This window comes from Cnephaeus nilssonii (assembly GCF_951640355.1).
Source record: "Cnephaeus nilssonii genome assembly, chromosome: X".
In the NCBI taxonomy this organism is placed as follows: domain Eukaryota; kingdom Metazoa; phylum Chordata; class Mammalia; order Chiroptera; family Vespertilionidae; genus Cnephaeus; species Cnephaeus nilssonii.
The window spans coordinates 106,075,681-106,219,859 of record NC_137071.1 but is presented as its reverse complement, the minus strand read 5'-3'; the positions used below and the strand labels follow the sequence as shown (position 1 = coordinate 106,219,859).

Here is a 144,179-nt window from a genome sequence, read left to right as displayed (position 1 = left end):
AAGGGATTAGGGAATGTAGACATAGTCCCAACATCTGTCCTCCCTGTCTCTATAGAACAGTTATCCCCATACTTCCAACTAGTGAAGCCACTTCACCTAACAGTAATGATAAAAATAACAATGGCTACCATTTACTGAATGGGCATTAGGGGCTAGGCACTTGACAAACAGCCCTATGAGGTAGGTATTATTAGTCTGACGTTAATGTTGAAGGGTATGAAGCTCAAGAGAATACAATACTTGCACAGGATCATACAGTGAGCTTGTGGCAGCATGGGGATTCAAAACTAGTTCTGGCCCTTGCCAGTGTTGCTAAATAGTTAGAGCATCTGCCTGTGCAACACAGGGCCAGGAGTTAAATTCCCGGTCAAGGGCATGTACCTGGGTTGCAGGTTTGGCCCCATTGGGGCACATGCATAAGGCAACCAATAGATGTGTATCTCTCATCTCTCTCTCTCTCTCTCTCTCTCTCTCTCTCTCTCTCTCTCTTTCTGTGTGTGTGTGTGTGTGTGTGTGTGTGTGTGTGTATGTGTGTGTGTGTGTATCTCTCCTCTCTGTCTGAAAATCAATGGAAAAAAATATCCTTGGGTGAAGATTACCAAAAAAACTTTTTTTAAACTGTCTTCAGCCCTAACCAGTTTGGCTCAGTGGATAGAGCATCGGCCTGTGAACTGAAGGGTCCTAGGTTCGATTCTAGTCAAGGGCACATGCCAGGGTTGCAGCTCAATCCCCAGTGGGAGGCATGCAGTAAGCAGCTGATCAATGATTCTCTTTCATCATTGATGTTTCTATCTCTCTCTCCCTCTCCCTTCCTCTCTGAAATCAATATATATACTCTAGACGCCTGGTACACGAATTCATGCACGGATGAGGTTCCTAGGCCTGGCCGGAGATCAGGGCTAATCGGGGCCATCTAGCCCAGTCCTAATTGGGGCCTGCCAGCCAGGGGGAGGGATGGGGGAGGGACTGCGGGAGGTAGGCTGGCCAGCCTGGGGGAGGGACTGGCCTGGGGGAGGGACCGTGGGAGGTTGGCCAGCTGCAGGAGGTTGGCTGTGGGAGCACACTCTCCACCAGGGGGCAGCTCCTGCATTGAGTGTCTGCCCCTTAGTGGTCAGTGTGCGTCATAGCGACTGGTAGACGGATTGTTCCCATCGTTCAGTCATAATGGTTGCTTAGGCATATATATATATATATATATATATATATATATATATATATATATATATATATATATAGTCTCCAGGGCCTGTGTTCCTTTAACACTGCCTCATTCCTGTTAGCAAATCATGGATTTTGGTGCTATAGTCAGAAAGAGGTGAACTGGATAGATGGAAAATGATGTAATTTGACCCTTAGAATACACATTGTATTTACTTTTACTATCCTTCCTGTGATCAAATCTCAACTCCAACTATAAAGACAGAGGAAACATGTCCCACCTAAAACTATATCCATGTAGTATTTATAGAAAAATGTATTTTTAGAATAATCCAAATCACAGAAAATAATAAAACATGGCTTCCCTTCTCTCCCTATTCTCTCTTTGATTCCACCTATCTCTATTAAAATTCTCAAAGACAACTTTTCCACAAATTACCTTTTGAAGTAAAACCTACATACTATGTAAAGTGCTCAAATCTTACATGCACAGCTCAATGAATTTTCACAGTGACATACCCATTTAATCACTACTCAAATCAAAATAAAGAATATGACCAACATCCCAGAAGCCCACCTCGTGTCCACTTCCAGTTACTAACTGACTATCAATAATTATGATTGTGACTTCTAATATTATTGATTAATTTGCCTGTTTATATAAATGGAACCTGAGAGAGTACTCCTTTGTGTGGGCCTTCTTTGTTTCAACATTATATCTGTGAAACAAATCCACATTGTTGCTTGCAGCATAACTTAAAATATATATACATATATAAATGTGTGTGTGTGTGTGTGTGTGTGTGTGTGTGTGTGTGTGATTCTTTTGTATAAATATACTACAATGTATTTATGTATCTTACAGTTGGTGGGCATTTGGGTGGTTTCCAGTTTGGAGCTGTTCTGAATAATGCTGCCATGAACATTCTTTTGGTGTCTTTTGGTGGATATATGTCCTTAGTTCTCTTAGGTATATATTTAGGACTGGTATTGCTAGGTCATAAGATACTCATGTGTTGAGCTTGGTAGATAATGCTAAATAGTTTTCAAAAGTGGATGTACCAATTTTTACAACAATAAGCAGAGTATAAGAGTTACTCCACATACTTGCCAACACTTGCTATTATCAGGCTTTTAAATTTTAGACTTTCTGATAGTTTTGTTATTTTGCCAAGTTGTGCTTTTAATTTGATAAAGAATATGTTAAGCACCTGTAATTGGCCATCTGTAGATCCTAATTTTTGAACTATCTGTTCACGTTTTTTATTCATTAAAAAATGAACTGCCTCTAACTGCTGTGCTGTACATCTTAATCTAATACAAAATAATGTTGAATACAAACTGTAATTGAAAAATTAAAAAATGAACTGCTTTTCTTTATCTATTTGATATGTAGAAATTATTTGTATAGTCATACTAGAAATCTTTTGTCAGATAAATGTATTTCAAATATTGTCTCTCTATGGCTTGCCTTTCCACTTTTTAAATGGTGTCTCTTGGTATACAGACATTTTTATTTTATTTTAATGAAGACCAATTTATTAATATTTATTATTTTGGTTATTGCTTTTTATTCCCTGTTTAAGAAATCTTTTACTACCCCAAGTTAATGAAGATAGTTTCCTATTTTGCCTACTAGAAATTTTATTTTACCTGTTACAGTTTAGTTCTACAATCAATTTGGAATACATATTTGTGTGTTGTGTGAAGTAAGGATCCAAATTTATATATTTCCATATGGATTCCAAATAAGGTACTATTTATTGAAAAGATAATTCCCCCCCAACACACACACACACACACACACACACACACACACACACACACACACACACACATTCAATTAAAATAGCACATTTGTCAAAAACCAGGTGATTTAGTATATACAGGTCTGTTTCTGGATTCTCTATTTTCTTCCATCAGTCTATTTGGCTATCCTTGTATAAATACCAGTATTTACCATATCTTCATATTTTTTGTATTTTGATGCTTTGACATCTGGAGCCTTACTGAAACTGGAGGGACTGCTCCTCTCAGGGTTAACTAATCCCTAGAAATAGTACACAACTCACCTGAGAGTTGGCTGACTGAATATACTGTGTTTCTGATCAAGTGGAGCATTTACAGGGACACAAAAGTTATCTAAGTTTTTATTTGCTGACATGGAACCCCTGGCAGAAGTGGTTCCACTTTGAGCCTATAAAGTTAGTTAAACAACAGGCAAAAGAAAAAAATCACCATGTCAACTGATTCAGAGAAAGCATTTGACAAAATTCTAAACTCATTCATTGTCTTAGCTCAGGCTGCTATAACAAAATACCATTAAACTTAAACAACAGAAATTTGTTTCTCAGAGTTCATGAGGCTAGGAAGTTCAAGACCAAGGTGCCAGCTAATTAGGAACTTTTTTTCTGGCTTGCAGATAGCTGTCTTTTCTCTGTATCCTTACATGGTGGAGAGAGAGATCTCATGTCTCTTCCTCTTTTGTAAAGGAATTAATTCCATCATGAGGGCCCCACTCTCATCACTTATTCTAACTCTGATTACTTCCCCAAAACCTCACTTGCAAAGACCATGACATTGGGGATTAGGACCTCAACTTATAAATTTTGAGAGACACATTCAGTCCATAACACTCATGATAAAAACTCTCACCCAACTAAGAAGAGAGGGGAACTTCTTCAACTTGATAAAGATTATCTACAAAAGAAACCTACAGCTAACATAACACTTAATGGTGAAATACTTGATGCTTTTCCCCAAGAACAAGAACAAGGCAAGGATGTTGACTCTTACCATTCTTTTCATCAAAGTACTGGAAGTCCTAGACAATACAAAAAGGCAAGAAAAAGAAATAAAAGACAGATTAGAAAGAAGGAAATAAAACTTCCTATTTGCAGATGGCATGTTGTCCAAGCATAAAATCCCATGGAATCTACCAGAAAGCACTGAGAAGTAATAAGTGAATCCAGCGAGGTCAAAGGCCACCAGTACAAGACAAACACACAAATATTAACTGTATTTTTATATACTAGCAACTATCAAAGGGAAACAAAAATTACAAACACAATACTATTTACAACCATCAAATAAAATGAAATTAATTAGGTATAATTCTAACAAAGCATGTATATATCTGTGTGTAAAAACTATAAATAAGCATATAAAAACATTATTAGCTATTAGAAAAATGCAAATTGGAACCACGATGAGATATTATTATTATTGGAACAACCTATGAGTATGACTAAAATGAAAATACTGATGATATAAAATGCTGGTGAGGATGTAGAGAAACTGGATCTCTCATACATTGCTGGTGTGAATCTAAAGTGGTACAGACATTCTGGAAAATAATCAGTTTCTTATCAAATTAAACATACAATTACCATACAACTCAGCAATTTTACCCCTAGCATTTATCCCAGAGAAAATGAGAATTTATGTTCACACAAAAACTTGAATGAAAATATGTATAGAGGCTTTATTAATAATCTCTAAAAACTGGAAATAACCCAGAAGATCTTCTATGGATGAGTGTTTAAGCAATTTTGTATATTCATACCATGGAATACTACTCAGCAATATAAAAGTAAGAAATTATCATATCCACAGCTTGAATGAATCTCAAGGACATTATGTTGAGTGAAAAAATCCAATCTCAAAAGGTTATATATGGTATGATTCAATGTATTTAACATTTTCAAAATTACAAAATTATAAAGATGGAGAACAGATTAGTGCAGTGTTTCTGGACCTTTTTTTCATTATTGCCTCCCAAGAAGACTTTTTAGACATTTTTTTCTAATTACCCCCCCCCACACACACACAATTAAATACTAAGGAATAAGATTTTATCAGGTAGGGTTGAATTTTGGAAGGCCACAACCATTGTACTGTCTAAGTTTCTTTTTCAGGGATGAGGGAACATGTTGGAAGAGATAGGAGAGGAAGTCACACTTCTCTAAAGATACATTTTTGCAGAGTTTTGACCTCTAAAATCCTGCCAATGTTCTACATTTTCAAAGATAAAATTGAATCAACAGGATGGGGGGAGAAACCTAAAACTGAAAGCAAATAGAAACAGATAAACCCAACTGCATTTCAAATGAATAACAATCACATTGAAAAAAACTAATCCAAGTCACTTTTGAACACAGCACTTGATCTATAGATCCTCAGATTAGGGGTAAAAAGAACTGCATACAAACGTTCTATCCTTTTAAATAGGTTTGTTTTATATAGTAGTATGAGTGCAGCAATTCTGAAACTGTTTTATGTATACTGAACTAAATGAATTAATGTTTGAAACCAGGCTTCTTGCTGGAAGTAGGGAGATAAATTTATAAAATGGGTGAAAGCAGGAAGTACCTTGTAGTGTTGGATTGGAATTGGAGTATCAGTATGCACATAATTTCCCAAAAATTAAAGGAAAATCTGGTATGTTGACTAGAAAATATTAAATACATATACACTGAGTGGCCAGATTATTATGATCTCTGAATACATAATGATCTATTAGAGGCCCAGTGCATGATTTCGTGCATGGGTGGGGTCTGGCCAGCCTGGCCAGGGGGAGGGAACATGGGTGGTTGGCCGCACTGCCTGCTGGTCGAACTCCTGGTCGAGGGGACAATTTGTATATTAGCCTTTTATTATATAGGATATACACTGAGAGGCCAGATTATTATGCGTTCAGAGATCATAATAATCTGGTCACTCAGTGTATATAGATATATATCTCTATACATACATTATATACATACATAAATATATTTAACTAGAATCATATATATATATATATATATATATATATAGAGAGAGAGAGAGAGAGAGAGAGAGAGAGAGAGCACTATTGAATAAAATAGGAAATGATCTCTAAAAGTTGTTTCAGGCCCTAGCTGGTTTGACTCAGTGGATAGAGCATAGGCCTGTGGACTGAAGGGTCCCTGGTTTGATTCCGATCAAGGGCACATACCTCAGTTGCAGGCTCAACCCCTGGCCCTGGTTTGGGCCCATGTGGGAGGCAACCAATCGATGTGTCTCTCTCACATCAATGTTTCTATCTCTCTGTCTCTCCCCTTCCCTTCTACTCTCTCTAAAAATCAATGGAAAGGCCCCTGGAGCCGGGTGAGCCCTGGGCCCCGGGTCCGGGCGAGGCCGCGGGCCCCTGGAGCCGGGTGAGCCCTGGGCCCCGGGTCGGGGCGAGGCCGCGGGCCCCTGGAGCCGGGTGAGCCCTGGGCCCCGGGTCGGGGCGAGGCCGCGGGCCCCTGGAGCCGGGTGAGCCCTGGGCCCCGGGTCGGGGCGAGGCCGCGGGCCCCTGGAGCCGGGTGAGCCCTGGGCCCCGGGTCGGGGCGAGGCCGCGGGCCCCTGGAGCCGGGTGAGCCCTGGGCCCCGGGTCGGGGCGAGGCCGCGGGCCCCTGGAGCCGGGTGAGCCCTGGGCCCCGGGCCCCTGGAGCCGGGTGAGCCCTGGGCCCCGGGTCGGGGCGAGGCCGCGGGCCCCTGGAGCCGGGTGAGCCCTGGGCCCCGGGTCGGGGCGAGGCCGCGGGCCCCTGGAGCCGGGTGAGCCCTGGGCCCCGGGTCGGGGCGAGGCCGCGGGCCCCTGGAGCCGGGTGAGCCCTGGGCCCCGGGTCTTGGCGAGGCCGCGGGCCCCTGGAGCCGGGTGAGCCCTGGGCCCCGGGTCGGGGCGAGGCCGCGGGCCCCTGGAGCCGGGTGAGCCCTGGGCCCCGGGTCCGGGTGAGGCCGCGGGCCCCTGGAGCCGGGTGAGCCCTGGGCCCCGGGTCCGGGCGAGGCCGCGGGCCCCTGGAGCCGGGTGAGCCCTGGGCCCCGGGTCCGGGCGAGGCCGCGGGCCCCTGGATCCGGGTGAGCCTGGCCCCGGGTCCGGGCGAGGCCGTGGACCCCTGGATCCGGGTGAAGCAGTGCCCCTGGGTCCAGCCGAGACCAAACCAGAGGGAGTCGGACCTGCATTACCACCATTTGTCCACCATCCAGAGCTGAGGGGTCAGTGCCGACATGTACTCATAGGGAACCGGTGGACATTGATATTGGGTCTCAAAAGAACTGTTGGTCCAGAAAGAAACTCACTACAGACTGATTCATTTGCCTGACAGCATAACTATTATTGCTCGTCGCACATTCAATTCTTATAAGTATATCTATAGTGACACATGATTTCGCTCATCTAGGGGAAATGATGAACAACATAGACTGATGAACAAGAACAGAACCAGAAACAAGGAGGCATCGATCGGACTATCGGGCCTCAGAGGGAGGATAGGGGAGGGTGGGGGGAGGGGGGAGAGATCAACCAAAGGTCTTGTGTGCATGCATATGAGCCTAACCAATGCTTAAGTTCAACAGAGGGTTGGGGCATCCAAGGGGAGGGGTGTGGGATGGGAATGGGGGGATGAGGACAAATATGTGACACCTTAATCAATAAAGAAATTTAAAAAAAAATAAAAATAAAAAATAAATAAATAAAAAAAAATAAAAAACGTGCAAAAAACAAAAAATAAATAAATAAATAAAAAATAAAAATAAAAATCAATGGAAAAATACCCTTGGGTGAGGATTAACAATAACAACAATAAAAAGTTGTTTCAGTCCAGCCAGTGTGGCTCAGTGGTTGAGCATTGACCCATGAACCAGGAGATCATGGTTCATTCCCAGTCAGGGCACTTGCCCATATTGCGTGCTCAATTCCCAATAGGGGGTATGCAGGAGGCAGCCAATCAGTGTTTCTCTCTCATCATTGATATTTCTATCTTTCTCTCCCTCTCCCTTCCTCTCTCTGAAATCAATAAAAACATATTTTTTTTAAAGTAAAAAGTTTTTGGGAGAAACCAAGATGGCAGCATAGGTAAACACCTGAACTGCTGCCTCGCACAACAATTTCAAAACTACAACTAAAAGACAAAACAGACATCATCCAGAACCACAAGAAGGCTGGCTGAGTGGAAATTCTACAACTAGAAGGAAAGAGAAAAGCACACTGAGACTCACAGGAGCTGCAGAAGGCAGAGGTACGGAGGCGCGCATGCGGAGAGGGCTGGTGAGTACACAGCTATCTTTTTCAAGAGGGAGGAAGACACAAGCTCCCGACTGCTCTGAACTCCAGTTCCGGGCGAGACTCTGGAGACCCAGACTCATACAGGGAGAAATTGGACTGTCTGGCAGCGGGCGGAACTCGAGGTGGCTTTCTCTCAGAGATGCTTGCAGCGATTACCACGGGACACTGAGACCCAGGGGCCTCTTAGGGTAGGGCTGATGGGAAGCCATTGCTGTTTGCTCTGCCCTGAGACTCCGCCCCATCCAAGCTGAGTGCAGAGGCTTTTGCATATGAATGCCCTGGTTCATTGAATTCTAAACTTACCTAACAGACTGGAGCTGAGTCAGTGAGACCCAGAACATCCAAAAGAAGGAGCAAGGCCCTGCAGCAGCTTGCATTGCTTCATAGCTGGGCCTCATCTGGGCACCTCCAAAACCCAAACAAAGAAGAGGAATCTGCAGATCTCTCCATAGCTCCTGCTGGGTGGCCTCAGGCAGAGGCTAAATTAGCACCTCCTTGGAGATCCAAGAGCCAGTGTTCCCAGGGGTCAGAGTGGGACCATCCAGATTACAACTCCTCTAATCCATAAGGAACACACTCAGGGGCAGACTCGGTGAGGACCAAAGCTCACTGAAGCAAGTCTTATCTCATAAGGGTGTCTCCAGCACAGAAGTTCTCCCATCGTAGACACAACTGATCCTCACAGCCAATTGGCCTGGAGGTCAATTCCTCCCAGTGATACCAACAACAACCAAGGCTTAACTACAACAAGAATGTGCACACAGCCCACAAAGGTGTGCACCAAGAGTGTCCACCTCAGGTAACTGGGGAAGCTGAGCCACTGGGCCCTATAGGACACCTAGCACCAAAAGCCACTCTATCAACTCAGGGAAGCAGCCAAACTGCAGAGACAAAGAAACAGGACACAAATGGAAGAAATGGAGGAAAGCAAATGACTGGATATAGAGTTCAAAACCACGGTTATAATGTTTTTCAAGAATTTTCTAGAAAAGGCCAATAAATTTAGTGAGACCCTTGAGCATATGAAAAAGGACAAACTAGAAATTAAGCATACACTGACTGAAATAAAAAATAATATACAGAGCTCCAACAGAAGACTAGAGGATCGCAAGAATCAAGTCAAAGATTTGAAATACAAAGAAGCAAAAAACACTCAACCGGAAAAGCAAAAAGAAAAAAGAATCCAAAAATATGAAAATAGTGTAAGGAGCCTATGGGACAACTTCAAGCGTACCAACATCCGAATTATGGGGGTGCCAGAAGCAGAGAGAGAGCAAGATACTGAAAACCTATTTGAAGAAATAATGACAGAAAACTTCCCCCACCTGGTGAAAGAATAGACTTACAAGTCCAGGAAGTGCTCAGAACCCCAAACAAAAGGAATCCAAAGAGGACCACACCAAGACACATCATAACTAAAATGCCAAGAGCAAAAGACAAAGAGAGAATATTAAAAGCAGCAAGAGAAAAACAGTTAGTTACTTACAAGGGAGCACCCATATGATTGTCAGCTGATTTCTCAACAGAAACTATGCAGGCCAGACGGGAGTAGCAAGAAATATTCAAAGTGATGAATAGCAAGAACATACAACCAAGATTACTCTACCCAGCAAATCTATCATTCAGAATGGAAGGTCAGATAAAGAGCTTCACAGATAAGAAAAAGCTAAAGGAGTTCATCACCGCCAAACCAGTATTATATGAAATGCTGAAAGGTATTCTTTAAGAAGAGGAAGAAGAAAAAGGTAAAGATAAAAATTATGAACAACAAATACATATATATCAACAAATGAATCTAAAAGTCAAATGAATAAAAAATCTGATGAACAGAATAAACTGGTGAATATAATAGAATCAGGGGCATAGAAAGGGAGTGGACTGACAATCCTCGGTGGGAAGGGGGTGTGGGGGTGCAGCAAGAGACTGGACAAAAATCATACACCTATGGATGGGGACAGTGGGGGGGTGAGGTAAGGGCAGAGGGTGGGGTGGGAACCGGGTGGAGGGGAGCTATGGGGGGCGGGGGGGGAAGAGGAACAATTGTAATAATCTGAACAATAAAGATTTATTAAAAAATAATAAAGTAAAAAGTTGTGTTGTTGTTTTTTTTTTTTTTTTCAAAATAACCAGCAAGTTGACTAAGTGCTCTTGCTTTTATTCTTTTTTTAAGTTTTAAAAATCTCCTTTCATTTTGGAGTCATGTATGGTTCCATACTCATTTTATATTAGAAGCAGTGTAGCATGTTAGTTGATAGAATGAGTTTTGAAGTCAGATAGTTTGTGTTTAAATTCCTGCTTTTCCCTTTATTAGCTGTGTGGTCTCAGTCTTATTATTTAACCTCTCTGAATCCTGAATACCTGGTCTGTAAAATTAGTGTAATAGTTATATCACTCAGAGGGATACATATTTATATACCTCACAGATAATTCCTTGAGGAAATGTACATAGAGTGCCCAGTATACTGCAGATGCTCAATATCAAATTTTTATTGTTATTGTATGCAATTATTATTGAGTGACATAGTAATATATTTATGATGTATTACTCCTTCCACATGTAAGAAAATAAATAGGACTTGGTGACTAATTTAGGTACCCATATCAGACAATCACATAACTTTTCTGTTCTCATGTTACATATTGATACATATTATGGAGAGTCATAACTAAAATATCAAATATTCTAAAATTATAATACTATAACTCTATTGAAGAAGAATTCAACATAAGAATTTTTTTTGTATTTTGGACTTCTACTCAGAATGGTTTTGTTACTAATGGACCAACAGATTGTCACTAGGCTGAATATCTCCTTCAGGAAATAAAGGATGACAGCTCTGGGACAGTAAATGGTCCAGAATCAGCATCTTGTCTTAGAGTCCTAGAACTAACTGCCTTTTCTCATTATAATACCTTGGGCAAATCATTGAAATACTTTAAATATCACTTTCCTCATCTGTAAGATCTGGATAATATTGTCTATTCATAGGATTGTTATGAGGATCCACTGAGAAGGGGTGTGAACACTTTTGTAAACAGTGAGGTGTTACACAAGTATATCAGAAGGTATTACATATTTTGTGGCACAAACCTCAAAGAAAACAGGGGAAAATGATTCTACTGTACTTTGACTTGGTTTTATAAGCTATGATTCTGTTTCTCACTACATGCCATTAGAATTCTCAGTAGATATTAAAAAATAGATTATGAGGTATCAATTTAGTTCATGAACTATAGAGTACTTTTGCCACCTACTATGGTATGTGTCCTTTGTTTAACCTTTCCCTGAGAAGCCTGTTGAAAAATGAATTATCTTTGGTAAGAAAATAATTACTGTGAAAAACATCCCCCAAACAAAATCTACTAAGACCTTTGTTGACCAGTTAGAAAGCAATTTACTTACAAATAAAAATGAGTTTAGCTATATCAGCATATACATTTTTTCTGGCTCCAGAACATCCATTAGCATCTATATATAAGAAATATATATTTCTCATTATAAATCAGATCACAGTATACTTTGCCACAAAAATAATTTTTAAAAACAACAACCCCTATCTCCCCACTTGTCAAGGAGTCCTTTTCAAAAGACTTGCTGAATTCCGGGGGCCCTTTGTCTACATTTTGTTATGAACCAGTTTTGTAATCTAATCCAACCTGCCTAAAGTACTTTATGAAAGAAAGAAGTGAAGTTAGTTTGATGTCTATATATCTATCCTATATAATAAAAGCCCAATATGCAAAGTGTTCTACCACTTGACTGTTCGACCAGTCACTATGACATGCACTGACCACCAGGAGGCAGACGTTCTGACCGCTAGGTTAGCTTGCTGCTGGGGTCCAGCCTATTGGGACTGGGTAAGACAGGCCAGACACACCCTGGAGCCCTCCGGCAGTCCCTCCCTTGCCAGCCAACCTCCTGTGGTCCCTCCCTGGCCTGCCGGCCCCGATTGGCCTGATCGGGACTGGGCAAGATGGGCCAGACATGCCCTGGAGCCCTCCCGTGGTCCCGCCCTGGCCCTGGTCGTGCACTGGTGGAATCCCTGGGCCTGGCCTGCACCCTCTTGCAATCCGGGACCCCTCGGGGGATATTGGAGAGCCGGTTTCTGCCCGATTCCCACAGGCCAGGCCAAGGGACCCCACCTATGCATGAATCCATGCACCGGCCCTCTAGTATATCAATAAACATATATTTCTTGGTCCTTTCTTCCAAATATTCAAAAACATTTTCCTTTAATAATCCTTGCTAGAATTAATCATTGTATTAATATCAAGTTATTTTTAAGGGAGCTACCTTCTTTTTTGAGGGAAAACTCTATAGTATATTAAGCACCACACACATAATATTTATTATCCAAATCCTTACCTTGAATATTAGCTATATCTTTATTTTACACATAGGAAAACTGAGGCTCTGAGAATTATTTATGTGGCCTAACCAAGGCTACCGGGTAATAAGTATCAGAGCCAGAATTCACCACAAGGTTGTCTAGTTCTAGTGTCTGCCTTTATTCCTCCAAGCTGTTTTGCCTACTTCTACTCCTGGAGAACATCTTTTTTCTCCAACAATTCCTAATTGGAGAAGAAAGAAGGACAATAATAGCTGAAGAGTTATTCATCTAGTATGCTATCCCTCTAATTATATCATCAGCCCTAAGCACCAGGTATATAACCTTCTTAATTTTCCTTCTCCTTCTTTTCTGTATATAAACTCTAAAGAGTTTTTTTTGTTTGTTTTCAGCATTTGTTGCAAATGTCAGATCATTTAGAGCTCCTTGTAACTATTCATAATTAGCTATGTGTTTGTGTTTTTATTAATTCAATCAATCAGTGAACATTAACTGAGTACCATATGGATTAAGCACTGAGAGGATGGTGGTAAATATGATGGACATAGTTCTTGTTCTCATGGAGTTTATAGTCTAACTAGAGGCCTGGTGCATGAAATTCATGTATGGGGGGGTCCCCCTCAGCCCAGCCTGCACCCTCTCCAATCTGGGACCCCTCAGGGGATGTCCTACTGCTGGTTTAGGCTCGATCCCGGGGATTGAGCCTAAACTGGCAGTTGGACATCCATCTCACAATCCAGGACCACTGGCTCCTGACTGCTCACCTGCCTGCCTGCCTGATCACCCCTAACTGCCTCTGCCTTCAAGCCTGGTTGCCCTTTACTGCCCCCCTGCTGGCCTGGTTGCCACTAACTGCCCCCACTGCCAGCCTGGTCGCCCCTAACTGCCCCCCTGCTGGCCTGGTTGCCCCATGCAGCCTGCTGTTCGGTCATCCATCCAGTTGTTTCAGTCATGACGGCACCTGGCTTTTTATATATTAGGATGAGATAGACAGTTGAAAAGGCATTCACACTCTAATGTGAAAAGTACTGTGATAAGGGTAAAGCACTGAGTTCTGTGAATGCTCAGAGGAGAGAAACCCAACCTTAACCCAATTGAGGATGACAGTGTGGCAAGCAGAGGGAGAAATGGCAGGGCTATGGAAATCTTCTAGGAAATGACATACCAACTAAATTCTAAAGGATGAGTAGTAAGCCTGTTGAAAAGGGCAAGAAAAGAAATTCACTGCAGTGAGACTAGCATGTTCAAAGTCCAGAAAGAAAAAGAGAGCTGGATTATTTTAGGAAATACGAATAATGTGGTATGGCTGGACTATAGGATGAAACCATTCAGGTGGAAAATAATCTGTATCACAACCATGAAGGACTTTGTAAATCATGCTAAGGTGATTGGGCTTTATCCTAAAGGCAATAGGGAGTATTTGATTGATTTCAAGAAGGGGACTTGCATGATGACATAAATGTTTTTTTTTTTATTTTACAATCAATCTGGAAGCAGGTGGAAAATAAATTGGGTGGGAAAACAAAAAATAGAAATCTGAAGACCAGTGAAGTAAAAAAGATACTGAATGAGGTAAGAAGTTTAAAACTTGAGAGAAAAACCTGTCAGAATCAGAGTCTCCTGGTTCTACAGAGGCAAAGATCAGTATTAACGACTCTCCGTGGGGAGGACCCAAGTACTGGTAATTGTTGCAGGCCCTAGAAGACTATGCTCTAGCAACAAGGGAAAAATAAAGCAGCCTAATAATTGCCAAACTGCAAACCAGTCTTAATCAGCTCAGCCTCTGGTTGGTTAAAATGATTGATCACCCATTATATCTGCCTAGCAGAGAAAAGGATGGACACTTTCTGAAGGAAAAGGACATCAGCAGGAGTTAGATTCTCTATAATTTTTGATATACAATGTCCAGCATTTAACTAAAAATTATTGGGTATGCCATGAGAGAGAGGAAAAAAAGACTGTAGAAACAGACCCACAGAAGATCCACAAATTTGAGTTTACAGACGAGGACGTTAAAATAATGATGATTAATGCATTGGAGAAAATAGATGATAACATAAAGAATTTCACCAGAGACTTGGAATTTATAATAAAGAATGGGGAGGGGGTGATATCACCAAGATAGAGAAGTACGTGAACCCAGGTTCCATCCACCCACAAAGATCAATAATTAGCTTCCGCAAACAAAAACAGTTCTGGGAGAACTCAGGAGTCCACTTAAGAAGCTTCAACAACAGCCGAAACCGGTTTGGCTCAGTGGATAGAGCGTCGGTCTGCGGACTGAAAGGTCCCAGGTTCGATTCCGGGCAAGGGCATGTACCTTGGTTGCGGGCACATCCCCGGTAGGGGGTGTGCAGGAGGCAGCTGGTCGATGTTTCTCTCTCATGGATGTTTCTAGCTCTCTGTCCCTCTCCTTTCCTCTCTGTAAAATATCAATAAAATATATATTTAAAAAAAAAGAAGAAAAAAAAGAAGCTTCAACAACAGAATGGAACAACAACAACAACAAAAAAATGAGAATAATCACACAAAAAGGGAAGGAAGGAACACTTCATTTTGCCCACATTATTCCATCCTGTTCAGTGCCAGAAAGAAACTCCTCATCTAGAAAGAGTTCTCCTCACCAAGAAAGGGACAGCAAGGTAAAGGACCAGCTTCTCTAGCTTTTCAGGGCACTGCATGAAGGACCCATTTTGTTTTCATCCCAACCAGACACCATCAAAGCTGAGATGTATAGAGATAGCTGGGAACAAGGAAGAAGGGGAGTGGGTACCAATATCAGCCTCACAGCAGGAGCAATAGAGGTTCCCTGTGATCTGCTCTGCACAGAAACCCAGTTGGCTTCACCACTGAAAACCAATGGCCAGCACAGCCACTGAGGACCCCCTGAAGTTTTCATGGCTTTTTGACCACAGGTTTTTGTGTTTTCAGATGCCAGCCACTTGAGTCCCCCTCTACTCCCTTTAACCCCCTACTAGAGTTCCAGATCCCAGCAGGCACCCCTGGCTTCTGCTGTATGTGAGTGTAGGACTCCAACCAACACCCTTGCACCTGTGTTTGAACTCGATGCTAACCCCTCTAGTTGTGCACCTGCATGCCCCTGGCCCTACTCCCAACACTGGCCTCCAAGGCCATGAGGGCACCTGTGGTGAGATCCTGTCCAACCACTGTGGAAAACGGTATGGTTGTTCCTCAAAAAATTAAAAATAGAACTACCATATGATCCAATAATCCCCCTTCTGGGTATAATGGCAAGTAATTAAATTAGTACCTCTAAAAATATTTGCACTTCCATGTTCATTGCAGCATTATTCACAGTAGCTGAGACATGGAAACAACCTAAGTGTTAATAAATGGATGAAAGGATAAATAAAATTATATTAGTATATATATATATATGCAATATTTATTATTCAGACTTTAAAATAAAGAAAATCCTTCCTGGCCAGTGGCTCAGTTGGTTGGTTGGAGCATCATCCTGTACACCAAAAGGTGGCAGGTTCGATCCACAGTTGGGGAGCATATGGGAGGCAGTCAATCGGTGGGTGTTTCTTTCTCACATTGATGTTTACACCCCCCCTCTCTCTCGCTCGCTCGCTCTCGCTCTCTCTGCCTGTCTCTCTCTCTTCCTCTCTCTCTAAAATTAATAAAAACATATTCTCAGGTGAGGATATTTTTAAAAAGAAAAAGAAAGCCCTAACTGGTTTGGCTCAGTGGATAGAGCGTCGGCCTGCGGACTGAAAGGTCCCGGGTTCGATTCCAGTCAAGGGCATGTACCTTGGTTGCGGGCACATCCCCTGTGGGAAGTGTGCAGGAGGCAACTGATCAATGTTTCTCTTCCATCGATGTTTCTAACTCTCTATACTTTTCCCTTTCTCTGTGTAAAAAATCAATAAAGTCAATCAATAAATAAATAATAAAAAAAGAAAAAGAAAATCCTGCCATTTGCGACAACATGGGCATTATGTTAAGTAAAATAAGTCACATGGAGAGAGACAAATACTGTATATGTGGAATTTAAAAATGTCAAAGTCATAGAAACAGAGCAGACTGATGGTTACCAAGGGTTTAGAGGGTTGTGGACATGGGAGATGTTGCTGAAAGGTCCAAATTTTCAGTTATAAGATGAATAAGTTCCAGGGATCTAATACACAGTGTAGTATCTATCATTAGCAATACTATATGGTATACTTGATAGTTGCTATAAGCGTAAATCTTAAGCCCTAGCCAGTTTGGCTCAGTGGATAGAGCATTGGCCTTGGACCAAGGGATCCCGGGTTTGATACCGGTCAAGGGAACATGCCCAGGTTGCGGGCTTGATCCCCAGTAGGAGACGTGCAGGGGGCAGCCAATCAATGATTCTCTCTCATCATTGTTTTTTCTATCTCTCTCTCTCCCTCCTCTGTTACTCTCTGAAATCAATAAAAATATAAAATTTAAAAAAAGGAAATTTTAATTTTCTCACCATAACTACAGCAATAAAAATGGTAATTACGCGAGATGATGGGTGTGTTAACTAACCTTGTTATGGTAAACATTTTGCAATATATATGTCTATCAAATCATCACATTGTATACCTTAAACCTAGAAAATATTATGTCAATTATATCTCAATAAAGTTTGGGGGGAAATCAAGTGGAAATTCTATGAAAACTAATATTAATAACTAATTATAAGTGTTTAACAACAAAATAGACTTTATATACAATAAATAATTGGTGAATTAATAGTTAAATACATAACACCTAAACCTAGTAGTAGTACAGAGAGAAATAATTTTAAAAATAGAGAAAAGAACAAACAGACATTTGGGACACTTGAAATTTAAGTACCAGAACAAGAGATAAGAGAACAAATGGGGCAGACATAATATTTGAAAAGATTAGGGATGAGCATTTTCCAAAACTAAGTAAAAATGATAACAAGCAAATCCAAGAAATTCTATGAACAGACTAAACACACACACACACACACACACACACACACACACACACACACACACACACTACTTTCAGGCACGTCCTAGTAAAATTACTGAAGATCAAAGAAAATGTTTTAAAAGCAGCCAGAGGAAAAAGACAAATTACTACCTTCAAAAAAAGCAAAATAAGACTTAAAAATTATTTCTTCACACCACCCAGGAACATTTTGAAACCTACTCCCCTACAATCAAGGATATATTTTTTTGTTACAATTCCAACTAACTCTCAACCCAATAACTTTCAGTATTATTGACACTTCTCCAAAATGAGGTCCATACTCAGTGGGAGACAGTATGGTATGGTTAAAAGAACAGGGTCCTGACTCTAAAATACTGTGTGACCTTCAGCAAGTTGGTTACCCTCTTTAAATCTCTGTGACGTTTCTCATCTGTAAAATGCAGACAGTATCCCTCTTGTGGGGTTAGTGTGGCAATTACATGAGAAGTACTTTTAGCATAGTACCTATTATGATATATGAATTCGGAGAAAGGCAGTCCACATCTTCTTTTAAGATTAAAAAGTTTCAGGTAGAGAAACCAAGATGGCGACATAGGTAAACACCTAAACTGCTGCCTCGCACAACAATTTCAAAACTACAACTAAAAGACAGAACAGACATCATCCAGAATCACAGGAAAGCTGGCTGAGTGGAAATTCTACAACTAGAAGGAAAGAGAAAAGCTCACGGAGAATCAGAGGAGCTGCAAAGGGCTGAGGTACAGAGACATGTATGCAAAGAGGAAGGGTGGCTGAGTGCCTGGCTGGCTTTCTCTGGCGGGAGGGAGAAGGAAGCTCCCGACTGCATTGAACCCCAGTTCTGGGCAAAACCCTGTGGGCCCAGGCTCATATGGGGGGAGTCTGGACTATCAGGTAGAGAGAAAGGTACACGGACACTCGGAGACTCGGAGGAGCTGCTGCGGGCAGGGGTCGGGAGGTGCGCACATGCTAGTGCACACAGAGAAGACTGACTGCTGAGGTTGCCGCTGGCTTTCCCTAGCGGGAGGGAGTCAGAAGCTCCTGACAGCACTGAACCTCAGTTCCGACTGCAATGAACCCCAGTTCTGGGCGAGCCCCTGGGGACCCACGCTCTTACGGGGGGAATCCGGACTGTCAGGCGGAAACTCAGGGGAGCCGCGAAAGGCAGCGGTCTGGAGGCACGCACACAAGTGAGCGCAGAGAGGACTGACTGCTGAGTGTGCCGCAGGCTTCCTCTAGCTGGAGGGAACCGGAAGCTCCCAACTGCTCTGAACTCCAGTTCTGGGCGAGAATCTGGGAATCCAGATTCATTGGGGGAGAAACTGGACTGTCTTGCAGCAGGCGAAACTCAAGGGCGGCTTTCTCTCAGAGGTGCTTGGAGCGATTACCGCAGGACACTGAGACCCAGGGGCCCCATAGGGCAGGGCTGATGAGAAGCCAAGACTGTCTGCTCAGCCCTGAGTCTCCGCCTCATCCAAGCTGAGCACAGAGGCTTTTGCAATTTTGCAAGCCTGGTCCCATAAGGCTGTCTCCAGCACAGAAGTTCTCCTGGCATAGTCACAGCTGATCCTCACAGCCAATTGGTCTGGAGGTCAATTCCTCCCAGCGACACCAACAAGAATCAAGACTTAACTATACAAAGGAGGACCAAGATGGAGGCATAGGGCGGAAGCCTGATTGTTGCCTACCACAACAATTTTGAGTCTACGACGGGAGAGCAGAGCAGACACCATCCAGAACCACCGGAGGGCTGGCTGAGCAGATGCTCTACAACTAGAATAAAAGAGAGGGGTACGCGGGATGATGCTGATGCCGGTGACCCAAAGATCACACTTTAAGAATTACACCTCAGGCGACACAATGGCGGCCTGGAACGTGCTCGGCGCAGTTCCCCCGGCGGTCTCCGGCTGAGGGGAAGGCCCCACTCGCTGCCGAGCACGGACAGACGAGCCACTGGGAGACATGGGGTGGGAGACTCCGCGCTTGCTGACCTCCGAGTCCTTCAAGAATCTCAACGCCCCGGAAGCGGCCAGGTGCGCACGATCGGCGACTGGCCAACGCTGCAGACCCAAGGGCCGACGCAGCCACCCCGGACCAGCCCGCCGCCACGCACCGGGCACACTGGAGCTTTGCCGAGCCCGCCGCCCAACGAGTTCTGCGGCGGCTGCCCTGAAGCTCTGAGAAAATGGCCGAAGGAATTGCTGAGATGGAATTGACCAACAGGAAATGGGATCAAGAAGACGAAACCCCGCTGGGTCCTGGATCTGGGTGAAGCCGCACGCCCCTGGGTCCGGGTGAGGCTGGGAACTGGGTCAGGGTGAGGCTGGGTCCCGGGCCCGGGTGAGGCCACATGCCCCTGGGTCCGGGTAAGGCCACGCGCCCCTGGGTCCGGGTGAAGCTGGATCCCGGGTCCGGGCGAGGCCGTGTGCCCCTGGATCCGGGTGAGGCTGGGTCCCGGGCCCGGGAGAGGCCACTTGCCCCTGGGTCCGGGTGAGGCCATGCGCCCCTGGGTCCGGGTGAAGCTGAATCCTGGGTCTGGGCGAGGCCGTGTGCCCCTGGATCCGGGTGAGGCTGGGTCCCGGGTCCGGGTGAGGCCACGCGACCCTGGGTCTGGGAGAGGCCACGCGCCCCTGGGTCCGGGTGAGACCACGCACCCCTGGGTCTGGGGGAAGCTAGATCCTGGGTCCGGGTGAGGCCCTGTGCCCCTGGATCTGGGTGAGGCTGGGTCCCGAGCCCGGGTGAGGCCACGTGCCCCTGGGTCCGGGTAAGGCCATGCGCCCCTGGGTCCAGGAGAAGCTAGATCCCGGGTCCGGGTGAGGCCGTATGCCCCTGGAACCAGGTGAGGCTGGGTCCCAGGCCTGGGAGAGGCCACGCGCCCCTGGATCCGGGTGAGGCCATGCGCCCCTGGGTCCGGGTGAAGCTGAATCCTGGGTCTGGGAGAGGCCGTGTGCCCCTGGATCCGGGTGAGGCTGGTTCCCGGGTCCAGGCAAGGCCGTGGGCCCCTGGATCCGGGTGAGGCTGGGTCCCGGGTCCGGGTGAGGCCGTGGGCCCCTGGATCTGGGTGAGGCCACGCGACCCTGGGTCTGGGAGAGGCCACGCGCCCCTGGGTCCAGGTGAGGCCACGCACCCCTGGGTCCGGGGGAAGCTAGATCCCGAGTCCGGGTGAGGCCATGTGCCCCTGGATCCAGGTGAGGCTGGGTCCCGGGCCCGGATGAGGCCACGTGCCCCTGGGTCCGGGTGAAGCTGGATCCCGGGTCCGGGTGAGGCTGTGGGCCCCTGGATCTGGGTGAGGCTGGGTCCCGGGTCCGGGTGAGGCCGTGCGCTCCTGGATCCGGGTGAGGCCACGCGACCCTGGGTCCGGGAGAAGCTAGATCCCGGGTCCGGGCGAGGCTGTGTGCCCCTGGATCTGGGTGAGGCTGGGTCCCGGGCCTGGGAGAGGCCACGCGCCCCTGGGTCCGGGTGAGGCCATGCGCCCCTGAGTCCAGGTGAAGCTGAATCCTGGGTCTGGGCGAGGCCGTGTGCCCCTGGATCCGGGTGAAGCTGAATCCTGGGTCTGGGCGAGGCCATGTGCCCCTGGATCCGGGTGAGGCTGGGTCCCGGGTCCGGGTGAGGCCGTGGGCCCATGGATCCGGGTGAGGCCACGCGACCCTGCGTCTGGGAGAGGCCACGCGCCCCTGGATCCGGGTGAGGCCACACGCCCCTGGGTCCGAGGGAAGCTAGATCCCGGGTCCGGGTGAGGCCGTGTGCCCCTGGATCCGGGTGAGGCTGGGTCCCGGGCCCGGGTGAGGCCACGTGCCCCTGGGTCCGGGTAAGGCCACGTGCCCCTGGGTCCAGGTGAAGCTGGATCCCGGGTCCGGGTGAGGCTGGGTCCCGGGCCTGGGAGAGGCCACGCGCCCCTGGATCCAGGTGAGGCCATGTGCCCCTGGGTCTGGGTGAAGCTGAATCCTGGGTCTGGGAGAGGCCGTGTGCCCCTGGATCAGGGTGAGGCTGGGTCCCGGGTCCGGGGGAGGCCGTGGGCCCCTGGATCTGGGTGAGGCCACGCGACCCTGGGTCTGGGAGAGGCCACGCGCCCCTGGATCCGGGTGAGGCCACACGCCCCTGGGTCCGGGAGAAGCTGGATCCTGGGTCCGGGTGAGGCTGTGTGCCCCTGGATCCGGGTGAGGCTGGGTCCCAGGCCCTGGTGAGACCACGCGCCCCTGGGTCCGGGTAAGGCCACGCGCCCCTGGGTCCGGGTGAAGCTGGATCCCGGTTCCGGGTGAGGCTGTATGCCCCTGGATCCGGGTGAGGCTGGGTCCCGGGTCCGGGTGAGGCCGCCACACCTAGGTCCGGGTGAGATCACGCGCCCCTGGGTCCGGGTGAGGCCACGCGCCCCTGGGTCCGGGTGAAGCTAGATCCCGGGTCCAGGAGAGGCTATGTGCCCCTGGATCCGGGTGAGGCCACGCGCCCCTGGGTCTGGGAGAGGCCACACGCCCCTGGGTCCGGGTGAGGCCACGTGCCCCTGGGTCCAGGTGAGGCCACGCGCCCCTGGGTCTGGGTGAAGCTGGATCCCGGGTCCAGGTGAGGCCATGTGCCCCTGGGTCCGGGTGAGGCTGGATCCCGGGTCCGGGGGAAGCCTCGCGCACCTGGGTCCAGGTGAGGCCACGCACCCCCTAGGTCCGGGTGAGGCCACGTGCCCCTGGGTCCGGATGAAGCTGTGCCCCTGGGTCGGGCCGAGACCCAACCAGAGGGAATCGAACCTGCATTACCACCATTTGTCCACCATCCAGAGCTGAGGGGTCAGTGCCGACATGTACACATAAGGAACTGGTGGACATTGATATTGGGTCTCAAAAGAACTGTTGGTCCAGAAAGAAACTCACTATAGACTGATTCATTTGCCTGTCAGCATAACTATTATTGCTCATCTCACATTCAGTTCATATAAGTATATCTCTAGTGACACATGATCTCGCTCATCTAGGGGAAATGATGAACAACATAGACTGATGAACAAGAACAGAACCAGAAACAAGGAGGCATCGATCAGACTATCGGGCCTCAGAGGGAGGATAGGGGAGGGTGGGGGGAGGGGGGAGAGATCAACCAAAGGACTTGTGTGCATGCATATGAGCCTAACCAATGGTTAAGTTCAACAGGGGGTTGGGGCATCCGTGGGGAGGGGTGTGGGATGGGAATGGGGGGATGAGGACAAATATGTGACACCTTAATCAATAAAGAAATTTAAAAAATAAAATAAAAAAGTCCCGATTTTTGGAAAGAATGCACGACAAGCTAGGGAACGGCGGGAGAACGGGAAGGGAATATACGGTTTTCGGTGGCCATGTGGCTATTTAGCCAGGATAAATAATGCACTAAAAATTGTGGAATACGCGCTGTCCTTACCAGGAACTAATGCTGCGACTGAACGCGTTTTTCGTATGGTAAATAAAGTGTGGACATCAGAAAAAATCACAATTAAGTGTTGAGACTTTGAAAGCCATTTTATGTGTGAAATATAATTTAACAAATTCTTGTGAAAAATTTCATGACCTTTTAAACAACGACAGCAGTCTACTAAAAAAAAATCACTCAAATGAGAAATATGCCAAAGAATAAAATAATACTATACATAATTTTTTTATTATATTTGTAAATTGTACTTATGTTGAAATTAAAAAAATATGTATTACAATAAAAAAAAAGACTTAACTACAACAAGGCTGTACACACAGTCCACAAAGGGGTGCACCAAGAGTGTCCACCTCAGGTAACTGGGGAAGCTGAGCCACTGGGCCCTATAGGACACCTAGCACACAAAGCTACCCTACCAACTCAGAGAAGCAGTGAAAATGCAGAGACAAAGAAACAGAGCACAAATGAAAGAAATGGAGGAAAACAAATGATTGGATATAGAGTTCAAAACCATGGTTATAAGGTTTTTCAAGAATTTCCTAGAAAGGGCCAATAAATTTAGGGAGACCCTCGAGCATATGAAAAAGGACCAACTAGAAATTAAACATACACTGACTGAAATAAAAAATATTATACAGAGACCCAACAGCAGACTAGAGGATCGCAAGAATCAAGTCAAAGACTTGAAATACAATGAAGCAAAAAACACTCAACCGGAAAAGCAAAAAGAAAAAAGAATCTAAGAATTTGAAGATAGTGTAAGAAGCCTCTGGGACAACTTCAAGCATACCAACATCAGAATTATGGGGGTGCCAGAATCAGAAAGAGAGCAAGATACTGAAAACCTATTTGAAGAAATAATGACAGAAAACTTCCCCCACCTGGTGAAAGAAATAGACTTACAAGTCCAGGAAGTGCACAGAACCCCAAACAAAAGGAATCCAAAGAGGACCATACCAAGACACATCATAACTAAAATGCCAGGAGCAAAAGACAAAGAGAGAATATTAAAAGCAGCAAGAGAAAAACACTTAATTACCTACAAGGGAGCACCCATACGATTGTCAGCTGATTTCTCAACAGAAACTATGCAGGCCAGACAGGAGTGGCAAGAAATATTCACAGTGATGAATAGCAAGAACATACAACTAAGATTACCCAGAAAAGTTATCATTCAGAATGGAAGGTCAGATAAAGAGCTTCACAGATAAGAAAAAGCTAAAGGAGTTCATCACCACCAAACCAGTATTATATGAAATGCTGAAAGGTATTCTTTAAGAAGAGGAAGAAGAAAAAGGTAAAGATAAAAATTATGAACAACAAATACATATCTATGAACAAGAGAACCTAAAAATCAAGTGAATTAAAAATCTGGGGAACAGAATAAACTGGTGAATATAATAGAATCAGGGGCATAGAAAGGGAGTGGACTGATAATTCTCAGGAGGAAAGGGGTATGAGGGGTGCGGGAAGAGACTGGACAAAAATCGTACACCTATGGATGAGGACAGTGGGGGAGAGGTAAGAGCAGAGGGTGGGGTAGGACCCGGGTGGAGAGGAGCTATGGAGGGAAAAAGGAGAAACAATTGTAATAATCTGAACGATAAAGATTTATTAAATTAAATTTAAAAAAAGTTTCAGGTATGCCACGGGGAGGGGAACCAAGATGGCAGCGTAGATAAACACCTGTAATTGCCGCCTCCCACAACCCCATCAAAATTACAACTAAAATACAAAATAACCATCATTCTGAACTGTGAAAGCTGGCTGAATGGAAGTTCTACCACTAGAGAAGAAGAAAGCATATTGAGACTGAGAGGAGTAGAGGCTGGTCTGGCACCCATGTGGGCTGTTTTCTTAATCCAGAGGGAGATCATCTCTGCAAGGGGTCCCAGCCCCACACCAGACCCCTAGCCCAGGGTCCCAGAGCTGGGAAGAGAAGTCCCTGTAACTTCAGGTATGAAAACCAGTGGGGATTGTGGCTAAAGGACATGGAGGCTGCTAGAGTCCCAGGTGCTCCTCTTAAAGGGCCAGTGCACAAACTTACAGGGTCCCGATTCCTCTAATCACCAGCACCAGGAGGCATTGGGGGAACTAAAGACATATAGGGAGGAACTGGATTGTCTGGCATTTGGGCACTAATTTGGGGGCAGCTTTCTACCAGAGGTACTCGCTGGGGTCATTGTTCCTATGTTGAGACTCCCCTATCCCAGGGCTGACTGACAACCATATCTGAGTCCCCATCAACCTGCAGCACACTGTTTGCTCCACCCTGGTGATTCCCTGAGACCACGCCCCATCCAATTTGCAGCCCCACCCAAGCTGTTTTCCTAGCTTTTCCATATGAATGGCCTGTCCTAACTCAGGCTTCAGACTTTGCTAAAATCTCTCAAAAAAGCTGCAGCTGGTGTCAGCTTGCCCCAAACCTATCAATAAAAGGCCTAAGACCCGGCACCAGTACCAGCCTTCCTTACTTCACAGCTGGGCCTCACATGAGCACTTCCAAACCCGTTAAAAATAGGAGGAAGCTTCAGACCTCTCTGTAGTTCCTGCTGGATGGCCATAGGCAGTGGCTGACTTTTCACCTCCCTGGAGACCCAAGAGTCAGTGCACTGGGTGGAAAGCTTAAGACCATACCCAATTACAACTCTACACATGCACAATTGACACATTCAAGGGGCAGACTCAGAAAGCACAATAGGGCTACTGAAGCAAGTCCTGCTCCATAGGAGTGTTTCCTGCACAGCAGCTCTCCAACTGTACTCACAGTGGGTCCTTACAGCCAATTGATCTGAACATCAATTCTTCCCAGTGACACCAACAGCAATCAAGTCTCAACTACAACAAGACTGTGCACACAACCCACACAGAGGCACACCTAGAGTGCCCAGCTCAGGTGACTGGGGAGTCTGAGCCACTGAGCCCTATAGAACACCTACTACACAAGGTAACTCTACCAACTCCAGGAGACATAGCAGCTCTACCCAATACATAGAAACAAATGCAGGGAAGCTGCCAAAATGTGGAAACAAAGAAACCTGCCACAACTGAAAGAAATGGAAGCAATCAAACTACTGGATACAGAGTTCAAAACCACGGTTTTAAGGTTACTCAAGGATCTTCATGAGACCTTTAAGGGACTTTGTGAGACTTTCAAGGATCTTAATGAGAATGCCAAACACATGGAAAAGGACCAGTCAGAAATTAAGCATACACTAACTGAAATAAAGAATAATTTACAGGGATTTAATAGTAGAGCAGAGGATTCCAAGAATCAAATCAATGATTTGAAATATGAGGAAGCCAAAAAAAAAAAAAAAAAACACCCAGTCAGAAGAGAAAAAAGAATCCAGAAATATAAAAATAGTGTAAGAAGCCTTTGGGACAAATTCAAGCGTACCAACATTACGTTATGGGGATGCCAGAAGGAGAAGAGAGAAAACAAGATATTGAAAACCTATTTGAAGAAATAATGACAGAAAACTTCCCCTACCTGGTGAAAGAAATAGACTGACAAGTCCAGGAAGCATAGAGAGTCCCAAAGAAGAGGACTAGACCAAGACACATCATAATTAAAATGCCAGGGGCTAAAGACAAAGAGAAAATCTTAAAAGCAGCAAGAGAAAAGCAGTTAGTTACCTACAAGGGAGCACCCATATGACTGCCAGCTGATTTCTCAACAGAAACTCTGCAGGCCAGAGGGAGTGGCAGGAAATATTCAAAGTGATGAATAGCAAGGACCTATAACCAAGGTTACTCTACCCAGCAAAGCTATCATTTAGAATTGAAGGTCAGATAAAGAGCTTCACAGACAAGAAAAAGCTAAAGGAGTTCATTACCACCAAATCAGTATTACATGAAATGTTGAAGAATATTCTTGAAGAAGAAGAAGAAAAAGAAAAGAACAAAAATACAAACAATAAAAAGCCAACAAATACATATCTATCAACAACTGAATCTAAAAATCAAAATAAATGAATAAGAAATCTAATGAACAGAATAAACTGGTGAATAAAATAGAATTAGAGGCATGGAAATGGAACAGACTGATGATTCTCAGGAGGCGGTGTGGTGGGGGAATGGGAAGAGACTAGAGGCCCAGTGTATGAAATTTGTGCACTGGGGGGGGTGTCCTTCAGCCCAGCCTGCGCCCTCTCACAGTCCAGGACCCCTCACTCCTTACCACTTGGTTCATTGCTCCTTACTGCTGCCACGAAAGTGGGAGAAGCTCCTTCCACTGCCGCTGTGCTCACCAGCCATGAGCCTGGCTTCTGGCTGAGCGGTGCTCCCCCTGTGGGAGCACACTGACCACCAGAGGGAAGTTCCTGCATTGAGTGTCTGCCCCCTGGTGGTCAGTGCGCATCATAGCGACCGGACGTTCTGGTCGTTCCGCCGTAAAGGTCACTTAGGCTTTTATTACATAGACAAATGCCCTGTGCATAGAATTCATGCATGCGGGGGGGGGGGGGGGGAGATTCCTCAGTTCGGCCTGCACCCTCAGGGGATGTCCGACTGCCGGTTTAGGCCTGATCTGTGGGGATCGGGCCTAAACCAGCAGTTGGACATCCCTCTTGCAATCTGGAACACTGCATGCACCAGTGACCATACTTTTCATACAGGTAGAAGGCATCTTGCTGTTGTGTGGGCAGCTACATGTTTTTGCCCTGATTATAAAAAGCAGTACATAACATGATCCTTCTGAGGCAGTACTACCATTTTCCCCATCTTATGGGTGAAAAAAGTGAAGCAGAGAGAAGTTAAGTAATTGGCTTTGTCACACAGTTATAAGGGGCTGACCAGAATTGGGGCTGACAATAAAATGTGCAAGCCAGAGTTCATACATGTCATTTTTGCATCATCTGTTTTTTCATTGTTAGGGTAGCCTTGCTAGGATTTAATTTTTAAATCTAAGAGACTGTCCCCAATATATAGGTTAGGGTCCCTAGGCCTGGCCAGCGATCAGGGCCGATCTGTGGGACGACCAGCAGGCAGGGTGATCAGGGGGACCCCCACTGGCAACCACCTTGGCTGGCAGCCTGGTGCCACCCACTGGCTGGCCCTGCCCCCGCCACTGCCGCCAGTTGCCTCCCTCTGCAGTGTGACCGGCAGGCAGGATAATCAGGGGGCCCCCGCTGGCACCCACCTTGGCTGACGGCCTGGTGCTGCCTGCTGGCCAGCCCTGACCCCGGATCACCACCGCTGGTTGCCCCCTGATGGTCAGTGTGCATCATAACAACTGGTCATTCTGCCAGTTGTTCTGCTGTTCGGTCAATTTGCATATTAGGGTTTTATTATATAGGACTAGAGGCCCAGTGCACAACATTTGTGCACTTGGGGGGGTCCCTCAGCCTGGCCTAAGAGGGTGCAGGCCTAAGCCGGCAGTCGGACATCCCCCAAGGGATCCTTAGCACTGCTGCGGAGGTGGGAGAGGCTCCCGCTACCGCCACTGTGCTCTCCAGCCAGAATCCGGGCTCGCTGTTTCTTAGCGCTGCCTCAGAGGCAGGAGAGGCTCCCGCCACCATCCCTGTGCTCTCCAGCCGTGAGCCCGGCTTCTGCCTGAGCAGCGCTCCTCCTGTGGGAGCACACTGACCACCAGGGGGCAGTTCCTGCGTTGAGCGTCTGCCCCCTGGTGGTCAGTGTGCAAGATAACAACTGGTCGTTCCGCTGTTTGGTCTATTTGTATATTAGGGTTTTATTATATAGGATATATATTACCTATGGATACAAACAATAAGGTGGTGAAGACCAGGGGTGAGGCAGGGACCAGGTGGAGGGGGACAATAAATTTAAGAAGATTGAAATTATATCAAGCATCTTCTCTGACAATAATGGTATAAAAGTAGAAATGAATCACAAGAAAAAAACTGAAAAATATACAAAAATATACTGTTAAAGAGCATGCTACTAAACAATTAATGGGTTAACAATGAGATCAAGGAAGAAATAAATAGATACCTTGAAGCAAATGAAAATGAGAATACAACAACCCAAATCTGTGCAGCCCAGTGAAAGCAGTCCTAAGAGGAAAAGTCATAGCATTACAGGCTTTTCTCAAGAAACAAGAAAAGGGAAACGAAAAATTTGATATGTGAAAGAAACAATATAGACTAAAATGATAACAAATTAATAAAGCAGATAGATAAAGATGATAAATAAAAATGGAGGGAAAGTGAAGAGAAAAAAGTGAAGTGACATTCGTCCCAGCAGAGTTTTGTACCTCCTGGGAGCTCCCTTTGGTTCCTGCTCTTCTTTTTTTTTTTTTTTTTTTTTTTTTTTGGAATTGCTTAACTTTGTTTATTCTCCACAAGAGATATTATTTCTCAAGGATACCTCTAACATTAAGAAAATAATTATGAAAAATATTAAGAGACTGGAATCATTTTTTAACATGCTTCAATTTTAGACAGTATCAATTGACTATCTGCTATGAAAGATAAAGTAATTAACATTCTTAGACTTCCTCCCATTTCCCGTCCCCCAACTACCTAAATATTATGAGTAATCCTGGGATTTTTTTTTTTCTTTTCTTTTCTTTTTCTTTTTTTTTAAATTTCTTTATTGATTAAGGTGTCACATATTTGTCCTCATCCCCCCATTCCCCTCCCACACCCCTCCCCATGGATGCCCCAACCCCCTGTTGAACTTAACCATTGGTTAGGCTCATATGCGTGCACACAAGACCTTTGGTTGATCTCTCCCCCCTCCCCCCACTCTCCCCTATCCTCCCTCTGAGGACCGATAGTCCGATCGATGCCTCCTTGTTTCTGGTTCTGTTCTTGTTCATCAGTCTATGTTGTTCATCATTTCCCCTAGATGAGCGACATCATGTGTCACTAGAGATATACTTATAGGAATTGAATGTGCACGGAGCAATAATAGTTATGCTGACAGGCAAATGAATCAGTCTGTAGTGAGTTTCTTTCTGGACCAACAGTTCTTTTGAGACCCAATATCAATGTCCACCAGTTCCTTATGAGTACATGTCGGTACTGACCCCTCAGCTCTGGATGGTGGACAAATGGTTCCTGCTCTTCTGATGACTGCAGCTGACTGGTCTGTCTGGTAATTCTGAGCTTCCTGGGAGCTACTTAGGTGCTAACCACTGTCAGAAACTGTCCTCCTTTGGCTCTCAGCAACCTGTTTAAAGCTCCAAGCAATCCACACTTTGTGTCTGCCTTCACAGGACTTGGCTGCGAGTGGGAGGGGCCAATCTGCACTCTAAGGCCAGTTTGTTAGCAGCATGGGCCCAGGGATGGTCAGCAAAATTTTCCCAGGTTCCCCAGGCTCCTCAACTGCCCACCTTTGCCTGCCGGCCAGCTGTGAATCTTAATAACTTAAATGTCTTTTTCTTAAATGTCTTAAATGTCTTTTTACTTAAAAGGGGTTTAGGTGCATTGGGAGCATAGCTCCCTGGGTCTCCCCTGAAGGGGAGGTGCTGTTCAGATTTCAGGGAAAGTGCTGCGTGTGTTTCTCCATCCCAGAGCTGCTCCTCTGAGAGTGTCCCAGAATATTACTCTGCCCTCATATGCAGTCCAGTGGGATCAGCTGGATACCAGGAGTTTCTTTCAGCTTTCCTGTGAGGAGGTAGCACCAGTCAGGTTCCCTGATAGTGGAGTGGACGGCCCCACCCCCAATCCAGTCTCTGACGTTCTCTGAGGCAGTTTAAGCCCTTAGGCTTGGCCTCTGCTGCTGCCTCCTCTGCAAAGGTCAAGATGCAGGGTGTGGCAGGCAGGGCTCATGAGGGCGGGGCGGGCTGTATCACCTAGGGCGAATTTTTGTGTGTGGTTTTTTGTGTTTTTTTTTTTTCCTTTTCCTGATCCGTGGCTTCTGGGAGGGGCTAGAGCCTCTCAGGAAAAATGGCCGTTTTGGTTTGGGAGGTTATGACCGAATGCGGGATACCCGACTGCTGTTTTCCCATGTATCCCCCCAGTTCTTCCCAATCCAAGCTCTTCTCAGGCACCATGAGTCCGCACTGCCCTTCTTCCAGCAAAGCCTCGGGTGAGTATCTTCAAATAAAACTCCTGTGCTCCGTTTTTGTTTGTTTGTTTGTTTAAGACAAACAGGCTTTTTCTCTGACCTGTTCCAGTCTACTAGGCAGCCATTTCGAAACCCTGCGGCATTTCACGGCTGGATGTTATGTGGACCACTGTTCTGGACTCTGGTACTCTGGTCTATGGAGCCCAACCTGGGTTCTGGGCCTCTATTTTCTCAGGGAAAAGACCCTTCCGTAGCTGAGGAAGCTGGGTCAGCCCCTCTGGAGACCTCGCCCTTTCTACCAGTTTCTAGGTGTTTTCTATCCTTCCTTGATATGTCTTCTCCTCACATAGACCTCAGTTGGTAATTTCGGATGAATATTCCCCAATTTAGTTGTATTTCCAGTCTGGCCCTGGGAGGAGGTGCAAGAAAGGTATGCCTATTCAGCCGCCATCTTCTCTCTGGTATTTCGAGTGTGTATTCTTTTAATTTAAAATTGTTTAAGAAAGAGTTCAAAACCAGAGTCCAGGTGACTATGAGGGTATGCTTATTAAAGCTGGGGACAGTTAAACAAGGAAGGGCCTAGTTCAAAAAGCAACAGGAGAGAGCCAAGACGCGGGTGGCTTTGGCTGCCTAGAAACAGGAAAGAAGTGAGCTAAGGTGGGGCTGCTATCAGCTCACTGGGAAGTCAGAGAAAAGGGACCTTGGAGACTGGTTCAGGGGGTTTGCCTGGGACAAGCTGCCACAGTCCATTGCTCCCCTGGTTGCAAGTCTTGTGGGATCCTATAGAGTTTAGGAGACACATGCTTGAGAGGGAAGAGGGAAGTAGAAAGGGAAGAAAGGCGTGGGCATGCTCATGGAAGGAAGAGCACCCCTCAAGTGTGTATTCTTCTAAAATGTAAATGTAACCTTTAACAAAATTGAACATATATTGAGTCATAAAGCTAGAAATCTATAACAAAAAGATGGCTGAAATTCTCAATTGCTTAGGAAGTAAGCAACGTATTTTGAAATAAGTAGTGGATCAGTTAGTAAATCATAGTAGAAATTAGACAGTATTTTAATTAAATGGTAATGAGCATGCAACATTTCATACAGTCAAGCAGTATTTTAAAAGATATTTATAGCCTTAAATGCATACATTAAAAAGAATAAGACAAAAACCAATAATCTGGACTTCCATTTCAAGAAGCTAGAAGAACTGCAAATAAGTACCAAAGAATGTAGAAGGATGAAATAATAAAGATAATAAGAACTGGTTAAATAAAAATCTAACACACAGTAGAAAAAATTCAGTTAAGAAAAAAGTTGGTTTTATAAAAAGAATAATAAGATACATATACCTCTAGCAAGTTTAACCAAGGAAAAAAGAGGAAAAACACCAACCATCAATATGGGAATGAAAAAGCCCACATCACTGTATATCATTTAAATTTGAAAAAACAATATCAGAATATTATAATAAAAATTTTAGGCCATTAAATTTGACAACATGTCTAAAACAATAAATTGCTCAAAAGATAGATACAGAGACAGTAAAGCATCAAACAGACTGTCAAATTACAAGGGGAAGGTTAGGGAGAGGTGGGGGAGATAAGAGATCAATCAAAGGACTTGTATGCATGCATATAAGCATAACCAATGGATGCAAAACTCTGGGGGGTGGGGGCATATATGGGAGGGGGATGTGGGGAGGGCAATGGTAAGATATGTACACATATAATACCTTAATAAAAAAAAAATAAAACAATAAATTGCTCAATAGACAAAAATTACCAAAGGTAACAAAAGAGTAAATAGCACATATATTATTTAAATAAAGTGTGTGTTATAGAAATTGAAGCACCTTATTAAGCACCTTCCCAAAGAAAACCCCAGGATCTAGATGGCTGTACCAGTGAATGTCTCTAGACATCTAAGGAAGAAAAAATAAAAAGCAAATCTTCATAATTACTTCCAGAGAATAGAAAAAGAGTGAACACATCCAAATTCTTTTTATGTGGCCAAAATAACCTTCTTGTCAAAACCTGACAAGGATTATAATAAAGGGAAATTACAGGAAAATCTCTCTCATGAGCATAGATGCAAAATTCCCAAGTATACTATTTACCAATGAATTAAGAGTTATATACCAAAGATAATGCATCAGAAACAAGTGACATTTTTCTAGGAATGTAAAAGTCTACATTCTATAATCAATAAATATAGTCACCATATAAGTAGGAATTAAAGAAAAATCTTATGATCATCATCTTGATGGATGCAGAAAAATCTTTAAAATATAACATTAAAAAAATAAAAATATAACATTTATCAATAGATTGTAAAATAAGAAATCTATGGTACTGATGTACAATGGAATATCACTTGGCCATAAGAAAGACAAATACTATATGATTTCCCTTATATGTGGACATTAATGAGCAAAATAAACTGACAAACAAAATAGAAATACCAGATAGAAGCATGGATACATAGAACAGACTAAAAGCTATCAGAGTGAAGGGGGAGGGGGAGAGGATGAAAAAAAGTGAAGGGAATAGCCAGAGAATAAATCTGCATAACCCATAGACACAGACAACAGTGTGGTGATAGCCAGAGAAAGGAGGGACACAGGCTGAGTGGAGATGGGAAAAGTTTGTGGGGAAAGTGAAGACATCTGTAATAGGGTCAACAATAAAAATAGAGTTTAGTGGTGGCAGGTTTGCTACAGTGGTTAGAGCCTCCACCCGTGGACAGAAGGGCCGTGGGTTCGATCCCTCGTCAAGGGCACATACCTCAGTGGGAGGCTCTATCCCCCACCCCAGTATGGGTGCGTGTGGAAGGCAACCAATCTATGTGTCTCTCTCACATCAATGTTTCTCTCTTTGTTTCCCCCCTCCTTCCTTCCATCTGTTATCTCTAAAAGAAAATCAAAGAAAAAATATTCTTGGGTGAGAATTTAAAAAATTAAAATAAATTAATGAATTAATTGAGTTTACAGAAAAGAATGAAATCTTACCATTTGCCACAGCATGAATGAACCTAGAGCATAATATGCTAAGTGAAATAAGTCAGTTAGAGAAAAACAAATACCGTATTTTCCAGCGTATAAGACGACTTTTTTACCCAGGAAAATCTATACGCCCAGTCATCTTATACGCCGGAAAATACGGTACCATATGATTTAAAGAATAATATAAGCAAACAAAACAGAAACAGACTCATTGATACATAGAACAGACTGATGGTTGCCAGAGGGAAGGGGAGAGTTGGGGGAATGGGTTTCTTTTCAGATTGCATAAATCTTTTGCCTTTTATACCTGAAATTAGTACAAAATAATATCAAATATAAACTGCAATTGAAAAAAAATAAAAGTAATTTAAAAACATTCATTCATGATTAAAAACATATTTTTAGCAAATCCTTACTAATAAAAGCCTAAGTGGTTGTCACACCATGATGCCCTCATGCCGTCACAAGATGGCTGCACGAACAGCAGGCACATGCAGGTGGGCTTGACGCTGTGTGTGGGCATGGAGCCTGCCTGGGGGCCCCGCCTCCTCCTGGCTCCATGCTGCGAGGCCTGCCTGGGGGTCCTGGGGGTCCCGGATCCAGCCTACCTCTTTGGGACAATCCATCAAGAAGCCCTGGATGGGTGAGCGGGGCCTACCTCTTTGGGGTGATTGATCGCAGGGCTCCCACACTGTGACAGGGCACAGGCCAGGCTGGGGGACACCCCCCCCCCCCCGCGAGTGCACGGATTTCGTGCACCGGGCCTCTAGTTACTAATAAAAACAATCTCTCTTAACCTTATAAACTGTATTTACAAAAAAAAAAAAAAGCCCTCATCAGCCCTGGCCAGTATGGCTCAGTTGGTTGAGCATTGTCCCATGCACCAAGAGGTCACTGGTTCAATTTTAGGTCAGGGCACATGCCCACGTTTTGGGCTCCATCCTCAGAAGGGGGACGTGCAGGAAGCAGCCAACCAATGTTTCTCTCACATTGATGTTCCTCCCTCTACCTTCCTCTCTCTCTAAAAAACCAATTTAAAAAAGCACATCAGCCCGAACTGGTTTGGCTCAGCGGATAGAGCGTCGGCCTGCAGACTGAAGGGTCCCAGGTTCGATTCCGGTCAAGGGCATGTACCTTGGTTGCGGGCACATCCCCAGTGGGGGGTGTGCAGGAGGCAGCTGGTCGATGTTTCTCTCTCATCGATGTTTCTAGCTCTCTATCCCTCTCCCTTCCTCTCTGTGGAAAATCAATAGAATATATTTGAAAAAATAATAATAATAAAATAAAATATATTTAAAAATAAAATAAATAAAAAATCACATCAAACATCATGCTTAATGATGAATTATTGAAAAGTTTTCCCCCCTGCCCTGGCCAGGTAGCTCAGTTGGGTGGAGTGTCATCCCCATCTGCCAAGGTTGTGGGTTTGATCCCCAGTCAGGGCACATACAAGAGACAACCAATGAATGCACAAATGAGTGGAAAAACAAATCAATGTTTCTCTCTCTTTGTCTCTCCCTTTCAAATCAATAATTTTTTTTAAAATTTCACCCTCTGACATCTAGAAGTCTGTTATCACCACTTCTAGTCAACATCACACATGGAATTTAATATAATAGCACAGAAAAAAGCAATAAAAAATATATGGTAGGCCCTACCTGGTTTGGCTCAGTGGATAGAGCGTCGGCCTGTGGACTGAAGGATCCCAGGTTCAATTCCAGTCAATGGCACATGCCTGGGTTGTGGGCTCAATCCCCAGTAGGGGGCATGCAGGAAGCAGCCGATCAATAATTCTCATCATTGATGTTTATCTCTCTCTCCCTCTCCCTTCCTCTCTGAAATTGATAAAGTATATTTAAAAAAAAAAAGAATATATGACCGAAACCAGTTTGGCTCAGTGGATAGAGTGTCGGCCTTTGGACTGAAAAGTCCCAGGTTCGATTCCGGTCAAGGGCATGTACCTTGGTTGCGGGCACATCCCCAGTAGGGGGTGTGCAGGAGGCAGCTGATTGATGTTTCTCTCTCATCGATGTTTCTGACTCTCTATCCCTCTCCCTTCCTCTCTGTAAAAAATCAATAAAATATATATATTTTTTAAAAAGAATATATGGTAGGAGAGGAAGAAATAAAACTGTTATTACTTACAACAGCATGAATTTACACCAAAAAATCTACAGAAAATGTATTATAATTAATAAGCAAATTTAGTAAAACTGCCAGAAAGTTTTTATTTTAAAAAATCAAGTGTACATCTATCTATAAACCAGTATCAAATAAATATGAAATGAAAAATTTAAAGTTAACATTTGCAATAGTTTTAAATAACATCAAATAATTTGAATTAAATCTATCAAAAGATGCCCAAGAATTTTATACTGAAAACTAGAAAATATTGCAAAAAAAATTAAAAGACATAGAAATAGGATATACCGTGTTTGAGGATTACTATACTTAATATGGTAACAATGTCTATTCTCCCCAAATTGGTCCATAAAGTCAATGCAATAGCAATCAAAATCCCAATAAATTGTTTTATTACATTAAGAATTTGGCACATTGCCCTAGCTGGTTTGGCTCAGTGGATAGAGCATTCGCCCACGGACCAAAGGGTCCCAGGTTCAATTCCAGTCAAGGGCACATACCTCAATTGTAGACTCAATCCTCGGCCCCAGGTCTGGGCATGTGCAGGAGGCAACCAATCAATGTGTCTCTCTCACATTGATATTTCTCTCTCCCTTCCTTCCACTCTCTCTAAAAATCAATGGAAAAATATCCTCTGGTGAGAATTAACAAAACAAAACAAAAAGAATTTGACACACTGATTACAACATTTATATGAAAACGTAAAGAGTCAAAAATAACTGAGACACATTACGGATCTAAATGAGATTAGTAGATCAACAAAACTTCCACCAGGAAGCAAATGATTAAATATCTTTCTGACCTGGCAAAGGCAATGATTTCTTTTAAAAGATCAAAGGGCCCTAACCATGAAAACAAAAGTTGACAAACTGGACTGCGCTACATTTAAGAAATTCTGTCTGTTAGGAAACACTATTAAGAAAGTAAAAAGTTGCTGAGACCAGTTTGGCTCAGTGGATAGAGCGTTGGCCTGCGGACTGAAAGGTCCCGGGTTCGGTTCCGGTCAAAGGCATGTTCCTTGGTTGCGGGCACATCCCCAGTGTGGGGTGTGCAGGAGGCAGCTGATTGATGTTTCTAGCTCTCTATCCCTCTCCCTTCCTCTCTGTAAAAAATCAATAAAATATATATATATAAAAAGAAAGTAAAAAGCAAGGCACAGTGGGAAATGATATTTGTGTATAATATAACTGACAAAGGGCCTGCTTTTATCCAAAATGTATACAGAATTCCTATAAATAATTAAGAAAAAGACATACAACTCTATAGAAAAATGGGGGAAAGACTTAAGCAGGCATTTTCCCCTTTTACCACTGCTTTAGCTACATCTCATAGATTTTGATATATTTTCATTTTAACTTATACAAAATATTTTCTAATTTACTTTCTGGTTTCTGTTTTGACCCATGGATTATATGGAAATCTGTTGCTGAATTTGTAAGAGCTGTGACAGTTTTGTTGTTATCTTTCTGGAAATGATTTCTATTTTAATTATGTTATGATCTGGTCTGAGAAAATTTCATTTCTATCCAATGTCTTAAGTTTTTTGTTGTTTTTTTAATCCTCACCCAAGGATATTTTTCTATTGGTTTTTAGGAAGAGTGGAAGAGAGAGAGAAAGACAGAGAAATATCAATGTGAGAGAAACACATCGATTGGTTGCCTCCTGGATGTGCCCAACCAGGGCCCGGGCTGGGGAGGTACAACCAAGGTACATGCAACCAAGGTACATGCCCTTGACTGGAATCGAACCCAGGACTCTTTGGTCCGCAGGCCTATGCTCTATCCACTGAGCCAAACTGGCTTAAGCAATAATTTCAATACCACAATAGTCTATCTGATAACCAAGGTAGCTATCAAGTGACTAAAGGACAGGTAGTGTATACAGTGTGAATACACTGGTCAAAGAGATAATTCATGTCCAGGGTAGGACCCTATTCAAAATGGCATGCAATTTAAAACTTATGAATGTTTCATCTCTAGAATTTTCCATTTAATATTTTTGGACCACAGTTGACCAAAGGTAACTGAAACTGTGGAAAGTGAAACTATGGATATGGGAGACTATTGTATATGCTCTCTACTGGAGAAGTCACACTTTAAATTCAAAGACACAAATAGTTTAAAATCCAAAAGATGGAAAAAGCTACATCATGGGAATAGTAACGATAATAAAAACATGAAGAGAAAAATCATTATAGACACAAGGAAGTACATTATGTATTGACAAGAGTCAATCCACCAAGATAAATACCAATTATAAAGATATACATATCTACAACAGAGCCCCAAAATACATGTAGCAAAAACTGACATAAGTGAAGGGAGAAATGAGACAATTCAACAATAATAGTTGAAGACTTCAATGTCTCACTTTTGATAATGAATAAAAACTATACAGAAGATCAAAAGGAGATAGATAGACGATAGATGGAAGGAAGGGGGGGAGGGAGGGAGGAAGGACATTCCACAAAACAAAAGCAGAATATATATTCTTCTCAAGTGCACATGGAATGCTCTCTAGGATAGACCATATGATAGGCAATAAAACAAACTCAACACATTTAAGAGAATTGAAACCACACAAATTATGTTCTGTGATCACAATGAAGTGAAATTAGAAATTAATAACACAAAGAAATTGGTAAATTCACAAATATAACTCCATCTCCCTAAATAAACAATGGGCCAAAAAAGAAATCACAAAGGAAACTACAGAATATTTTGAGATAAATGAAAATGTAGACATAGCATATCAAAATGGATGGGATGCAGATAAAGTAGTGTTTAGAGGAAAATTTATAACTGTAAATACCTACATTAAAATAGATTCAAGTCAATAACCTAAACTTTCACCTTTAGAAACTAGAAAAGATGAAAAAATTAAACCCAAAGCAATTAGAAAGAAAAAATGAAGATTAGAATGGAAATTAATGTAGTAGAGAATACAAAAAGAATAGAGAAAAATCAATGAAACCAACGGTGTTGTTTTCTTTCTTTTTTTAATTTGTCTTTATATTTATTTAAAGGTGGTTCTTTGTAAACATCAAGAAAATTGAAAAACATTTAACTAGACTGACCAAGAAAAAAGAGAGAAGGCTCAATTTACTAAAAACAAGAATGAAAGAGAGGAATTACTACAAACTTTGCAGAAATAAAAAAGATTACAAGTGTATACAGTGAACAACTGTATACCAACAAATTAGGTAACTTAGATAAAATGGACAAATTACTAGAAAGACAAAAACTACCATACCTGACAGAAGAGAAAAATAGAAAAATCTTAATAGACCTATGATAAGGAAAGAGACTGAATTAATAATGTTAAAACCACACACAAAGAAAAACTCAGGACCAAAAGGCTTCTCTGGTGGATTCTACCAAATACTTTAAAAAGAGTTAATAGCAATTTTTCACAAACTCTTCCAAAAAATAGAAGAGGAAGGAACACTTTCCAAGTCATTATATAAGGCCAGTATTACTGTGACACCAAAATCAGACAATAACATACCAAGTAAAGAAAACTAAAGACCAATGTCTCTTATGTAAACAGAAACAAAAATCCCCAACCAAATACTGACAAACCAAATCCAGCAACATATAAAATGGATTATACTCCACAACCAAGGGGGATTCATTCCAGAATCACAAGATTGTTTTAACATCGCTGAATCAATTAATATAATATACTCTATCAATAAAGGCTAAAACTCACATGATGATCTCATTAGATACAGAGAAAGTTTTAGACAAAATTCACTCATCCCTTAAAGATAAAAACATTCAACAAACTAACAATTGAAGGAAACTTTGTCAACCTGATGAAGGGCAATCTGTGCAAAACCCACAATTAACATCATATTTAATGGTGAAAGATTAAAAGCTTTACCCCTAAGATCAGGAATGTAACATGGATGTCTGTTCTCATCACTTCAACTCAACATTTTTAAAAATTGAAATATATTAACATATAACATTGTGTAAATTTAAGGTGTGCAACATGTTGATTTGATACATTTATATATTGTAATATGATTGCCATTGTAAGCAATAGTCAGCACTTCTATCACATCACATAATTATCATTTTTTGTGGTGGGAATAATTAAGTTTTAGTCTCTTAGCAAGTTAGACAATTATAATACAAAACTAGAGGCCCGGTGCACGAAATTCGTGCACGGAGGGGGGTTGTCCCTCAGCCCAGCCTGTACCCTCTCCAATCTGGGACCCCTCAAGGGATGTCCGACTGCCTTGAGGGCAGTCGGACATCCCTCTCACAATCCAGGACTGCTGGCTCCCAACTGCTTGCCTGCCTGCCTTCCTGATTGCCCCTAACCGCTTCTGCCTGCCAGCCTGATCACCCCCTAACCACTTTGCTGCCAGCCTGTTTGCCCCCAACTTCCCTCCTCTGCCAGCCTGGTTACCCCTAACTGCCCTCTCCTGCAGGGTTGATCACCTCCAACTGCCCTCCCTTGCAGGCCTGGTCCTTCTCAACTGCCCTCCCTTGCAGGCAGGGTGCCTCCCAACTGCCCTCTCCTGCTGGCCATCTTGTGTCCACATGGGGGCAGGATCTTTGACCACATGGGGGCAGCTATATTGTGTGTTGCAGTGATGATCAATCTGCATAGTACTCTTTTATTAGATAGGATGACATTTCTTTCTTTTTTTTTTTTATCCTCACCTGAGTATATGTTTCCATTGACTTTTAGAGAATGTGAAAGAGAAAGGGAAAGACAGAGAGAAACATCAAAGTGAGAGGAGTACTTAGATTGCTTGCCTCCTTCCTGAGCCCTGACCTGGGCCCCAGCCAGGGAGGAGCCTGCAACTTAGGTACATGCCCTTGATCAGAATCTAACCTGGACTCTGCGGTTGGCAAACCTAGACATTATCCACTGAGCCAAACCGTGTAGGGCAGGTTATGACATTTCTTAGCCCTCCAGCAGTGGACCTTCATTTTTTTCTCCAGGAGTGTGGTGGAAAAGCCCTAGATCACTTTTTTGGATTCTTATACCCAAGTTACTAAGAATATTACCAGTGGCATACAGGGAGCTTAGCCAATGAGTGGTCAGAAAAGGTATTTCCTCTGTAGTTCACACCTATCTCCTGTGATCTCCGGCTCCACCCCTGCCAAGGCCTAAAGCCTCCAGCTCTGGGCAGGGACCCCCAGCTGGCTCTGATCGCCCTGCTCTACCCCCAGCCAAGGCCGCAAGCCTCTGTTTGAGGCTCGGGCCCTGGGCAGGGACCCCCAGCTGGTTCCAATTGCCCACAGACACCCACAGCTGGCTCTATCGCCCGGCTCCACCCACGGCCAAGGCTGCAAGCCTCTAGGCTTGGGCTCTGGGCAGGGACCCCCAGCTAGCTCGGATCACCTGCAAGGGACCCCAGCTGGCTCCGCTGGAGGGCTCCACCCCAAGCCAAGGCCTAAAGCCTCTGGCTGAGGCTTGGGCTCTGGGCAGGGACCCCCAGCTAGCTCGGATCACCTGCAAGGGACCCCAGCTGGCTCCGCTGGAGGGCTCCACCCCAAGCCAAGGCCTAAAGCCTCTGGCTGAGGCTTGGGCCCTGGGCAGGGACCCCCAGCTGGCTCCAATCACCTGCAGGGACCCCCAGCTGGCTCCGCTCGTGGGCTCCACCCCCAGCCAAGGCCTAAAGCCTCTGGCAGAGTCTTGGGCTCTGGGCAGGGACCCCCAGCTGGCTCCGATCCCCCTCAGGGGACCCCAGCTGGCTCTGATCGCCAGGCTCCCATCACCAGGCTCCGCCCCAACGGCCAAGGCTGCAAGCCTCTGGCCAAGGCTTGGGCTCTGGGCAGGACCCCCAGCTGGCTCTGATCTCCCCGCTCCGCCCCCATCCAATGCCGCAAGCCTCCGTTTGAGGCTCGGCCCCTGGGCAGGGACCCCCAGATGGCTCTATCCCCCGCTCCATCCAAGGCCAAGGCCTCAAGCTTCTGTTTGAGGCTTGGGCCCTGGTCAGGGACCTCCAGCTGGCTCCAATCACCGCAGGGGACCCCAGCTGGTTCCAGTGGCCCAGCTCCACCCCCAGCCAATGCCGCAAGCCTCTGGCTGAGGCTCGGGCCCTGGACAGGGACCCCCAGCTGGCTCCAATCGCCTGCAGGGGACCCCAGCTGGCTCTGATCACCTGTGGGGGACCCCTGCTGGCTCTGATCTTCCCCTCTGATCTTCGGCTCCAATATCCCAGTTCCAACAACTGCTCTCCGAGGCTGCAGCCATCTTGGTTAGGTATATTTGCATATCCGCTTTCTGATTGGCTGGTGGGCGTGGCCGGTGGGCGTGGCTTGTGAGTGTAGCGGAGTGATGATTTGCATATTACTGTTTTATAGATAGGATTACTGTCTGCATTCACTTTACTCTGCATTAGAGCTCTAGGACTTATTTATCTACCAGTTGCAAGTTTGTGTCTTCAAACCATATCTCTTCTATTCAACATCGTACTGTCAGTTCTAACCAGGACTTTGGCAAGAAAAAAAGGGGTGGAGGGAATTTTCAAATTGGAAATGAAGAAGTAAATGAAACTATATTTGCAGTTAACATGATCTTGTATATGGAAAATCCTAAGGAATACACTGATAATCTACAAGAATTAATAAATGAGTTCAGTATGGTTGTAGACACAGGACCAATATATAAAAATTACTTGTATTTCTACATACTAGCAATGAACAAGTCAAAAATAAAATTAAGAAAATTACTCCATTAATAATAGCATCAAGAAGAATAAAACACTTAGAAATAAATTTAACAAAAGAAATGCTGACTTGTACACTGAAAACTACAGAATATTGTTGAAAAATTAAAGACCTAAAATATTAAAAATCATCTCATATTTATAGATCAGAAGAATTAATATTGTTAAGATGACAATACTCCCCAAATTGATCTACATATTCAACACAATCCTTTATCAAACTTCCAGCTGGCTTTGTTGACAAATTTGACAAGCTGATCCTAAGATTTATCTATAAACTAGGGACCCGTTGCAGGACTATTCCTGCAAGACTTCCGGTGAGCTTCCCTCCTGCCACTGCCACCTCTCCTGTTGCGGCAGGTGGGGCAGGGCGGGACGGGTGGGGCACACCCCGCCCGTCCCGCCCGCCCCACTGAGCTCGTGTCCTCCGCCGCCGCTGCCTCTGCGGCCGAGCATGCTGGCGCTGCTGCACGCCCTGCCCCACCCCGCACGTGCCACCAGCGCTTTCCCTCCAGCAGCTGCCTTGCTTTCCACTTTCCCTCCCTCTTCCTTCTATGCTGTCTTCAGTCTTCACTCCTCCCTCCCTCCACCATCTTTGTTGGGTTAATTTGCATACTCGCTCTGATTGGCTGTGGGCGTAGTGAAGGTACGGTCAATTAGCATTTTTCTCTTTTATTTATCTATAAATTCAAAGGACCCAGAATAGCCAAAACAACCTTTCAAAAGAAGAACAAACTTTAAAGATTCACATTTGCTAATTTCAAAACTTACTACAAAGCTATAATAATCAAAACAGTGTGGTATTGACATAATGATAAACATACTGATCAATGGAAGAGTATTGAGAGTACAGAAATAACATCTCACATTTACAGTCAATTGATTTTCAACAAAAGCACCAAGAATGGGGAAAGAATGGTGTTTTCAACAAATGGTGTTGGGACAAATAGATATCCACATGCAAAAGAAATAAGTTGAAATCCTACCTTCCACCATATACAAAAATTAGCCAAAAATTGACCAAAACTTAAATCTAAGATCTAAAATAATCCTCTCAACAAAAGTGTTGGACATAGAATACCTAGATTTTACTAAAAACATCTGTTTTTCAGAGTTGTAGGGATTAGTTTCTAGCTCTCCAAAAATGTACATTCACTTTGTATCGTCAAGCTACCTTTGGGAAACGAGCTGTTTACTAATCAGGTCATTTGTACCTATAAATTCATCATATAGGCTTATCCATGTCTAAAATGTCCATAATTTTCCCTGGCTATTGTGTCTAAGTTGGTAGGAGCATCATCCCATATACCAAAAGGTCACATGTTAGATTCCTGGTCAGGGTACATACCTAGGTTGCGGGTTCAATCCCTCGGTTGGGGCCAGTATGGGGGACAACTAATCAATGTTTTTCTCTCAAATCTCTCTCTCTCTCTCTCTCTCTCTCTCTCTCTCTCTCTCTCTCTCTCTCTCTTTCTCTCTTTCTCTTTCTCCTATCCTTCCCCCTCTCCCTAAAAAATCAATGAATATGTCCTTGGGTAAGGATTTAAATAAATAAATAAACAAACACATAAATACGTACGTGCATACATACATCCGATCTAATAATCCTGTCTAATAAAGAGGGAATATGTTAATTGATTGCCCTGACCTCAAATATGGTGGCGCCCACAGCCAATAAGGAGGGAATATGCTAATTGACTGTCCGACCCTCAAAGATGGCGACGCCCACAGCCAATAAGGAGGGAATATACTAATTGACTGTCATGCCCTCAAAGATGGCAGTGCCCACAGCCACAAGATGGCAGTGCCCAGTCCCCTTAGCCCTGCCAGCCCTGGGGGACTCTGATTCTCTTGAATGCCCTTTGAAAAAGTTGCATTTCCTGATTCAGACTTTGCAACTGAAATATTCTGTTGGTGAACAAAAGGGGAAATTTTGTTAGAAGATGTGTTGGTCTTTACAGTGTAGAGATGATTCTATCAGATCTTACCAAGGGTCATGCCTTCTACAGTATATTAAGTGATATGTCAAATCACAGAAACTGAAAAATGTTCCAGAGTCCCCCAGTCCCCTCAGCCCCCCAACTGCCCAGGGCCGGCCCGAGGCACAGGCAAGCCTTGGATGTTGGCTGCCCAGCCACCCAGGGCCGCCCGAGGCTCAGGTAACCAGGGCCGGCTAAGGCTTACACTGCCAGCAGTGGCAGCAGCAGAGGTGTGATGGGGAGTTGCCTTCCCCTGATCTCTGGGTCACTTCCTGCCCCTGAGGGCTCCCAGACTATGAGAGGGTGCAGGCTGGGCTGAGGGACCCCCCCTCCCCCTCCAGTGTACGAATTTTCATGCACTGGGCCTCTAGTATATACATAAAATGTCCATCATTTTTAAACATCCTGAAGTATATTGGTTGCCATCATGTTAACCCTCTTTTTCTCAGGGAAAATGGGTCAAGCACAGAGGTAACTTGAAATTATAAAATCAAAATTGGATTCCAAATAAGTTAGAGTCTTCATAAGAATTTGAGAAAGTCATATTTAATTGACTGCCTTTTCTGGTGACATTTTATTTTCAGTTCTAAAACTGTCTGATTTCCAAAATTTGCATTGGTACTGTCTGCTGAATATGCAGATAGCAAAGTTAGACTGCATTTCAACAAACTTCTATATTTTTTACAGTTTCATTATAATCATTGAAATGGAGAAGATGATTTGAAATTCTACTTTTCAAATCAAAATACCTAAAAGCTAGGGGGAACATTTTTCAGTTTCTGTGATTTGACATATCACTTAATATACTGTAGAAGGCATGACCCTTGGTAAGATCTGATAGAATCATCTCTACACTGTAAAGACCAACACATCTTCTAACAAAATTTCCCCTTTTGTTCACCAACAGAACATTTCAGTTGCAAAGTCTGAATCAGGAAATGCAACTTTTTCAAAGGGCATTCAAGAGAATCATACAATAATGCATGCTTGTTCATGTGATATGTCAAGGCTAAATGAGTGGCCACCAAATCCATGTGAACATTAGTGTCTTTTGGAAGACCAAAAGCTTTATTCATTTACAAGCACTTATCTTTCTCATCCTGTCCTTGTGAAAGTCAGTCTCCATATGTGCTTTCACATCCCCTTCTCTGCCAAGCCCAATTCCAAATTCTTTTCAGTTTATTGGTCAGTATGTTCTGTTTTGATTGCTTACTTGCCTAATCCAGTTATATGTGTCCTTCCATCTGTCATCAAAATAACAAGGTCATTTAGCTTTCTTTTTTGTGTGTGATTTCTGGGTCAGGCTATGGTTGGTAGGGTAATCGTTTTCATTTTCTTTATCTGAACACTTAGAACACATACTCACAATATTCATAATGCTAAAAATTAATGTAGCACTATCTCCATACAAATCACAACAATTAATCCATAGGCAAAGTTAGAGATAGAATGTTACAAATCATGATTGCAATGCACTTAAGCTACAAACTTAAAGTAGCCCCCCACCACGTGATGCAACAATAGGTGATCTATTATTGTGAATTGCAAATCATGGTTTCCAACATCAGTGGTCAGGATTAACAGCAATGGATAATGTCATATCCACTGGACACTAAAAACAGCATTGTATTCAGCCCCTGTTTTTGGAGCCACATTATGGGTTTTGTACTTTCCCCCCAAAACATGAAAGGAGTTTTCTGAGATACAGGGTTTCGACTAATAACACTGGGACAGTACCGAGGAAATAAGGATAATTGGTCACCCTCTTATGTCTATGGTAACTTTCCAGACCTCTGGAAGGTTTGTTTTTGACAATTTTGTCCAGTTTTACAGCTGCTTTTGGGGGAGAAGATTTGTTAACCTCCTTAATTCATCATGCTGCAAGTAAATCTCCCATACTATTATTTTACATATTATTTTTAGTGTGTTTCTCGTATTAAACTGTAAACTTCATGAAATAGGGATTTTTGTTTGTTCTGTTCACTGCTGTATCCTCTATGCTTGGCACATCATAGGCACTCAATAAATATTTTTGATGAATAAATGAATTGATGACATTTGCAGGAGTGGAGAGACTAGATTGAAGGAGGGGAAAAATTTAATCATATAGGCAAGTCAGTAAGCTAGTAGAGGGTCCAGATTAGAGATGATAGAGACGGTGGAAATAATGAAAAGTGGACTGATTTTAGAAATAATTAGGTGGCAAACTTGCCACGATTAATGGTAGAGTGAAGATGATTGGGAAAGGGAAATAGAGGGTGGTGTCAAGGATGACTCCTTGATCTCTGACCTGCAGAACTGGGGGGTTAGAGGTGCCATTCAGTGAGTTAGCAAACAATGGGCCAGTGCCAGGTGTATAAGGAGAAGATCCTGAGTTCTGTTTAAGACATAGTAAGTTTTCCTTAACCGTTTTGGCTCAGTGGGTAGAGCATCCCGGGGACTGAAGCATCCAAGTTTGATTCCAGTCAAGGGCACATGCCTGGGTTGCTGACTCAATCTCCAGTAAGGGGTATGCAGGAGGCAGCCAATCAGTGATTCTCTCTCTCCCTCGCTGAAATCAATAAAAATATACACTGAGTGGCCAGATTATTATGATCTCTGAACGCATAATAATCTGGCCTCTCTCTCTCTCTCTCTCTCTCTCTCTATATATATATATATATATATATATATATATATATATATATATATATATGTGTGTGTGTGTGTATTAGAGGCCTGGTGCATGAATTCGTGCATGGGTGGGGTCCGGCCAGCCTGGCCAGGAGGAGGGGGACATGGGCGGTTGGCCGGCCTGCCTGCTGGTTGAACTCCTGGTCAAGGGGACAATTTGCATATTAGCCTTTTATTATATAGTATATACACTGAGTGGCCAGATTATTATGCATTCAGAGATCATAATATATACTCAGTGTATATTAAAAATAAAGACATAGTAAGTTTGAGATTCCTTTGAGATGACTAAGCAATTTCAAATAGGCAGTTGGATACATGGTCCTAGAATTCAGAGGAGATATGCTGGCTTGAGACAAAAATTAATGTTATCAATCCCAATAGGTGGATTGTTATCAAGGAAGAGAGAACAGGGCCTAAGATAGAGCTGCAATTGTACTCTGAATGCCCTCAAGTTTTTATTTGTATTAATTAAATTACTTGATTGTCAACTGGAGACTAAGATTTCAAATCATAAATATTTAGAAGATTTTGAAATGAAACAATTCAAAAAGATTTTCAGGTTTTCTCCTATTTTTCTTTCACTTCCCATTTTTAGAGATGAGGCATGTCTCATGGCAGAATTTGGTGTCCATTGGTTGTGCTTTAAAACAATTGGTTTAGAGTGACTATGGAGGGTCATGGTTCTGACTTTTTAAGTATTTATCAAGTCCTCCTGCATACTGAGCACTGTGCTAGGTGCTGTGGAGAAGGTAAGAGATATTTACTGTGCTTACTCTTGTGAAAATTTCAAAATATTGGGAGGAATGATTGCATATTAAAATTGGAAGATCAGCCCTAACCGGTTTGGCTCAGTGGATAGAGCGTCGGCCTGAGGACTGAAAGGTCCCAGGTTCGATTCCGGTCAAGGGCACGTACCTTGGTTGCAGGCACATCCTCAATAGGAGTTGTGCAGGAGGCAGCTGATCGATGTTTCTCTCTCATCGATGTTTCTAACTCTCTATCCCTCTCTCTTCCTCTCTGTAAAAAATCAATAAAATATTTTAAAAAATAAATAAAAATAAAAATAATAAAATTGGAAGATCATCTAATCTGATTCCATCATGTTTTTCAGAACATAAAAGTATGTCCCAGGATGATAAAGTGACTTTTTAAGTTTAAAATGAAGAGATAGAGATCTCATTTTAGAAGCCAGAGCTCCTCATTTCTAGCCACATTACTTTTTCACTAAGTCAATCATTCATTCAACAAATTTTAACTGAGGGCCTACTATGCGAAGGTAATGTTCTAGTCATTCATGATAAATCTTGCAACTTTTCATCGGCAGTTGCCTCTGGAGAGTAATAGTAATAGATTCACAATCTTCGCAGCAGTCAATAAGCAGAGTTGACTGACAACTGGGTGTGACTTACATCTGGACCATCCACTTTCAATTTATAATAATTTCTTCTCTTTGTGCCTGAGGGAAGAGGAAATAAGAGGTAGATTAACATGCAAAGCAATTAGCGAATAATATACAGTATATAATTAAGTGCTAACTTGCATTGTGTGACTAAGTGCAACAGAGAGGTACAGTACAAGACAGCAATCTTAGAGAGGATAAAGTTTTCCCGTAGTAGTAACCATTGGCTCCCTGACATGTTCCTTTGAGTAAGTTCAGCAAAATTTATTGGGTAGGCACTGTGCTAGGTGCCTGGGGTATAAAAAATAATAAAACATGGTCTCTTCTCCCCCAAAGATCACTGTCCATTGACAGAGATAGAAGTGCATATAATTTCAAAATAATGGTGCTAAATGGTGAGAGAGGTCTGGCCAGAGTGTATGAAAGCAGAGGGGAGCTTCACCCAATGAAAGGGCAATTAAGCCCTGGCTGTGTGGCTCAGTTGGTTGGAGCATTATCCCATTCACCAAAAGGTTGTGGGTTCAATTCCCAGTTGGGGCACCGGTTCAATCCACAGTTGGGCACATACAGGAGGCAACTGACCTCTCTCTCTCTCTCTCTCTCTCTCTCTCTCTCTCTCTCTCTCAAAATCAATAAACATATCTTCAGGTGATGATTTTAAAAAAGGGAAGAAAGGATAAGTAAAGCTTATGAGAATAAGGCTGACACCTGAACTGAATCTTGAAGGCCACTATATCCTAGCTAGTCCCAAAAGCGTTGTAAAAGGAATTTTAGGAAATAAGAACAGCATGAATAAAGAAACAAAGGCCTTATGTCCCTATCTCACTTTTTAGAAAAACTGGAAACAATTAATAGCTACTTATTTTTTATTATTGGTTTCAGAGAGGAAGGGAGAGGGAAAGAGAGATAGAAACATCAATGATGAGAGAATCATTGGTCGACTGCCTCCTGCACGTCCTCTACTGGGGATCGAGCCCGCAACCCAGGCATGTGCCCTTGACTGGACTGGAACCTGGGACCCTTCAGTCCACAGGCCGATGCTTGCTTTATCCACTGAGCCAAACCAGCTAGGGCAATAACTACTCTTAAGTGGAATGAATGTCAAATCACATGTATACCTAAAATTAGTACAATATTGTATGTTAACTATATTAAAAATAAATAAGAAAAATAAGAAAAATTACAATTTCTTCCCTTGAGGAACTCAGAATCTGGGGCAAGAAAAAAAAAAAAAAGAACAATGACAACAAAAAATCCTTGAAAATGTACTTCCATCATCCTCAGTTTACAGATGAGGAAATTAAAGCATTGAGAAGTTAACTTGAAACCAGGATTTGTGTCTAGGCCATTTGGTTTTTGCCTTCCGCTGTAGATTATATCTCATTGTAAATATTTGCACCCAACAAATCTATATTTAATTCATCTAGTTTTTAGACTTATTATCATGACATTTATGATTAGTGTAGATCTGTCTACATTTATTTAACTAACAGCCAAAAAGAACAAAGATGATCAAGATTACCCAATGGCAAAGCCAGTTATAAGCAAGTGCCCTCACTAAAATATACGTCTAAGAATGGCATTGACCAAAATGAAGTCTCTCAAGCACTCAGATATAACTTATAAAATGCACAAGTGATAAGTTCTTTTTTCTTGTTTTCAACTTGATAGCTGCAGGTTAGTGGTTCTCAAACATTTTTTGTATGTCACAGTCTTACCTGGGGAACTTATTAAAAATATAGTTGCTGGGCCCCATTTCACATGTATGCCAGAATTACTGTGGTAGGGCTTGGGTTACTGTATTATTAACAAATTCATGAGATGATTTCATTCCATTCCAATTCTACTTCTCCTATTCTTCTTTACATTCTCTTCCCCATTCTCCAAGCAAGGCCTTTTAATATTTTTTGAGTATCTACTATAGGACAAGTACAGAGTTCTCTGGGTTGGGTATACAGCAGTGAAAATGACAAAACAAAGCCCCTGCCCTGATGAGGAGAGATAATAAACACATAGACAAATGAATAAGGGTCACAGTGATAAAGAGCTTGACTAATGGGATCAAAACAAATGTAGATTTGACACAAGGTTCTTCCTCTTCCTAGCTGTGTGACCTTGGGCAAGTTACTTAATTGTTCAAGAGTCTGTAAAAACTGTACTAATAATATTCCCTGCTCAGGGCTGTTGTACAGATTGAATAAGATAATGCACATAATGTACTTAGCAGGGTGCCTGGTACATTGTCCAAAGTCAGTTAACTCTTATTATTTTGCAAGCATCAGCATTATAAAGTTTAATTATTTTGCCAATATTGCCATCAATATTGAGTTCAGTTTCTTTGTTTACTCAACATTCAACAAACAGCATTTTAGAGATGTTCATGTATCTCTAAGGCATTTCCCCTACCACAGTTGTGTTTCCTGGGCAGTTCCTGTATCATACCTAGCTTCAAATTGCTGAACAAGGAAGAGATATCAACAACAAAGTCCATCCACATTTAATATTTCTTATTCTTTGTTTTTAATGTGCCCAAAGTATAAAATGCAAATAAACTTTGGTCCCATTTAAATGCCATTTACAGTATTTGTTTTTGCACTAGTCACCATTGTAATTTTATATTTGTTTATGTGATAACTTGATTAAGGTCTGTCTCTGCTGCTACATCAAGTTGGACCTTGTCCATTTTTATCTATCATAATAAGTGATCAAAATGTACTTGATGAATGAATGAATGATCCACTGCTGTTGATTACAGCCAGAAGGGAGGTCATAGGCATGTGGGTGGGTTTAGCCTTTGCTTTCAGCAGAAGCAGAAATTCTAGCAGCATTTAACATGGAAACACTGAAGATGGGAAAAGGAATTACTTTTTAGTTGCTGGAGAGAATGAATTTGCTTGTACTGGTCTTAGTTATTTAAGCTCAAGGACAGGCTGATCTAAGCAGAGCAGATACAGTTGCTAAGCAGTTGTCTACAGGTTATAGTGAAGTCGAGATTGTATAATTGATAAATCTCTACAAAAAAGAATGGAGGGCAGTTTCTTTTTTTATGTTTTTTTTTTAATTGGTTTCAGAGAGGAGGGGAGAAGGAGAGATAGAAACATCACTGATGAGAGAGAATCATTGATCAGCTTCCTCCCACAACCCGGCCATGTGCCCTTGGCCAGAACCCTTAAGTCCACAGGCCGACGCTCTATCCACTGAGCCAAACCGGCTAGGGCTTGAGAGCAGTTTATTAATGTGTAGTCCTCAACAGTCTGAATCAGAATAGCTAGGCAGTTTGAGAAGACAGATTCCTGCACCTAGACCTTCAAATTGGGGGAGGGGAATGCAAAAATCTGTATGTTTAACAAGCTCCTCAAGTAATTCTCACTTCCACAGTTTAAGAACCCCTGGGGTGGAATAACAATAGACCACCTGAAGGTCTAAGACTCCTCTAAGGCAAAGCCAGTATTATAAAGTGAGAAGGGAAACCTACAAGAGACTAAAATAGCAACCTGAGAGCCAGGGTTAGAGTCCTTGTTAGGAACTGAGGTAGGTGAAAGTTTAAGAACAAGGACATAGCTAAAAAGTGTTCAGTGTAACAGAGATGTCAAGAATGAAGGTAGAAAAGAAAGGGAAAAAAAAAGAATGAAGGTAGAGAAATGTTGTGCAAAGGTAGAGATGAAATCTAGATTTTGTGGGACCTGGACCTGTCCTGCAAGACCCAACTCAAAGCATTTCTTCTCTAGGGATGTATTTCCTCCTCCTCTGGACCGAGTTCATCAATCTTTGTGGTATGTAATTCTATTATAGCATTTTACCTATTGTACTGAAATTCTGTTTTCTTCCTCATTAGAAATACCTGATTTTCTTCCTCAGACTGAGATTTCCTTGAAGGCAGGAACTGTCTTATTCCTTTTCAAATCCCCAATGTCTGGCATAATACCTGGCATATAAAAAATATCTGCAAATGCCTGCTGAATGAGTGATCAGAGAGCAATTGGAAGCAAAGAACACAGTCTGGCAGTGAAGGTAGAGGAATCCTATGTGTTTAAAAGCAAACGAGAGCCAGGCAATTGATGCTGCTGGAGCAAGGAATAAGTAGAAAATCAGTTCTTCCAGAGCACAGAAGAGATGTAATTAAAACCACAGCTTTAGCTTTAAAAATCAGAAGGACAATTCTTTCTGTGAGTCTTGAAGGAAGCAAAAAAGGATGGGTGTAGAAGATATTGCTTAGCTCAGAAGGCCCTACTCAGTCAGGAAGTAAGGCCTTTGCTGAGAATGAGGTACAGTAAGTGGTATCTAGAGCTTGAAGAAAAGGCAGGAAGAGTGTTGGTGGGAGTGTAGTGATAGATCAGTAAGAGATTAAGAGTTCCTATGCTATATCCTCAGGCATTGTTAAGAGCCTGTTATCACAACCTGACTCCTTTCTGTGGCCCTTGAAATAACAGGCTGCATCTATCAGTTGTGCTAATTGGAACTGGCTACCAGACTTGGGGTCTGAAACTAAAAATTTGGGGTTTCCAACTTTTAAGGCACTTACCACAGTCCATCTCCTATGATAGCTATTTGTCTTTGTTAGACTGTAAAGAGGTGAGGGCAAAGGCTGTGTCTTATTCACTGTTGTGTTGTACCTTAGCATAGTGCTTTGTACATAATAGGCAGAGGATGTCTACACCAGGCACACATCTCTAATATAACATTTATCACATCATACTGTGTATTTGTTTTTCTGTCTGCTTTTATAGACCATGAGCTCAAGGTCAGGAGTCAATCTATGTCTCTCTTGTGTTTGGAAATTAGTTTTGCAGATGTTTATTGAATCAAATTTTGTTGAAATGAATGCATGGATGATAGAATGAATAAAAGATAGCAAAATGTGGGAGTTTTGGAAAAAATCTAAAAAAAACAAAGTGGATAGGCACTACATTTTGTTACTGACACAATCATCAGTCTTATTTTGACATCAGTAAGTGTGTAAAGCTGGTAGAAAATTATTCTCAAGGACTTGTTTTCAAATACACTGTAAATGTTTGGATATACATTCTGGGTCTTGGTAAATCTCAAGCCACTCCCTTTCATGGTACAGGGCCTGGGTGAAAGGGGTAAGGGTGCCATGCAGTTAAATGACTGCTAATATGGTACCTGCTTGTATGGGATACAATGTTACCCCAATGTGTTTACTGTTTCCTTAAGGATTACAATTTAAGGCTGACATTGCAGGGGAAATATGAAGAATGAAACAACATTGTATCAAAGCAATGGAAAGCCACTGCCTCCCCTTCTGTCAGGAAAAGTAGCTACTTAAGGGGCATCTTTAAATTTTCATTTGTTTGTTAGGGCTCCCCTCCTTCCACCCCCCCCCCAACCCCTCTTAAACCACGGGCTTGCACTAGTGAGCCAAGTAGAAAATAATATAAGGTGACCCTTATATAGAGCATACTGTATGCCCAAGTATTATTCTATGTAATTTACATATGTTAACTCATTTCTCTAATTTCTCATTACAACCTTAGGAGATTTGGACTTGTTGAAATTGAGGGAGAGAGAAGAAATGCACCGTGATCAAGGTCCTAGAGCTAGAGTGGGGGAGCTGGGATTCAAACCCAAGCATCCTTTCTTCATACATCAAAGAGGTAAGTGTTCGTTTAAATGTCTGATTTACCTGTGTGAGTTGTAAAAAAAACAACAAAAAACACTTATCTTTTCTGATTATGATAATGTCAGCATTTATAGAGGGCCTATTATATGCCAGGGACGTTAATACACACTTGCATTATTTCATTTCTTCCTCACTATAAACCCTTTAGATACTATATTTTATCCCCATTTTAAAGACAGAAAATTAAGGTACAGAGATTAAAATGATTCACCCAAGGATTGAAATTGAGGCAGACTCCGCTACCAGCTTCTCAGTCTTTCCTGGCAGTAAAATGCGAGGACGGAGGACCTCAAAGTGATGCCATGAGAGTACAATGAAATAATGGATGTGAAAAGGCCTCGGTGAACAAGTGCAAGGGATAAGGCCTACCCATATGAATCACTGTTGAAAACTGGTTACCCAGGGTCCCTACCCAATGGTTTCTGGTCCTAACCCTGCTTCTTCTTCGCCCAACCCACAGTTACAGCTTTGAATCTCTTTCTCTGTCTCGTTGGATCCTGCCCCCAAACACTTGGCTGAGCGATGGACCGAAGAATAGAAGGTACGCGCGCGCGAGCAGGAGGCGGGGCCTGTTGCCCAGCTCCTAACTGGGGGCGGTGTCTGCACATGCGCTGTGGTTCTGCGGCTTCAGTTGTCCCTTCACTACAGCCAATCAGAACCCGCGGCGCGTTCAGGCGTATAACGCCCTTTGAGTCGTTGCGTGCTGGGGGGAGCGACGTAAGGGCACTCTGCGAGCTTGTCTCCTCGAATGAAAGGAAACAACCTCCGGCGACAGAGCCCCGCTCTGAGGCGCTGCTGGAGAACCGAGACCGACTTCTTTCTCTTTCCCCTCATTGGCGCTTCTCCCCTGCCGTTCGCCTCTGGGCCCCGCCGGTGAGTCCCCACAGTACCCTGGGGCCCCCCATTCTACGCCTGGCGGGAGAAGACAAGGAGGATGGCGGTAGCCAGGCCGCCGCCCCTGCCCGTTGTTAAGGGGGACTCTTGGTGGTCTCGCTTTATTGTCGGGGACCCCAGAAGCGCCGCTCATTGAAGGCGCTTGGCTTGGAGGCTGCTGAGAAAAGTAATTTAGAGAAGCTAAGGGAGAGGTTAGGCTTAAGCCTAGACTTCGGGGGAGGGAGCGCAACATTTAGGGAGGAAAAATACTGGGTATTTCTAGTCTTTGCCGTTGCTTAGTACATATTTGGGAAGGAGGGAGACTCCCAGTTTGGGAAGAGTAAGAGGAAGAATTGTTAGGATGGCAAGAAGGTTAGCCTTACAGAAAGAGGAAAAACTCCGGGGTGGGGGGGATTAGGGATGAAACCAAGACTTAAGAGGGCGAACTCCTAGGGGAGGAGGGTTAAGGAAAGTGGTAGGATGATATTTTCCTGGATTCCGGTGGATTGGAAAAGGACAGTTAGGGGACCCTGACTTTACGACAGAAAGGAACCTGCTAAAGTGCTTTAGAGGAAGATAGTTTTGCGAGTTTATCTAGCGCTAGATTAGAGGGAGATCTTGGAGTCTAGTGTGTATTGAATAAATAACGGAGAGGATCCGGTACGTTATGGGTACTATCCTTTATTATATGCACGAACAGCGCGGCGTTCTTTTGAAATTTCTTCGTTTCATTATTCTGTGTGGAAGTTGAAAAATCCTTTAGTAATTGAAAAACCCTTTCTTTTCATCGGCTTATGGACTTAATATCAGGTCTTATTCATACAGATCAAATTCTTTCTCTACCCTTGGGTTTGAAACAACTGGAAAATTCCTTCAGTTTCCTTTTGAATAACCGCAAGAAGCAGTGCGAAGCATGTAATATCGTGCAACCAAATTCAGGTGCCCTTCCGGTTCATTTCTTATTCGTTTATTTCTCTTCACTGTAACTTTCCTGACATAAATACTGCTTTTGTGGGGATCACATTTATATATTTTAATCTGTATATTTCAACTGGCTTGAGTGTAGAATTGTTTGATCTTCTGGTACTGCAGTTTTTGTTTGTTTTTCTGTGAAAATGGTCTTTCAGATACCAGACATTGAATGTGCTCTCGAGTTAGCTCTTGAATGCTCTCCTTGATGTTTCAGTTTATTTCTACCTTGGTGTTTCACAGCATCTTGGAAAATCAGAAATGCATTGGTTGTTTCAGCTTAACTAATCGTGCTTTTATATTTTTCAGATATTTAAATTGTTTTTCACTGCTATTATCTTTGCCTCTTTATTTCTGCTTTATAACATTGCCTATAATGTTATGTTTCTTTAATGGAAAAGGTTTCATTGTTGGGTGAAGGCATCAAACTTTGATCTTTGCATGCCCTGAAAAACATTTTAAACTAAAATTAAAATGCCATATAGCTGTGTGAATTATTATGAACCCCTTAATATTGGTCCTTGGAATGCCCTTATTCTCCTTAACTGGAAGACCACAAATGTGACAGCATTAGGTAAAAATCTGTATTTTTATGATAAAGATATTTTTGCTAGGACTCATTGTTTCCATGATGATCTCCACTTCATGTTTTATAAGGAGGCTGAAAAAATTTAGCAAGATGTGCACAGATGCATTATTTGAATTTTAGTGGAAAAATCCATTCAGTCATTGTACATTGGGGAAAGTTTTTTATTGGTTTTGTGACTTTTGTGTGTTTCTGTTCATTTTACAAATTATATTTATACTGATTACAGAAAAAATACACTAAAATATCTTTGAATGCAAAATAAAATGTACCTATCTTCTCTTGAATTTTGGGGTCTTTGATAGCCAGAAAAGCAGGTTCTCAAAATTAGGATGAGAAATTTACCTGTTTATAAATTGAAAGAGGTAGAATTCAATATGGATAAAATTCTGAGGGTACCATTTTCAGAATTAATTTCAAGAATAAAAAGTGATTGTCTACTTTAGGAATTTTCTTTATCTTAAGCTGATTTTATATCTTATGCTAGCTAGCTTTGTATAGAAATTACACATTAATGATGTCTGTACAAATTAGATTCACAATGTGCCATCCTTTCAAATGGCCAAGGATGAGCGGGAGAAATGCTGAATATATTACAGTGGTTTCATAGTGCCTGCTATTGCATAGTAGAAAAAAAAAACTAATTTAGAACACAAATAGCAAATTTTGATGCTATTTATTAATTTGGTGTTTTGCATAGTTAATTCTAAAGATTTTTGGCAGCTATATTCTTGATAAAGCAACTGAACACATATTTGCCTGATCAAATGCAAACACACTTCCCCTTTTGTTTCTTTTGTTTCTTTGTTATGTTCTTTTTCCCCCTTTAATCTTAAAAGTGTTTGCTGCCTATTTTCAATCAGTTTCAGAGTTTATAACCAGTGCTATTAATACAGTACCATTCTATGCCATTTGGAAGACTAAGGTATTTAAAATTGGCATTAAAAGTTTGTTAAACTCATCAACACAGAGACATTCAGGGCCTTTGAAGTTTTGTTAAAAAGAAAAATCTAGATATAAATTGATAAGAACTCTTTCTTTGTGGCTTCACTTTAAATTTTGATTAAGTATCTGCATTTTTATATTGTCAAGTGCTAAATGGTTTGTAGCTACTACCTTGCTGACATCCAGTGTTACTGTTCTTGGTGAATAAGTGCATCTCAGAAAGCTACAATGTTGTGTTAGTGAGTCTATTTTTCAACATAGTATTATGAAAATATTAAGATATATCAAAAATTGAAAAATATAGTAAATTTTAAGACAAAAATTTGAGATTTTATTCATTGTGATTTATTTTGTGGCAACCTGGTTCCTGAACTGCTTAGTTCTGCTGATTTGGAAAAACTACACAAATCAAGTAACTGATTTTACATTTGTTTAATACTTCTGAAGAATATGTGTTGAGCTTGATGATTTAAATCTGAAACTTTATATGTTAGAGCTTTTCTTCCCTTTTTTGTTTGACTATCCTACCTATAATTATAGTTTGACTGAATTTAAGACTCATTCAGAAATATTTTCCTACCTTTATACAATATTACTAAGTAAATGTGAATTTTATTATATTTAGAATGCTACTTTTAGTTTATAACTTTAATAAGCAGACTTTTGGAGTAAATCTGAGTTAGATAATACAGTTATTTTTATAAATAACTAATTCTTAAAGTTTATATTTTTGAATATACTGTTATAAGCCTATTTTTTCTTTACTTAAAAATGGAATACAATAGCGAAAATTAACTTATTAAAGACATATACATGATTTTTTAACTTGAATATAATTCGAGTTTAAAAATAAGTGTTCCAAAATCATCATTAAGTACATTTATTTCTTTTTTTGTTTACCAATATGTAAACTTTAAGGAATTATACAGTTATAGAATTCTGTTCATTCTGGGCATTGTGTAGTTGTAGTTTTTGCTCTTCTCTTAGATATATAATTTTTTGTTTTCTTGAAGGAGCACCTGCCTATACATGAAAAATATGTTGCATTAATTATGTCAGCAGATGATGAATTTAATATCACAACATTGTACATTTTTTACTTATCCATGCAGAAATAGTTCTAATTCACATATCCCCTAATTTGGGAGCAGTTTGATTTTTCTGAATTACTTCATTAGGTTATACATAAATACATATTTGTTCATTATGGAGGCATCTTAAGTTTTAATAGTGATTTGTTTAAAATCACTAAAAAGCCATTTAAAATGCATATATTAGAACTTAATTAAGACATTAAACAACTTACCTGACTATGTGTACACTGATTTTAAATGAAATTAACCATTTTGTTGCCCTTCTTATTCTCTGTAGCATTTCTTGGGGCTTATAAAGTGGCATTCTAAAGGCAACTTAAAAATCATGTCAAGCTCAGTTGAACAGAAAAAAGGGCCTACAAGACAGCGCAAATGTGGCTTTTGTAAGTCAAATAGAGACAAGGAATGTGGACAGTTACTAATATCTGAAAACCAGAAGGTGGCAGCACACCATAAGTGCATGGTAAGTATACCAGCAGCAACTGAGAGACTTGAAACCCTAAGAATATTAATGAATAGTCCTGAATTCTGAAAGAAAAATTCAGTTAAGTTTTTAAGAATATTTCCTTTTAAGTTTAACATCTTATTCACTGTTTCACTGTAATTTCTTTATATATGAACCTTAATTTTTTTTAAATGTAATTTATAGCTCTTTTCATCTGCTTTGGTATCATCACACTCTGATAATGAGAGTCTTGGTGGATTTTCTATTGAAGATGTCCAAAAGGAAATTAAAAGAGGCACGAAGCTGGTAAGTTGGTATTTCTGCCTCTTGAGAATAAAATTTATTTTAAGCTCATTAGGAAAGAAATTGCTTATTTTAAAGTGTATTACCTTATTAACTGAATATAATTTTAAATTGCAGTCTTTTTTTCTCCCCAAACCAGCAAATTTCAAGGCTGGGTTTAACTTACTTACCAATTAACAAAAAAAGGGAGTGGATCACTTGAATTTATATAATGTTATTAAACAGTGTCACCCCAATAAATTTAATTAAAAATAGCAAATGTAAAAGAGGGAGTGAATCAATATTCATTTTTTCTTTTTTTAAATGTATTTTTATTGATTTCAGAGAGGAAGGGAGAGAGAGATAGAAACATCAATGATGAGTGAGAATCATTGATCAGCTGCCTCCTGCATGCCCCCTACTGGGGATTGAGCCCAAAACCTGGGCATGTGCCCTTCACCGGAATTGAACCTGAGACCTTTCAGCCCACAGACAGGCGTTCTATCCACTGAGCCAAACAGGCTAGGGCTCATTTTTTCTTTTAAGAAATAATTAAAATCTTCTTGGAGGCTGTATTGACTTAGAAAATATTTTCACAATTAAATTTTGATGTGTTTTCACCTGTCATAAAGTAATTGTCATTGCAAATGAAGATGACAGTATTCTTTCAACAGAAAAATGTTAGCAGTTTCTGAACAAAGTATTGAACTGTGATTCAGGTATATAACCCAGTATTTATGACTCTGGATAACTTTTGGTGAGTTTTACAGTTTTTCTGAAGCTATGCTAGAGTAATGTTCCTATAGCTGTCTTCACTACCAGTAACCAGATTGACAAGATACTGTATTATTCTATTGGAAAAGTAGTGTCATTTCAGTTGATATATTTATGATACATTACGGTTTGCATTAAAACAGTTTCTTTTCATTTGATTTTTTTTTCTCATTTGAGCTCCTTATTGAAATTGCACCTGTAAATGTACCTCCAGTAGCTTCACTATGAAGTGTTTCATTATTTTAAAGACTGGAGGCCCGGTGCATGAAAATTCATGCACTGGAACTGGCGGGGGGGGGGGGGCGTCCCTCAGCCCAGCCTGCCCCCTCTCACAGTCTGGGAGCCCTCAGGGGCAGGAGGTGACCCAGCAATCAGGGGAAGGCAACGCCTCCATCACACCTCTGCTGCTGCCACTGCCGGCAGCACAAGCCTTAGCTGGCCCTGGTTACCTGAGCCTCGGGTGGCCCTGGGCAGCCGACATCTGAGGCTTGCCTGCGCCTCGGGCCGGCCCTGGGCAGCTAGGAGGCTGAGGGGACTGGGGAACTCTGGAGGCAGCCTCATGCCTGCCGCCCCTGTGGGGCTGAGGGGACTGGGTGCCGCCATCTTGTGGCTGTGGACACTGCCATCTTTGAGGGGTGGGGCAGTCAATTAGCATATTCCCTCCTTATTGGCTGTGGGCGCCGCCATCTTTGAGGGCGGGGCATAAATTAGCATATTCCCTCCTTATTGTCTGTGGGCACCTCCATCTTTGAGGGCGGGACAGTCAATTAGCATATTCCCTCATTGGCTGTGGGTGCTGCCATATTTTAGGGCGGGGCAGTTAATTAGCATATTTCCTCCTTATTGGCTGTGGGCGCCGCCATCTTTGCGACGGCGTGAGGGTAAATTAGCATATTCCCTCTATTAGATAGGATGGGTATGACAGAACATATATCTGTGCTCTTAGGAACTAAGTAATCTCATTTCACAAAGAATCTGATGGGAAGTAGAGGCTATCATTTTGATGATCAGGAATAATTTGTTTTGAAAAGTAGTCAATCTTTTAGTATTAGAAAAAACAATATGAAGAAGTTCAAGGACAACATTTGAGATTTGCTTTAAGATAAATAGTCTCAAACCCTAGAATCAGTATGGCACAGATGGAAATTTAGAAGTCTGTTTTTGTTGTAATGAGATCTTAACTGAAAATGTTTATCTTCCTCACCCCCAAAACTGTAGATACCAATAGAATGCTCCATTTTAATGTGATTTTTATTTGTTTAAATGTGGCTTTAGATTTCATGTTACTGTGGCTTACTGACTTGAGAACCAGAACAGCATGTTTTTATTTCCTCATCCTTAAAATCAAATTCAGATACAAAGAAAGAATACTATTTACTTGATAGTGGGTGTACTGTAAGCCTTATCAGCCCATTATTTATTCCTTGGCACTACGAAATGCCTGGAAAATGCTTCCACATACTGACTTGTTACAATTTTTTGTCACGTGTCATGCTATGCTCTAGTTAGAGCAGGAGCAGTTTTGGTCCCTACTGTTACAATATTAACAAACTAGAGGCCCGGTGCACGAATTTGTGCACGGGTGGGGTCCCTCAGCCTGGCCTGCGATCAAGGTTGGCCAGCCAGGGGGAGGGGCCACAGGAGGTTGGCTGGCCATGGGAAGTTGGCTGTGGGAGTGCACTGACCACCAGGGGGCAGCTCCCATGTTGAGCTTCTGCCTCCTGGTGATCAGTGCATGTCATAGCTACTGGCTGGTCATCTGGTCATAACAGTCGCTTAGGCATATATATATATATATATATATATATATATATATATATATATATGCAATGCCTAGTTTTATATGAAGCAGCAGCATACATCTGGCAGTATTGGTAAATTCAATGGAAATTTAATCTATTTGGACTGTGTGTGAAGAAAGCATCAGAACTTTGTACAGGTTTCACTATTATAAGTTGTTTTGATTAATTTTTTAAATACATTTTATTGATTTTTTTTTTTTTACAGAGAGGAAGGGAGAGGGATAGCGAGTTAGAAACTTTGATGAAAGAGAAACATCAATCAGCTGCCTCCTGCACACCCCCTACTGGGAATGTGCCCACAACCAAGGTACACGCCCTTGACTGGAATCGAACCTGGGACCCTTCAGTCCACAGGCCGACGCTCTATCCACTAAGCCAAACTGGTTAGGGCTTGATTAATTTTTAATGGTATAGTGCAGTGGTCGGCAAACTCATTAGTCAACAGAGCCAAATATCAACAGTACAACGATTGAAATTTCTTTTGAGAGCCAAATTTTTTAAACTTAAACTTCTTCTAACGCCACTTCCTCAAAATAGACTCTCCCAGGCCGTGGTATTTTGTGGAAGAGCCACACTCAAGGGGCCAAAGAGCCGCATGTGGCTTGCGAGCCGCAGTTTGCCGACCACAGGTATAGTGTATGGAGTTGATTCCCCCCTCCTCAAGTGTAGTGAGTTATACATAATGTATTCCTTGATCTAGGGAGTGGAACAATATTGGAGATAAAGACCACAAACTATAGTAAAAGTTTTGGATTTGAATCCCAGCTTTGTCACTTATTAGCTGGTTGACCCTGGGCAAATTATTTACTTCTCTACACCATGTTTTCATCACCTGCCAAAAGAAGATAACAACAGTACTTGTACTTTTTTCACAGGAATAATATGAGAATTAAGAGAGAGACTATACAGGACTAAGCATGATGCCTGGCATCTGGTTAGGACTTGATAAATAGTAGACACCATTCTAGGTATTAATTTTAAATAATAAGATACTGCTAATATTATCATAGGCTAATGAAAAGCATTCTGGGCTGGGAAGTCATAGAGTCTAGTTTTTAAATAAATCTGCTGCTGATACATTATGTAACTTTAGATAAGTCATTAACTTATTTGTCTTTTCACCCGTGGTAAACAGATAATGCTATATCACTGCTTACTAAACAGCGATGTTGCATAACAAAAAGTGCTATAAAATATACAGAGTTGCCTTAGCAAAGGTGTTTTGAAGCCATGTTGAGGCTGTGGGCATCTGGCATTGAAGAAAAATGGAGCCCGAGTATGTAATTTTGCTCCTTTTCTTCCTCCCAAAATGTCAAAATTTAAATAACTTACGTAGGGGATAGGACTAGAGTAGCATTTATATGTTTAACATAGAAATTATTTTGAAGTCTCCTTTTAGCCTTTAGTTTTGCTCCTTCCATTATATCATTTTATATGAAGTATTATCAAGTAACCAAAATATCACATTTTAGGCTTTTTCTTTACTTTTTCCTTTGTAGATTTGTCTAAGTAATAAAAGGGCCATAAATCAAATAGGAAGGGAAAGAAAACTGAAGAGCTTCATGTAGGTAGATAAGCTACATATAAACTAGATAATCAGCATCCCTAATTGAGTTTTTAAAGCATTTTATCCTGTGAGTATGTTTGTCCTGGCTCCTGTTTATCTAGATTTCTAGGTGAAAAGTAGGTCATGAATACTCATTGAAAACAATCGAAAACAGGAGTGCTGGTCCCTGGGTGCTTTCAAGACAGGTTCTAGTCTATATTTGGTGTTGGCTCCAAAGGTGCTCACTTGCCCCAAAGAAATGTATAGAGAGAAGAGGTTGGGGTTTGATGTGAAAGTGTATATAGGTGGTCAAATGGGTCAGTCTTGAGAGGATGGGAGGTTGCAGTAGAGCAGGAGGTATGGGTATGTGGTTTCTATGTTCATGCTGCCAAAGGCAAATTTCCAAGTTTTTCATGTTTGCCACAGGATCAGGGGAGGAAAAACCATTCCAGAAGAACGTATTCATCTCTTTTTACATCACCTTTAACTATATAACCCCAAGGTGGACCAGGAGAAATTTGTCAGAGTACTGAGGTTTTTATAATTTGAGACTCTGTTTTTGCAGTTAAGACAGATATATATTTTTCCAGAATGGTTTCCAGTTCCTGTTGAAGTCTTATGGAGACACCACATCTGTACCACCTACTCTTATTCTCCAACAATCTAGCCAAGAAATGCAAATTTCCAAGTAAAATTATGAGTTACCACTATTTTCATTTTGTTTAAGGAGACACTTGAAAGCAGTATATTTGAAGAATGTACTCTTTCTGGATGAAGTTGGTGGTGAGATCATTAAGAGTATCTACATCAGATAGTTACTGTTCTAATTGGTACCTGGGTCAGATATGTCACAGACTCTAGGAACAAAAGGAGTTCAAAAGGTCATTTCATTCTCCTTCCTTACTCCTAGGCAAGACTACCAGAAGCCATCCAACATAAGATTTTTGTCTGTCCTATTCTTAAATATATCAAGAAATTGTAATTCTACCCAAGCAATCTGAAACAGGAGCAGTATTATATAACATTTCAGAGTCGAGAAATTCATCCTTCTGTATAACTCAAATATCTTGCTTAATTTAAAAAATATTTTTATTGATTTTAGAGATTAAAGGAGAGGGAGAGAGAGAAACAATAATAAGAGAGAACCACTGATCAGCTGCCTTCTGCAGGCCCCCCACTGGGGATCAAGCCCACAACCCAGGCATGTGCCCTGACTGGAATTAAACTGTGACTTCCTGGTCATAGGTCAATGCTCAACCACTGAGCCACTTCAGCTGAACTATCTTGCTTAATTTAAAGCCATTTATGCTAGGTCTTTTTCCATTCAGTGAACTATTTGTTTTGTTTTTTATTAAAAATAAAAAATTCTCGCCCAATCAGTGTGGCTCAGTTGGTTGAATGTTGTCCCATGCACCAAGAGGTTACTGGTTTGTTTCCCAGTCAGGGCACATGCCTGGGTTGCAGGTTCCATCCCCAGTAGTGGGAGTGCAGGAGGCAACTGATCTATGTTTCTCTCTCATCAATGTTTCTATCTCTCCCCCTCCTTCCCTCTCTGTCTCTCTAAAAAAATCAATAAAAACATTTTTTAAATGAAAAATTCCTCATGTATCTCATGACTATCCTCAGATCACTCCTAAACTTTCCCCTTTTCAAACTAAATTTTACTCACATGTATTAAGAAATCCTCTGACTATTTTCCTGCTTTTTTCAATAGTAGAAACAGCTAACATTTATTGAACACTAAATATGTGTTAGGGACTGGGATAAATACTTTAAATACATGATCCTATTTAATCTCATAGTCATACTGTGAGATAGGAAGGTATTTATTCTCACTTTACAGATGAGGAAACTGAGGCTTCAAGAAATTAAGTAACCTGACAGTGGTTATATAGCTAGTAAGTGGCAGAGCTGGAATTTGAATCCAGAGCCAGTTAACTGCAGAGCCAGAAATCTTAATCATTAGACTATACTAGACTGCATTTTAAGCTACCTAACAAAAAATCACATTTAAAAATGTCATGATTAGAGCTTAATAGTTTTCTAACAGAGATGGACATTGTACCTCGTTTAGGACATAATCAGATTCATGTTAATATATTCTGTTATTAGCATTAACTTGCTGTTTTTAGGACAAAAATCCTGTATACATATATTGTATAAGAATATTCCGATTCTGTATTATCCTCAAGATATTTTTTTTGTAGCCCCTGAAAATAAAAAGACAAATAGAGCGATAGAAACATTGATGAGAGAGAAACAGATCAGTTGCCTCCTGCACTCCCACTACTTTGTTATTTACTCAGTACCAATGGAGTGCTTTGCACCCCAGGGAAAAAGTATGTCTGATTTTCAAGAGTTTATAATCTAGATATTGGACATGTCATGAATCTACATATATGGCAATTTATAGTATACACTTTTTTAATTTTTCTGTGGGTGAGGATTCTTGCCTATTTAGGTAGTTAAGACTGCTTCCTAGAGATAGCAAGGTTAAGAAAAAGGGATGAGTCCAGGAAACAGATTAGGTATATTAGAATGGGTCATTGAGACTGGCAGTAGTGGATTGGAATTGAGTAATGTGGGATGATTGCAGGGTCTTTAAATTTTTTTTTTTAATCCTCACTTGAGGATATTTTTCCATTGATTTTTAGAGAGAGTGGAAGAGAGAGGCAAAAACAGAGACAAACATCGATGTGAGAGAAGTACATCGATTGGTTGCCTCCTGCACCAGCCCCGAGCCCCAGGGCCAGGGAGGAGCCTGAAACCAAGATATGTGCCCTTGACTGGAATCAAACCTGGGACCCTTCAATCCGCAGGCCGTCACTCTATCCACTGAGCCAAACTGGCCAGGGCAGGGTCTTTAAATATTAAAAAGGAATTTCAGCTGGATTGGAGGGGATGGGGAAGGACAATGCATTATTTTTAAGGAGATAAGTGATATACAGTAGTTACTGTGGAGAATGAAATATAATGGCCGCGTATTTGTCTGGTATACATAGTTGTCATGCAGGCCTCTTAAACTCAACCTGTCTAAACCAATATTCATTAACTCCCCACCCTGAAACCTGATTCTCTTTCTGAATTCTTTACCTTCAACTCTTTATACTTCCACGTCAGTCACTTGGTTCTATTTCTGGGTCGTCTCTGCCTTCTTTTCTTTTGTAACGGCCTCCTAAATGCAGTCTTCCTCTTCCCATCCTTCCAACATATGGCTGGTAATTATTTGATCTCTACTTTTAAAACCTAATGTCACTCCCTGAGCAAAAATCTTCCTGATTCCTTACTACATAGAAAACAATATCCAGAGGCCTCACCGTACCCTTCAGAAGTCATATCTTAACTCACCTTTTCCATTCCTTAACTCATTCCCTCTCCTCTCAGTTTCCCAATCATCCTCTGCTTGTCTCTACTGCTGTGTATGTGCTGATGTTACTCATCTTCTAGATCAGTTTTATCTGTTTTTGAGTCCTACTGAGCCTTTACCTCTGTCATAAAGTTTAACACTATGCACTGTATCTGTTACACGTTCTCAAGCCTTTCTTCCCCACTCTTCTGTGAACTCTGGGGGAGTAGAGACTATTCTGCTTGCTTAACATAGGATTAAGTGAGGATAATTCATGGAACACTTAGCACAGTGCTTGATGTCTCAGTTGTTCTCAATAGTGTTCTAATAAATAATGGCCACTTATTAATTGTTGGTTGAATTTGAAAGAGAGAGCTTCAATTGGATAATAGTGTGAAGCCTTAATAATGAGCTAGGTGTAAATTGACCAGGGAAGTAAGGGTATAGCCTAAAATTCCTGTTTTGGTTAATCTGTGTTTTAGTGTTGTTTGCAGCTCCAGCAGTTTGAAAAGGAAGGAGAGAAATCTAGAGGGAAAAATCAGGTTGGTTATTTGTTCAGGATGGTAGAGAGCTGTCTATGCTTCAAACAGTTTTTTGTTTGTTTCTAAAACTTTCACTCACCCAGTATGGTGTTATTTTTGTTTACATAGGCATTATATTATTTGTCAAGACCTGCATCTGGAGTCTAAAATTCATGTACCTGTTCATTTGTTAGATACTTAATTGAGTGTCTACTTTGTACCATGCACAAATGGAAACACTTTGGTTGCAACCATAAATGAATATAGTTTAGCTTTAGAAGTATCTGAAGAATGCCACAGGAGAGTTGGGACAGAGGGCCATTATTAATTCTACCTGAGAAGGCAGAGGCTTCATAGAAAGTAACATTTGAAATGTGTTCCACTGGGAAAGTGATGCTGTAGAAGTCAAAGGGAGAAGAGTTTCAAGGAGGAGGAAGTGGTTAAAGTATTAAGTAAGTATTAAATGGCAGTGCTATTTACAGTGTGTGGCTCATTTAGCATTAATGAAGGACAAAATGGAGCACCCACAGTGTAAAAATGCTAACACTGCTAACTGCATACAAAGGAGCAGAAGGTGACTAATAGTGTTACTAACCTACAGTAGTACCTAGCCAACTATGAAATCAGAAAGGGGAGATGGGGGATTACAGACAGATATCTTTTGCAAAAGGTTCCCAAGTGACTTTTAATGAACACTCTTGGACATGGACCATTGCCTTGGGACAGGGGTTGGCAAACTTTGTGTAAAGGATCAGATAAATATTTAAGGCTTTGCCAGCCATATGGTCTCGGTCACAGGCACAAACAATACACACACAAAAATGAGCATGTCTGTGTTCTGATAAAACTTTATAAAAACAGGTGGTGGTCTGGATTGGGTTTGCAGGACTCCACCTTAAGGTATTTTGCAGGGGAAATTTTCTATGTAACTAAGTGTACATGAACCATGAATGTATTCATATAAATATGAATTTTTTTAAAAAGCTCTCATTATGACATGCAGATTAACTTAATGTGTGCAGATATTTTACATCGTTTATATTAAACTCAACTTTGCTTTACTTTGGAAGTAATTAAGGAGAATGAATGTAAGGCCAAAGAGAAACTTCAAGTCCAATGATGGAGAAAATCAGGTCTTTGACTATTACTGAATCAGCTAAATTTTTTTAAAAATTGAAATATTTTTTCTTTGCCTTCATTTAATACTTCTTTGTAATTTGGAATACTGTCAATTTATTTCATTATATAATTACTTCTTACTTATTTGTGCTAATGGAGGAGAATGTAAACCAATAATAAAAAATAGTCATGTCTGGTTTTGGGGGGTGACTTGGTACTTACTCAAGCATGAATGTATATTTGGGGTTCTTCACAAATGATGTATAGCAATAGCATGACAGTTTAGCATACATTTTAGCATGAAAGACTTACACTTTAGAAGAACCTAAACCTAATGATCTCAGCTCATAAAAAGTCTGTCTGAATCTTTCAGATGAAAAAAGAAACTTGAAAAGCTCCAATAAGGGAATTTATACTTCTCGTCAATGATGATTCATAAATATGGATGGAGTAGGAGTATGTGATATTCAGAGCAAGGTCAGGAGACTAGTTTAAGTAAGAACTTGATAGACTTATAGCCCTAACTGGTTTGGCTCAGTGGATAGAGCGTCAGCCTGTGGACTCAAGGGTCCCAGGTTCGATTCTGGTCAGGGGCATGTACCTTGGTTGCGGGCACATCCCCAGTGGGGAGTGTGCAGGAGGCAGCTGATCGATGTTTCTCTCTCATCGGTGTTTCTAACTCTCTATCCCTCTCCCTTCCTCTCTGTAAAAAAATCAATAAAATATTAAAAAAAAAAAAGAACTTGATAGACTTATAGTTCATTGCCCTCCAATTTCCAAAAGACTTTTGAAATTACTTTTTCAGTAACTGCTTGGATTTAGTTTGTTACTCTAGTAAAATAAGTAATTTTTAGAAGTTCTCTATTTTAGAAGCACTTAGAATTTAAGGTCCTACTCTATCAGGTTTGTCACTTTCCAGTGACTTTAACAGCTTTCAGATTTTATTTTTGCTTTCTAGCTTTATATTTAGACTTAATTATTATATATTGTAGCTATAATGATAAACCAGAAATGGTTATAAGATCATGGTCTACCCTCCCATGAAATGGTATTACTTTTAGGAAATTTTAACAAATAAATGGGATGGATAACTGTCAGTGAACTAGATAATTCAGAACTTACTCTATTTTCTGTGTTGGATATGTTAGGTGTTACTATAAATAAAGCAATAAACCTGGAGTTAAGAGCATTTTTTAGGAAGCTCTGAAAACTTGCCCCAACTACACTGTGCTGCTTTTATTAAAAACAAACACCAGTGTAAGGTTGACTGCTCTCACTTTTTGTCTCGTTTCCTGTAAAAATATCCTATGTACCCTGTTTCCAACTCCAAGCACTTTGGGTATTTTTTCTTTGCCTTCAGATTCAAGAACATTCTCTGAACATTTGTAGCCATTTTCTTGGAGCAAGTGTCTTGAGAGTAGTAACTACTTAGCTGTGAGAATTTATATCTATACACTATGGTCAGTTACTGATGTATATCGTAGATATACAGCAATTAAACAGGGCAAAGCTAAGTCTTAGAGAGCCCTCTCTCCCTTGACTCTAGTCATCAGATTTCAGCTTTTCCCCAAGAGCCTTCTCTTTTTCCCTATTCTAGAATATGTCGATCTTATTTTAATTTGACTTTATTTATATCTATCTGTGTTCTTAGTTGGGTTTTCCTTAGCTACTGAGAAAGCAGTATTTTTCCTTTTATTCCTTAAGACTTCTTCCTTTTGCAAACTGACTTTCAATCCTGGCCTGGTTCAATTGACTGAGGAGCAGGTATGTCCCAGCCTTTGGCCCCTGTGGGACTTTAGCTAAGTCATGGTCCTTTCAGTTTCTGTTATCTCCTCTCATGCGTGACTTGGTTCCTCTTTTATGAGTGGCTCAGCTTCTTGAGACTCTGCTTATGTGCCACAACCTAATCTACACTAATAAAAGAGTAAGATGCAAATTGACCATACCTTTGTGATGCCCACCAGCCAATCAGGAGTGAGTATGCAAATTAAACCAACAAAGATGGCGGGTTAATTTGCATATGCAGGTGCACAGTGGTGGGACACTTGCGTTGTCGTCATGGCGACGACGAAGGCGTTCCGCACCGCCCCAGCTGCTCCGGGCCTCTGGGCAGCGTGGGAAGGTGGAAAGGCGGCTCCGGCCAGAGCGAAGGCGGTGCTGGCAGTCAGGGGGAGGAAGGTCCATTCTTGCATGAACTTCATGCATTGGGCCTCTAGTCTTAACCCTTTGCACTCGCTTGCTTTTTTTCTCGATTCCTTTATTCTAATGCTAACCGTGTCGAGTCACACTCGACATCCGAGTGCAAAAGGTTAACATAGTATAGCTTCTCAGACATCAGAACAGTGTTTACCAGGGGTGGGGAGATACGGAACATAGGGAGATGTTGGTCAAGGGCTATAAAGTTGCTATTATGTAGGATGAATAAGTCTAGAGCTTTCATGTAGAGCATGATGACAATAGTTAATAATACTATATTATATACTGGAAATTTGCTGAGAGTAGATTTTCTGGTGCTTTCACCACATGCACCAAAAAATGGTAGCTATATAAAGAAATGAACATTAATTAGCTCGACTGTAGTAATCATTTCAACTATGCATATTTATATTAAAACATCATGTTGTGCCCTAGCCGGTTTGGATCAGAGGAGAGAGTGTCAGCCCTTGGACTAAAGGGTCCCAGGTTTGATTCCGGTCAAGGATATGTACGTTGGTTGTAGGCTTAAACCCTGCTCTGGTTCCAGGCACATGTGGGAGGCAACCAATTGATGTGTCTCTCTCACATCTATGCTTCTCTCTCTGTGTCTCTCCCCCTCCCTTCCACTCTCTCTAAAAATCAATGGAAAAATATCCTCAGGTGAAGATTAACCATCATGTTGTATAACTTAAATATATATAATTTTATTTAAAAATAAAGATAGTATAGCTTCTAACCATAATATAAAGATGACATTCAAACATCTGAAATAGAATGGGACCTTTTCTTACATTCTCCTCTTCCCATTTTGGAAGAGGTAATTGATTACTGAAGTTTACTTGGTATACTAGATAGCAAACTGAATAGAGGAGTAAAAGTGAAACAAAAATTATCAAGAAAGAAATTTTTACCTCTATTTAAATTAAGAATTTAAAATGAGGATACAAGCAGGGTAAGCTAAGAATTGAAATACCTATATTGGAGACAGGAAATTCGCCCTTAGCAAATATTAGTATATGGGACAGACCTTTTCTCAGGAAGGAAGGGGTCCACCATTGTTCTTGAAAAACATGTTTCTGTCAGGTTAACTTTCCTTTTCCCACATTTGAGAGAGCCATGGGTAAAGTGCAAGCATGACATTAAATGGCAACCAACAGTCATTCTGCTGAGGGCTCAGCAGGGACTGTAACAAATTGGAGGGCAAATGTTTTGTGTAAAGTGGAATACAGGATAACATTACTCAGGTCCCACCAACTGCTGCCTTGCTGTGGTGGGGGTCCCATTTTCCTATTATTCAAATGAAGTCCTTTTTCTGTATTTTCCATAATGTTCCACATATCTGGTTTCCCAACATCTTTATGTCTTCCTTATTCTTGACCTTGTTTATTAACAGAGCTAATCTTTCCCCCAAATATTCTTGCCTCTACTCATTCTCTGCCCCTTCAACTGATGGTTCTTCTCCAAATCCTAGATCAGACTGTTTAAATATTTGTAGGCATACCTGAAGATAATTTTGCCAAATCTGCAGGTGTTAGAAACGTGAATGAGAAAAAATTTGCCTTAAGATATTAAAACCTTTAATAACAGAGTAAGCTTAAAATTAACTATTTTGTAAGGTACAGTGTTAGTCTTCCAAAAAATCAGTCTAGATATAATTAATGGATGAAATCTATATACTTATAAAGATAATAAGCTATATGTGGAAGTAAAGTGATAAGAGCCAAAATGAATACTGTATCATAAGTCCCATAGGAGTTCAGGGGAAAAATTATTTCAGGGGTTGGAATATAACATAGTAGACTTATAGGTAATAATTATGTTCCCATTTTGTATTCATGGGTACACAAGCAGATTTAAAATTTATATTTAGTTTTTTTGTGGATACTTTTTGCTATATTGTTAGTACCTTGTCAGAATTTCATATGCAAGAAGGTATTTGTTTATTTATGAGTGTTGTATAAAATAGATCCTATAAATTCTAATTGAGAAAAATTCCTGCTCCTAAACTTGAAAAGAACTTTCACTCCCTGAAAACATTTTCATTGGTATGTTTTCCTCTTTTCTTCCTTGAGAGAAATTGACAAAAGTGGCAATCTTTTTCTCAGTTAAAAAAAAAGTATCAGTCCTAAGTTGCTGTAGTTAACTGGTTATACTTAGGGTAGATGAACTCCTTTAGCCTTTTTTTAACTGGGAAGCTCTTTATTTGACTGTCTATTTTGAATGATAGCCTTTCTGGATATAGTAATCTTGGTCTCAGATCCTTGCTTTCCATTACCTTGAGTACTTCATGCCATTCCCTTCTGGCCTGTGGAGTTTCTGATGAGAAATCAGGTGTCAGCCTTATGGGAACTCCTTTGTAGGTAACAGTTTTCTTTTCTCTTGTTGCCTTTAATATTCTCTCTTTGTCTTTAATTTTTGGCATTTTAATTATGATATGTCTGGGCATGGGTCTGTTTGGGTTCTTCTTGTTTGGGGTTCTCTGTGCCTCCTGAACTTGTGTGACTATTTCCTTTACCAGGACAGGGAAATTTTCTGCCATTATTTTTTCAAACACCTTCTCTATTCCTTTCTCCATTTCTGCCTCTTCTGGCACACCTACTATTCTAATATTGTTACGTTTCACATTGTCCAACAGCTCCCTTAAGCTGTCCTCCTGTTTTTTAATTGTTTTTTCTTTTTGGTTCTCCGATTGAGTGATATTTTCCACTCTGTCTTCTAATTCACTGATTTGATCCTCAGCTTCCCCTAATCTGCTGTGTATTCCTTACAATGTGTTCTTTATTTTTGTTATGTCATTCTTTATCTCAGACTGTTCTTTTTTCATAGTTACTATATCTTTTTTCATACTGTTGAGCATTTTTAACATCATTACTCTGAACTCTGTTTCAGATAAATTTCTTATCTCTGCTTCATTTATCTCTTCTTCTGGAGAATTCTCTAGTTCTTTCATTTGGGCGTTGTTTCTTTGTTTCCTCATTTTGGCTGTCTCGTTTGGGTTTGTGACTATGTTTTAGGTAGATCCTTTACACTTCTCAATCTCTAGTGCAGGACAGTGTTAAAGGCTGTTTCTGACTAATTGGATCAGGCTAAGACTCAAAGCCTCGAGAGACCACCTCTGCCTACAGACTAATAGGATTCCAACTTGAATTGCCCCCAGGCAATAGTCCTCAGGTGTGATGAGAGTTTTTTCAACAAGGTGGGGCAGTTGCTTATGCCTGGAGGTTAATTGTTACTTTTAATCTCTTAAGTGGCCTCAGGGCAAGGTGTTTTCCAATAGGGTGTGTTGGCTGCCTTCCCCCCAGGCAAGGCAGATGTCTATGTGGGAAAGATGTCCTGTGTTGTGTGAGGGAATGACTCAGCCCAAGAAACTTAGGGTGTCTGCCTTCTGAGCTCTATCCTCTGAGTCCCCAGTCCTGGGGTCTGCTCTCACAGCTCCAGTCCACTTCACCCTCCCTATGAAAGAGCACAAGGTGAGTGGCTCCACTGGGAATTTTTGTGTGTTGGCCCCTTAAGAGGGTGCCCAAACTTTCAGCTGCCACTCCCTGGCAGACAGCACCCCACTGCTTTTCACAGCTAGATGTTATGTGGGTACCCTCCTCAGTTTGGTGTTCTCTGCTGAGGAACCCAGCTTTGGGATTAGATCCCAAGAGTTCTCAGTGGCAACCCCCACAGCTGAGATATCTCTCCGGGACTTCAGTTGCTGTCTGTGGGTGCCGGGCCAGCCCTTTCACGTCTCTGCCCCTCCTGCCAGTCTCTATGTGGTCTCCACCTTCAATCCTTGGGTATCAGGGTTGTCTCCTGTCAGTTTTCCATTGATTATTCAGGAAGCCTTTCCATATTTCAGTTGTAATTCCAGCTTTTTCCTGGGAGCATGTCCGTGCAGCATCCTTCTACTCTGCCACCATTTTTAATCCAGATCCTGGTATACTACCTGCTATAATAATAAAAGTGTAATATGCTAATTAGACCTGATGTCCTTCCAGACAAAGCCAAGGCAGCGGGGGCCGAGGCAGAGGCAGCTGCCACAATGGCGGGGGCCGAGTCCCTTGCACTAATTTCATGCATGGGGCCTCTAGTTTTTAATAATATCTCTCCTTTCATTTTTGCCTGCTAACTGAATTTAATAAATTTTTTCAAAATGTACTTATGCAAACCCATTTTAGATATAATTTCAAGATGAATTATTTGCAGTAGAGTTTTGAATGAAATGGGGTAGTGTTCGATTTATTAAGTTAAAAAAAACAGGTTGCAAAAAAAGAAAAAAAAAACAGGTGCAAAATGGTACAAGGAAAATTACATGTAAAATACTTTCACATAAGCATTCAACACTTAAAGAGCATCTCTGCTTGGTGAGTATGAGTGATTTTTAATTTTTTGTGTGTTTTCCAAAATTTCTATAATAAGTCTATGTGTTTTGATTAGCAATGTAATTTACTTGCCCCACCGGCATGCCTCGGTGTTTGAGCACTGATCTATAAATAAAGGAGGTCACAGTTTGATTCCTGGTCAGGGCACATGCCTGGGTTGCAGGCTCGATCCCCAGTGGGGGGCATGCAGGAGGCAGCCCATCAATGATTCTCTCTCATCATTGATGTTCCTATCTATCTCTCCCTCTCCTTTCCTCTCTGAGATCAATAAAAATATATTTTAAAAAAGGAAATGTAATTTACTAAAATAATAGACCCTTATAATTAAGCTGCAGTACAAATGTTCCTCCTTCTCAAGAATTTATAAGCCATCTAAAAGTATTTAACAGCATTTCCTGCTTGGTAATTTGGCATAGTATTTCTTTTTACATTAATACTTTTGACATTTCTATATTTATTTAAGGAAGTGGAATATTTCACTAGTATTAATAATTGACACTGGCCCTCATGTTTTCTTGGAAGTACCTGTATTGAGAGTGTTTCTGTTTCTGACTTATATATGAGTATTTTTTTTAATGATAGCTTGAAAATGATAGTTTGACTTGCTTAGAGCAATATAAGAAAATTTATTGGAATCTATATTAGCCTCTTGGTAAATCAAATTGCTTTAGGGCCAAGTAATCTAAAATTAGGATGGTAAATGTTCTTTATGTTAAAATGAATAAAGAGGAATAAGAACAGTTTTGAATGAGGTATCTAGCCATTTAAAAACAAATGAGCAGTTTTTAAGATTTACCTTATTACGAGTTTATTTTGGCATGGCATTTATGGCTTAGAAGATAGCCTCATTGAAAGACTATTCTGCACAATACATTGTGAGATGTTAAACCACTAACAATCATTGTTACGTAGTTGTTATGCTACTTTTTAAAAATAATTTTTCCTAATTTTACATCATGAGCTAGTTAAATAATATGAATTATTCAATAAAATCATAAGGTAAGGTATATTAAAATATGTTGAAAGAGTCTGTTCTTTTATCTATTTGTCTGAATTCATAATGCAAGAGGTAAGTAACAGATTACATCACAAAATATTTTTAGCGCTTAAGGTATTTAGAATCTACCTAGTTCTTTTTGTCTTCTTTCCTTCCCTCACTTAAAATTTATTCTACCAGATTCCCAAATAGTATGTGAGAGTTGTTTTATCCCGAAGATTCTCATTGATTATGTGGAAATATAAAGGAAAAAATTTTCTGGTATGAGGCATTTTCACCAGTTATACATTTCTAGGAAGATCTGGATTGTGAAAAGTTCTTAATTCTATACAGTTTACATACCTTATTTGCAACATTTCAAATTTTCTCTTGACCACAGTGAAACAATAGACATTAATAATATTCCATTAATTTTGTTATTGTTTAACATGGGGGAAAAAGCACCCCTGGTAGAATTGTATTCGAATTACTTCTTGGCATGAACCCCCCAAAAATAGCATTAAGTTATACAACTTTTCATTAACCAATTTGTTTTCCTTGACAGAGATTAATATGACTCAAACCTGATATCACTGCCTTAGCAAAATCACACTCTAATAATATTTTATTGTTTTCCTGTAGATGTGTTCTTTGTGCCATTGTCCTGGAGCAACAATTGGTTGTGATGTGAAAACTTGTCACAGGACATACCACTACCACTGTGCATTGCATGATAAAGCTCAAATACGAGAAAAACCTTCACAAGGAATTTACATGTAATTATTCAACTTCTCTTTAAATTTTTTTAACAGTCATACTTTCTTTAGGCTTTTGTAAAAAATTTCCCATTTCAAATCATTTCATCATCGTAAAGAGTGTTTTCGGTAAATAATTTAATGCTTAGTGAAATGGCATAGAAAGTTTAATAATAAGGTCTTTGGAATCTAGCTTGTAATTGGGGTAAAGTGTATCCCTCATTTTTTAAATTTGAAAAATGGGTTTAGTTTGTTTACTTGATAATTTTTAATTTCTTCATTTTTATAGGGTTTATTGCAGGAAACACAAGAAAACTGCACATAACTCTGAAGGTACGTCATTCAGTCAATTATCAATTTCAAGAAGAAATTTGAGTAAATTATACTATCTTAACTTCTACCGTTGGATGTACCTCAATATTGAATACATTTTGCAGAATTAAGAAAATTAGGATAAACTAATGTACAATAGTGATAAAGATCTGAATTTTTTTAAAAGAAAACTTTATCTCAAAGTTTTTTAAAAGAGTTAATCAAATGATGCTAATGGTTCAGGATTTCTGTGTTTATATAAGTGTTTTAGTGAATTATAGAGTTAATAATTGGTCTACTGTCTAATACAGAAATGTGAACTTGGGATACTAGTACATTTTGTCATCACCAGGCTTTCTGTTAATTTTTTATTTACATTGTAGTACTTGTTTATTTTAATACAGGCATGTTCTAAGAAGTAATCAAGTTTTAAATATAAACCTAAAATTATTTTATAGTTTCTTTTCATTTAAATTTATACAAAACCAGGTTAATCATTTTTATGTAAAGTTAGCCAAGTTGTACTTGGTTTTTAAAAGGTATGGGAAAGTTCTCAAATTGAATCCTCACTTGTTTTAAACTTTTTCAAACAGGTGGTTTTGACACTTTTACATGTAATATAAAAAGGCTTAGATTTCATCTGATATTGTTCTATCCTTCCATTTAGATTAATGATCTTTAAAGTTTTTTTTAAGCTTCCTAGAATGTGTTGCTTAGAATTAGAATGGTTTGAGCCTGTTGTTTTAGGAAGTTGTTTCTTTTATAAAGAATTACCTAGCCCAGCTGGCATGGCTCAGTGGTTGAGCATACGACCTATGAACCAAGAGGTCACGGGTTGGATTCCTGGTCAAGGAATATGCCTGGGTTGTAGGCTTGATCCCCTGTGTGAGGCGAGCAGGAGACAGCCGACAAATGATTCTCTCTCATCATTGATGTTTCTATCTCTCTCTCCCTCCCTCTCCCTTCCTCTCCGAAATCAATAAAAATATATTTTTTAAAGAAAAGAATTACCTAGTTATCAGTGTTAGGATATTAAAATTTGTGGTCTTTTTTGATCTCTTAGAACTTGATTTCATAATACAAACTAGTATTGCTTCTACTCTGGACTCCAAATTAGTCCAAATACTTTAAAAGTGCTGGTTTGGCTCTGTGGATAGAGCATTGGCCTGTGGACTGAAGGGTCCCGGGTTCGATTCCAGTCAAGGGCACATGCCCGGGTTGCAGGCTCGATCCCCAATAAGGGGCGTGCAGGAGGCAGCTGGTCAATGATTCTCTCATCACTGATGTTTCTCTCTCTCTCTCCCTCTCCCTTCTCTGAAATCAATAAAAATAATTTTTTAAAAAAATAAAAGTGCTGGTTAAAAATACAGTCGTTAGCAAAAACTTGTTTTTAAGATAAACAGATTAGAAAAGTAATAGTAAACTGTTTTTGAAGTGCTAAAGTGCAACTGATAAACCTTTATAGTGTTTTATTTTGTTTTAAATATATTTTTATTGATTTCAGAGAGAAGGGAGAGGAAGAGAGAGATAGAAACATCAATGATGAGAGAGAATCATTGATCGGCTGCCTCCTGCACTTCCCCTACTGGGCATGGAGCCTGCAACCTGGGCATGTGCCCTTGATTGGAATCGAATCCACAACCCTTCAGTCCACAGGCTGATGTCCTATCCACTGAGCCAAACCGACGAGGACAACCTTTATAGTGTTTTTCTTCAGTTTTCTTTCTTACTTAATTCTATAAATGAATTGAAAACCTTTTGTGAAAAGTTAAGAGTAAGCTTTCCCACCTTCTACTTCAGATTTTAACTGTATTTATTTGATTCTCTTTAAGATTGTAGTGACCATATATGGCAAGCCAAGGATTGAGACTTATGACCTGATGAATACAAGTATATGAGTATACTGAGGCAGGAAATTTGAGGATGGCAGCAATGATTTAGACATCTCCCCTTTTATTCTTTAGATTTCTGAAGCTGATAATACCATCTAGTGGTGGAGAAAAGTCACTGCAGACTATGTAAAGAATACTTTTTACCACTTTTTGCTTTGAGAAACATATTAATGAGAACTGTCTAAATACATACTTTTCAAGATGAATTTTCTTTTAATGTAACTGGCAGGATTACTACAATTCAAATTTGTGATACAATTGATTCGAATTTGAGTTTCATGTACTTTTATACACATTGTGTTTATACTCAAATTGTAGAACTTGAAGCATAATTTTACAATTTAAAAGTATTACAGCCCTAGCCAGCTTCACTCAGTGGATAGAGCTTTGGCCTGCAGACTTAAGGGTCTCGGGTTTGATTCTGGTCAAGGGCACGTACTTCAGTTGTAGGTTCAATCCCTGGTCCCAGTCAGGGCTCCTATAGGAGGCAACCAATCAATGTATCTCTCTCACATGGACGTTTCTCTCTCTGTGTCTCTCCCCCTCCCTTCCACTACCTCTAAAAATCAATGGAAAATATCCTCAGGTGAGGATTTGTTGTGGCAGAATGCACGGGAGAACAATCAGCCAGCACTCTGAGGGAGGAAAGTTTAACCTTTATTTCACAGATCTGCTAGTCCAGTGGAATTCCGGATCCAAAGCCTGAACTGAACTCCTGGGAGGCTCTGACCTATATATTTCCTCCTGTGGCAGGCCCCTGAGGGTCCCCGCAGCTCTGCCCAAGTCAGTCTTGGCGGGGCCCTGGTGTTAGGCTCTGCAGCTCCGCCCAAGTCAGAGTGGGGAAGTAAGACTACAGTTTTAATGAGATACTGAACTAGGTTGCAAGCCTCCCCCTGCCCATTTTCCTTTTCATTCCCCCCTCCTGTTACACAAGCTATTCTTAGCGTTGGGGATTACAAAAAAACTCAGAAATTGGGGATAAGGTTGATGACCGCTCTAGCTACTTACTGCTGAAGGGGGGGGGGGCAACAAAAAAGGGGGTTCAGTATCCCGAGTCTTCCTCATCTTCCCCAAGGGGGTCATCAGAGTAGCAAGGGCAGAGAAGTTCTCCTCCCAGTACCAGTCTGGGGTTCCGGCGACACTTGTATGAAGAAAGAATAAAACTGTTAGAAAAACACACACAGAGAAACAATAATTATTCAGCTAGGAGGGCATAAGGAGATTCAGGTTGGTCAGCTGGATCCATCGTCTTCTTGAAGATGACATGCAGGGGGTGGTTCAGGTCAGAGGTCACCTTCCACTCTGGATGCTGATTGTCCAGCTGATGGGCTGCTTTAACCCGGGAATGGTGGATCCAGGTGTTCAGTCCTGCAACTTTGAGAGCTGAGGGGGTGGTTAGTACGACTGGATAAGGTCCCTTCCAGGTTGGCTTTAGGGGGTTCCTTTTTCCAATCGGTTACCCAAACCTGGTCCCCAGCTTGTGAGGGTGCACAGCTGTTCCTAGAGAGATGGGCAATCGATCAGTAACCCATCTGTGGACTTCAAGGATAGTTTTCCCAAGTCCTTGTAGCTGTTTCTGAATTTCTAAGTCCCCTATTTCCCCCAAATATCCCTTCGGTTGAATTAAGGAAGGGGGGTCTGCCATATAGAATTTCAAATGGAGAGCACACTACCCTGGTTCTAGGGGCCCAGCACACCCGCAGGAGCACAAGTGGTAAGATATCTGTCTAGGGTAAGTTCATCTACTGGCATAGCTTACCCATAGCCTGCTTCAGAGTCCGGTTCATGCGTTCTACTTTCCCTGAACTCTGGGGCCTGTAGGCTGTATGTAAGTTCCACTTATTTCCTAAGGCCTTAGTTACCTGCTGTACTACCTCAGCTATAAAGGCTGGGCCATTAGTTGACCCTATGGTTAATGGCATTCCATACCACGGAATTATGTCCTTCATTAACTCCTTAGTGACTTCTCTCGCCTTCTCCGTGCAGGTAATGCCTCAACCCAGCCTGAAAAGGTGCAGGCAAAAACTAAAATATATTTATTTCCTCTACTAGGCCCTATTTCTGTAAAGTCTACCTGTAGATCTTCAAAGGGAGCCTGCCCATAGCGCTGAATTCCTATCGGTCCTACAGGACCCTGCCTTGCATTGTTCTGTGCACAGAGGAGGCAGCGCTGAGAGACTGAGGCGCATAAGGAGGGGAGACGAGCAGTTAGATAGTATCTGCTTAACAAGGCTTCTAGAGCCCTCTTCCCTAAATGGGTAAGTTCATGCTGCTGGAGGACTACTCTATGAGCTAACTGTTCTGGAACATAGACCCTCTGATCTGGGAATATCCACCAACCTTCCTTCGTCCTTTTACCCCCTTCTCATTGGGCCCATTCTTTTTGAGGGGTATATTTTGGAGGTTCAGATAATTCAGGAACCAGCATGATCCGAGATGGCACCTTAGCAGCTAGCCTTGCCGCTGTGTCTGCGGGCGGGATGGTTCCCTTCTGACATGAGTCTTTTCCTTTTTGGTGTCCTCTACAATGGATGACTGCTACTTCCTTGGGCTCCCAGACTGCTTCTAGTAACTTCAAGATCTCATTCTGATTTTTGATTCCTTTTCTTCTGGCCGTGAGGAGCCCCCTTTCCTTGTATATGGCCCCATGGATATGCAGGGTAGCAAAGGCATAGTGTGAGTCAGTGTAGATGTTGGTGCACGTATCCTTACTGAGATTTAAGACTCTGACTAGGGCCCAAAGTTCTGCCCTCTGTGCTGACCATCTTTCAGGCAGGGCCTGTGCCTCTGTTATCTCAAAGTTTGATACCACTGCATACCTGGCTCGTCTTTTTCCTTCCTCTAGGAAGCTACTGCCATCCGTGAACAATACTAAGTCCGGATTCTGTAGAGGCCTATCTGTTAGATCTGGCCGGCTGGAGTAAGCCTCCTTTAGGACTTCTAGACAGTCATGCTCAGGGGTTCCCTCTGTGATGGGTAGGAAAGTGGCAGGATTAAGAGTTCTTACTGTCTCTAATCTTATTGGTGGATTTCACATATAATAGTGGTATTGAGTCATCTGAGCATGAGTCAGCCAATGTTGCCCCTTAGCTTCCATTAGGGTGACAACAGCATGAGACACTTTAACATCTAAGTTCTGTCCCAGAGTGAGTTTGTCTACCTCTTTGACTAACAAGGCCGTGGCTACAAGGGTCCTGAGGCATGGGGGCTGCCCGGAGGCAACCAGGTCAATCTGTTTGGAGAGGTAGGCTACTGGCCTCTGCCAGGGTCCCAACTCCTGAGTCAGAACTCCTAGGGCTACCCCGTTGTTCTCGTGAATGAAAAGGTTAAAGTCCCATGTCAGATCTGGGAGCCCTAGGGTCGGCACCGCGATGAGCTTTGTCTTTATGGTGGCGAAGGCTTTTCCTGTTCAGGCCTCCAGTTAATGGGTGCCTTTTCCTCTCCTTTTAAGGTTTCATAGAGGGGCTTAGCTAGATCTGAGAATCCTGTGATCCAAATTCAACAGAACCCTGCTGCCCCTAGGAATTCCCGAATCTGTCACTGAGTCCTGGGAACTGGTATGACACATACTGCCTGTTTTCTTTCAGTTCCTAGTCTTTGTTTCCCTTGGGTAATTTGGAAACCTAGGTATTTGACTTCCCTCTGACAGATTTGAGCCTTTGTTTTGGACATCCGGTAACCTGTTTCAGTTAAGAGTCTTAGAATGGTTCGTGTTCCTTCCCAACACTGAGTTCGTGTGGAGCCAGCCAGTAGGAGGTCGTCTATATATTGGAGTAGAATGCACCCCATGTCCTGTCCTGGAAATTTGGACAAATCTGCTGCAAGTGCTCCACTAAAAAGAGTTGGGGAGTTCTTGAACCCTTGTGGCAGTCTGGTCCAGGTGAACTGTTCCTTAGCCCCTGTGGTTGGGTTTTCCCACTCGAAGGCAAACGGGGGCTGACTGGAGGGTGCCAGCTGAAGGCAGAAAAAGGCATCTTTTAGATCTAAACATGTAAACCATTCCGCTTCTGACAGAATGAGTCCCAGGAGGGTGTATGGATTATCTGATATCTTTACTGAAAAAGCAGAATTCAGAGTTTACTTGTGACACAGAGAATGCAGAGCAAATGCACATCACATTTCCACTGGAGAAAGCAGGGCAAGTGACCTCAATCTTCCTTTTGTAGGAACCCTAAAGATTCAAAGCAAAGGTGGTGATCCTTACCCCACCCTTAACGTTTGGCATTTTCTCTTTAAAAAAATCCAACAAACATTTATTGAGTGTCTGCTAGGTGTGGGCACATTGGAGAATTTAGAAAAGTAGTCCCTGTGGACAAAGAGCTTACAATCTACTCGAGATATACCAAGAGTAATAATTAACAGTTGAATAGAATTTTATAGTTTACAAAGCATTTTTTTCACAAACATTGTCTTAAAGCAGCCTTCTCAGGAAGGTGTTAATAATTATTGCCATTTTATATACCACAAGGCTTTGCCCTGAGAATGTTAAGTAACTTTACCAAGTTAAGACCCAGTAAGTAGCAGTTTTCAGACTTTCTGTCCAGGGGTTCTTTCTACTTGATACTCTTAACTGATGTGAGAATTTAGAATGTAGAGAGAAATATAGCTTAAACCAGGAAGGTAGAAGATGAGCAAAATACTGATTAGGAAGGAGAAATGAATTGGTAAAGGGACAGATAGGATTTTATAATACTAGGAGGAGAGTTGGTTTCCTGGTAAATTGGTCACTCCTGTGCCTCATAGGGGCAATCAGAAGGCTAAACTGGCCATTCTGAAGTGACAGACATCTGGGGGCTGTGCTCATAAAGATTGGGAGCGATTGGTGTGGCATAGAAGGAGGACAATATTCTTTTGTCACCTTATCAACCTGGATTTTTAGAGTTTGCAGCTGTGAATGCAAGGTAAGGTTTTATTTTTTATCAAATTAATTTGTTTGAATAGGTATAGGAACAGTGCACAAAAATCAGCAGTACAAGAGTATACACTATAAGTAAGCTTTTCTCCCATCCTTGTCCTTGCATCTCAGTTTCCAAATTCCTTTGCTAAAAACAGCCACGACTATCAGATTCTTATGTATCCTTTTAGAGCAATTCTGTGCATACCTAAGCATGTGTAACTATTCTTTTTCTAACTTGAAATGTGTATTTCCATGACAATGGGCATTACCACTTTAACAGCATGTATTAACTCACTAATATATATTTGTCCCAGCTCTGCCATTCCCTAGCTTTGTGACCTTGGGCAAAATTATTTAACCTTTCTGAATTTATTTCCTTATCTATAAAGTGGGAGATGGATGTGGTGACTGATACAACCTCATGGGGTTTTTGTGAGGCTCAAATGTGATAAAGCATGCAGACTGCATAGCAAATCTGGTATATTCAAAACTCTGAGTATTTCTAATTCATATCTGAAGTGGAAAAGGGCAAGATACAGAACAATATTCTTAGAATGCCATTTGTCTGTACATCCTTTTTAAAATTTTTTAAACTATATTTTTATTGACTTCAGAGAGGAAGAGAGAGGTAGAAACAGCAATGATGAGAGAGAATCATTGATCGGCTGCCTCCTGCACGCCCCCTTCTGGGGACCAAGCCCCAAAACCCGGGCATGTGCCCTGACCAGGAATCGAACCCGGGATCCTTCAGTCTGCAGTCCAATGCTCTATCCTCTGAACCAAACCAGCTAGGGCTGTACATCCTTTTAAAAACACATTTGCACACACACAGAAAATAGTAGCTGACATTTATTGATAGCATTCTATATGCCAGACACTGTTCTGAATTAAGTACTTTGCATGAACTACTAACTCATTTAATTCAGGAATCCTCTGAGGTGGGTTTCACATCTAAGGATACACAGTCTATGACAGATACAGGATTCAAAACCAGGCTCTCAACCCTTGAGACTGAGAAAGGAAGCATTAACAGTTACCTTAAGAGGGAGGAAGGGAGTTTATAAGAAAAAAGGGAAGCAAGAAAGCTACGCACGTGCCCCTGGGTCCGGGGGAAGCTAGATCCCGGGTCCGGGCGAGGCCGTGTGCCCCTGGATCTGGGTGAGGCTGGGTCCCAGGCCCGGGAGAGGCCACGCGCCCCTGGGTCCGGGTGAGGCCATGCGCCCCTGGGTCCAGATGAAGCTGAATCCTGGGTCTGGGCGAGGCCGTGTTCCCCTGGATCCGGGTGAGGCTGGGTCCCGGGTCCGGGCGAGGCCGTGGGCCCCTGGATCCGGGTGAGGCCACGCGACCCTGGGTCTGGGAGAGGCCACGTGCCCCTGGGTCCAGGGGAAGCTAGATCCCGGGTCCGGGCGAGGCCGTGTGCCCCTGGATCCGGGTGAGGCTGGGTCCCAGGCCCGGGAGAGGCCACGCGCCCCTGGGTCCGGGTGAGGCCATGCCCCCCTGGGTCCAGGTAAAGCTGAATCCTGGGTCTGGGCGAGGCTGTGTGCCCCTGGATCCGGGTGAGGCTGGGTCCCGGGTCCGGGTGAGGCCGTGGGCCCCTGGATCCGGGTGAGCCTGGGTCCCGGGTCCGGGTGAGGCCGTGGGCCCCTGGATCCGGGTGAGGCCACGCGACCCTGGGTCTGGGAGAGGCCACGCGCCCCTGGGTCCTGGTGAGGCCACGTGCCCCTGGGTCCAGGGGAAGCTAGATCCCGGGTCCGGGCGAGGCCGTGTGCCTCTGGATCCGGGTGAGGCTGGGTCCCAGGCCCGGGAGAGGCCACGTGCCCCTGGGTCCAGGTGAGGCCATGCGCCCCTGGGTCCAGGTAAAGCTGAATCCTGGGTCTGGGCAAGGCCGTGTGCCCCTGGATCCGGGTGAGGCTGGGTCCCGGGTCCGGGTGAGGCCGTGGGCCCCTGGATCCGGGTGAGCCTGGGTCCCGGGTCCGGGTGAGGCCGTGGGCCCCTGGATCCGGGTGAGGCTGGGTCCCGGGTCCGGGTGAGGCCGTGGGCCCCTGGATCCGGGTGAGCCTGGGTCCCGGGTCCGGGTGAGGCCGTGGGCCCCTGGATCCGGGTGAGGCCACGCGACCCTGGGTCTGGGAGAGGCCACGTGCCCCTGGCTCCGGGGGAAGCTAGATCCCGGGTCCGGGCGAGGCCGTGTGCCCCTGTATCCAGGTGAGGCTGGGTCCCGGGTCCGGGTGAGGCCGTGGGCCCCTGGATCGGGGTGAAGCCGTGCCCCTGGGTCCGGCCGAGACCAAACCAGAGGGAGTCGGACCTGCATTACCACCATTTGTCCACCATCCAGAGCTGAGGGGTCAGTGCCGACATGTACTCATAAGGAACTGGTGGACATTGATATTGGGTCTCAAAAGAACTGTTGGTCCAGAAAGAAACTCACTACAGACTGATTCATTTGCCTGTCAGCATAACTATTATTGCTCGTCTCACATTCAATTCTTATAAGTATATCTCTAGTGACACATGATTTTGCTCATCTAGGGGAGATGATGAACAACATAGACTGATGAACAAGAACAGAACCAGAAACAAGGAGGCATCGATCGGACTATCAGGCCTCAGAGGGAGGATAGGGAAGGGTGGGGGGAGGGGGGAGAGATCAACCAAAGGTCTTGTGTGCATGCATATGAGCCTAACCAATGGTTAAGTTCAACAGGGGGTTGGGGCATCCATGGGGAGGGGTGTGGGATGGGAATGGGGGGATGAGGACAAATATGTGACACCTTAATCAATACAGAAATTAAAAAAAAAAAGAACAAAGAAAGCTACGGTGTCAGCTGGGAGTGCAGAACAGGTGGAATTGGAAGGTGGAAAGGAAGATTTTTACTTCTTTTAGGCAGATCTTTTATAATGAAAGAAAAAAAAAATTATAAAAAGTTAAAACATTTTTACAGGTTTGAATTGGTAAAAGAAAACCAGTAAGTAACCATGAAAATTTTAAACAAAGGTTCTGTGAGTAGCTTTGTACTCGCATTTTCAATTATTTTTTTTTTAAGGATAAGTTCCCAAAAGTAAAATCACTGGGTCAAAGGATTCAATCTTTTTAAGGTTCCCATACTGCTTTCTAGAAAGATTGTGCTAGATTATATTCCTACCAGTGGCCCGGTGCACAAAATTCATGCACTGAGGGGGGAGTATTCCCTCAGCCCAGCCTGCACCCTCTCGCAATCTGGGACCACTGGCTCCTAACCACTTACCAGCCTGCCTGCTTGCCTGATCGCCCCTAACCCCTCTGCCTCCTTGCCTGATTGCCCCTAACCCCTCTGCCTGCTTGCCTGATCGCCCCTAACTGCTTGCCTTCTGGCCTGATTGCCCCTAACTGCCTCTGCCTCACCCCGCACCAAGGACCTGGGCTTCCCTCCCTCTGGCCAGTCACAGGAACCCAGGACCCGGGCTGGCTTCACCCAGGCTGCAGCCGCAGGCACCCGGGACCACAGGGTGTGCGGCTTGTCCTTCTCCTGGGCCGCAGGCGCAGGTGCATCTGCTAGTGCCCAAGACCACAGGCCGGGCAGCTTGTTCCTCTCCCAGGCCGCAGCCCCAGCTGCTGCCATCCAGGACTGTGGGGCAGGTGGCTTTTCCCTCTCCTGGGCCAGAGGCACAGGCGCAGCTGCTGGCACCCGGGACCCTAGAGCGGGTGGGTTGTCCCTCTTCCAGGCTGCAGCCTGGCTGGTCCCCATTCCTCTCTCCCCAGCCTGAGTGTCTGAGCCATTATGGTGTGATGGCATGAGGGCGTGATGACTAATTGCATATTAGCTCTTTATTATATAGGATTTTAACTTGTCACAGTCTATCTTCAAGTGGATATTATACCACTTCACATCTTGTATAGAAACTTCACTGTAACAAAATTTCATTTTCCCCGGGCAATCTTTGTGCTATTGTTGTCATGTATTTTACTTTCACAGATGTTACAAAACTGACATTACATTATTGTTTGTTTAAATTGTTAATTATCTTTAAATATCTATCTAATAAAAGAGTAATATGCAAATTGACCATCGCTCCAGCACACAAGATGGCTGCCCCCATGTGGACACAAGATGGCCGCCACAAGATGGCCAGCAGGGGAGGGCAGTTGGGAGGGACCAGGACTGCAAGGGAGGGCAGTTGTGGGCGATCAGGCCAGCAGGGGAGGGCATTTGGGAGGGACCAGGCCTGCAGGGGAGGGCAGTTAGGTGTGACCAGGCCGGCAGAGGAGGGAAGTTGGGGGCGACTGGGCCTGCAGGGAAGGGCAGTTGGGGGGGACCCAGGCCTGCAGGTGAGAGCAGTTGGGGGTGACCAGGCCTGCAGGGGAGGGCAGTTAGGGGTGACCAGTCCTGCAGGGGAGGGCAGTTAGGGGTGACCAGGCCTACAGAGGAGGACAGTTAGGGGCAAAAAGGCTGGCAGGGGAGCAGATACGCATCAATCAGGCTGGCAGGGGAGTGGTTAGGGGGTGATCAGGCTGGCAGGCAAAAGCGGTGAGGGGCAATCAGGCAGGCAGGCAGGCGAGCAGCTGGGAGCCAGCAGTCCTGGATTGTGAAAGGGATGTCCGACTGCCCGTTTAGGCCCGATCCTGCGCACATGCAAGCCGCCCACAGGCTCACCATCTTTGTGGGGTTAGTTTGCATACTCACTCCTGATTTACTGTGGGCATCGCGGAGGTACGGTCAATTTACATGTTTTCCTATTATATTCCTATCAGCAGTGAATGACTTAACCCTCCTCCTTTCACCACATTGGTTATTATAGATTCTTTTAATTACAAAGGTAGTAAATTTACCATTGTTTTAAAAAATTACATTAACCCAATGGAAGAACATACCATGTTCATGGATTGGTAGAACCAACATCGTTAAAATGTCCATATTACCCTACCAGGATCGGGCCTAAACGGGCAGTCGGACATCCCTCGAGGGGTCCCAGATTGGAGAGGGTGCAGGCTGGGCTGAGGGACACACAACCCCGTGCACAAATTTCGTGCACTGGGCCTCTAGTATTTAAATAATAAGAAACTTCTATTATATTTTTTCTTATGCATTTACTATCTTTGATGTTTTCCATTTCTTGGCATAGTTTGTTATTTGTATCTGGCAAAATTTTATTTCTGCTTGCAGGACTTCTTTTAACATTTCTTATACTACAAATCTACTGGTGATAAAAAAAATTCAATCTTTTATATATGAAAAATATATTTTAACTATTTTTAAAAATATTTTCACTCAGCTGAAACCGGTTTGGCTCAGTGGATAGAGCGTCGGCCTGCGGACTGAAAGGTCCCAGGTTCGATTCCGGTCAAGGGCATGTACCTTTGTTGAGGGCACATCTTCAGTAGGGGGTGTGCAGGAGGCAGCTGATCGATGTTTCTCTCTCATCGATGTTTCTAACTCTCTATCCTTCTCTCTTCCTCTCTGTGAAAAATCAATAAAATATATTTTAAAAAAATATTTTCACTCAGACTAGAATTATAAATTGAGAGGATTCCCCCCCCCCCCCTTGTGAGTACTTTAATGATGTTGCTCTACTATCTTCTGCCTTACACTGTTTCTGATGAGAAATCTTTTGTAATCCTTATGTTTATTCCTGTGTATAGTATGTCTCTTTTCTTCTGACTACTTAAAAGATTTTTCTTTTCATCATCAGTGTTGAGCAGTGTGATTTTTATGTGTCTTGATGTAGCTTTCTTTATGTACTGTGCTTGCTATTCACTGAGCTTCTTTGATCTATGGGTTTATATTTTTTACTATATTTTGCTAAATTTGGAAATTTTTGAATCATTCTTTCTTCAGATGATGATCTACCTAATAAAAGAGTAGCATGCTAATTGACCATACCTTTACGACACCTACCAGCCAATCAGGAGTGAGTATGCAAATTAACCCAACAAAGATGGTGGGTTAATTTGCATACGCAGGCACAGAGTGGCCGGGGATGGGGCGGGACACTTGCATCATCGTCATAGCGACGACATAGGCGTTCTGCACCATGCCAGCCACTCTGGGCCTCTGCCTTCCTAAAAGCGTGGGAAGGCAGAAAGGCAGCTCCAGGCCTGAGCGAAAAGGCTGCTCCGGCCAGAGCGAAGGCAGTGCCGGCAGCCAGGGGAACAAAGGTTCATTCTTGCACGAATCTTCATTCATGCATCGGGCCACTAGTATATATATAAGTTCAGGTCTCTAGAGGGGTCTGGGGAGGAAGAGGAGTGAACCAAACCCAAACTGTAGGGTCAGGACCTCGGCAGGCAATTGAGTATGGGACGACCAGCAGGGCCATTCCTGCAGTGGCCAATTCATGACCAGCTGCCTGAGACTGGCTCGTTCCTGGGCTGGGGGGTTTCATGAATCTGCTCCGTGCTGCCTAGCAGTGCAGTGCCCGTTGTGGCTGTGCGTAGCTTACGGGAAAGGCACGGCCTGGGGAATCGGAGCCTTGATCCCGCGCAGTAACCAGATCCTGGCATTGGGAATGCAGCCAGTTCTCTGCACCCTGAGTCGCCCCACTGTTGTGTCCCCAGAGAAGTCATGGTGCCTTCTTCCGTCATAGTCCCCTAAAGCTCCCAAGAATGGAGGTGTGCTGTCATAGGTTTGGGTGAACGGAACATGGAAGACTCATGGGTGATAGCAGGCGACAGGTGCTGGCTGGGTTTGTGTGAAGCGCTCACAGTCACAGCTTTGGAAGCCTCTTTCTTAGTTTCTCAGAGAGCTCGATGGTGAGGAAATGCAGGTCTTGTCCTGCCTTGCGGTTTCCATGGGAAACCTCACCGTTGGGGGTGTCAGAGGGGTTGGCTGGGAGCGCGTGTGGCAGAGAGACACCCTTCTCCGGTAACCTCTTCGCAGGCGGACTGGTCGCCGGATGCCCGGGAACTGCTCAGCGGATCCCTGCTGTTCCACAGAGTTCTCTGAGCAGCCATCCATCTTGTGCACAGTCACTGCCTGGTCCCAGGCTGGCAGGGGCACCCCGGCCCCAGATGTGTTCTCCCTCTGGGTTCCCAGAGGTTGGACAATCGTTGTTCGGAATTCCCTTGTTTAACAAAGAAAGTTAAGTTCCCAGTGAGGCCCCTGGTTAGAAAGGGAGGGGATTGGGGAGAGGAAGAGGAGCTGAGCTGCCTCTTCCCTGCCCGCCGGAAGGCGCAGAGTCCGAGGCATGATCTCCAGCCCGATCACCTGCCGTGGGAGGCTGCTTCCAGACAGACCGTGAAGGCCGGGCTCTGCTCCTGTGTCCTGGTGGGTCTAAAAAGCAGGAGGCAGAGCCGTGCTCTCACTTTGGCCTCAGGGCAGCGGCCTCCTGGTTCTCAGCAGAGACAGTGACCCTGGGGTCTGACTGCGCTTCAGTGGTTGGAACCGCGTGTAGGAGCTGCCGGCGCAGGTGCGCCCCTGGGAGGCAGATACAGCAGGCAAACCATCGGACCTTATTGCCTGGGCGACGATGCCAGCATCCCGCCCTGCCCCCGGCCGCTCAGCGCCTGCGCACATGCAAGCCGCCCACAGGCTCACCATCTTTGTGGGGTTAGTTTGCATACTCACTCCTGATTTACTGTGGGCATCGCGGAGGTACGGTCAATTTACATGTTTTCCTATTATATTCCTATCAGCAGTGAATGACTTAACCCTCCTCCTTTCACCACATTGGTTATTATAGATTCTTTTAATTACAAAGGTAGTAAATTTCCCATTGTTTTAAAAAATTACATTAACCCAATGGAAGAACATACCATGTTCATGGATTGGTAGAACCAACATCGTTAAAATGTCCATATTACCCAAAACAATCTATAGATTCAACACACTCCCCATTAAAATACCAACGGCTTATTTCACAGACCTAGAAGGAACTCTCCAAAAATTCATCTGGAATAAAAAAAGACCCCAAATAGCCGCAGCGATCCTGAGAAAGAAAAACAAAGTAGGTGGGATCTCAATACCATATTTCAAGCTGTATTACAAAGCCACTGTTCTCAAAACAGCCTGTTACTGGCACAAGAACAGACATATAGACCAATGGAATAGAATAGAGAACCAAGAAATTGACCCAAACCACTATGCTCAATTAATATTTAACAAAGGAGGCATGAACATACAATGGAGTCAAGACAGTCGCTTCAATAAATGGTGTTGGGAAAATTGGTCAGATACATGCAAAACAATGAAACTAGACCACCAACTTACACCATACACAAAAATTAACTCAAAATGGATAAAGGACTTAAACATAAAACAGGAAACCATAAAAATACTAGAGGAATCCACAGGCAGAGAAATCTCAGACATATGCCGAAACAACTTCTTCACCGATACTGTTCCTAGGGCAATGGAAACTAAAGAGAACATAAACAAATGGGACTGCATCAAAATAAAAAGCTTTTGCACAGCAAAAGAAACCATCCACAAAACAACAAGAAAGCCCACTGTATGGGAGAACATATTTGCCAATGTTATCACCAATAAAGGTTTAATCTCCAACATTTACAGGGAACTCATACAACTTAACAAAAGGAAAATAAACGATCCAATAAAAAAAAGTGGGCAACAGACCTAAATAGATACTTTTCAAAAAAAGACGGAAGGCCAAGAGACATATGAAAGCATGCTCAAAGTCACTAATTATCTGAGAGATGCAAATCAAAACAACAATGCGGTACCATCTCACACCTGTCAGAATGGCTGTCATCAACAAATCAACAAACGACAAGTGCTGGCGAGGATGCAGAGAAAAAGGAACCCTCGTGCACTGCTGGTGGGAATGCAGACTGGTGCAGCCACTGTGGAGAACAGTATGGAGTTTCCTCAAAAAACTAAAAATGGAACTCCCATTTGACCCAGTCATCCCACTTCTAGGAATATATCCCAAGAAACTAAAAACACCAATCAGAAAGGATATATACACCCCTGTGTTCATAGCAGCACAATTTACAATAGCTAAGATTTGGAAACAGCCTAGGTGCCCGTCAGCAAATGACTGGATCAGAAAACTATGGTACATCTACACAGTGGAATACTACGCCTCTATAAAAAAGAAGGAATTCTTACCATTTGCAGCAGCATGGATGGAACTGGAGAGCATTATACTAAGTGAAATAAGCCAGGCAATGAAAGAAAAATACCACATGATCTTACTCATTTATGGATAATAAAGAACATTATAACCTGATGAATAAAAAGATAGATACAGAGGCAGTGAAGCATCGAATAGACTGTCAAATTACAGCGGGAGGTTGGGGAGTGTTGGGGGGGGGTGGAGATAAACTGAAGGACTTGTATGCATGCATATAAGCACAACCAATGGACACAAGACACTGGGGGTGAGGTATGAGGGCATGTACCATGGGTTGGAGGCTGGAGGAAGATCAATGGGGAAAAAAGGAGATATATATACTACTATTTGTAATACTTTAAACAATAAAATAAAATTTAAAAAAATTAGATTAACCAAAGAATGATTATGAATCTATACATAGCCCAAGGACACAGATAACAGTGCAGTGAAGGCCTGGGGTAGGATGGGAGCCGGGTGGAGAATGGAAATTAGGGGACATCTTGTAATACTCTCATCAATAAAAAATAAATTTAAAAATAAGTAAAATAAAAACAGTACTATTAAAATTGAAGTCCTTTAAGAAGCTACTCTCTTCACCCTGAAATCACATTCTCTAGTAACAGTTTGGTGTATATCTTCCCAGAGCCTTTTATACATGTGTACAATCTTACATATATATATATGCACATACATACTTTAAAAAAACACAGTGGCATCATAGTATATATAATAATGTTATGGAACTTCCTTTTGTCATTCTGTGGTATATCACAGACATCCTTTCATGTCAGTGCATACAGATAGAGCTCATTTTTTTTTAAGTTATGACCCCTAAAATAAATAGAAGTGCAATTTATTTTAGGATTTCTCTATTAACAAAAATCAGTTATACCTATTTTTCACAAGTATATATAAAACTGATCTCCCTTATACATATGTTCTTAGGTATATATACTAGTGACCCGGTGCACGAAATACATGCACATTAAAAGGGGATTAGAGGAAATATTTTAATATTGCTATTTGCCCTTTCTCTAGAACAGAAGTGTCAGAGATGAAAGAAAATTAGTAAAATTTATATGAAAATCTTCCTCCTCTCAGAGTCTGTGGCGTGCCATGGGACCCAGAGTCAAGTCCCCGCCCACATGTGGTGCCTCAAAATCGTGTCAGACCCAGCTGGCCCCACGCCCATTGGGTGAGATCCAGACCCAGCCGGCCCCACCCCTGTCAAGCCCCACCAGGCAGGGTGGTGTAGCCTCAGGTCCCTCAGCCTGGGGTGGAGGCCGTGGCCTGAGGTCCCCCGGCCCGGGGCGAAGGGAGCAGCCTCAGGTCCCACGGCCTGGCACCTGTCAAGCCCCACCAGGTGGGGGGCGTGGCCTCAGGTCTGAGGTCTCCTGGCTTGATGCTGGGGCGTGGGGCACAGCCTCAGGTCCCCTACCCTGGCCCAGCGCCACGCAGCCTCATGTCCCTGCTGGTTGCTCCTTAAGGCTCATTATGGGAACTTGGCCTCTGCTGTGGGTCCAGCCATCTTGTGTTACGTTAACTCCTCCTCTGCTGTGGGTGCAGCCATCTTGTGTTATGGAAGCCCTGCCTCCGCTGTAGGCGCCGCCATCTTTGTGACAGCGTGATGGTCAATTTGTATATTCCCTCTTTATATAGATAAGACAAGTGATTCTATATGATAGAGTCCTAGAAATGAGGTTGCCAGGTGAAGGGGTCTACTGGTATGTGTTTAACATTGGAAATAACTACTGTCACATGTACCCAGTTTATGCTGCCACCAACAGTGTATGAGAGTATCCAGTTCCCCACTTATCTCATTTAACTCTTTGCACTCGCTTGCTTTTTCGATTCCTTTATTCTACTGCTAACCATGTCAAGTCACACTCGACATCCGAGTGCAAAGGGTTAATTTCCTTCTTTTATCACTAGTAAGGTTGGACTTCTGCTACCTTTTTTTACTCATTTATATTTCTTCTGCGAATTGCCAGTTCCTTTCCTTTGCCCATTTTTTTCTTGAAGCTTATCTTTTTAAAGTTGATTTGTAGTGCTCTTTATGTAGATATTAATCTTCTGTCACTAAATACAAATGATTTCCCAGGTCATTATTTGTTTTTGCATTTGGTCTATGGTGCTTGTGCCACACAAGTTTAGTGAGATCTCTCAAGCTTTTTCTTTATGGCTTCCTAGGTGTCCCAACCCTAAGATTATAAAAAAATATTCTTCTTCATTGTCTTCTGTTACATTTATAGTTTGTTTTATGATTAGATTTTAAAATCCATCTCTAATTTTCATATGGTATGAGGAATAAATCTCAATTTTTCTAAATGTAGAGCTGACTGTGCCAACATGTCTTCCCCTACTCATTTCAAATGACACCATTATCATAGTCTGGATCCTCATATATGTACATGGGTCTATTTTCCTTTTTATTATTATTATGAAATTTCTTTTACTTCAGTGTATATGGTGACGCTTACTGGGAATCTAAAAAGACCATAAGAGTGGAAGGAGAGAATGCTTGAAAAGATTAGGTTTAAGTGTAGATTTTAGTTCAAATGCAATTTCTTTGGGTCAATTTTCAGTCTTGCTTTTTCTTCTGCTGATTACTTTTTGTGTGCCAGTGTTTTAAGTGCTGTTGCTTTGAAGTGTATTTTGGCCCTGGCCAGTGTGGCTCAGTTGGTTTGAGCGTCATCCCACACACCAATAGAAGGCAGGTTCAAGTCCAGGTTAGGGCACATATCCAGGTTGCAGGTTCGATTCCAGGTTGTGGAGCTGGCGGGAGGCAGCCAATTGATGTTTCTTTCTTTCCCTTCCTCTTCCTAAAATAAAGAAAATACATTTTTTCATCTTTTTTTAAAAAAGATAGTCCTGTGTATTGCACTTTTATTCTTCCATGGAATCAACTTGTAAGTTTCATTTTATTGGAGTTTTGTTAAATTAGGTTAGTGAGAACTGATACCATTCTATTGTTGATCCTGTTCATCCAGAAACATGGTCTATTTGAACATTATTGTGGGGCTTCTTTATATTTTTACTAGAGGCCCAGTGCATGAATTCGTGCATGGGTGGGGGCTGGCTGGCTCGCCCGCCCCAATGGGGGTCCATCGGGCTGGGCCAGTGGGGGGAGGGGCTGTGGGCAGTTGGCCGGCCAGCCCTGTCCCCGATCAGGGTTAGGGGGACAATTGGGGGTGGGGCCAGCTGGGGGAGGGGCTGTGGGCAATTGTCTGGCCAGCCCCACCCCTGATCAGGGTGATCAGGGCCGATTGGGGGCCAGGCAGGCTGGCGGGTGACAGCAATCGGAGCTCAGGTCAGGCTGGTTGGCTGCCGCAGTGCACTTCATAGCCACTGGTCATTCTGGTCGTTCCACTGTTCCGGTTGCTGGGCTTTTATATATGTAAATTTTTAACACATTGTTATTTGGTTTATTGTAGCTTTTTACAACTATTTTAAGTCTGCTGCTTTGAAAGGTGAAAATGCTATGTCACTTAATTTATACTTGTTTGATTCTAGAGTAGTCAAAATTTCTAAAAGCATGTTTATATTCTGTGATATTTGGTCATGTGTTTGATCCATTTTTCTGTTGGAGTCAATCTTTAAGAGCTTATATCATAAGGATACTAATCTTTTGTCATAGGTGCAGCAGATATTTTTTCAGTTGCCTTGTAATTTTATCACTTTTTTTTTACTTTCACAAGTTTGAAAGTTAAATCTATCAATTGTTTGTGATTTTTTTTTTACTATTGCTGTTATGAAGTCCTCTAAAATTTTATACTGAATGATTTCATATTTAGGACAGATAAATATGCCATGTGGAAAACTAAACATATTGGCCTGATAATGAAATCAGTTAAATAATTGCTTTATAGATGTTTAATATAGTGTTATTATAGTGTTAGTGATTATTTCATTATAAATAGAAGAATATTATGTACTAGAGGCCCGGTCCATGAAATTCGTGCACTCGGGGGGGGGGGGGGCGGTCTATGCTGGCAGTCGGACATCCTTAGCGCTACTGTGGAGGTGGGAGAGGCTGCTGCGCTCTCCAGCTGTGAGCCGGGCTTCTGGCTGACCGGTGCTCTCCTGTGTTGAACATCTGCTCCCTGGTGGTCAGTGCACATCATAGCGACCAATTGTTCTGCTGATTGGTCGATTTGCATATTAGCCTTTTATTATATAGGATGGTCTTTGGTTGATTACCTCCCACCAGCAATCAGGGCCAGGAAGGGACACGGAATGTTGGCTCAGCCGGGGAGGGACCACAGGAGGGCTCCAGGGCATGTCCAGCCTGTTTCACTCAGTCCCGATCAGCTGGACCCCAGCAGCAAACTAACCTACCTACGTCGGGTGTGACTCGACACGGTTAGCATCGGTAGCAGCTCTTTTTATACTCTTTGAATGTATCAATAATTTGAAATATAAAAAAATCCAAATAAATAAGTTTGTATGCAAAGAAACTCCAGTTTTTTATTCTGCTGCCGCGCTTTGTAAAATCTAGGGTATTTAAAAAATTAAATCCTGAGTAGAATAAAGGAATCGAGAAAAAAGCGAGTGCAAAGGGTTAAAGTATTTATTAGGAAAGATCTGCATAGGAGTTGATATGCTTTTTCATTGAAAAAATTAGTCCCTAGAATTATAATCAATAACTAATGGTACAAAAGAAATGAAGAAGGTATTAGCTCTGTGCCTTAAAGCTTCTGTAGTTTGACCCCAAGTCAAGTGAACATTTGGTTTTTATATGTAGTAGGCCTTTAATAAATAAAATATTTGTAGCAAATAACTAAATGAAACACCTTCCATTAATGGTAGAAATTATTTTCAAATTGCTGGGAAATGCAGTTCTAAAATTTCTACATATACTTTGTTTAATCCATTAAAGTATGTACTGCTAACCTACAACATAGCTTTTCTATTGCTTATGTTAGAAATTCCTTTTATACTTAATATTTGTTTAATTACTTGATCAGTTAGTTCATTTGTAGATGACTTCCTTGTTAAATTTGATCATTTCATTTTCATGATAGTTTACAGAACTAGCTGTCTAGAGCAGTACTGTCCAATAGATTTTTCTGTGATAGAAACATTCTGTCTGTAATGTCCACTAGAGACACACCTACCTTGCCACATGTGACTAGTACACACTTGAAATGTCATCAAGGCAGTTGAGAAACTGAAGGTTTAATTCTACTTAATTATAAATGACTTAAATTTTAAAAAAGTCTCATGTTGCTAGCAGCTACTATATTATACAGCACAGATATACCTACTTTTTGTTCATTTAGTTTTCCAAGTTGTTCTAAGTTTATTTTCTAGGTAAAGTGTTCTGATTTCACCAACAGTGTGAGGTAAGACTCTGAAACCTATGGTCAAAAAAATGAGCTAATTCTAAAAATTAATTTATTAGAGTTTAGAGATGTTTACTGAATTATGTAGAAAAGATCACAAAACCCATTTTTATAGAATTATAAGTTCAATGAAATAATTTTCAATTATCATAATAAAAGTATTTTTATTTGATTTTTTGCATTTATATGAAACTTTAGGTTGCTATATTGAACATATCACAAACCATTTCTCCTTATTTCCAAAGGCAGTTTTATTTTAAGGAGAAACCTATGATCTAACACTCATGAACTAATGCTTATTTTAAGGTTGGTCCATGTAAAGTTTTTGTTCATTTTTAAATAGCTGATTTAGAAGAAAGTTTTAATGAACATGAACTGGAGCCCTCATCACCTAAAAGTAAAAAGAAAAGTCGCAAAGGAAGGCCACGAAAAACTAATTTTAAAGGGCTGTCGGAAGATACCAGGTCCACATCCTCCCATGGAACTGATGAAATGGAAAGTAGTTCCTATGTAAGTAGAAAAATGCTTTATTCTTACTTTTTGTTGCACTATGAATATTTCATTTAAACTGTGGTTATAGATAAAATTCATCATTTGAAATGTTAACTAAGCTTGAGGTTACTAATAGCTTTTTTGGTGTGGATTTTTTAAAGTTTCTTTTTCTTTTACATTTGCAGAGAGATAGGTCTCCACACAGAAGCAGCCCTAGTGACACCAGGCCTAAATGTGGATTTTGTCATGTAGGGGAGGAAGAAAATGAAGCAAGAGGAAAGCTGCATATATTTAATGCCAAGAAGGCAGCTGCACATTATAAGTGTATGGTAAGCATAGTTCATTTTATGTGCTTTTAAACCCAAGTTTTTTGAAAAGCATTTAGCTAGTAACCAAGTATGGCACTTTCCCCCCAGCATTAGTATTTTATAATTATGAATAGTACTAGATGGGGGGGGGGGTCCCTCAACCCGGCCTGCACCCTCTCACAGTTTGGGACCCCTCGGGAGATGTCCACCTGCCAGTTTAGGCCCTTTCCCTGCCATCGCTGCTGAGCTAAGGAGCAGCGAACCCGGCTTCTGGCTGAGCAGCGCTTCCCCTGTGGGAGCACACTGACCACCAAGGGGCAGCTCCTGCATTGAGTGTCTGCCCCTTGGTGGTCAGTGCGCATCATAGCGACTGGTCATTCTGCTGTTTGGTCAATTTGCATATTAGGGTTTTATTATATAGGATATCCTATAGTCCCACATCTTCATAAATCAGATTTTAAAAAATATGTAGCCTCTATAATTTAGTAGGATTTAAATCAATTCTGATTATACTTACCATATTCTAGATAATCTATAATTGACTCAAAACTGTCAAACTTTCAACTTTATAAACTTGTTATGAAAGATATGTTCAGTCTCCACTATAACCAAGTAAATGCCTCTCTTATTGTACTTTATACACGAAGATTTGTGCAATAGACCTTCATTCACCTGGCTGCCTGCACCAGTTTTCTGCCGGCACCGGGGACCCAGGCCTTGGCTGTGGCCACTGCCTTCTGCCTTCTTTCAGGGTCGGGATTGGCCCCGGGCGATGGCCTTGGGCTCGGCCGCACCCAACATCCCTGCTAAGGATCGAAGGAGCCGACCCCCAGTGGTTTCCTTCGATCCGTGCAGGCTCCCCGCTGGTGCCCAAGGCCGGGAAAGCCTTGGCCTTGGGCTAGGCCGCACTCAGCGTCCCTGCTACCGATCGCAGGAGCCGACCCCCAGTGGTTTCCTGCCATGGGTGCAGACTCCCCGCTGGTGCCCAAGGCCGGGAAAGCCGCGGGAAAGCCTCGGGCGGCTTTCCCAGCCTTGGGCTCGGCTGCACCCAGTGTCCCTGCTACCGATTGCAGGAGCCGACCCCCAGTGGTTTCTTGCGATCCGTGCAGGCTCCCCACTGGTGCCCAAGGCTGGGAAAGCCTCTGCCCGAGGCTTTCCCGGCCTTGGGCTCGGCCGCACCCAGCGTCCCTGCTACGGATCATAGGAGCCGACCCCCTGGTCGTTGCCTGCGATCCGTGCAGGCTCCCTGCTGGTGCCCAAGGCTTTCCTGGCCTTGGGCTCCGCCACACCCCAACGCCCCTGCAACGGTTTTCTGGTGGGCGTGGTTGGTGGGCGTGGCTTGGGTGTAGCGAAGGTGCGGTCAATTTGCATATTTGTCTATTATAAGGTAAGATTACAGCTATTTATGAATCTCTCTTCCCTAATAGACTCTTAAATTCTTTGTGGATAAGAACTATATCTTATCATTGCATCCTTAGTTATAGGTCTGAAATATAAATATACATAAATGTTCACTATTTAGATAGATTGTGTTGAATTACTCATCCCATTTATGATTAGGTTCTAAAATATATATTATTTATACCAGAAGTTCTTAACATGCATATTAGATTTACCTGGGGAGTTTTTTCCAAAATATGTATCTCTGGAGTAGATCCCAAACATGTGTTGTTTGGGGGAAAGAGATCCCCAGGTAATACTGATCTGCATCTATGGATGAAATTTGCCAATTGAAACTATTTCTTAAAACTTTGTGGAAATGTAACAGTTGAGATGACAGCGTGACACTGTTGAAATCTACATTGTTTAATAAAGTATTTGACCTTGGCTCCATACTGGAAACATTAGTTTTATTTCATTCTTTTTATTTTGGGTTATATTTCAATCAGACATGGTAATATATTAAAAATATTTGAATCAGTAATTGATTATTAAGGAAAAGTACTCTTTCTCAGGACATTGAAGTAATGTAACACATTTATTTCTTATTATGTTTAGTCTTTTTCTAAAAAGGATTTTGAATATTAAATGTTCTTGCATTTTTTCTTCTAGTTATTTTCTTCTGGCACAGTCCAGCTCACAACAACATCAAGAGCAGAATTTGGAGATTTTGATATTAAAACTGTTCTACAGGAGATTAAGCGAGGAAAGAGAATGGTCTGTGGCTTTATATTCTATGCAACGTTTCTCTTCTGATGTTCTGCTTTAAATATAGAACACTTCCAAATTTATCCAGCCATCAAAAAATTTAATATAAAGTAGTTCATATGTTAAAGCACAATATCTATTTGACTTATTTGTAATATAATAAAGGATGCTGATGTTACTGAAACTTACTCCTTTTTCTATGTAACTTCATTACTTAATAGAATTACGAGATTTATATTTCAGGGTATTTGAGAGTCTTTTAATAAAAAATGAGGTGAATGTAATGCTACTTATTAAGTTTAAAATGTTAATATTGTTTAAGCTTGCCTAAAGAAAAATTCCAAAACCCCAATAGAGCATTGAGAACTTCCCCATGTTGTTATTCATTCCTTTTTTTTTATAGAAGGAAATGAGTTTTTTCAGAGCCTTCTGTTTAGTTAAAGTTCACATACATAGTATGTTTCTTAAAATGTTTATCAAAGCCTTAAAGTTTTCTTTAAAATGTGCCTAAGTCTCATGTTTTTAAGCATACTGAATTACTAATAAATAGCTTTAAGTAATATCGGCATCTTTATTCATCATTCCTTTACAGTTTATGAATATTATAAAATATCAATGGAATGCAAAATCTTTTCTTTAAGACAGCAATTACTTCTAGAAATGACTTTAATTTTTGAAATTTTTTGAATTGTGAAAATTTTCAAACATATCAAAATTAGAAAGACTAGTAACACACGTCTGTCCATCACCTTGACTCATCAGTTACCAAGAATTTGCGGCACTCGTTTCATCTATGCCTTTTAATCTTGTTGCTTGAAGTATTTCAAAGCAGAGCTGAGACTTGATATCATTTCACCTCTACATATTTCAGTATGTATCTCTTAAAAGTTGGACATTTTCTTACCTAACCACAATGTCATTATTCTTTATAAATTAACAATGAGTCCTCAGTGTCATTTAATACCCAATTTGTATTTGTATTTCCCCAGTTGTCTCAAAACTATCTTTTTAAAGTTCATTTGTGTTAATCAGAACCCAAAGGAGGCTCATACATTACATGTGGTTTTTATATATTCCTTCAGTGATCCAGGGCACACCCTCCTCCCTGTCTTTGTTGTTTCTGGTTTTGTTTTGTTATATGCCATTGACTTGTTGAAGAAACTTAATTGATTGTCTTGTAGACTATCCCACATGCTTTTATTTGTCTGTTTGCTTTTTCATGATGCCATTTAACTTGTGCCTCTATTTGCCAGATTTTCTTTTAAAATGAAGTTAGGTGTAAAGTCTTGATTAGATTCAGTTTCAGCATTTTGGGGGGTAAGAATACTTTACAGGTAGTACTATATCATCCATATTTTATCACATCAGACAACTCATAATGTCTGATCTTTGGGTTCAGGCAGTGAGTCTGATCCCTCCGTTTTGAAATTCCTCTTCAGTCTTTCATCTAGTGGTTTCAAACATTGATGATCTTTGTCTGAATCCATTAGGAATGACCATTTGTTTGGGGAATTACACTTTTGAAGTTTAATTCACACTTTTGAAGGTGTGAAAACTGTTGATGTTCTCTCTTCCATTTAAATCCATTTCAGTTTATTTATACTTCAATTACACTTTTAAAAATGAAACTCCTTTAAAACAGAATGTATAGGCTAAAAAAGGGGGAATCATTTCATCATATCATGCAGAGCAATGTTGTTGTGTCATATAGCTAAAGTCTAAATAGGTGACTGGGATAACAATTCAGTTCTTTTGATCAACTTATTTACCTCTGCACTGTTGAATGTTAGGGCAAGCAATAACCTAGCATTTCCCCAAGTGTGCTCCAAAGGAAATTAGCCCATCAAGATGCTTCCCTAGCCCTCCAAAAATAAAAGAGTCTCTGGAGTTCAGTAAACTTGAGAACTGTTTACTATACCCTCCTTCCTGGAGAAAACATTGTGAGAAGTCCTTCCATGGAACAATCTGTTTAAAACTAACATTTCTCAAATTTCTTTGACTATGACATCCTTTTGTCATCAGTCACCTTTAAATCTCTAACATTCTTGAGGCAATTCTGATCTAGGCCAGATCGAGGTCTTGAAAAGATTTCAGCCCCTTCAGTCTCCAGTCTCTGCCCTTTTGCCTACTTGGTAGCAATTCCTCTCTGGGGGAATTGCTTCCCTGTCTTCTCATTCCATAATAGGAAAGGAACTGATCTCAGGGAAGAAAAGGAGCCTACCACTAAAATATAGAATACCATTCTTTTTGTGTTTGGCAGTATTAAGAAGTGTCTAATTTATGTTTATATGTCATATCTCTAACAGGGGATGACTTAATATTAGAAAATCTATCAAAGTATGGTTGAAATTGCTGCATTATTTGATATATTGCTATATAATAAGTTCAGTGCATTACTTTTTTAATAGAAAATTGGCTGTTTTCTTTGTTAGCTGGAATGTTTGGCTGAAATATGGCTAAAATAGAAAAAAAATGAGATTGCATAGACTTTGAAATACTGCTTATGATTATTCTTTCTCTTCCCTTAAACAGAAATGTACACTTTGCAGTCAGCCCGGTGCTACTATTGGATGTGAAATAAAAGCCTGTGTTAAGACTTACCATTACCACTGTGGAGTACAAGACAAAGCTAAATACATAGAAAATATGTCACGAGGAATTTACAAGTAAGAGAACAATTGTTCATTTTCCATTGTCAGTAAGTAATTGCCCTTAAATAGATGGCATTTAGTTTACTTAATCACTATTTTTAGGTGGTATTTAGCAAAGTATAGAATACTGAGGACTCTATATAAGAAATGAGTACTGCAAATAGCATTTTCCTCTAACTACACATCCCTGAATTAGCATTCATTCAACTTGTTTTTATTATGCTTACTATGTGCCAGCCATTGTACCAGGATTTGAGCATACAATAGTGATCAAAATAGATATGGATTGTGCCTTCATGAAGCTTACACTCTAGTGAGAGAGACATATTAATTCAGTGGCCACATAGCTAAGTATACAATTACAAACTACATAAGTACTTTAAAGGATACGTTACCAAGCACTGTGAAAACACGTAACAAGCAGGACCTAACCTAGTCCATAGTGGGAGAGTGTTTAGGAATTTCCTTAAGGACATAGTGCTTGATCTTAGATATGAAGGGTGAAAATGAATGTGGGGGTGTTGGGAAAGTGTTGTAGGCAGAGAGTGGTACAGAAGCAAGAGTACAAATGGGGAGGGGAGTTAGGAGGCTACTGCTGAGGGTCCAGGTGACAATTGTTGGGAGCTTAGAATAGGATAGGGTTATGAAGATACAAATCAAAAGATACTCATAGAAGAATGATGAAAGAGTAAACTTCGGCAGTTTGAGATTATAAGCTACCCTCTTTTTTATGGGTCTTCCATGTGCTGCATTGGGCTAGTGCAGTGGTCGGCAAACTCATTAGACAACAGAGCCAAATATCAACAGTACAACGATTGAAATTTCTTTTGAGAGCCACGGGGCTAGTGTTATCAATGTGCATCTATAATGGTTCCATGTATTTAATTGAATGGAGAATAAGTTGGTAGGGATCCCTGAATTTTTTATTTGCCTGTGCAAATTATAAAGCACTTCCTTACTCTCACATTCTCAGTATGCAATGAACCAGTGACTCAGGGCCTACTCTTCTGTGTACAAAACAGTTTACATAAGCAGTCACCATGTCATTTGAGTTTCTGCATGAGGTGCTAATGCTGTATTATAAAATTTGCAAAACCTTGTTTAATAATAAAGGCACAAATGATTTTCAAGTGAATTTTATAAAGCCTTTTTGGAACAAGTAATTCCAGTATTATTTAAAGAGGTCCACCCGGCACAAAGCAAAAGATGGAAAACCTCTTGGTTCATTCTGTGAAACTTGCATAATTGTGGCACCAAAATTGACAAAAATAACATTTAAAACAAAACAGAAACTATAGACGCGTCTTATTTTATAAATATATATACCAAAATCCTAAGTAAAATATTGTAAAATCAAGTGCTGTATTCTAACAATTTAAAGACTGTTCAAAATTAGGCAGTATATTAATGTCCATTATAATTAATAAATAAAAATCTTATCACCTCTTGGTAGATAGTGAAAGAACATTTGCTACCATTTAATATCCATGAATTTTAAAGTTAACAAGAGTGCTCTTGATAAGTTAGGAGTCTTAATAGAGTGTTTATGAGAAAACAACAGCAAATAGCTTATTTAGTGTTAACGGGACAATGGTCCTTATTCATAGCTGAGCCTCAGAATCACCTGGGGATGGATAGGGCCCTCTTTAGAAATGTTCTTTGCCTGGACCCCATCCTTAAAGATTTAAATTCAGTAGACAGAGACCCAAACTATGTATTTTTATGACTCCCCAGGTGATTCTCATGTTCATCTCTAATTGAGAACCACTATACTAACATACTTTCATTCAGATCAGGAACAAGACAAGGTGCCAACTACCAACATTGTTTTCAGTGTTCTTCTGGAGGGTTAAGCCAGTGTAACAAGAATAGGAAGAAAAATGTATAATAAATATTGTGAAGGAAAAAAGCTGTCGGTGTTTTTGATGCCATTGTCTACCAAGAAAATCCAAAGGAATCAATTCTGAATTTATTAAACTTAATTGCTCAGTAAGGCTAATGCATATGAGGTAAATTTTTAAAAACAATTGCAATAATAACTAGTTAGATATGTAAAAGAAATAGCCATGGGTTGGTTATAAGCGTGTGAAAAACTGTTCAACCTTATTAGTAATTAAGGAAATGCAAATTAAAACAAGATCTTAGCAATTTTTGCCTATCAGATGGGCAAAGATTAGTAGAATTCATATTAGCTAATGTTAGCTAGGTTCTAGAGACACAGGCATTCTCAAGGGATGTTCAGGTAGAATGTAAATTGGTACAACTTTTTAGGAGAGCAGTTTATCATTGGAGACCAAACCTTGAAATAATGCATTTGCTACTAGACTATTTGTAGGGATTTATCTCAGGGAAATGAACAGACAATATAGTACAAAGATATATGTGCAAGAGTGTCATTGTATTATTGTTAATGATTGCTGCCATATCCACTAGGGCATTTTAGAATCAACTATACTAAGGACTGACCAGGTTACCATAGCTGGCATCAATGTACTCAAGACAGGAACTGTAGCATGCCAGCAGGGTAGCATCAAATATTCCACTTCTGTGGGAGTCCTTGCAGTAGTCAGAATAGCAGTACAGCTCAGGACTAATAAAACCTGATCCACAGGGAGTGGGCATGGGTTCCACCACCTTGGCTTAAAAGCCTCATACCCCATCATAGCCAGTGCCTCTTATAAGTTATATAGGCATAGGTAATTTTCAGGTTATATCATAAAGAGAACCAAAGATGGCTTCTTATCAGAATATTTATAATTCTCCCAGTGAAGATAGAGTCTACCAATTTGAGGGTAACATAGCTTAGTAAAATAGTTGACACCCATCCATTTTTCAAAGTTGCCAGTGGAACAGAGCCAGAGAGTTAACCAAAGGTGAAATTCTCATGCAGAATGGGAAAAGATTTTTGCTAATCTTTTACCCTCAATAGCAAAATAAACCAGAATGTTCATTAGGAGACTTAAATTTTAGTTAATGCATTTAGTGGAATACTATGCAGCAGTTAAGGAATGAAGTAGCTCCATGTATAGAGTTGTGAAGAGGTATTTCTGTGATAGAGTAAGGGGGGAAATAAGTTGTAGATGTGTACAATATATGTGTATATTTTCGTATACATAGAAAAATTTGTTTATTCAGTAAACAGTTGTTACCTCTCATTCATTGCAGAGGGATGGAGGTGAAGAGGCAACTTTATATTCTCTTTTATACTGTGGTATTTGGATAGTTTTATGACTAATACATCATTATTTAAAGTAGCCATTAATATTTTAAAATAACAGACCCCTTTAAGCTTTAAAATCCGATATATGGAGAATTTGTATATTTAAATTTTATTTAGGTATTTTTTATTATAAGAGTTATCTGTTTTTATTTTGGGGGGAAAATGAAAAATATAGATAAGGAGAAACACTTAATGTCAACTTTAATTCTATCACCAGAAATAACAATTTTAAATCTTGGAATACTTTCTTCAGACATTTGTGTGATCATAAATATATGTATATTTATAAAAACAAGATTTTATTATACTGTTTTATAAAATCTGTTTTCCACTTACTATCCCCAAGACATTTTTTCTGTGACATTAGTTTTACATCACCATTTTAATGGTTGCATGATATTCCATTGCATTGGTATATCAGATTGTTTAATCAACTCCTTTCTTAGACATTTAGGTAGTTTTTACTTTTTACCTATTAGAAAACCATGTTGCAGAGACCATCTCTAAACAAAAATATTTGCACTAGGATCCATGATGATTTAAATGGCTCTTTTTATTTTTTTACATTTAAATTTGTTTCTAAAATCTGCTTATAATGTGGATTCCAGATTATTTTATCATAGAGACCATTAGTTCAAATGATAGTCCATATGTATACAGTACTTTAGGGAAAGAAGCATAGGTAAATAGGAAATACAAGGAGGAATATTTCTGAATGAAGTGTCTTCATTCTATGTAGCTTGTTTTAACCAGCCTTTTCTGGATCCTGAATATATTCATATTTAAAAGGCAAGGGAAGATTATATAGTTGCCGGGGCTGACCAGCAGACCCTGAGCGACGGATGAATAATTACTCTGACACACATTTCTGTGAAAGAGAGGGCTAAGGGACTGCCTGGCTAAAGGAACCAGACAGCCCCATTCACCTGCCTCCTTAGGCTTTTACTGTAGCAACAGCTTGAACTAAAATTAACTTTTAGATGCTATTAGCAGGATAAATATCATTGAGAAAACACACATCTGCACTGTCCTTTAAGCAAGGACGTCTGGAGTCTAAACATAAAGATTCCAGTAATGCCCTGACTGGTTTGGCTCGGTGGATAGAGCGTCTGCCTGCGGACTGAAGGGTCCCAGGTTCGATTCCAGTCAAGGGCATGTACCTTGGTTGCGGGCACATCCCCAGTGGGGGGTGTGCAGGAGGCAGCTGATCGATGTTTCTCTCTCATCGATGTTTCTAACTCTCTATCCCTCTCCTTTCCTCTCTGTAAAAAATCAATAAAATATATTTTTTTAAAAAAAGATTCCAGTAAAACACCCAGAGGCTCAGACTTGTTTGAAAAAGTCAAGGCAGGGTCTGCTGCTTTTGGCAAGGTTCCCCTAGGGGCCTCCGACCTTTCAAAGAATCCTCCTACAGACTTTCCAACCAAGTCCCATGCTTCCCCACAAATAATGATTGTTTTTAATCCTATTTTATTATCTTTATTTTTAAACTATTTAAATATGTATTTTTTAAATGTCAATCTCCCACCATAAAAAAAGTAAGTTTTGTGACAGCAGTGATCTTGTTTGACCAATCGAAAGCTGTGGCCTTGATGTCTAGACTGGTGAAGGACATGTAATGGGCCCATGAGAAATAGTACTTGAGTGAAAAAAATAATCCCATAAAAAGATTAAAATTTGTTTTAATAACAAAGGGCTTATCCTTTTAGATAAAACTCTATTATAAAAAAAATTCAAAAGTATACAAAAATAAAATACTAGCCGAAACCGGTTTGGCTCAGTGGATAGAGCGTCGGCCTGCGGACTCAAGGGTCGCAGGTTCGATTCGGTCAAGGGCATGTACCTTGGTTGCGGGCACATCCCCAGTAGGGGGTGTGCAAGAGGCAGCTGATCGATGTTTCTAACTCTCTATCCCTCTCTCTTCCTCTCTGTAAAAAACCAATAAAATATATTTAAAAAAATAAATAAATAAAATAAATAAAATAAAATACTACATAACTCCCTATCTCAGGGGCACTAAGTTATTGTCATAATTGTTTCATCTATGCTTTAATATACCCAGATTAAAGCATATTATATAGGGCAGCAGTCGCCAACTGGTGGCCCACGGACCACTGGTGGTCCGTGAGGTCCGAAAGGTTGGCAGCAGCTGATCTGGGGTATATTAAAGCAGAATCCCAGATTTTGTCATTTTATCCCTACATACTTCAGTATGCATCTCTTTAAAATATGGGTGTTCCTTACTTAATCACTATGCCATTGTCATACTTTTTAAAATAAGTTCTTCGCATCATCTCATATTCAGATCACATTTCTCCAATTGTCTTAAAAGTATCTTTTTAGATTTGCTTTGCTCAAAGCTCAATACATACATTGCATTTGATGGATGTGTCTCTTGAGTCTCTCTTAATTTAGAGAAATCTCTGTTCCATGTCAACTTTTTCCCCTACTTGTTGAAGAACCTCAATAAGTTGTCCTCTAAAAGTCTTACATTCTAGATTTTTCTATTTGCTTTTTAAAAATATATATATTTTTTATTGATTTCAGAGAGGAAGGGAGAGGGAGAGAGAGAAAGAGAGAAACATCAATGAAGAGGGAATATCATTGATTGGCTGCCTCCTGCACACCCCACACTGGGGATCGAACCTGTAACCCGGGCATGTGCCCTGACCAGGAATCAACCTGTGACCTCCTAGTTCATAGGTCAATGCTTAGCCATTGAACCATGGCAAGTTGGGCTCTATTTGCTTTTTTAATGAGGCCATTACCTCATTTCTCTACCCCTCCATATTTCCCATAAACTGTAAGTTGGTTCAGAGGTTTAATTATATTCAGGTTATATTTTGGGGAAGATACTTCATAGCTGCAGTATGTAGGAATCTCACTCTTGATATTTGAACTCATGATTCCCAATGTTCAGTGTTTAAAGAGTACAAATTCTCCATAGTTCTTTGGAAAAGTCTATACTAATAAAAGGTTAATATGCTAATTAGACCAGACATCTTCCGGACCTCCTTCCGGACAAAGCCATGGTGTTAGGGGCTAAGGCAGAGGCAGTTACAGGTGATTAGGCCGGCAAAGGAGAGCAGTTAGGGGGCGATCAGGCCGGGAGAGGAGGACAGTTAGAGGTCGATCAGGCCAGCAGGGAAGGGCAGTTAGGGGGCAATCAGGTCAGCAGGGGAGGGTAATTAGGGGCTATCAGGCCGCCAGGGGAGCTGTTAGGGGGCAATCAGGCTGGCAGGGGAGCAGTTAGGGGCCAATCAGATCGGTAGGGGAGCAGTTAGGGGGCGATCAGGCTGGCAGGCAGAGGCAGTTAGGGGCGATCAGGCCAGCAGGGGAGGTCAGTTAGGGGTGATCAGGCTACCAGGGGAGGACAATTAGGGGTGATCAGGCCAGCAGGGGAGGGCAATTAGGGGCTATCAGGCCGGCAGGCAGAGGTGGTTAGGGGTGATCAGGCAGGCCGGCAGGGGAGCAGTTAGGGGGCAATCAGGCTGGCAGGCAGAGGCGGTTAGGGGGCAATCAGGCTGGCAGGGGAGAATTTAGTGGGTGATCAGGCCAGCAAGGGAGCAGTTAGGGGCATCAGGCCGGCAGGCAGAGGTGGTTAGGGGTGATCAGGCAGGCAGGCAGGCGAGCGGTTAGGAGCCAGTGGTCCCAGATTGCAAGAGAGATGTCCAACTGCCAGCAGTCGGACATCCCTTGAGGGGTCCCGGATTGGAGAGGGTGCTGGCCAGGCTGAGAGACCCTCCTCCCCCACCCCGTGCATGAATTTCATGCATGGACCTCTAGTTTTGAAAATAAAAGAGTAATGAGCAAAACTAGGACAGAAGTCAGTTGTTATTGTTGTTCCCCCACAACCCATGCCTACCTTTTATTCTATGTACATGTTAGAAACTTCTCATGTTAAACTCAGTTCTAGATCATTTGTGGCTGATGAATTCCTGTATGATCATCTTTTATCCATTGCTGACCACAAGAGGGCATCCACTGAACATTTTTTAAGAATTAGTCTATCTTCTCATCTTGTGTACAGTCATGCGCCACCTAAGGATGTGAATATGTTCTGAGAAATGGGTAGCTAGGCAATTTCATCTTGTACAAAAATCATAGACTGCACTTATACAAACCTAGATGGTATAGTGTACTACACACCTGGGTTATATGTTATGGCCTATTGCTCCTAGGCTACAAGCATGTACAGCATGTTACTCTATAAAACAACACAAGATTAAAACAAGCACAAGAGAAAATGATGCAATCAAGAGACACTGTAAACATGAGATGTATGAGGCTGCTGCCTGCGTAATACAACATACTATTTTACAGCAAACTTTCTTTTAATAAGTGGAAAGAGTACACTCTAACTTAACAATAAAAAGTATAGTATAGTAAATATAAAAACCAGTAACATAGTCCTTTATTATTATCAATTGTTAAGTACTATACATAATTATGTGCTATACTAGAAGCCCAGCGCGTGAAATTGCATGGCCCCACCCACCTGCACCCCCCCCACCACCACACTCACAGCCCCGCCCACTCGCGCTGGTCTTTGGTCGTTACAGCATTAGGGCCACTGGGTTTTTATAATATAGATTTTTATACAACTGGCAGCACAGTAAGTTTGTTTACACCGTTATCACCACAAACATGAAGAATGTGTTGCATTATGATATTATGGTGGCTATGATGTCACTAGGCGATAGGAATTTTTCAGCTACATTATAATCTTATGGGAGCACCTTCCTATATGTGGTCTGTCATAGACCTAAACGTTGTTATGCAGCACATATTGTAATTTATCTAAAACTAAACTCAGATCAGCCCATCCTTTGATTATAGTAGGGTTGGTTAGCTATAAAAAAATATATTGGTACATATACATTAAAGTGGCCTAACCCCTGGTCCAAAATCGCCTGCATTGCTATTTTCATTTAAAAAAAAATGAATTTCAATTATACTGTGTCTTCTGAGTCCAAATAAAAGATTGTTGGAGCTACATGATGTCAAAGTATCACTCCAGAGATTATTTACTAATTTTAAAGGGGAAAACCTATCTTTACAATGGATCACTCTGGCTGTCACCACCACCTTACCAAATGATCAAACAGCATCACTAAAATGGAACATTCTGAAATTACATGCCTCCTGAAGTATGCAGAATTGCATACAAAGAATTGAACCTAAAGCTAACCAAGCCCTTGGGCTTTATTTCCAGTTCATAGGAAATATAGTGTGAGGGAGAACCAAATAACAGTACCACAATTAGACAAATCCAGAATGTGGTATAGCTGACAATGTGTCTAATCTAACTCTTCTCAAAAGAGTATCATGGGGGAAATTTTTTGGAGGAACCAGTCTAGATTAAAAGAGACATATCCAAATGCAGTTCCTGGAAAACTGTCAGGTGATTCTTAAAGTTATTCTAATGAAGACCAGTACACTAATAATGAAAAGGCATTTGAAGAGTTTGAATAAAATTGTCACATGAGATCTTGAACAGAAAGCAATATATATATATGCCAAGCAACCGAAACAGTGGAACGACCAGAATGGCCAGTCGCTATGACATGCACTGCAGCGGCCAACCCACAGGTTGAGAGCCACTGCTGTAGAGCCTAAGACCATTGGAAAACACAGATATTTGCATTACGATTCATAACAGTAGCAAAATTGCAGTTATGAAGTAGCAACGAAAATAATTTTATGGTTGGGGGTCACCACAACATGAGGAAATGTATTAAAGGGTCGAGGCATTAGGAAGGTTGAGAACCACTGCTTTAGATAGAAATGGACCTGTATGTAACTAATTGTGAAGTGTTTTTAAGGGTGAATGAGGAAACCCATATTTTAAATGGGCACCAACCTCATCCACTAATGACATAAATATATTCTCATGAACAAAAGCAAAAATTTGAGTTTTTTTAATCTTTCATCATTGTAGACTATATTGTAAAAATCATAGTGGAAATGATGAAAGAGATGAAGAAGATGAGGAACGAGAGAGTAAAAGCCGGGGAAGATTAGAAATTGATCAGCAACGACTAACTCAGCAGCAACTTAATGGAAACTAGGTATGAAAGTTAATTATATCGGATCTATTGTCAGAATACAATACACATTGATAAAAACATGTTGAAGTAATGGTGTGCGGTATGATTTTTTTAATGCTATTATGTTTAATTGAGCATGTCACTAGAATGCTGAGGACTGTGTGAGCTTGCATAGTTTTTTAAACTAGCGGATTTTGTAACAGTAAAAACAAGCTATCTGCTTTATCAATAAATGTAATTGTAATGTCAAATCAGTAAAATAACCTCCCTCCTCAATAACATTATATTTATTGTGTTCCCCTCAAGCATCATATTTTACATTTTTTTATCATCTTTTAAACAGGTTCATGGGACAGAGTTAGAAAACTGGGAATGAATAAGACATCCATAACTACTATTCTCTTTTCACTGTTTTCTAAAATCAAGGGTTTGTAACTTTTTACTGCCCAACTCTTAGATCCTTCATTGAACTGCCTAAAAATGTCTTGTTTGTTTTATGAGCCTTCTTCACTAGATGGCAGAGTTTGACATGTTGATATTACATAGCTGTAGTTTGCAGTTTCTGGGAAGCAATTGAAACACTATTAACCCTGTGTATAGTGTCAACAGTTAAAGCAGATATTGCAATGACGTAAGCTATATTTCTGTACTGAACAAAGTTCTGTTTAGAAGTCTGAGTTTGTTTAGTGGATTCATACTCAAGGGGAAGCATAAGCAAATTTCACTTTACAGTGCAAACACGCCTCTGGTCGCAACACATGGGAATTTGTGAATTTTTTTTCACACTCAAGTAATGAAGGCTAGAAATGAAGAGAACTTTCTTTTTCTCTTGGCTTTGACAGCAACTGCTAAATATTTCTTCCAAGAAGTGTGCTAAAGCATTTCATTTGGTTCCTGTAAAGTTGTTCTCACTGACCAGCATGGACTCGAGCAACTGGTGATTATAAGCTATGAGCTCCAGTGCTTATGCCAAAATCCTCTTGACAGTAAACCTCTTCTTTTTTCATGTTATACAAAGAGCTTCTAGCAAAATTATTGGATCCTTTCAAGTTTAAACTAACATTTGGCAACAACAAATTAAACCTCTTTAAGATTTAAAGGGTTACCACTCACTAAGGACTTTAGCCACCATGTCTGAAACCCATTCCTCTCAAGTGCCGTGTTGTGTGGAACACTTCATATATTGGCCCAAAGTATGTAAGGAGGTCTCATGTGCTCTAGGAGTAAAAAACAGTCTTTGCATAAAACAGTATTTATTTTTTTAATTTTGTGACCACTATGTTAGAAACTTTATTTAATATTTTTTAATGTTTTCATTCAGTGCTTTGCTTATCTATTAAATTGGCTTTTGTGCCCTACTTTTCCTCTAGTAGGGCTCGGTGTTGTTTTATGGATCATCAGGATTGTTTCTCAAAGCCTAAGAATCCAGCCTTTCAGAAAGGATTTTCACACTGGCATTTCTAGCTAGTGATACTTTCTTCCATTTATCTTCTGAAGCACATTTATATATTTCTTTATGGCAAAACCAAAAACTTTAGTTGTGATCTGCCTAATATTACCATAACACCTCATTATCAAGGGTAGGGATTTCTGAATGATTAGTTAACCTACCACATTAAAGCAAATTAGCAAACAAGAAAAAAACATGTTAACATGACTGTGCATCAAGGTATTTTGTATCTTATGGGAAACCATTTTTAAGATATAACAGGTGGAAAATTACACTGTGCTTAATGACTGATTTTTTTAACTGCTAGTCCCTTAAAGACACATTTGTCAAGTGTGTATTCACACATTTGCTTAAATCAAGGGACTCGATGATTGCTTTATTTTAACCATTTTTTATTATTTTTAGAAGGAAACTAGCTTTAGTAGTGGGTTGCTCTCCCTATATGTTTTGCTCTTCTTGCTCTAAATATGCCATTGGATTTTTTGTGTGTATGTGATGAATTTACAAAATTCACCATGACTTGAAGTGCAACGACAGATCAAGATGTTTGTTTACCAAGCTATGTGACTTTTCCCAAAGGATCTGTACTTTATTTCCTTACAGCAGCTTGAAACCCATTATTTTAAATCTTTGAATCACTGTGTCTAGATCCTTTTTACATTGTATGCCATCGATTTACCCGTGAAACAATAGAGCACCTTCATTTTTGGACAACTACTGTAATGATGTTTTTAGGGAAAATGGAAGGTGCCAGGGGTAATAATGGCCAGTCAATAATCATGTAATGGACTTCAAATACTATAGTTGTTAGTTGATGGATTTGTTATGTAATCCAGTGTATGACTTTGTATGGGTTTGTTCAACCCTTTCTCTGCCACTAGCAACCAGAATAGCACTTTACCTTTTGGTTGGCTAGGTAAGTGGCTGGCTACCTATTTTTCTCACTGTGGTGTGATTGGCTAAATAGTCTTTCATTAAAAATTGAAATGTAAATTGAAGTCACATGAAAAAATCAACTTTGATTGTAAACCTCTGATACTTTTATTTTCTATCCATATTTGTCACATGCTGAGTAAAAGTGCCTTACAATGTAAAAATTGTACAGTACTTATGTTCCCAAGTAGCATCATCATCTTCTGGGTAGTACATTGTGGTATGAATATTTAGAAAAATGGACCTCAGCATTGTATTTACTGTTCATCTCTTAAGTCCTTAACTGTAGTTTTAATAAGCATGACATTATTTGATAAGTATATAACATTTACATCATTTCAAAAAATACTGCCATGACTGTGTTTTACGCATATTTTAGCTTGAAATTTTAAAGCAACTTTTCTTTTTTCCTTTTCTCTTTTTTTCCTATTTTTATTTTGTTTTTGTTATTGATATTAAACAGTGTAATCTTTGCAAGCGTATATTGAAGATTATTCTGGAGCATTTATTGCCTTACCAGAAATGTTAGTAAGAAATGTTCTTTAGAGTAGAAAGATAGACCTGAGTTTCTATACTTTAATAAGAGCTCTTTGTTCCTGGGGTGAGGGGGGGGAGTGAATTTTACTTTCATCTCAATTTATTAAAAACCCACAACTGATACATTTTATTTCAAAAGTCAGCAATTTTAGAATTTCAGATAGTACTTGCTCAGGAGTACATGCTACTCAAGATATTAAGAGAATAACAAGCTATATAGATCTACTGTTGAATCAGAATCTATGTACTTGAACAAATGTGTGAATCTTAAATATCTCAAAGCAAAAGAAAAGTGTTCTTCCAGAATGTTGCTTTTTTAAAAAAGCGCTCAAGTTAGACCAAGGTATATAGTTTTGTTCTAACAGACATTTAGGTTAATTGTAAAGATAAGGAATGCATTAGGGGTCAAAATCAAACATTCCTCGCTTGTTATGTATATTTTGTTCCTATTATATTGGCTTTATTTTCAAAATTGTAGTTTGTAGCATTAGCTTCCTTTTATTGGTATTGCATATACTATTCATTCAATAAATGAGTTATGACTTTCATGTTTGTATGTATGTCTTTTTTGTGAAAGGGTATAATGAAGCTTATTTGTAACAACAATAGTATTGTGTTCCTTTTAGTCTTGCTTTCTTGAATTTCAGTTTAGTTCAAAGTTTCACAACATAAAAGGTTTTATCATGGAGAGACAGCAATCTTTCAAGTACAATAGAACTGCATTACATCTTAGTTCTCTTATTATTATATGATTCAGATACCTATGGCCTAAATCACATCCTCTACAACTTAGTTAAAAGGTGATTTTGAAAATAAAACAATATTCCTAATATAGTTAATCAGATTGGTAATAAGGGTACAGGATTAATATCTTTGTCATGAAGGGATTTCACTTTATAGATTTAAATTTACTCCCTTTACCATGGACAGCTTGCTTCTAGTACAGTGCTCATATATTGAGTTGATCATATCCAAGTCAGAAATCAAAAGTTTTAGTTAGTGGAATATGCTCATTCCATACACACAATTCCCAACCTGCCTTCCTACTCAAGAGGTGGGAAAATATCAAGCAATGGGTTCTGATTAATGATGGAACTATTTGATGGTGTGCTTTTCTGAAAATGTTACCTAATAGCACTTTGCGCACACGTGTGTGTGTGTGTGTGTGTGTGTGTGTGTGTGTGTGTGTAAAATCCATTATTTAGTTTCATTTTAATTACCACTATAAAATTATGGAGAAGGGATGTATGTGGTTTTCTTTAGCTGATTGAAACTATTGACAACTGGGTTGTTGTGTTTGTTTGTTTGGTGTTTTGCTTTGTTTTGGTTTTCAGCTGCAGTCATCAGCAATTGCTGAGGACATTCCAAAGCATAAATCTGGTAGAATTTCTTGGAGAATTCTATGGCCAGCAAATGGCCAGTTCATCTTTATAAGAGAAAACCCCAATTTATATTTTTTCAAATTTTTGTTTTTATTTTATTTTTTTACATTTTTAAAATTGAGAGAGAGATAGAAACATCAGTGATGAGAAAGAATCATTGATCAGCTGCCTCCTGCATGCCCCACACAGGGGCTCAAGCCCACAACCTGGGCATGTGCCCTGACCAGGAATCAAATGGTGACCTCCAGGTTCATAGGTCAACACTCAACCACAGCTACGCCGGCTGGGACATCTTTTTAAAATATATATATATTTGTTTTACTGATTTTTAGAGAGAGAGAGAGAGACATCGATGAGCAAGACATCTATTGGCTGCCTCCTGCATGTCCTCTACTGACTATCCAGCCCCCTACCCAGACATGTGCCCTGACTGGCAATTGAACCAGTGAACTCTCAGTACATGAGTCAAAGCTCAACCAATTGATCCACCTGGCCAGGGCCCAATCCATCTTATATTTATACTAGAGGCCCAGTGCATAAAATTCGTGCATAGGGTGGGGGGTCCCCTCAGCCCAGCCTGCACCCTCTCCAATCCGGGACCCCTTGGGGGATGTCTGACTGCCAGTTTAGGCCCAATCCTGGGGATCGGGCCTAAACCGGCAGTTGGACATCCCTCTCACAATCCTGGACTGCTGGCTCCTAATCACTCACCTGCCTGCCTGCCTGGTCGCCCCTAACTACACCCCCTGCCGGCCTGATCACCCCTCACTGCCTCTGCGTGCCGGCCTGATCGCACCTAACTTCCCCCCCCTGCCAGCCTGGTTGCCCCTAACAGCCCCCACTGCCAGCCAGGTCACCCCCAACTGCCCCCTCCCTGCCAGCCTAGTTGCCCCTAACTGCTGCCCCTGCTGGCCTGGTCGCCCCCAACTGCCCCCGCCTGACCTAGTTGCCCCTCACTGCCCCCCCTGCCAGCCTAATCGCTCCCAACTGCCCTCCCCTGCCGGCCTGGTCACCCCCAACTGGCCCCCTCTGCCAGCCTGGTCACCCCTAACTGCCCCCCCTGCTGGCCTGGTTGCACCCAACTGCCACCCTCAGCTGGCCTGGTCACCCCCAACTGCCTCCCTGCCAGCATGGTCACTCCTCACAGCCCCCCCCCCCCACCAGCCTGGTTGCCCCACGCAGCCTGCTGTTCAGTTGTTTGGTCGTCCCTCACTAACCCCCCTGCCCACCTGGTCTCCTCACACAGCCTGCTGTTCAGTCATTTGGTCATCCCTCACTAACCCCCGTGCCAGTCTGGTCGCCCCACGCAGCCTGCTTGTTCAATCGTTTGGTCGTTCCTCACTAACCCCCCTGCCAGCCTGGCTGCCCCACGCAGCCTGCTTGTTCAGTTGTTTGGTTGTCCCTCACTAACCCCCCTGCCCACCTGGTCACCCCACGCAGCCTGCTGTTCAGTCATTTGGTCGTCCCTCACTAATGCCCCTGCCAGCCTGGTCGCCCCATGCAGCCTGCTTGTTCAATCGTTTAGTCATCCCTCACTAACCCCCCTGCCGGTCTGGCTGCTGTAGGCAGCCATCTTGTGAGGGTGTGAAAGTCAATTTGCATATTACCTCTTTATTATATAGGATATTAGAGTTTTATGAAGACACAGTGCTGCTTTATCAAGCCATGTTACATAATTTTGCCTTATTAAGATAATGACATAACTACATTAAGGACATAAGGAAAAATTTTATTCTTGACTTTTTTTCAGAAGATGAAAACTATAAAATATCACACTGTAGAAGACATGTTCTGTATATGGTTAGTGTACTGAAGTCAAGTCAGTCATTCAGATCTGGGTCCTTGTCAAAAGATAAGACATACATAGACATTCACATTATACCTTTGGCTATACCTACCTCTCTGTAGCTATAAATGTGTTTTTATGTTGGAAGTGGGAGCAGTGGCAGGGAGACAGAGAAGATGCATCTGGGCAAAATGGGGCCTGATGGAGTAGATATTCAAGGGAGTGTTAGGAACATGGCAATAGAAATAAACTGTAGTTTAATATGGACACTGGATTTTGAGCTGTTGAGTTTTTATAAAGTGATTTGTACAAAAGGGTAAGGTTTTCCTGTTTATGAGTACTTTTAAAATCAGAGTTATTTATAGATTTTTTTATTTATAAAATTCACATCCTATATAATAAAAACCTAATATGCTAAGTGTCCGGTCATCTGTTCAACCAATCAAAGTATAATCCTATATAATAAAGAGGTAATATGCAAATTGACCGTCACACCCTCACAATATGGCTGCTTACGACCAGGCCGGCAGGGGGGTTAGTGAGAGACGATCAACTGACTGAACAAGCAGGCTGCGTGGGCCGACCAGGCCGGTGGGAGGGGGGAGCTGTGAGGGGTGACCAGGCTGGCAGGGGGGGCAGTAAGAGGCAACCAGTCCGGTGGGGGGGGCAGTTGGGGGTGACCAGGCTGGCGGGGGGGCAGTTGGGGGTGATTAGGCTAGCAGGGGGGGCAGTAAGGGACGACTAGGCTAGCGGGGGGGGGCACAGTTGGGGGCAACCAGGCCCGCTGGGGGAGCAATTAGGGGCGACCAGGCTGGCAGAGGGGGGCAGTTGGGGGCAACCAGGCTGATGGGGGGGGCAGTTGGGGGCGACCTGGCCAGCAGCGGGGGGAAGTTAGGGGTGACCAGGCCAGCAGGGGATGGCAGTTAGAGGTGACCAGGCAGGCCGGCAGGTAAGCGATTAGGAGCCAGCATTCCAGAATTGTGAGAGGGATGTCTGACTGCCGTTTTAGGCCTGATTCCCGGGATTGGGCCTAAACTGGCAGTCGGACATCCCCCGAGGGGTTCCAAATTGGAGAGGGTGCAGGCTGGGCTGAGGGGACCCCCCCCCCTGCATGAATTTTGTGCACCGGGCCTCTAGTATGTTAACGATATGCTAAGGCACTCAACCACTCACTATGCGTGCACTGATCACCAGGGGGCAGACAGTCGACCGGCCGACCAGTCGCTATGATATGTACTGACCACCAGGAGGCAGACATTCCAACTGGTAAGTTAGCTTGCTGCTGGGGTCCGGCCAATCGGGACTGAGCGAGATGGGCCGGATGCCCTGGAGCCCTCCCACGGTCCCTCCCCGGCCCTGATCATGCACCGGTGGGGTCCCTTGGCCTGGCCTGCACCCTCTCACAATTCAGAACCTCTCAGGGGATGTTGGAGAGCTGGTTTCGGCCCAATCCCGCAGGAGAGGCTGAGGGACCCCACTGGTGCATGAATTCGTGCACTGGGCCTCTAGTATAGTCATAAAAAGAAATGAAATACTGATGCCTGCTACAACATGGTTGAACCTTGGGAACATTATACTAAGAAGCCAGGCACAAAAGGTCACATTATATGATTCCATTTATATGGAATGTCCAGAATAGGCATGTCCATAATGACAGAATGCAGATTAGTAGTTTCCAGGGGCTGCGGAGGAAGGAATGAAAAATGGCTGTTCACAGGTACAGTGTTTCTTTTTGAGGTGATGAAAACGTCTTAAATTAGATAGTGGTGATGGTTATACAACTTTGTGAGTATACTAAAACCCACAAATTATACACTTTAAAAGGGTTAATTTTACCTCAAATTTTAAAAAGTAATAAATGTTCATTGTATAAAATTAAAATATACAATGATATATAAAGCAAAATATGAACATTTCCTTTTTCTACAAGCCTACTCCTCAGTATTTGATGTGCAGCCTTCTAAATGCTTGTGTGCATATATAACAAACATGTTTTCAGCACAAGTAGGATCATACTGTACCTACAGTCCTGCACCTTGTCTTCTTCACTTGAACAGCATTACAAGGTATCATCAGTACAACTAGATTTCTCACGTTCTGTTTAGCAGTATCACAGTGTATGAATGAACTGGAATTGTTCTATGTCTCACATATATCTTCATGTTCTAATGCAAGTAATTTCTTAGACTGTGGTCGGCAAACTGTGGCTCGCGAGCCACATGCGGCTCTTTGGCCCCTTGAGTGTGGCTCTTCCACAAAATAACACGGCCTGGGCGAGTCTATTTTGAAGAAGTGGTGTTAGAAGAAGTTTAAGTTTAAAAAATTTGGCTCTCAAAAGAAATTTCAATCGTTGTACTGTTGATATTTAGCTCTGTTGACTAATGAGTTTGCCGTCCACTGTCTTAGACTAAAGCTCCAGAAGTAAAGAGTGTATACATTTAAAGTTTTGATCCAAAAAAAAGTGTACCAATTTAAAAGGGCATCTATAGGGAGGGCGAGGATTGGTTGAAGGTGGGCAAAGGATGGGGCAGGGGGGAAAATGGGAACATCTTTAATGTCAACAATAAAAATAAAGTAAAAAAGAATCCATCTCTAGAGATTAAGCTTCCCTGCTTCCCCACTCCAAAGGAGTGCTTTTGAATGAAAAGAGATATGGTACCTTTAAAAAAAAATCATACACATTTTTAGTAAATTCGATGAGGCTTTGATTTTTATATAAAGACCTTATAGGATATACCTCAAAGTGGAATATTAATTATTTTTGAGAAACTGGACATTATATTTTATGTGTGAAAAGGTAGAATTAAAAGGTTTTGTTTTGTATGTATTATTTGTTTTAAAGATGTTTGAATTGATTTTTAGAGAGAGAGGAAGGGAGAGGGAGAGTGAGAAACATCTATGTGAGCTAATCGGCTGCCTCCTGCACGTGCCCTACCAGGGACTGAGCTGGCAACTTGGGCATGTACCCTGACCATGAAAGGAACCAGCAACCTTTCGGTGCAGGTTCCATCCTTAGAGCACAAGAAGCAACCAATGAATGCATAAATTGTTGACAAAGTGACTAATATTCAATTACACTGGTCAATCAACATAAAAGTTTCTAAATAAAGAATAAACTGCTTGGCTGGGTATGGCTCAGTGGTTGAGTGTTGACCTATGAACAAGGAAATCATGGTTTGATTCCTGGTCAGGGCACATGCCCCGGTTGCTGGATCCCCAGTAGGGGGCATGCAGGAGGCAGCCAATCAATGATTCTCATTATTGATGTTTCCATCTCACTCTCCCTTTCTCTTCCTCTCTGAAATCAATAAAAATATCTTTTAAAGAATAAATTGAATGTAGTCAAGGGTGAATTGATGCCACATGAAAATTAGTTTTTTTCTAATTCTCAAAATCACATTTTGGTGCTAATTAGGTGTTTATAACATTAGCCAAACAACTTTTTTTTTAATTTGTCAGATGTATAACATTACAAAAATAATCTTTAATGTTGTACCAGTAACTCAATCTTTAATCATGTTTTCTTTCACTCTTTTTTCATATATTTATGAAATAATTAGGTCTTTAAGGAGGGGCAACAAAACAGGATGACTACATTAGAGTTCTTTTTGTAATTTCAAACTGTAGAGGTCCTGGAGACTGCTGGTATTTTCATTTTAGTGGTTAGCCAGACCATTTAACACAGGCTTATTTACAAATAGTCCTGATCCTTAAGCCTAATAAGCTTATGTTCTATATTTAGTATTGATTTAGTATTACCAGGAAGCAATAATTCTCTGGGTCCTTGTCTCATGTTCTCGGATAGAGAGCAAACACAAAAGATAAGCAATTTCTTGAAAATTTGCAGATCAGAGAGCTGGAATTTTGGCATTATCTTCAAATACAGCTGACTCTTCAGACCTCCCTTAGAAGAGTTGTTCTTAAGCATTTCAGCCTATCCTGTGTGCCCAAACAGCTTAGGGAGGCTATCCAATATGCTGGGGTTGGAGGCTGAGGGGAGGGAGAGGGTTTAAGGAAAACATGCTGCTTTGGAAAAAGCCTTAGCAGATATTCTTTCCCTTGGGAAAATGCAGGGTAGGAGAGAGAAGATTTAGCAGCCTTTACAGCATTTAATAACTGGGGTCACTCCATTCCATGAAACTTGGAAATGCAGCCAGCTGTTTGTAGGCCACTTCCTAAAAAGATTGACAAAAAGCTTGAAATAGTCACATATTTATTTTTTCCCTTTCATGCCCCCCCACCCCCGAAACTCTCTTACATTATTTTCCCTTATCTGTAACACTCTTTCAAGACCATTCCTTTCCTGACTCTTCTCCTTACCCTGATAGAAATATTCCATAGTGTTCTGGTCTTTGCCATCTTGTATTTTTCTCACTTGTTACAATGATCTGCCACAGCTGTCTTATGTGTGTCCTACTGAGAGCCTCAAACCCTATCCACAGTCTGCTCTACCCACTGAAGCTCCATGCTGAGTTTCCTAGACATTATTTTTATTAATTTTTAAAAAATATATTTTATTGATTTTTTTTTCAGAGAGGAAGGGAGAGGGATAGAGAGTTAGAAACATCGATGAGAGAGAAACATAAATCAGCTGCCTCCTGCACACCTCCCACCGGTGATGTGCCCGCAACCAAGGTACATGGCCCTGACCGTAATCGAACCTGGGACCCTTTAGTCCGCAGGCCGACGCTCTATCCACTGAGCCTAACCGGTCAGGGCATCCTAGATATTTTTATCCAAACTGCTGGCTATTCAAGCCTGTGTCTCAAACTTAATTGTCCTGACCTGAATTTTATCCTGAATTTTGTCTATTTGTTGATGACACCATCAGTCGGTAGTGCTACAATTGGTCTGCTTCGATATCTGCATTTACTTGCTGAGTTCCTCAGAATCTATTATTCTGTCTTTTGTTTTTTTTTGTTTTGTTTTGTGTGTTTTTTTAAATGATTCATTCTGAATATCATCATTGCAAATCCAGGAAATTGCCATTGGTAGTTTTTTTAAAAAATATATTTTACTGATTTTTTACAGAGAGGAGGGGAGAGGGATAGAGAGTTAGAAACATCGATGAGAAACATAGATCAGCTGCCTCCTGCACACGTCTTACTGGGGATGTTCCCGCAACCGAGGTACATGCCCTTGACCGGAATCGAACCCGGGACCCTTCAGTCCGCAGGCCAACGCTCTATCCACTGAGCCAAACCGGTTAGGGCATTATTCTGTCTTTTGGATCCATTCTCTCTATTCTTATTACTGATAAGCTAGTTTGGATTCTACTGTTTGATTTTCTTTATTTTTTTAGTTTTTTTTCCTTTATTGATTAAGGTATTACAAATGTATCCTTGTCCCCCCATTGTCCCTCCACCCACCCCCTAATCCTGCCCTCACCCTCACCCCCTGTTGTCTGCATCCATTGCTTATGTTTATATGCATGCATCCAAGTCCTTTGGTTGATCTCTCCCCTTTACCCCCACCCTCCCCTACCTTCCCTCTGAGGTTTGAGCATCTGATCGATGCTTCTCTGTCTCTGGATCTGTTTTTGTTCATCGGTTTATGTTGTTCATTATAATCCACAAATGAGTGTGATCATGTGATATTTATCTTTCTCTGACTTACTTTTTAACTTTTGCCCAGATTCCTAACTTCTTTCACTCTGTACCCATGTTTATCAGACTCTTTGTCCCTTCATTTTATTTATTGGGCAGTTCTTGGCCTCGCTTTCTTTTTTTAAAATATGTTTTTATTTATTTTAGAGAGAGAGAGAGAAGGAAAGAGACATCAATGTGAGAGAGAAACATAGATCTCAGCACCCTGACCAGGGGTCAAGACTGCAACCTGGATATGTGCCCTGACCAGGAATAGAATCAGCCACCCTTCAGTACATGGGATAACGTTCAACCAACTGAGCCACACCAGCCAGGGCTTGGCCTCAACTTCCCACTTCTCTTAATTCTTCCACCCTCTTACCTCCCCTGTGCCCAGAGTTCACCCCACACTTACATCTGGGGAAGATGACCTGCTAAAGGAAACCACAACAATGCAGACTGATGCTACTACACACATTGGTGTTTAGTCTCAAGTTCTCCACATCAATCTTCAATCCTTTTTATTTGTCCTTCCCAGTATACTGAGAAACTATTAAAACATAAGCGTATGGTGCAGGGGCGGGGTGGAGAGGGTCAATGGGGGGGGGGGGGAGACAAAGAGGACATCTGTAATACTTTCAACAATAAAGATAAATTTAAAGATATAAATAGGAAAAAATATATAAACATATGGATTCTAGATTTTGGTGGCCTTGGTTCAGATTACATGTAACCTTGACTAAGTTACTGAATCTTTCCACTTTCATTTTCTCATCTTTAAAATGCAGGTTAAAGTAGTACTCCACACATAGACTTTTAAGGATTGAAAGAGGAAACACATATTTATCCCCTGATACACTGTACCTTGTTCCTGTGTTCTCTTCTAGTTTTATTCTGTTTCATAATTTTCTTAAAAGTCAAATCACTTCTATCTATACTGCTCTATTTCACTCAACTACACTAAAACCCCTACAGCAATGATCACCAGTGATTATTGCTAAAGCCAATGGTTCGTTTTCAGATCTTATCTTACTTGACTTCTAGACTCTAAGGTCCCCGACCATCCAGGCACCATCACATGGTCCTCTGTTAATCTGCTTTTGCAAATGACCCAAGAATATAAGAAGCACATCAGATGACAGGATCAAGATGGAAAAGTCCTTCAATCAGCTGGGACCCTACACAAACATTCTACCTAACCCCACCACACTAGCAAAGACTTAATAGGAATCCATGCAAAATCTGGTCTTTTCCTTGGCAAAGACCCCCAGATATTAGGGGGGCTGAACTGTAGGCACCAGGGAGGTAAAATGGTGGAAGTGACAGGGGAGAAGTAGGAATTGAGGCCATGGTGTCAGGAAGTAATAAAGTTGATTAACCAACTTGCTTGTGAAAAATGCAACTCAAAGCTTTTAAGTACTAGTACATCAGAAAGCAAAGTGTGTGTGTGTGTGTGTGTGTGTGTGTGTGTGTGTGTGTGTGTGTATACACACATGTATAATTCTTCTTTAGTAGAAAAAAATAAAACAAGGCATTTGCCTACTTATAAAATGTATAAAAATCAGAGGTAAGATGGGTGAGACCAAAAGCTGGGGAATTGTAGTCAAAATTCCAAACCCCATATCCACATGGAGTTGGGCAGAAGACAGCTGAAAAGGGACCACATGGGAGCAATGTAAGATGGGGAAAGTAAGGTTTTGTGGTCTAAGAGAACTGGGTTTGAAGCCTAGTTTTGCCACTAGTAAGCAGTAACTGAGCACGATACCTTCCAACTCTCAGCCTCAGCCCCAACACCATCTGTCAAAATGAGGATAATATCTCAAACCACTGGGTTTTCTTAAAGGGCAAATGAGATAAAGTGATTTAAGTGAAATTATCTGATTTGTGGTAGATAACTGCTTTTTATTCCTTTTTAAAACAGGAAAGTAATAAACATTTCCTTTCCCACACAGTGGTCCTTCACATATAAAAACAAAATTATCCTGTCACTATTAAAAGTTTTTTTTATATTTTCACTAGAGACCTGCTGCATGAAATTCGTGCATGGGGGGAGGGGGGGTGCCCTCAGCCCAGCCTACACTCTCTCCAATCCAGGACCCCTTGGGGGATGTCTGACTGCCTGGATCGGGCCTAAACCAGCAGTTGGACATCCCTCTCACAATCCTGGACTGCTGGCTCCTAATTGCTCACCTGCCTGCCTGCCTGGTCACCCCCAACTGCCCCCCTCTGCCAGCCTAGTCACTCTTCACTGCCCCCCTGCCAGCCTAATCGCCCCCAACTTCTCCCCTGCCAGCCTGGTCACCCTCAATGGCCCCCCCTGCCAGCCTGGTCGCCCCCAACTGCCCCCCCTGCCAGCCTGGTTGCCCCCAACTGCCCCCCCTGCCAGCCTGGTTGCCCCCAACTGCCCCCCCTGCCGGCCTGGTTGCCCCCAACTGCCCCCCCTGCCGGCCTGGTTGCCCCACACAGCCTGCTTGTTCAGTCGTTTGGTCATCCCTCACTAAACCCCCTGCCGGCCGCCTGGTCATAGGCAGCCATCTTGTGAGGGTGTGAGAGTCAATTTGCATATCACCTCTTTATTATATAGGATTATTCACAGAATTGACACTCATAATACTAAAATTACAAAATCCATATTAGTGAAGATTTTAAATCTCCCTTAATCTTATTAACTATAGGCCATCATATTTTTTGTAAACTCTTCAAAGGTTTCTACGCATATATGTAAATTATATTAAATGTCTCATATACAACTAAATTGTATTCATTCTTATTGGTTGCATAATGGTTCATTTTGTGGTTGTACTATAGTTTCTTCAACCATTTTCCTATCACTAGACAGTTAAGCTGTTTCCAGGGTTTGTTTTTGCTATTATTTTGCTATTGCAAACAGCTGTTATCTAATCATGAAGAAACAGCAGATAACCCCAGATTGAAGACTATGCCACAAAACAACTGGCCTGTAACATTCAAAAAAGCCTGTATCTTAAAAAACAAAGAGTGTCTGAAGAACTGTTCCAGACTAAAGGTAACTAAAGAGACATGACAACTAAAAATAATGGACAATCTTGAATTGGATACTGGTTCAGAAAAAGAAGTATTCTTGCTAAAGGACATATGGAGGACTACTAACCAAATTTAAATTTGGTTTGCATATTAGATGATACTATTGTGTCAATGTTAATTATCTTTTTTTATAATTGTAGTTACTGGTATATAAGAGAATGTCTTTGTTCTTAGAAAATACAAAGTGTTTAGGTGTAAAGGGTGTTATGTCTGCATTTTAACTGGTTCAGAAAAAGTGTGTAGATACAATGAGGCAAAATGTCACAAGTTGGTGAATCTTGGTGAAGGAATACAAGAGTCTTTTGTAGGATCCTTGCAACTTTTTTATAATGTTGAAATTATTTTTTAAAGTAAACACACCATCAGAAACAGCAGCTTTTACTAAAGAAGCCCGAAAAAGGTCCAACTCAGGGAACAGGAGTAAACATTGGGGAGTAATCAGGATATTTCACTAAGGTACCACATCTGGAGGAAAGAGTATAAACTATATTTGGATCAGGTGGCCTAGTTAGAACTCTCTCATTTCCCACTCAGAAATTAAGGGATTGGGAGTCAGGGTGATTCCCAACCATTCCACTGAAGTGCACCACAAATAGGAAAGTGGCCTTTGAGCTGTTTTCACCCGTCAGCTGCCACCATTTTGTTTTGTTTGTATCTCATGTTCTCATCCATCTGAGATTCCCATTTCATTTTGTGAAAGTAACATTGTTTTTCTTACAGAATGCATGGGTGATAAATATCTAAAAAGAAATATGCTAAGATGAACATTCTTATACATATAGCTTTCTGTCCTTGTCTGATTATTTCATGATAAATAAACAGAGATTCCCAAGTCAAAGTTTTGTGCACATTTCTTAAAAGTCCAATAATTCATATTGCTAGATGCCTTGCAGAATGTTCTTACCATGAATGCATTAATCAGCTTTAAGAATTATCAAGAAATCTTCTCTACCTATACCTTCCCCCACACACCATGGGATATTAAGAAGCAAATCCAAAACATCATATCATTTCATATATGTCACAAAGATGTTTTAAAAATACAATCACAATACAGGTATACCTCAGAGATATTGAGGGTTTGGTTACAGACCACCACAATAAAGTGAATATCACAATAAAGCAAGTGACATGAAGTTTTTGTTTCCCATTGAATATATGTTATGTTTATACTATACTGTAATCGCTTCTCGGCCTTTTGGCTAAGATCAAGTGTAGTATACTATACTGTAGTCTATTAAGTATGCAAAAGTATTATGTCCAAAAAGACAATGTACATACCTTAACTTAAAAATACATTATTGCTAAAAATGCAAACCATCATCTGAGACTTTAGTGACTCATAATCCTTTTGCTGGTGTAGGGTCTTGCCTTGATATTGATGGCTGCTGATTGATCACCATAACAAATATAATAATAATGGAAACATTTGAAATACTGCGATAATTACCAAAATATAACACAGAGATATGAAGTAAGCAAATGCTGTTGGAAAAATGGTGCCAATAGACTTGTTCAACACAGGGTTGCCACAAACCTTCAATCTTTAAAAAAATGCAATTTAAGTGTTTGCTATTCCTATTTAAATTTCCACAGATTTAGAAGCAGGAGAGAGAAGCAAACACATGTTCCTGAGGTTTTGTTTGAAATCATCTTAAGGTTAAAACTGCAACTAGATTTACTCAGTCCTATTGCATTTTCCACTTAGAGTAGCAGTTCACTTTCATGAAGTCATTTGCTAGTATATTGGACAACACAACTCAATATCTAATTTATAACAGGGACCTTTAGGCAAACGTGAAGGGAGAGCACAGACAACCTGTTGAAAGACCAAATGGTTCTGTTTTATTTGTTATAGTAATCAAAAGTATCAGAACGAAGGTAAGTGGAGCACCTTATTAGTAAATAGTACACAAATATATGGACCTACCTGTAATTACTTGGTGTATGATAACCCTGAGGCAAGAACATATTACGAACAAAGAAGGTCTTGCTAAATCACCAGGATGTTAAAATCTGTAGTGTGTGCTATAATTATCAAGCAACAGAGCTATATTAAACTCAACAATGAAATATTTTTAATATATTTTTATTGTTTCAGAGAGGAAGGGAGAGAGACAGAAACATAAATGATGAGAGAGAATCATTGATTGGTTGCCTCCGGCACCCCACCTACTGGAGATCAAGCCTGAAACCCGGGCATGTACCCTGACTGGGAATCGAACCGTGACCTCCGGGCAAAATCTTTAGAAGTCATTTTGTTAACAGTCACCTTGTTATCCCCTATACAGGAACATGAATATGTCACTACCCTGCTTGAAAAGATATACAATTTCTTAGAGTCGTACTTGACTTACAAAATTAATCTAAAGGAACTTGAGCTCCTTGTGTTTGACTTACAACTTTCCCAGTATTGTGAGCCTGAACTGTAAGATAGTTTACTGTTGAGCTCATTAAAAATATAGGAAGCAATGGAGGGAAAAGCTGACCTTTGTCTCCTAATGAGCCCCAGGCTCCTCCAGGGTTGAGAGCCATCCCCCACACCCCACACTGAGAAAGCTGCCAGGATTTGCCCAACTGGAAGTGACTCCCATAGTAGGGCAAGCCCCATCTGGGTGAAGCAGCAGCTCAGCACATCCTGGGGGCTCTAGTTTCCTCTACAGAAGGACTAGAATCAAGCCAGATGCTCCCTCGGGGAGCTCCTTTTAAGGGGAGTGTGGCTGCCACAGTGCTCAGACTCCATCTCCATAAGTACTCTTTAAAAGCTTATAAGACACTTGATTTTTACCATTATGAACTAAATGTTATAGCCTAGTGCCCAGAGCTTCGTTACTAATACAGTTACCAATGAAAGGAACCAGGGCTATTTAGGAAAATTGAAGATTCCAAGGCTAGGGCAGTGAAAGTACAAGATGAGCCTAGAGAGAGAACCAACATGACAGTGTAGGTAAATGCTGGTACTCTCCACCTCCTGCACCCACATCAAAATAACAACTAAAATATAAAGCAACCATCATTCAGAACCACCTGAAATCTGGCTGAATGGAAGTCCTACAACTAGAGAAGTAAAGAATAGAGCACACTGAGACTGGGAGGAGGGGTGGAAGTGAAAAACAGGCTGGTCCAATACCCACGTGTGGCATTTTTTTAAAAAAATGGGAGTGATATCTTGGCTGCAGAGGCCTCCTATAAGAAGCAATTGTTTCCATCCCCATACCAGACCCCCAGCCCAGGGTTCCAGAACTGGGAAGAGAAGTTCCTATAACTTCAGGCTGCAAAAATCAGCAGGGATTGTGGCTGAGTGACACAGTGGCTGCTGGAGACCCAGGCAGTTCCTCTTAAAGGGCTGGTGCACAAACTTACATGGTCCAGCTTCCTTTGAGCTCCAGTGCTGGGAGGTGGCTTTGGGGGATCTGGGAAATATGGGGAGGAACTAGATTGTCTGGCATTGAGGCAGGAATACAAGGGAAGCTTTCTCCCAAATGAAGTTGCTCACAGGGGTCATTATTCCTGTGCTGGGACCACCCCCGTCACAAAGCTGACTGGAAGCCATATCTGAGTTTCCATCAGCTTGGCCCACACTGTTCACTCTGCCTTGGTGATTCTCTGAGATCCTGCCCCTTCCACCTGGCAGTCCCACCCAAGCTGTTTGTAGTGGCTTTTCCATCTGAATGGCCTGTTGTGGCTCAGAATTTCCTAAAATCTCTCAAACAAGCAGCAGCTGGCATCAGTGTGCCCCAAACCTATCAATAAAAAAGATCCAAGACCTAGCACTAGTACCAGCCTGCCTTGGTTCACAGCTCGGCCTTGCCTGGGCACTTCTAAGTCCTATACAAGTAGCAGCCATCTGCAGATCTCTCTGTAGCTCCTGCCAAGTGGCCCCAGGCAGTGGCTGACTGCACCTCCCAGGAGGCCCCAGAGCCAGTGCACCCCGTGGACAGCTTCATACAATACCAGATTACAACTCTACATATCCACAAGTGACACACTCAAGAGGCAGACTCAGTGAGCACCAAAGCCCCACTGAAGCAAGTCCTGCTCCATATGGGTGTCTCCTGCACAGCAGCTCTTCCATTGCAGTTGCAACTGGTCCTCACAGCCAATTGGCCTGGACATTAATTCCTCCCAGTGACATCAATAGAAGTCAAGGCTCAACAAAACAAGACTGTGCACACAGCCCACACAGGGGTACACCTAGAGTGCCCAGCTCAGGAGACTGGGAAGGCTGAACGACTGGGCCCTTCAGGACACATACTACACAAAGTCACTCTACCAATTCCAGGAGACATAGCAGCTCTATCTAATACATAGAGCAGAAACAAAGAAACATATCAGAAATGAAAGAAATGGAAACAAGCAAACTACTGGATACAGAGTTCAAAACAATCTAAATGAGAGCTTCAAGGGACTTTGTGAGACTTTCAAGGATCTTAGTGAGAATGTCAAAGAAATAAAAAAAGACCAGGCAGAAATTAAGCATATGCTAACTGAAATAAAGAATAATTTACATGCTCGGCTGGTGTGGCTCAGTGGTTGAGCATTGACCTATGTACCAGGAGGTCACAGTTAAATTCCTGGTCAGAGCACATGCCTGGGTTGTGGGCTCAATTCCCAGTGTGGGGTGTGCAGGAGGCAGCTGATCAATGATTTTCTCTCATCATTGATGTTTCTATCTCCCTTTCCCTTCCTCTATGACATCAATTTTAAAAAAAGAATAATTTATAGGGATTCAACAGTAGAGTAGAGGATTCAGAGATTGAAATCATTGATTTGGAATATGAGGAAGCAAAAAACACCCAATCAGAAGAGCAAAAAGAAAAAAGAATCCAAAAACATGACGATAGTGTAAGGAGCCTCGAAAAACTTCAAGCGTACCAACTTTCACAATATGGGGGTGCCAAAAGGAGGAGAGAGAGAGAGAGCAAGATATTGAAAACCTATTTGAAGAAATAATGACAAAAACCCTACCTGGTGAAAGAAATAGACTTACACGTCCAGGAAGCACAGAGAATCCCAAACAAGAGGAACCCAAAGAGTCCCACACCAAGACACATCATAATTAAAATTTCAAGGGTTAAAGACAAAGAGAGAATCTTAAAAGCAGCAAGAGAAAATCAGTTAATTACCTACAAGGGAACACCTATAAAATTATCAGCTGATTTCTCAACAGAAACTTTGCAAACCAGAAGGGAGTGGCAAGAAATATTGAGGGATGAATAGCAAGGACCTACAAGTAAGATCATTCTACCCAGAAAAGCTATCATTTAGAATTGAAGGTCATCCAGTCTGGGTGTGGCTCAGTGGTTGAGCATTAACTTGTGAACCAGGAGGACATAGTTCGATTCATGGTCAGGACACATTCCCAGGTTGCAGGCTCAATCCCCAGTAGGAGGCATGTAGGAGGCAGTCTATCAATGGTTCTCTCTCAATATTGATGTTTCTATCTCTGTCTCATCTCCCCTCCTGTATAAAATTAATAAAAAATATATATATTTTAAAAAAGAATTGAAGGTGAGATGAAGAACTTCACAGATAAGAAAAATCTAAAGGAGTTCATCACCACCAAACCAGTATTACATGAAATGTTGAAGGGTATTCTTTAAGAATCAAAATAAATGAAAAAGAAATGTACAAAATAAATGAATAACATAGAATTGGAGGCATGAAAACATGGAAGACACTGACAAATCTCAGAGTGAAGGAGGGGGTTGGGAAGAGATTAACCAGAAATCTTATATGCATACTAGAGGTCCAGTGCACAAAATTTGTGCATGGGTAGGGTCCCTAGGCCTGGCTGGCAATCAGGGCCAATCTGTGGGGCGATCGCGGTCCCCACTTGCACCCACCTTGGCCTGGTGCTACCTGCTTGCCAGCCTCACCCCCACTGTCGCCGCTAGTTGCTGTCTGTGGGGCGACCGGCGGGGTGATTGCGGGCCCCCGCTTGCACCCACCTTGGCCTGGCACCACCCTCTCACCTGCTCCACCATCCCACTGCAGTCCCGCTCTTGTCAGGGCCCATCAGGGCCAGTAGCACCTCCACTGCCACCTGCTGCGAGCACAGTGTTGCCAATGCCTGCTATGTTCTATGCTGCCCCCTGGTGATCAGCACAAATTTAACTCCCAGTCAGTCAAACTCCTGCTCATGGGGACAATTTGCATATTAGGCTTTTATTATATAGGATATGCATTACTTATGGACACAGACAATAGGGTGGTGAAGACTTGGGGCGGGGCAGCAACTGGGTGTAGTGGGACACTGGGAGCATCTGTAATACTCTCAACAATAAATATTTAAAATTAAAATAAACCAAGATGGAGAAACCAAGGAGAAACCAAGATGGCGGCATAGGTAAACACCTAACCTGCAGCCTCGCACAACAATTTCAAAAATACAACTAAAAGACAAAACGGACATCATCCAGAAACACAGAAAAGCTGACTGACTGGAAATTCTACAACTAGAAGGAAAGAGAAAACCACAAGGAAAATCAGAGGAGCTGTAAAAGCCTGAGGTACGGAGACGAGCGCGCGCATGCGGAGAGGACGGAGCCGGAAAGGACGGGGCGGCTCAGTGCCTGGCTGGTGTTCTCTAGAGGGAAGGAGATAAAAGCTCCGGACTGCGCTGAACCCCAGTTCCGACTGCACTGAACCCCAGTTCTGGGCGAGACTCTGGGGACCCAGGCTCATACTGGGGGAATCTGGGCTGTAAGGCGGAACCTCAGGGGAGCGGCGAAAGGCAGAGCTCTGGAGGCATGCACGTGAATGCGTGCAGAGGACGGACTGTTGACTGTGCTGCTGGATTGCCCTAGCGGGAAGGAGACAAAAGCTCCAGACTGCGCTGAACCCCAGTTCCGACTGCACTGAACCCCAGTTCTGGGAGAGACTCTGGGGACCCAGGCTCATACTGGGGGAATCTGGGCTGTAAGGTGGAACCTCAGGGGAGCGGCGAAAGGCAGAGCTCCGGAGGCATGCACGTGAATGCGTGCAGAGGACGGACTGTTGACTGTGCTGCTGGATTGCCCTAGCAGGAAGGAGACAAAAGCTCCAGACTGCGCTGAACCCCAGTTCCGACTGCACTGAACCCCAGTTCCAGGCAAGAATCTGGGAATCCAGATTCATTGGGGGAGAGACTAGACTGTCTGGCAGCGGGTGAAACTCGAGAGCGCCTTTCTTTCAGAGGTGCTTGCAACGAGTACCGAGGGACACTGAGACCCAGGAACCTCATAGGGCAGGGCTGACGGGAAGCCAAGGCTGTAGGCTACACCCTGAAACTCCGCCCCATCCAAGCTGAGCACAGAGGCTTTTACAATTTTGCAAGACTAGTTGTATAAGGCTGTCTCCCAGCGTAGACACAGCTGATCCTCACAGCCAATTGGCCTGGAGGTCAATTCCTCCCACTGATACCAACAACAATCAAGACTTAACTACAACAAGGCTGTACACACAGTCCACAAAGGGGTGCACCAAGAGTGTCCACCTCAGGTAACTGTGGAGGCCGAGCCACTGTCCCATATAGGACACGTAGCACACAAAGCTACCCTACCAACTCAGGGAAGCAGCGAAAATGCAGAGACAAAGAAACAGATCACAAACGAAAGAAATAGAGGAAAACAAACGACTGGATATAGAGTTCAAAACCATGGTTATAAGGTTTTTCAAGAATTTCCTAGAAAAGGCCGATAAATTTAGCGAGACGCTCGAGGATATGAGAGAGACCCTCGCGGATATGGAAAAGGACCAACTAGAAATTAAACATACACTGACTGAAATAAAAAATATTATACAGACACCCAACAGCAAACTAGAGGAACGCAAGAATCAAGTGAAAGACTTGAAATATAAAGAAGCAAAAATCACTCAACTGGAAAAGCTAACAGAAAAAAGAATCCAAAAATTTGAAGATAGTGTAAGAAGCCTCTGGGACAACTTCAAGCATACCAACATCAGAATTATGGGGTTGCCAGAAGAAGAGAGAGAACAAGATACTGAAAACCTATTTGAAGAAATAATGACTGAAAACTTCCCCCACCTGGTAAAAGAAATAGACTTACAAGTCCAGGAAGCACACAGAACCCCAAACAAAAGGAATCCAAAGAGGACCACACCAAGACACATCATAGTTAAAATGCCAAGAGCAAAAGACAAAGAATATTAAAAACAGCAAGAGAAAAACAGTTAATTACCTACAAGGGAGCACCCATACGATTGTCAGCTGATTTCTGAACAGAAACTATGCAGGCCAGACAGGAGTGGCAAGAAATATTCAAAGTGATGAATAGTAAGAACCTACAACCAAGAGTACTCTACCCAGCCAAGCTGACATTCAGAATTGAAGGTCAGCTAAAGAGCTTCAAAGATAAGAAAAAGCTAAAGGAGTTCATCAACACCAAACCAGTATTATATGAAATGCTGAAAGGTATTCTCTAAGAAGAGGAAGAAGAAGAAAAAGTTAAAGATAAAAATTATGAACAACAAATACATATCTATCAACAAGAGAACCTAAAAATCAAGTGAATTAAAAATCTGGGGAACAGAATAAACTGGTGAATATAATAGAATCAGGGGCATAGAAAGGGAGTGGACTGACAACTCTCAGGGGGAAAAGGGTATGGGGGGTGCAGGAAGAGACTGGACAAAAATAGTACACCTATGGATGAGGACAGTGGTGGGGAGGTAAGGGAAGAGGGTGGGATGGGAACCAGGTGGAGGGGAGTTATGGGGGGAAAAAGAGGAACAACTGTAGTAATCTGAACAATAAAGATTTATTAAATAAAAATAAATAAAATTTAAAAAAATAAAAAAGAAACATAAGCCTTTAAAAACAACAAAAAAGATGAGCCTAGAGTATCTTGTGGTGCCAGAAATTAAAGAAGTGCTCAAAGAATTATGAGGAGAGATAAAAAAGACATAGGAGCCAACATAGAGTGACTCCCAATAGTCAAATCTTGGGCAATTTGAGCAACAAAGCAGTAACTGCTACTAATGGTTCATTACCTACTATAACATTGGAATCCCTGAGTCCATGTAAATAATTTAATAAAACTGAAAGGGGAGATGGGAAAGCTCTTCATTACAGTGACTTTTCAATTAACAAATTAAGAAGGATTGATGTTAATGGAAAACTGACATTAGACAAACACCCCAGTAAAAGTTATTTCGGTGAAGAATCATCAATAGATGCTAAAATTAGTGGGTGAAAGTTTGATGGACAAAATATTTACATAGTCTCAAAGTATCATTCCTCATAATCCTTACTAAGTACAAAGGGAAAAAATCTTATCTTTATAGTGAAGAAACATGGCAGACGCTGCCTTAATTAATCCAAATTAATATCAATAATGAGGCAAATCAATAGCATGTGTCTCCTGATATTAAGCTCTGTGAAGGACACACCATCACTACTGTTGTATTTATGGCCCAAGATGGAATGCCTGAAATATAATGACCCCAGACACAAAAATTCAGGAAAATTCTACAGAACAACTGGCAGTGCCCTTCAAAAATGTCAAGGTCATGACAGACAAAGACTGAGGAAGTGTTCCAGAATGAAGAAGATGTAAGGGAATGCAACATGTACTCCTGGATTGGATCCTGGTCCAGGAAAATAACATTAATGAGATTATTGGTGAGATTTAAATAAGGGTCCTATATTATTTAATACTGTTACATCAGTGTTAATTTCCTGATTTTGATCATTATATTAGGTGTGGTTTTATTGAATTTTAATACTAGGGAAGGGTAACTGTAAACTTTGCGAGAGAAACCAAGAAGAAATATGGAAGTAGAAGAATTAGGAGACTGGTGTCCAGAAGCCAAAGAAATACATTTGAGAACAAAGTGATAATTAGTGTCAAATGCAATACAAAGAACAGTTATATAAGGCCATAAACAGTGTCCATTGGATTTGCCAATATAGCAGTCAATGGTGTTCTTTGTTAGAGCTGTTTGGTATAATGATGGGTACAGAAGACAGGCTGCAATGAGTTTTTTGAGGAGAAAACTGGAGGGATAAAATGGATACAGCAAGTATCTGGGCCTGGAGATACTTTAGATGTGGACAGAAGGGTATTGATGTAGTTCGTGCCTGATTCCTTCCACCTCTTCATAAGTTAGTGACTTGAGTCTTCCTAGAGTGAGAATGATGGAGTTGAATGGGGACAGATATTCAGAACATTACTGAAGGGAATAAGGAGAAATTTACTAAGGACTTGTAAAGGATTATAGAGGTGTATTTTAGGCACAGTTAAGGTTTTGGACTATGAGTCTACAGAGGAACCAATCTCCATAGCTGTGGCACTTTTCTCCAGCAGTACTCTGTAGCCTAGTAGGGATAAACAAAACAGGCTGTGGATATGAGCCAGAGTGTGGCTTTGCCATTTGGCTGAGCAGGATTGGATGGGTACAAAGGTCTTCCCAAGTTGGTGAGAGAGTTGTTAGAGTGGGATACAAACAACTAGGAAGTAAGGGAAGCCAGGAGCAGGGTTGTAGACTGGACAATTGGAGGTTTCTCATGAGTCTGAAGCATGATTATCCGAGGCGGGGTGGCCAAAGAGAACTGGAGAGGAAGAAAATTGTGGTCAGAGATTGGGATACCACAGTTTAAGAGCTGCCATCAGCAGCATTGGAAAACACCCCCCACCCTGGTCCTATACCATTGTATGGGGATTATACATTCCATTCCACTTGGCTCAGGCCAGTCCCAATTTATGTCTGTTATCCTAGCATCTTGGCCAATTTAGCATTTGTCCCAGATTTTTCACTTTCCCACGATGTGTAAGTATTAATAGTTTAATCAAAATAAGCCAGGATGTGTCTGTTGAGCCATCACTTTTAATTCTTGCTTCTACCTTGCTCTCCTCTACTAGCTTGTGAGATGCATACACAGAGAACCAATTTCTTACTTTAACACAGAGTTAAACCTAATCAACAACCTGTGGTAACTCTCTTCCCTTTTCCTAGTCTTTTCATTACAATATAACTAATACTCCCTCTCAAGGACAGCATGCTGGGCATTCACTGATAAAGCAACTGTACTATGCAGACACTAGGAATTAGAGACAACAGACTTATTCTTGTCCTGGGTGAGGGGAGGGAAGGAGTCCCCTTGAGTTGGACTTTCGCCTGGCCCCCAATATTTCCAAACTATTATTTCTTGTCTCGTCTCTATCATTTGCACATGGCCCTTCTCCAGATCCTGAACCCTGAACCACGTGGGACGTGGCTCACACAATAAATATCACATGATTTAATTCATTTGTGGAATATAATCAACAACATAAACTTATGAACAAAAATAGATCCAGAGACAGAGAAGCATCAAACAGACCGTCAAACCTCAGATGGAAGATCAAGGGAGGGTGTGTGTGTGTGTGGTGGTGGTGGTGGGGGGTAGGAGATCAACCAAAGGACTTGTATGCATTCATATAAGCATAACCAATGGACACAGACACTAAAGGGATGAGGGCATGTGCTGGATGTTGGGGGTGGCCGGGGAGAGGTCAATGGGGGGAAAAGGAGACATATGTAATACTTTAAATAATAAAGAATTTAAAAAATTACAGAAAAAATAGTTTATTAATTTTTAGAAAGGAAGGGAGAGGGAGAAACATCGATGTGAGAGTGCAATATCCATCGGCTGTCTCCTGCTTACCCCCTACCAGGGATCAAGCCTGAAACCTGGGAATGTGCACTGACTGGGAATGGATCTAGCAATCTTTCAGTGCATGAGATGATACCCAACCAATTGAGCCACACTGGCCAGTGCTACATTTCTATTGTAAATCCTATATAATAAAAGGGTAATATGCAAATAGACTGAACAGCAGAACAACTGGTTGCTATGATGTGCACTGACCACTAGGGGGAAGATGCTCAATGCAGGAGCTGCCCTCTGGTGGTCAGTGCACTCCCACAGGGGAAGCACTGCTCAGCCAGAAGCCAGGCTGATGGCTGGCGAGCACAGGGGCAGTGGTGGGACCTGCCTCCATGGCAGCGCTAAGGATGTCCGACTGCCCTCAGTTGGACATCCCCCAAGGGCTCCCGGACTGCGAAAGGGTGCAGGCCTGGCTGAGAGACACTCCTACCCTCCCTCGCCCCTCCCCCCAGTGTATGAATGTCGTGCACCAGGCCTCTAGTATATTAATAAAATATTTAATATATGAACCAGATTTTTACTTACCAAACAAAGGTATTATATCTTGCCCTGGCCAGTGTTTTTCAGTGGTTAGAGCATCGGCCATGCACTAAAGTGTCTTAGGTTCGATTCCTAGTCAAGGGCCTGTACCTGGGTTGTAGGTTCGATCCCGGCCCTGGTCTGGGTGCCTGTGGGAGGCAACCAACCGATGTGCCCCTCTCACATCGATGTTTCTCACTCTCTGTCTTTCCCCCTCCCTTCCACTCTCTAAAGTCAATGAAAAAATATCCTTGGGTGAAGATTAACAAGAAAAAGTATTATGTCTTGCAGGTTGCACTCTCTTTGCTGTTTTAAATTTTAGACACAAAGTAAAAGCCCCAAGTTGTCACACAGTGTGACAGGATTGAAAATAGTACTCTGTCTTTACAGTCACAGGATTATCACTCTTTATTTCAAATAGCCCTAACAAGTTTGGCTCAATGGATAGAGCGTCAGCCTGCGGACTGAAAGGTCCCAGGTTTGATTCCAGTCAAGGGCATGTACTTTGGTTATGGGCACATCCCCAGTAGGAGATGTGTAGGAGGCAGCTGATCGATGTTTCTCTCTCATCAATGTTTCTAACTCTCTATCCCTCTCCCTTCCTCTCTGTAAAAAAAATCAATAAAATATATTTAAAAAAATACAGAAATATGTGGTCCCACAGGGGTTAACAGAAAAAAAACTGCAAGCTAGAAGCAAGGTTCTGAAGTGCTGGGTGCCTAATTTAGTAACAAATGTGGGTAGCTGAGTCTGCATGTGTCACAGGCTGAATGTATAACCGGAAGTTCTCTGAATTAACTTCCCAGTGGGACACATGTTTCTTAAAAGGATAATAAAAAGGTGCTGATATGAACTTCAAAGCCTATTCCAAATATAAATGCATTCATATGTTGACTGAAAGATATGTAAAACATGTTTATAGTAGCAATATTTGTAATAACCCAAACCTAGAAACTGCCCATATACCCATCAACAGGGGAATGGGTAAGAAGTCTTAGAGGCCAGAAAGATAAATAGAGTGAAGAATTGTTTAAGGCCAAAATATGGAACACATAACAATGGTATTATCATTTATTGAAGCAAGCACTATGCTAGGCACTTTTGAATTCTTTTATTCAAGCCTCACCTGTGATGGAGATATTATCTGCATTTGACATATGAGGAAACTGAGGCACGCAGAGGTTAAGGATACTGTCCAAAGTCATAACTCTAGTTAGTGATGAACTCAGAATTTGAACTCAGATCTCAGTTCAAAGCCCAAATGTAACGTTTCCATTATAGGCTGTTGCTTCTCGATGATACATAGGGAAGGCAGAGAAACTAAGGAAGTTTGGAGTTCACACTATGTGGCAAGTATTATGCTAGGTGCTTTACATAAATGATTTTTACAATTCTCATAATAACCTTTGACAGCACAAATTATTATTCTCATTTTTTAGATGAAGAGACTGAGGCTCAGAGAAATTTAATGACTTTCTCAGTTTCATGAGTCTCCCATCATCCTATACCCCTCAGTAGCCTTATCATGGATGCCACCAACTATGTACTCCACATTATGGTGGGTGATGGAGCTATACAGATGAGTACATTATTTGCTTGCCTGACATTTGAGCATAGGGGAATATTTTTTTCTCCAGTTCCATATAGGGACTTGTGGAGGCAAAAATAAACATCAGTAATAGCAATAGTTCCCATTTATTGATTGTGCATTGTCCTAAGTGCTGTACCATATAAACTGTTTTAAAAAGGCACTGTACAATATAACATGTAAACAATAGGCCAAAATGGAGTCCCTTTTGCTAAGCCACACCACCAAACAAAAACTTAATAACTAACAGTTTCAGCCTCTCTCAGGAATGAAAATTTAAACCAATCAGTCTGGAAATTCCTGGTCACTAGGTAGGTAAACTGCGTAATTAGACTCCTGCCTTCCCCAAGTGATGGAGACCTTGCCTGAAATAATGCATTCCTAACTTCTTAGTCCCATCCTCTTTTTTTTTTTTCCATCCTCTTTCTGCCTATATAAACCTTGCATTCTGTACAACTCATTGGAGAGCCCTTCTAGTTCTGGGATGCTGCTGATTCATGAGTTATTTTTTTGGCAAAATTTATTATCAGTCCAATCCCTTGATACTTTTCTTTTTTTTCTGTTTTATTTTTTTATTATTTTTAATTTCTTTATTGATTAAGGTATTACATATGTGTCCTTATCCCCCATTACCCCTCTATCCCCCCCACTCATGCCCTCACCCCCCTGTTGTCTGTGTCCATTGGTTAGGCTTATATGCATGCATACAAGTCCTTTGGTTGATCTCTCCCCCTTACCCCCATCCTTCCCTACCTTCCCTCTAAAGTTTGACAGTCTGATCAATGTTTCTCTGTCTCTGGATCTGTTTTTGTTTTTCAGTTTATGTTGTTCATTATATTCCATAAATGAGTGAGATCATGTGGTATTTATCTTTCTCTGCCTGGCTTATTACACTTAGCATAATGCTCTCCATCTCCATCCATGTTGTTGCAAATGGTAAGAACTCCTTTTTTTTTTTACTGCAGCGTAGTATTCCATTGTGTAGATGTACCACAGTTTTTTAATCCACTCATCTGCTGATGGGCACTTAGGCTGTTTCCAAATCTTATCTATGGTGAATTGTGCTGCTATGAACATAGGCGTGCATATATCCTTTCTAATTGGTGTTTCTAGTTTCTTGGGATATATTCCTAGAAGTGGGGTCACTGGGTCAAATGGGAGTTCCATTTTTGATACTTCTCTTTATAAATTGAATTTATTGGGGTTATTTGTGATTGGTTACTAAAATTATGTAGGTTTCAGGGGTACATCATCTGTATAATCTATATATATAAAAGCCCAGTGACTGAATGGTGGAATGACCAGAACAACCAGTCGACCAGTCACTATGACGTGCACTGACCACCAGGGGCAGACACTCAACGCAGGAGCTTCCCCCTGGTGGTTAGTGTGCTCTCACAGCCGCAGATCCCGCAGGCCATACCCACACCAGTGCACCAATCTGTGCACTGTGAACAAAATGAAGAAACAAAATAGAAACAGACTCATAGATACAGAGAAATGACTGACAGCTGTCAAAAGGGAGTGAGTAGTGGGGCTGGGTGAAAAAGGTAAAGGGATTAAACAAATAAACCAAACACACACACAAAAACTACCTCATAGACCAGTGATGGCGAACCTATGACACGCGTGTCAGCACTGACACGCGTAGCCATTTCTGATGACACGCGGCCGCTGAGGCAGCCGCATGCCGAGGATGAAACATTTGCTGCTCCTGAGGATGAAACATTTGCGACTAGAGTCTTGGAGTTAGTCACAAATGTTTCATCCTCCTCTGTGCCGGAGGTCTGTAGGCCAAAACAACAGAAGTTCGGCACAGAGCTTCTAGTTCTGGGACTTCCGGTTAAGCCAGGATCTTTGCCCTCACTTCCACCGGCAGAGCAGGGAGCAGCGGAACGCAGCGGGGAAAGCATCTCTGGGGGCCCTGCCATTACCAGTAACCAAATAACAGTTAACCACAGCAACCATTATCTACTGTTCTGGGGTGTCATGGATTTCTAATCCATCATTACTGAGATAAGTGAGGGGGAGGCTGGGAGAGGCGAGGGTTTGTGGCGTGCTATGGGTGCCGTTTCCCGCCATTAGAAATAGCGGCAGCCATTTTAATTCACAAAAGGAACACCATCTTGCTCCATAGTGCAGACTCCATTTCACCACTATTACTGTTGTGCATCCTTATAAACCCCTATTTCTGCTTATTAACCCTGCCCTTTCCTAAAAGACAGTTATATGCACCATTTTGTGGTTAGTTAGGCTAGTTAACCCCTAATTGCCTGAAGGCCTAACAAGCTATCTATA

General features: G+C 41.8%; 1 protein-coding gene across 5 annotated transcripts; it reads left to right on the top strand.

Moving 5' to 3' along the window:
- The first annotated feature begins 30,785 nt into the window (after nucleotides 1-30,785).
- On the top strand, nucleotides 30,786-116,842 carry PHF6 (PHD finger protein 6). Of its 5 annotated transcripts, XM_079764318.1 has the most exons (13): nucleotides 30,786-30,924; nucleotides 52,514-52,558; nucleotides 54,281-54,400; nucleotides 54,887-54,967; nucleotides 59,171-59,356; nucleotides 59,543-59,644; nucleotides 76,910-77,043; nucleotides 77,312-77,355; nucleotides 98,860-99,026; nucleotides 99,194-99,337; nucleotides 101,369-101,473; nucleotides 103,997-104,130; nucleotides 113,277-116,841. In XM_079764318.1, the coding sequence occupies exons 5-13, from the start codon at nucleotides 59,219-59,221 to the stop codon at nucleotides 113,404-113,406; spliced, it is 1,098 nt and encodes a 365-aa protein (XP_079620444.1). In that variant the 5' UTR covers nucleotides 30,786-30,924; nucleotides 52,514-52,558; nucleotides 54,281-54,400; nucleotides 54,887-54,967; nucleotides 59,171-59,218; the 3' UTR covers nucleotides 113,407-116,841. The 5 variants fall into 5 exon arrangements, with proteins under 5 accessions (XP_079620444.1, XP_079620443.1, XP_079620442.1 ...); XM_079764317.1 differs by lacking the exon at nucleotides 52,514-52,558; XM_079764316.1 differs by lacking the exons at nucleotides 30,786-30,924; nucleotides 52,514-52,558; nucleotides 54,281-54,400; nucleotides 54,887-54,967 and adding an exon at nucleotides 55,125-55,299 and having other exon boundaries at nucleotides 113,277-113,406; nucleotides 113,729-116,840.
- Nucleotides 116,843-144,179: the final 27,337 nt, after the last annotated feature.

Bases quoted from the DNA above. Each gene is read 5' to 3' on its own strand.
- PHF6 (XM_079764317.1), top strand. From the start codon at position 59,219: ATGTCAAGCTCAGTTGAACAGAAAAAAGGGCCTACAAGACAGCGCAAA. The intron at 77,356-98,859 runs GTACGTCATTCA...ATTTTTAAATAG, and splicing joins AACTGCACATAACTCTGAAG to CTGATTTAGAAGAAAGTTTT. The intron at 99,027-99,193 runs GTAAGTAGAAAA...TTACATTTGCAG, and splicing joins AAATGGAAAGTAGTTCCTAT to AGAGATAGGTCTCCACACAG.